This window comes from Hyperolius riggenbachi, chromosome 5 (assembly GCF_040937935.1).
Source record: "Hyperolius riggenbachi isolate aHypRig1 chromosome 5, aHypRig1.pri, whole genome shotgun sequence".
In the NCBI taxonomy this organism is placed as follows: domain Eukaryota; kingdom Metazoa; phylum Chordata; class Amphibia; order Anura; family Hyperoliidae; genus Hyperolius; species Hyperolius riggenbachi.
In genome coordinates this window covers 38,937,664-39,081,842 of record NC_090650.1, presented here as the reverse complement: position 1 = coordinate 39,081,842, position 144,179 = coordinate 38,937,664, and the positions used below count along the sequence as shown (strand labels likewise).

The 144,179-nt window shown below is 45.9% G+C and overlaps 2 protein-coding genes and 1 pseudogene across 2 annotated transcripts in view; 1 reads left to right on the top strand and 2 right to left on the bottom strand.

Moving 5' to 3' along the window:
* NMT2 (N-myristoyltransferase 2) overlaps window positions 1-10,896 on the bottom strand; it is a 73,243-nt gene extending 62,347 nt beyond the window's left edge. Inside the window, exon 1 of the mRNA XM_068235505.1 lies at window positions 10,744-10,896. Coding sequence (XP_068091606.1) covers window positions 10,744-10,853 — 110 coding nt within the window. The 5' untranslated portion in view covers window positions 10,854-10,896. The remainder of the gene's footprint in view (window positions 1-10,743) is intronic.
* A 47,207-nt stretch (window positions 10,897-58,103) lies between these two features.
* On the bottom strand, window positions 58,104-140,220 carry LOC137519301 (oocyte zinc finger protein XlCOF7.1-like). The gene is made up of 13 exons (XM_068238247.1): window positions 140,202-140,220; window positions 129,055-129,174; window positions 119,278-119,409; window positions 119,076-119,154; window positions 118,860-118,957; window positions 118,457-118,748; window positions 115,556-116,739; window positions 75,398-75,517; window positions 75,137-75,271; window positions 74,920-75,043; window positions 74,704-74,801; window positions 64,995-65,865; window positions 58,104-62,440 (listed from the first exon to the last, which is right to left on the bottom strand). The coding sequence occupies exons 2-13, from the start codon at window positions 129,130-129,132 to the stop codon at window positions 61,581-61,583; spliced, it is 4,071 nt and encodes a 1,356-aa protein (XP_068094348.1). The 5' UTR covers window positions 129,133-129,174; window positions 140,202-140,220; the 3' UTR covers window positions 58,104-61,580.
* On the top strand, window positions 80,002-96,908 carry LOC137518129 (oocyte zinc finger protein XlCOF7.1-like; annotated as a pseudogene).
* Window positions 140,221-144,179: the final 3,959 nt, after the last annotated feature.

Sequence of the window (144,179 nt, the reverse complement as noted above, 5' to 3'; positions counted from 1 at the left end):
GAAATGATTGCTGTACATACAAATGCAGTACTCCATAAGTGAGTAAAAAAAAAAAAAGATACTTAAAGTGGACCTGAACGCTTACACAAGACAGAAGGAAAACAGAGAAACGCACCCTGTATGTACTGTATTTAGAGAGTTTCTCTCTGTTTAATTCCCCCTCATTTATGTCTAATCATAAGTTTTAATTTGATCGCTCCTGTATCACCTAGCTGCCACGGCAGATAAACTCATTTGAGATCAAAGGATGTTAACAATATGTCTGCTTCCATGAAAGCAGGAAGTAGACACACTGTAGATTTATTGCAGGATTTGTATCAGCTGTAACAAAGAAATGTTTTTCTTGTTGTTGTTATTATGCGGTTGCTTATCTTTTAGAACAGAGAGGAAGTTCTGAGTTCAGGTCCGCTATAATAGGAAACAAATATGACAGCATCCTTTAAAGCGGGATTGTCACCATAAAAATCAAATTTCAACAGCAACTGGTCTTATTGTATTAAGTGAAAAAGATGCTAATCCTGCATTCAAAATGTTTTCTGCTGTTATGGTTTGGAGTTATCACATACCTTAGGAGCATTGGCCCTTTAATTGCCATTGCCAAACAGTTGCATGCTGGGAGGTCTTTTTATCTATAATACATTCCTCCTCTTCCCTTTATTTCCCCTTCCTAATGACATAAGACAGTGTACTTCCTAGTATAGACCTCAGTGGGAGTGCCTGAAGACTCTGGGAGGAGGGCGGCTAACGAATACACAATTAGCAAGCGGAGAAAAAAAAACAGTGAGAGAGGAAATTATGTCAGGATTCAAAGGTAACCGAGATGGAAACTGTCTAGAATAGGAGTCTCTGCTTTTCCTTTATAAAATTCACAGGAATCATAACGTGGATAGTGCAATACATCTGTTATGTAAGCAGAACTAGTATTTATCTACCTATATATGTGTTTTTTATTTCTAAGTTAGCATGGGTGTCACTTGTTTTTAAAAGACCAGTTCCAATAAAACATATTTTAGTCTTAGATAGCTTAGTAAGGGATAACTTTCTCCTTTCCAGTTTTACTGCTGTCTGTGAATAATAACATTCCTTCCTGTCAGAACATGAAATGTGGGGGTAAATCCCTCCCAACAGACCCCCCCCCCCCCCCGCCCCGCCCCAACCACACACACTGAGCTTGCTGCTATCAGTCTGTGGCTTTATGCACTCACTTTCTTCATCCTTGCGGGGGCGCCTCTCCGCAGTGACCCGATGCATGTTATTACATAATAACATGCCATCGGTCCAGGGCTGTGGAGTCGGTACAAAAATCATCTGGCTCCAACGTTTATGAAACCACCAACTACTCCAACTGACTTCTGGTACCCAAAATTGCTCCGACTCCTCGACTCTGACTCCATAGTCTAGTAGTGCAGTGGATTTGGTACAAAAATCATTCGACTCCTCAGTTTATGAAACCACCGGCTCCAAAGCCCTTGTGTGGGTCACAGATAAGGTGCAGCCAGCCTTCGATGTAGATGGGAGTGCTCGGAGCTATAGACTGGCAGAGGCGTGGGCCCGCCGGGACAAGTGAGACGCTACTCTGCCAAAGATTCTGCAGAGGCCATGGGGAGCAACAGTTACAGTGGCTTGCAAAAGCATTCGGCCCCCTTGAAGTTTTCCACATTTTGTTACATTACTGCCACAAACATGAATCAATTTTATTGGAATTCCACATGAAAGACCAATACAAAGTGGTGTACATGTGAGAAGTGGAACGAAAATCATACATGATTCCAAACATTTTTTACAAATAAATAACTGCAAAGTGGGGTGTGCGTAATTATTCAGCCCCCTTTGGTCTGAGTGCAGTCAGTTGCCCATAGACATTGCCTGATGAGTGTTAATGACTAAATAGAGTGCACCTGTGTGTAATCTAATGTCAGTAAAAATACAGCTGCTCTGTGACGGCCTCAGAGGTTGTCTAAGAGAATATTAGGAGCAACAACACCGTGAAGTCCAAAGAACACACCAGACAGGTGAGGGATAAAGTTATTGAGAAATTTAAAGCAGACTTAGGATACAAAAAGATTTCCAAAGCCTTGAACATCCCACGGAGCACTGTTCAAACGATTATTCAGAAATGGAAGGAGTATGGCACAACTATAAACTTACCAAGACAAGGCCGTTAACCTAAACTCACAGGCCGAACAAGGAGAGCGCTGATCAGAAATGCAGCCAAGAGGCCTATGGTGACTCTGGATGAACTGCAGAGATCTACTACTCAGGTGGGGGAATCTGTCCATAGGACAACTATTAGTCATGCACTGTACAAAGTTGGCCTTTATGGAAGAGTGGCAAGAAGAAAGCCATTGTTAACAGAAAAGCATAAGAAGTCCTGTTTGCAGTTTGCCACAAGCCATGTGGGGGACACAGCAACCATGTGGAAGAAGGTGCTCTGGTCAGATAAGACCAAAAGTGAACTTTTTGGCCAAAATGCAAAACGCTATGTGTGGCGGAAAACTAACACTGCACATCACTCTGTACACACCATCCCCACTGTCAAATATGGTGGTGGCAGCATCATGCTCTGGGGGTGCTTCTCTTCAGCAGGGACAGGAAAACTGGTCGGAGTTGATGGGAAGATGGATGGAGCCAAATACAGGGCAAACTTGGAAGAAAATTCTTGGAGTCTGCAAAAGACTTGAAACTGGGGCGGAGGTTCACCTTCCAGCAGGACAACGACCCTAAACATAAAGCCAGGGCAACAATGGAATGGTTTAAAACAAAACATATCCATGTGTTAGAATGGCCCAGTCACAGTCCAGATCTAAATCCAATCCAGAATCTGTGGCAAGATCTGAAAACTGCTGTTCACAAACGCTGTCCATCTAATCTGACTAAGCTGGAGCTGTTTTGCAAAGAAGAATGGGCAAGGATTTCAGTCTGTAGATGTGCAAAGCTGGTAGAGACATACCCTAAAAGACTGGCAGCTGTAATTGCAGCACAAGGTGGTTCTACAAAGTATTGACTCAGGGGGGCTAAATAATTATGCACACCTCACTTTACGGTTATTGATTTGTAAAAAATGTTTGGAATGATGTATGATTTTCGATCCACTTCTCATTTATTATTTATTCCAATAAAATTGATTCATGTTTGTGGCAGTAATGTGACAAAATGTGGAAAACTTCAAGGGGGCGAATACTTTTGCAAGCCACTGTAAGTTGGGGGGGGGGGGCGCAATCCTACAGACTCTGGGGCTGATGCCCCCTTTACCTTTATGGTAGCGCCGGCCCTGAGCAACTCCGAGTTACTGGGCAGGTAACTGGCATCCTGCGCAGTTTGGCCACATTTATTCATGGACGGGAGTGCGGCCGCAAAACTTTCAGGGGGTCCCGGTGTCCAGCGGGGGACGTGGAAAGCCCCTGGAGGATCCATAGGCCTCCCTCTAATGAGAAAAATATGGAATTAAAGGAAACTGTCTCTGAAGCCAGGAAGCCAGTTCCACCAAAAGACACAGAACTCAGAAAGTTGGGAGCTGTCATGTTTAACTGCATTGGCTATCACAGTAGTGGGATTTGTGAAGCTCAGTAATAAGGGGAGGGTGTACAATCTGCACAGGCACCTGCTGGACTGACCGATGAGAACATTAGTGGTCTGTGCCAGGATTCAGGGATGCCAGATGGAGACGCCAAGGTCTGCATGAGACCAGCTGACAGTAGTGTGCCAGGACCTAAATGTGCTGCACAGTCATAATTGCATGAACAGGTACCGTATAACGCTGCCTGTACCGGAATCAAGGAAAGCTTAAACATCTACCCAGACGGGTACCAGGATCTCACTGTGACGGCTGCCAGAGGCTTCTATTTGACCTTACTGTGCTGGGGCACTGAGGGAAAACTTCTGTAACTTGTGCCACGGCTGAGGGACCCAAAACACTAGTATTCTCTACAGAGACTATTTTTTTGCAGAGTAAAGTACTGTACTGTCCACATTTTGATTTCAGTGAATGTTATATAGTAAATGAAGAGAATTCTGTTCCTGGTGGGAACCATGTCTTTTTCCCACAGTTTGAGGCTAAATCCTGATGTCATTTCTTCCCTTAACTTTTGCTTTCTTTTCTCCTCCAATCGCTGAATCACCTCAGCCTAGCTTGTAAACAGGTAACGAACAAAAGGTGGAAACGCTGGCACCACTGGTACAAGACCCAGGGGAGCAGGAATCACAGGTCTCAGCATAAGCAACAAGAAAGGATACTCCGCTGCACCATGGGTAGGGTATAAAGAAGTCTTCAGTTTATTGACACATCAGTAGATACACATATGGCTCACGCGTATCTGAGCTCGCACTGGCTCCTTAATCATAGCCAACATACACAGAAACATCACAAGTTTAAATAGTCAAAAAAAGCCAGCCCACACAAGGTGTGGCTATGGCTCTTAACCTCCCTGGCGGTTAATTTATTTTGCCAAATGGGCAAAAATCCTTTTTTTTCGTTTTTTTTTGTTTCATGTAAAGCTACCAGAGTGGTAGCTACATGAAACACCACTAGAGGGCGCATGTGGCCCTCTAGTGCGATCGTCGCCGGCATCAATAGCAAACAGGGGAGCGCGTATATAACGCGTTCCCCTGTTTGGCTTCTCCTGTCGCTATGGCGACGATCGGCATGACGTCAGCCGACGTCCTGACGTCAGGCGCACTCGATCCAGCCCATAGCGCTGCCCGGAACTCATTGGTCCGGGCAGCGCAGGGCTCTGGCGAGGCCTCTTCCGCCGCTGCGTGCGGGCGATCGCCGCAGAGAGGCGGCGATCGAGCTGTGCGCGCGGCTAGCAAAGTGCTGGCTGCGTGCACAGCACTTTGAATGGGGCGAATCGCCCCAACAGACCCTGAGAAATCCTCCTGCGCGGCATAGCCCGAGCTCAGCTCGGGCTTACCGCCAGGGAGGTTAAAGTGACATATACACTATGTCACTTTAAGAGCCATAGCCACACCCTGCGTGGGCTGGCTTTTTTTGACTATTTAAACTTGTGATGTTTCTGTGTATGTTGGCTATGATTAACCACCCTGGCGTTCTGATTAAATCGCCAGGGTGGCTGCGGGAGGGTTTTTTTTAAATAAAAAAAAAACTATTTCATGCAGCCAACTGAAAGTTGGCTGCATGAAAGCCCACTAGAGGGCGCTCCGGAGGCGATCTTCCGATCGCCTCCGGCGCCCAGAATAAACAAGGAAGGCCGCAATGAGCGGCCTTCCTTGTTTCGCTTATATCGTCGCCATAGCGACGAGCGGAGTGACGTCATCGACGTCAGCCGACGTCCTGACGTCAGCCGCCTCCGATCCAGCCCTTAGCGCTGGCCGGAACTTTTTGTTCCGGCTACGCTGGGCTCAGGCGGCTAGGGGGGCCCTCTTTCGCCGCTGCTCGCGGCGAATCGCCGCAGAGCGGCGGCGATCAGGCAGCACACGCGGCTGGCAAAGTGCCGGCTGCGTGTGCTGCTTTTTATTTCGTTAAAATCGGCCCAGCAGGGCCTGAGCGGCAGCCGCTGGCGGTGTTGGACGAGCTGAGCTCGTCCAGACCGCTCAGCTGGTTAAGGAGCCAGTGCGAGCTCCGATACGCGTGAGCCATGTGTGTATCTACTGATGTGTCAATAAACTGAAGACTTCTTTATACCCTACCCATGGTGCAGCGGAATATCCTTTCTTGTTGCTTATGCTCGAAACAGGAGTGAGCAGAGGATACTGTTTCAGCTAGGCAGCTTCACACAGCAGTCTGCTCAGCCAATCAGTGAGAAGCAGGAAGGTGGGAGGTGAGATGACAAGCCTCCTTTCTCTCACTGTGGTTGGCGATGGCATAGAAAAGGGCCTGGGGGACTGAGAGGAAGATAACAGCAGAGAGATACCTGAATAGATTGGAGAGCTTGCACTGCAGTGTGAGATTTTTGACAGCATTTTAAAAACACTGCAGTGTTTAAACAGAATTTGGTTTTGGGGCTGACAATCTTTCTTTAAAGTGCACCCAAGTTGAAGCTTGGGTACAAAATCAGATACCTTAAAAGAGGGAAGTCTCAAGGCTTCCCTCACTACTCCATTGTCCCCTGTCACTGAGTATGGCCCCCCGGAAGTTTAACGACAGTGCATTGTAGCTAATCACATTGGGGCTGAGCATACTGCGCATGCACAGGCCGGCTCAGGTGGCTAATGCGCAGCCAGGCTTCAGAAAGAGGAGCTGCATGGCCCCGATATGTAGGGGTGCTGCGCTCAACAATGGGAGACAACAAAAAAGCGAGGGATGCCTCAATAGGATCCTGGGGCTTCCCTCTCAAGGTATGTATCTGGGGGTTTTTTTCACCGAAAGTGAAAATGATGGGTTCTGTTGAAACCAAACCACGGTCAGGTAGACATACCAAAATTTCAGTCACGACTGCCAGAAAAATTGTTTGGGATGCAAGGAAAAACCCACAAAACTTCAGGTGAAACACAGGACTGTAGTATCAAGATGGTAAAGAGGCACTTGAAGAAAGAAGGGCTGCATGGTTGAGTTGCCAGAAGAAAGCTGTTACTATGCAAATGCCACAAAATACACCATTCCTACTGTGAAACATGGTGGTGGATCGCTGATGTTTTGGGAATGTGTGAGCAACAAAGGCACAGGAAATCTAGTCAGAATTGATGGTAATGTGAATACAATAAATTATCAAAAAATACTGGAGGAAAAATCACACTCATTAGCCAGAAAGCTGAGCATTGGACATATCTGAACATTCCAACATGACAATTATTCAAGACACAAGGCCTGTCATTGGCTACAACAACATAATGTGAAGGTTCTCGAGTGGCCCTCTCAGTCTCCTGACTTCAATGTCATTGGGACACTCTGGGGAGACCTCAAATGTACAGTTTATGCAAGACAGCCCAAGAAATTACGGGAACTGGAGGCATTTTGCCAGGAAGAATGGGCAGCTTTACCGTCTGAGAAGATAAAGAGCCTCATCCACAACTAACACAAAATACTTCAAGCTGCCATTGATGTTAAAGTGAACCTTAAGGGCTCGTTTCCACTAGTGCGGCGTGCGTCTCGTAGACGCACGCCGGCACTGAGCGGGTGGGCGGGATCGCAGGCGAATCCCATGAGCCGTGCCATGCACGGCTATGGGAATCGCAGCCTCCGCCGCAAATTCTGTAGGGGGTTCCGGCCGAATCGCTACTGCAAGCGATTCGGCCGGCGGCGCCGTTATCCCCTATGGCAGAGTTTCCCTGCGCGATTTGCCTGCGGGGAAACTCTGCGGATTCGCGGCCGTTTCCGCGACAGTGGAAATGGACCCTTAGTCTAAAAAAAAAATGAGTTTTACTCACTTGGGGCTTCCCTCAGCCCCCTGCAGCTGATCGGTGCCCTCGCCGTGTCCCTCCAAAACCGTAAGTGGCCGCTGGCGGGGACAGGAGGATGGGAGGGACACGGCGAGGGCACCGATCAGCTGCAGGGGGCTGAGGGAAGCCCCAGGTGAGTAAAACTCATTTTTGACTTAAGTGTCACTTTAAAACAGAAGGGTCAGCCATACTATGCCAGAAAAAAACACACACATATATATAAGTAAGTAACTACTTATTCTAATTACATAACAGATGTATTATATTGTCCACATTTTGATTTCAGTGAATTTTATATAGTAAATAAAGAGAATACTGTTCCTGGCATTTGCCATTCTGATTCCCTCTGACTAAAGCCAATCCTGATGTCATTTCCTCCCTTACTTTTTTTTCCCATCTAGAATCTGCACTGTCATAGCTAGCTTGCTTTGTAAACACGTGAGAGTGCAGCATAGATCATATTTCAGAAGCATTGAACTGCCCTCAGCCACTCAATGAGGAGCAGGAAAGTAGGAGGGGAGATGACAAGCTTCCTTCTCGTCCGCAATGTACAAAATAGAGCCAGACTGACTGAGATAAGATTTATTACAACAGAAACATTTCTGATTAGTTTTGAGTGCTTGCAATGCAGGGTGAGGATCCAGGCTGCATAATGAACACAGAGCTGTGGATAAATGGAATTTGATTTTGTGGCTGACAATCCCTCTTTAAAGGGGCCAATACAGTACTGTATTAAGAATTGGGGTATGTAAACTTTTGATCTCCTCCTCCAGCTACTGGATATATACTGCTTAGGAACGCTACACTCTCCAACTTTTAGGTTTCGGATAGGTTGTAGGAAACTACTCCCACACTATTCAGCCAATTACAACCCTGTGATTGAAGACCTGTTCCCTATGAGTTTTCCCATTACAAGAAACTAGATACATTTTTAAGTGTGCGGTGCAGTTGCGTTATGACGCTCAGTAGCACTACCCTTGTAAATGTAGAGAGGAAGGTGAACTTAGAATCAGGCACAGGGTAGACAGACTATGAAAAGGAAAAGAGAGAACACCAAGAGCCCAATATAGTGTAGTATATACTGGTAAGGTATAATTGATAGAGTAATAATATTAATTTAATACTCACAAACCAGGGTTACCAAGTAGGCAACCACTGTCAAAGCAGGTGGGGAGATTGTCCTGACCCCACTCAGGATTAAAAAGTCGCTCTCTGTAGTTGAAGAAGGAAGGGTACAACCCTCCACCAAGGGTGGACTTGATGTAGATAATAGGATAACAGAGGCGCCAATAGGATAAAAAACACTAAAAGAACTTAAAAACCCATCTTGGTAATAGAGGAGGTAGTGGTGGACTCACCCCCTCCAAGCAGAACACACGACTGTGGATTTTCAGTCAAAACAATTTTATTGGATACTCCAAATAAAGTGCAACGCGTTTCACGGGATACAAACCCGCTTCATCAGGCAATAACAGATAGGAGTAAACAGCATCTGCCAGTATCATCAACACTGAGCGCCTCTGTGACAGAGGCGCTCAGTGTTGATGATACTGGCAGATGCTGTCTCCTCTATTACCAAGATGGGTTTTTAAGTTCTTTTAGTGTTTTTTATCCTATTGGCGCCTCTGTTATCCTATTATCTAGACTATGAAAAGAGTTGAAGTAAAGGCATGGAAAAGTGAAGGGATTAGAGTTAGTAACAGGATAGGAGGAGGTTAAGGTTAGACAATGGTGTTGGTATTGTGACTTTAGGTTTAGGTTAGGGGAGGTGGGTAGATTACAGTGAGACACAGGTCATGGAGCTGGGACATGCCATAGTAAAGAGGGTTTGATTAGGCTATGGCAGAGGTCAGGGGGCTAGGTTGGGCTATGACCCAGGTCAAGATGGCTAGATTGGGCTACAGCACAAGTCAGACAGCTAGGTTAGGCTACATCACAGGTCAGGGGCTAAGTTGGAGTACATTTGAAATCGGCGCCGGTAGACTTGGGCGCAGGATACAGCGGTATATGGCTGATCCTGCTTCTGCACAAGTCCGGGCCGTTTTAATTACTATTCCCCCTCCAGGCCGCCATGGATAGTGGGGGAATGAAATAATTTGGCTTCCAGCAACTGGTGGAAGCCGAATTATTGTGTTTTTTTTTCTGCAACTTCGGCTGCGTCTGCTGACGGAGCCGACGTTACTCACTGAGCGCCGCTATAGACTGATTCCCATTACAGTCTATGGCGGCGGAGCAGTGCTTTTCAGCGCTGCTAGCTTTGGGCGCAGCCAGCGCCGCCATAGACTGTAATGGGAATCAGTCTATAGCGGCGCTCAGTGAGGAAGGTCGGCTCCGTCAGAAGACGGAGCCGAAGTTGTTTAAAAAACACAATAATTCGGCCTCCAGCATTCGCTGGAAGCCGAATTATTTCATTCCCCCACTATCCATGTCGGCCTGGAGGGGGAATAGTAATTAAAACGCCCCGGACTTGTGCAGAAGCAGGACCAGCCATTTAACAGCTGGATCCTGCGCCCAAGTCTACCAGCGCCGTATTCAAATGCACGCTATGGCGGAGCTGGCTGCGCCCAAATCTAGCAGCGCTGAAAAGCACTGCTCCGCTAAGTTGGGCTACAGTACAGGTCAGGGGGCTAGGTTAGGCTATGGCACATGTTAGGCTAAGACACAGGTCAGGGGGCTAGGTTGGACTACGGCGCAGGTCAGGGGGCTAGGTTGGGCTACGGCACAGGTTGGGGGGCTAGGTTGGGCTACGGCACAGGTTGGGGGGCTAGGTTGGGTTATGGCACAGGTCAGGGGGCTAGGTGGGACTACAGCACAAGTGAGGGGGCTAGGTTGGGCTACGGCACAGGTCAGGAGGGGGCTAGGGCACAGATGAGGGGGCTGGGCTGGGTTAGGCTATGGCACAGGTGAGGGGGCTGGGTTAGGCTACGGCACAGGTTAGGGGGATATGTTGAGCTATAGTACAGGTGAGAGGGCTGGGTTAGGCTAGGGCACAGGTCAGGGGGTTAGGCACAGGACAGACCGGAGGGTTAGGTTACGGAATGGGTCTTGGTTAGGCACAGTAGAAATCTCAGGGTAACCCTAAACGTACATCTTTGGAGCTGCCTCCTGATTGGCCACATGCACAGGCGCCCCAGTAGTCAGCATCTGATGGACACCTCCAGAGATAGCAGCTAACTGTACCGGAGATCCCTGCAGATGCTCCATCTGGAGAGCAGCAGATGCTGGCCGGAGCTGGGGGCAGCCTGCAGAAAGGTGCCAGGGCAGTGTGAGCCTTGTAGTGCTTCTGCAGAGGGAGGGCCACAGGCAGCTGAGCATGCAGTGTATTGGGTGATGTGTGCCCATGCTGTAGCCATACACAGAGATCCACAGCTATCTGCACCCGGTGCTGCCCGCCCCTCCACCGCTCACCCCTTGGCATGCTCGGCCTCGTCCTCATTGTCGCCGTCTATGCCGCAGGTGTCCTGGTCGTCCAGCTCCAGGCTCTGCTGGCTGGCTGCAGACTCGCTGTCCTCCGCCATCACGCCTCGCACACAGGAGGGAGGCCCGCAGCCTCAGCCCTGCCTGCCGCACAGCGGCCCCTGGCGGCCAGCGCAGGGCGCCTCCGCTCCGGCACCACCTGCAGCGCACCGCTAGGGGGCGCGCACGGGCTCAAAACTACACTGATACACTGTACTCAATAATAACAAAATGACTATGCTAACCTTTCCAGCATTATACAGTATATAAAATATTGCTTCAATAAAATATTTCTTCTACTATTATTAATAATGATGATGATGTTACTGAAATAACTAAAAATAATAGCAAGAACATCAGCGCTGTAGATAGACTGTAAGGAGATTAAAGCACATCTGAAGTGAGAGGGATATGGAGGCTGACATATTGTCTGTCCAGTGTTGGACTGGGAGGTGGAAAAACTGAGAAAATCCACCTGCTTGCCAAGCAGCAGAAACCCTGTGTTATCATCACTCCCAACAGAAATCTGCAGCAAGTCTTCACTGTGAGCAGCAACACCTGATTACTGTTGCTTGGCCAGCAAGTGGATTTCCTCAGCTTTTCCAGCTCCCAGTCCGACACTGGGCTCTATTCATAAAAGGTTACCGCAAGTTTTTCCGCTCAAGACAGCGGATTTTCCTGTCCATTTAGCAAAGTAAGCATTCATAAAAGCTGTTCCCGAATGAAAATCTACAATCCCCCAGCAGAGCGAGAAATTTCCGCCTTCTCCAGTGTTTTTCTAGATTTATCTAGAAAAAAAGTAACAAAATGGCCATTTATAAAGTTTAGAGGAAGCGGTATGTGGATGGGAAATACCGCTTCCTCTGATTTTGCGGATTACATACAAGTGAATGGGACAGACCTCCCAGAGAGAGCAACGCACGGAGGGACTCTGCCGGCTGAAGTGTTTCCGCATGCCTTCCGACAGCTTACCGCCAGCCTTCAGCGGGAGATCTCCGCACTTGCATCGCAGCTGGCAAGATTTTTTTGAATGACCACCCAGAAGTGTAAAATACCGCTGCGGTATTTTACCTCTACGAGTATTTACGCCACAAGTTTTTTATGAATAGAGCCCACTGTGTCTGTCTATCCTGCTGATCCTTTGTCTCTAGCCATAGACCTTTTAGCCATAGACCCTGATCAAGCATGTAGATCATGTCTACCGAGCAGGATGGATGTGTAGAGTGTGGGCTGTTAGTTGATCAACATTCAATCACATTGTGGTCAATAACTTAATTGCTAGATAAATGGTTACTTTAATACCTTACGGAACAACTGTAGTAAAAACAATATGGAGACTGCCATATTTATTTCCAGTTGCCCGGCAGCCCTGCTGATCTATTTGGCTGCAGTAGTGTCTGAGTAACAGCAGCGTCACGTGACTACTACGCTTCCTCCTTCAACCTGGAAGGAGGAAGTGTTTGTAATTACGTGACGAGGCTTGGAACGCAGCATGGGGCGCCGTGGGACAGGTTAAAGAAGAAGCCTGCTGGGTATGTTTAACCCCCCCTTCACTCACCCGCTCAGCTGCAGTAATTACCGGGATGAAATCTGAATGAAACTCATTCGGATTTCATGCGGTGAGCATCCCTGTACGCAAACACCACTCTCCTGTCTTCCCCCAGGGGGGAGCTGGTAGCATCGCTGTGGGGCAAGCACCACTGCTTCCTTCCAACCCACGGGACATCCGGATGGTCCCCCTAGTACCTAAGGCTGACTGCGTCCCCTGCAGGAGTCCACCGCGCTGCCATCCTGATTCCTGAGAGCCTTGTCCCCCTGGCTTTTCAAAGGGATAGAAGTGTACACAGGCTGTATCTCACCGACAGCTATCTGTATCCAGGCGAGACCTGTCTTGGACACGGAAACGTGCTTTGTACCTATTGTACCTATTGTCTTTTCTACGCAGTGGATTTATTGAGCTGTCTAAAACCTCTTTGCCTGATCGCACCTCAAAGGGCTTGATTCACTAAAGCGTGCTAACACAGTTAGCACGCCTAAAGGCTTTGCACGTGCAAACTAGGGTGCTAATTAGTTTGCAAGGGCAAAGCTGTTACTGATCGAGCACTATTTGGTGCGCGTGACTTTTCGCACTGTCCACGTGCAAAGTACGTTTATCAGGCTATTTTGCACATGGACACAAACTTTTGTGCACATATTAGCGCGTGCAAAGGCACTTTGCACGTGCTAGGGGGCTTTTCACTGGCATGCGAACACTTAGCACGCTTTAGTGAATCAAGCCCAAAGGGGGTTATCCAGACTCCTATTTAGAGACAACCAATGCCGGCTCTATTGCCTTTCGCCATAACCAGAAATGGATTAAGATGGAATGTGGAGCTAGCCAAGATAGCAGTTTTTGCTCACCACGGATAGTCACCTGGCTTTTTTAGTATGATTTAGTGGGAGGCTAGCATCCACCAGGCTCCCAGACTCCCGCCAGGCCCTAGGTACCTGCCTAGGTTTGCCTTGTGGATGATCCAGCTCTAACTTTCTATTGCTGTGCTACTCCTTCACTGGCAGTTTCCAGCAATTGGCGGTTTGGTTTCACATTGTAATTGGATACTGTAGGCAGTATGGATTTCCTAATTGTATTAGGCTTGTTAAACTTTCAGCTGTGGTCAGGTAAGTTACAGTGTGTTGTACATTATTTTAGGGAAGGGAAGCTAAAGTAAACCTGCCAGAAGAAACAAATGTTAAAGAGGAACTCTAGTGACAGAGTAGAATGTAGCACATTATTTAGCATGCTTGCCCACTTTTTACATTAAAGGGAACCCAAGGTAAGAGTGATATGGAGACTGCCATATTTATTTCCTTTTAAACAACACCAGTTGTCTGACTGTCCTGCTGAGCCTGTGTTTCTAATACTTTTAGCCATGGACCATGAACAAGCATATGCAGATCAGGTACTCTGATTTAGCTTTTACTGGATTAGCCATATGCTTGTTCTAAGGTTTTGACTCAGACACTACTTATTCCAGAAGGTAAGCAGAGCTGTCAGGCAACTGGCATTGTTTACAAGGAAATAAATATGGCAGCCTCCATATACCTCTCACCTCGGGTTCCCTATAATTATCTTGGTTTCAGCATCAGAAATACTTCCAATATATTGCTGTATAATGGTATGTAATGCCCGGACCCAGTGATGTGCCAGCCTAGGCTGTTTATTATGCAGAATTCCTCTCTCAGTGCCCTCTGGGAGACCAGGTGCTCCTAATGCTGGATCGGTGAGGAGAAGAGGGACAAGGGAACCCCTGGACTATCCAGAAGCTTCCCTCTCCTGAGGTACAGGTCACTTTGTAGGTATCTAATTTTGGCATTTTCTTCCCTTAAAATGAACCTCCGGAGTAAAAATCGACTCAGCAGAACTGAAAAGGCTTGGTGTGTCTTTAACAGGTTCACAGCATCAGAACTTTGTTTTTCTTACCAAAGCATCATTTTTAGCTGTATTTTTAGCTAAGCTCCACCCATCAAAGAAAACTGCCCGGGCTTTTTTCCCCTGATGCTGTGCAAAGCATGATGGGATTTCCTATGTTGCGATCAGGACACAGGACAGTTGGAACTGTGTCTCAGTCTCCATGTCACCTCCTTTCAACCAAAAAGATGGCTGCCCTCATGAAATCAAACATCTGCCAGTTCTTTTAAAACAGGGTGGGTAAGAGATTTTATTACCTATCTATTTTAATTAACATAACTAATGTAACTTAATCACAGTATGTTTGTTTAGGCTGAAGTTCCTCTTTAAAGGACACCAGTAGTGAGAGGGATATGGAGGCTGCCATGTTTATTTCCTTTTAAGCAATATCAGTTGCCTGGCAGTCCTGCTGATCCTCTGCCTGACTGCCTCTGATACGTTTAGCCATAGACCCTGAACAAGCATGCAGCAAATCAGGTGTTTCTGACATTATTGTCAGATCTGACCAGATTAGCTGCATGCTTGTTTCTGGTGTTATTCAGACACTCCTGCAGCCAAATAACTTGAAAAACACAAAGCGAGACCGAGAGCCCAATATAGTGTAGTACCTTAGTAGCAGATGATAAAGTGTGTAATCAAGCAATGGTTATACTCACAAGTATAGGTTGCCACAAAAGGCAACCACTGGATAGGCAGGTGGGGAGAATTATAACCTGACCCCACTCAGGTATAAGAAGTCGCTCTCTGTAAATAGGAAAAGGGGGATTCACCCCTCCACCAGGGGCGGACTAGTTGATTTGTAAAATAGTATAACAGAGGCGCCGACAAGAGTAAAAGCGATTAAAAACCGTTTAAAAGGGTGAAGTTGGTGGACTCACCTCCCTCGTAGAAAAAAATGGACAATGGGACGTTGCTCACATACAAAGTAACTTTTATTAAAAGCTCCAAGATTTGCAACGCGTTTCACGGGTCACTATTCCGCTTCAGCAGGCAATAGTTTGGAGGGTACACAGTCGGGTCAATATCCTGGCTAAGCGCCTCTGTAAGAGGTGTACCCTCCAAACTATTGCCTGATGAAGCGGAATAGTGACCCGTGAAACAAGTTGCAAATCTTGGAGCTTTTAATAAACGTTACTTTGTATGTGAGTAACATCCCATTGTCCATTTTTTCCTACGAGGGAGGTGAGTCCACCAACTTCCCCCTTTTAAACGGTTTTTAATCGCTTTTACTCTTGTTGGCGCCTCTGTGTTACTGCTTTACAAACCTGCAGCCAAATAGATCAGCAAGACTGCCAGGTAACTGGTATTGTTTAACAGTTAATAAATATGGCAGCCTCCATATCACTCTCACTTCAGTTGTCCTTTAAAGTACACTTTAAAACACAGGCGTCAAACACAAGGCCCACAGGCCAAATGAGGCCTTCCTTGCCATTTTATGTGCACCCAGTACCCCCCCCCCCCCCCCCAGGAGCTTGAAATATGCATCACTGTAAGCAGTAAAAAACTACAGCACACTGCCTTCCCCTCCAGAGGAGCACTGTTTCTAGTCGAAACATGGTCAGTTCGTTCAGGGTGCAGCGTCAATCTACTCCTCCCGCCTCCAGCAAAATTAGCATTGGACCCCCAGTGGTAATACACACACATGCACATACACACCTTCCCCCCTACACAATCTCCCCACATAGCAGAGTAGCGGAGCAGAGCAGTGTAAAATATAAAAATGCAAAACTATTTTGCAGTTATAATAACAAGTTACTACATGTACAGTGTAATATCTACCTGCTCCAGCGATGCATCATGTCTCTTCAGTTCTTGGCAGTCACACACTCTGGGCTACCACGCCTCCTTCTCGTGATCACGTGACATGCATCAGGAGCCAGAGGTACGCAGCATAGAGCATGTGGCTGTAAGAAAGATCAGAGACCTGAAACAGCACTGGCACAGGTAAATATTAAACTGCTCCAGTGCACTACTCTCCAGAAAGAGTAGGTGCTGGCTCCCCATGGTCACTATACTTACGCCATAGCTCCCAATTCTCCCTCTTTTGGAGGGACAGTCCCTCTTTGGGAGCCCTGTCCCTCTGTCCCTCTTTACGCCTCATTTGTCCCTCTTTCAGGACTTTACATGTAAATATATGTATTTCTCTACTGAAAAAATGTGTTTAATTGGCTCTAAACTTTATTCCCATCTTTTAAATTGATATATTTCTTATTTTCAAATGTTAATATGAAGGAAAATGAACTAGGTTAGGTGTGGTTTGAATTATAAAACATATTTTTCTTATGAAATCTTTATGGTACGCGTGACTAGGGGTGTGCCGGGGGCGTGATCAGGGGTGTGGCAGAGGAGTGGCTTAAGTGTCCCTCTTTCTCAGCTCAATAAGTTGGGAGGTATGCTTACGCCACTTTGAGACTGTTCAATAAATGTTAAATCTTAATAACTAATTTGGCCCACAAGTTTAGACTTTTAGATTTTGGCCCCTTACATGATTGAGTTTGACATCCCATGTTGAAAGGATATCCGAGGCTAAATTAAACAGTTTGCTTTTACTCACTTGGGGCATCTTCCAGCCCTACGCTGTAGTCTTGTAGGTCCCTCGCCATCCTCCTCTTTATTGATCTGCTGTCAGGCCCAGTTACGTCCATGACTCACCTGAATCGCGCATTAGTGCGCATGTGCTGACCTGTGGTCCTGAAGGGCTGCCCTAGTTTCCTCTAGTGTGGGACTAAAGGCTTGTTCCAAGGTGCTTTTACTTAAATGAAATGTCCAGGATGAATACAAAGTAAAAATCTATTTACTTGGGGCTTCCTCCAGCCCCTGGCAGTCCTCCTGTGCCCTCTCCGCAGCTCCACTCCCCGCCGGTGGCCCAGAATCCCCTCCGGTATAAGAGGGCTACATGCATTCCAGCGTGTGGCTCACGTAGTTGCACTAACGTAATCCGGACTGTACTGCGCAGGCGCAATAGTTCTGCACCTGCGCAGTACAGTCCGGATGACATCAGTGCAACTGAGTGAGCCGCATGCTGAAGCACAAGCAGATGCAGACCTGGCGAGGTCGGCATCTGCACCGGAGGGGACCGGGAGCCACCGGAGCTGCGGCAAGGGCACAGGACGGCTGCCAGGGGCTGGCGGAAGCCAGAGATAAGTATATTTTTACTTTTTACTTATCCTGGACCTTTCCTTTAACAATTTCCATTGTAGCATTGCGTTCTCGCATTAGAAAAATTGCATGCAAATGTTCTAAATTGAAAAAAAAGGCATGGTATTTTATATGCATTTTTTTTGCAAATCTTGGCATGCAACTTTCGCAATGGCCCTAATTTACATGTTGTGCTTATAGACAACATGAAAAGTTTATTTTTCCAATAAGAAAAGGAATGCAAAATAATTGCATACGGAATGCAAAAAATTGCATAAATGAATATAGCCTCAATGTGACCGTACATCTACCGGTTTTGCAACCCAATCAACCATCTGAATTGATAATTTTAACAAAACGGATAAAAATCGGGGATGTAACATTCCCGGCTGATCCATTTTTCGAACAATTTTGGGGCAAAATCGGTCAACATCATCAATTGGACATACTGGAATATCTTGGTTGCATGTGCTTGATCGGGTGCAAGGGGCGTTTAACACTTGGGAGGTGGCCACTCAGGCAGCGGAGGGGGTGTCGCTAGGTTGATTCCTGACAAATTTCATCCAGAAATATGTTGGAAGTTGGTCTATGGTGTATGGGCAGGCAACAGATCTGTGATCAGATTCGAATGTTTATGGTGGATCTGTCCACTCATTGCTTGATGTTTTGGCACCTTTAGACTCTTGCTAAAACCAGGGATGGGCTTTCCAGTAGCGTACTACTCAAATTCGAAATTCAAATGAAGTCTAATGACTTCACGTGTGACCGCAGAATAGGGGGGTTAACATACCCAGAAGTCTTCGGGGACCCCTGCGTTCCATTATGTGCGATCGGCATTGCATGACTCACTACCGCGCTTCCTCTTTCAAGCCGGAAGGAGGAAACGTGGTAGTGAGTGGTGGAACGCGGCTTTCATTACGTCTATCATACGTAATGGAACGCAGATTTCCCCAAAGACTTCTGGGTAAGTTAACCCGACCTATCCTGCAGTCATACGTGAAGTCATTAGACTTCATTTGAATTTCGAATTTGAGTAGGTTACTACTCAAAAGCCCATGACTGGCTAAAACCTGTTTAGAGAAATGCTAGAGCAGAGATGTACAGCAAAGTCTGTTATCTGGAACTCTGGACAACTGGAAGTTTCAACTAACCGGCATGCCTGAGAGGGAGAATGGGGACAGGACATTTGGGGGTTTGCAGGGCATGAACTACTTACCAATCCTCCAGGCACCGTCTTCTATGCATCCTGCAAGCTATCAGCGGCTTCTGGCGTCTATGCATGGCTTCTGGTGTGTCACCTGACCCAATGTGGGTCAGGTGACACATTGGAAGCTGTACACAAAGGGCATCGGGAAAGCTGCAGGGAGCTACAGGAAGGGTAGAAGCCTGGAGCATCGGTAAGTAGTTTAATCTGTGCATGGGGGACTTCGTACTATCTTAGGCTGGCAAGCACACGTTTTCGGCATCAAGCAATCCCCGCCGGTGCCGGATATTAGGGACTTTGCAGTAGTTGGTGGAGTCATTAGCTACAGAGCAGTAAGAAAATTATACATCTTTCTCATCTTAAATCATACATGTCAAACTTCAGCTCACGGGCCAAATTTGACCCTCAGAGCCATTTAATTTGGCCCTCAACTGGTTTCCCACTGCATTATGTTTGGCCCACTCTAGACCACCAGGGAAGCTATATTGGAGGTCTGGAACAAGCATGTAGCTAATCCAGTCTGACTTCAGTCAGAGCACCTGATCTGCATGCTTGTTCATGGGTGCTGGCTAAAAGTATTAGAGACACAACAGGTTCAGCAGGAGAGTCAGGCAATTGGTATTTTAAAAGGAAAAATCCATGTCCTTCTCAGTTTAGGTTCCCTTTAGCTGCTTCCGGACCGACGCAGTATGAGTCTATGTCCAGAAGGTGGTGCTGCCACTCTGACTGGACGTAGATTCAACATCCTGTTTAATCGTGTGCCCCCCGCCTTTACCGCCAGTAGCGCCGCTCTAAACTTGCTGCAATGCGCTCCCTCTTCCGTCTAAGCTCTGTAAGCAGATCAGGAGCCATTTTCATTGGCTCCTGACCACGTGATCACAGAGACCCAATTACATTGGCTAGCATTGATAGACAGTGTCAGGACAGGAGCCAATGAAAGTGGCTCCTGGCTGGCTGTCAGCACTCTGCCGTCATAGAGATGACAGAGAGAGGAGCCTGCGGCGATGAGGCAGCGTCGTGACCGGTGAGAGCGGAGGATGTGTGCGGCAATTTGTCGGGAGGCCGCAGATTACCGTACCAGCAGTCTCTGGTCCTTAAGGGGGTTGATCAGCCACTCAAGACCGTGTCATCTACCCTCACTCATTTAAAGCCATTCTCACTTACTCTCAACCACCCTCACTATCGGCCAATTTCATTCTCAGCCACCTACAGTCACTCTCGGGTACCGTCTCTCTCAGCCACCCTCACTCAGTCTCAGCCACCCTCACTCAGTCCCAGCCATCCTCACTCAGTCTCAGCCACCCTCACTCAGTCTCAGCCACCCTCACTCAGTCTCAGTCACCCTCACTCAGTCTCAGCCACCTTCACTCAGTCTCAGCCACCCTCACTCAGTCTCAGCCACCCTCACTCAGTCTCAGCCACCCTCACTCAGTCCCAGCCATCCTCACTCAGTCTCAGCCACCCTCACTCAGTCCCAGCCACCCTCACTCAGTCTCAGCCATCCTCACTCAGTCTCAGCCATCCTCACTCAGTCTCAGCCATCCTCACTCAGTCCCAGCCATCCTCACTCAGTCTCAGCCATCCTCACTCAGTCTCAGCCACCCTCACTCAGTCTCAGCCACCCTCACTCAGTCCCAGCCATCCTCACTCAGTCTCAGCCACCCTCACTCAGTCTCAGCCACCCTCACTCAGTCTCAGCCACCCTCACTCAGTCTAAGCCACCCTCACTCAGTCTCAGCCACCCTCACTCAGTCCCAGCCATCTTCACTCAGTCTCAGCCACCCTCACTCAGTCTCAGCCACCCTCACTCAGTCCCAGCCACCCTCACTCAGTCTCAGCCACCCTCACTCAGTCTCAGCCATCCTCACTCAGTCTCAGCCATCCTCACTCAGTCCCAGCCATCCTCACTCAGTCTCAGCCACCCTCACTCAGTCCCAGCCATCCTCACTCAGTCTCAGCCACCCTCACTCAGTCCCAGCCACCCTCACTTAGTCTCAGCCATCCTCACTCAGTCTCAGCCATCCTCACTCAGTCCCAGCCACCCTCACTCAGTCCCAGCCCCCCTCACTCAGTCTCAGCCATCCTCACTCAGTCTCAGCCATCCTCACTCAGTTTCAGCCACCCTCACTCAGTTTCAGCCACCCTCACTCAGTCTCAGCCACCCTCACTCAGTCTCAGCCACCCTCACTCAGTCCCAGCCACCCTCACTCAGTCCCAGCCACCCTCACTCAGTCCCAGCCACCCTCACTCAGTCTCAGCCACCCTCACTCAGTCCCAGCCATCCTCACTCAGTTTTAGCCACCCTCACTCAGTTTCAGCCACCCTCACTCAGTCTCAGCCACTCTAACTCAGTCCTAGCCACCCTCAGGCAGTCTCATTCACCACAGCCTCAGTCACCCTCATGCAGTCTCAGCCACTCTCACTACAAATGAATCATTTCCTTACAGTATGAAATGCGATTATTTATAAGTAAAACAGTATGTATTTTGCACTTAGCAGTGAAGTAAGAAATGTATATATCCAGTTAATAATGTAATCTGTTTTTCCTGGCAGGTTGATAGTCCAATTCTACATCAGATGTCAGATATAGAAGGAGGAGTACAGTAGATGTTATTTTTTTTATTATTATTTAATTTTGGGGAAAAAGAGTTGGTATTTATCTGTGTGAAATTGTCGTTTGTTTTAGACAATGATACAAATAAGCGAGCTAGAGCATATAGAAAGAACATCAAAGGGTCTGAGTTATTGCAAAAGATACAACTTGGTATCGCTATAAATTAGGTTACTTTCTTTGCCTATTTTGTATTTTCTCTTGGCTCATGTACCAAGTGATAGAAGCATTGCAGTTCATTATAAAGTGAAAGACAAATATCTGTGTACCAGGAACAGGCAATCTAATCTCATGAAAAGAGTAAGAAGACAAGATGCTGAGGTAAGTATTTTTTTTTATATTACTTTCATATTCAATCACTCTCTCCCACTGTCATTCATTCTCTTATCCACTCTCGTTCCTTCTCAGCCACCCTGAGGCCTGGAACCCACTACAAAACGCTATCGCTAATCGCCAACTGCTAGCGTTTTGCAGGCGATTTCATGACAAGTAGTGAGGATTAGTAAGGCACTCCTCTGTAATAACTGGGTGATGTGCCTTGGCAAGACCCGGCAGCACTCCTGGTCAACCTTGTACTCGAAAGAAGATGCCGGCACCATCCAATGTCTTCTTATGCTCTTTTATTAATTCATATACACAGCAGCCGTCATGGCAACGTTTCAGAGATAACTTCTCCTTACTCAAGGTAAGCCGCAATGTAGTACACATCATACATTGTACACTCACGCTTTATATAGAGGACATAGGGGGCTATCCACCAATAGCATTGGAGATTGGTATCTAACCAATCACTCAGGTCCGCTGCTAGCCGGACCTGATAGGAAACTACGCTATTATAAGCCCATTGGGCGCTGGCACGAAGACCTGCCTCCCATACCTTTAAATCTATTGGTCGCAACCACGCACTACCGTTATCTCCGCTGTCCCTACTCCTGCATGCAAGCGATTTCATGAGCGTTTTCGGGAGCGATTTTAAAAAGTGTTATCAATTTGCCAGCAGTTGTGTAGCGATTAGCGTTTTTAATTCTGATTGGTCCTTTCAATTAATTTTCATTTTGTTACAGTGTGCAGTAATGTAAAAACGCTAGCAAAATGGCTCTGTGTAGGTTTTGACGAGCGATTAATCCAGCGTTTACATACTTTACATTGCAGAAATGCTAATCGCTAACGCTCAAAAATGCTGCATGTCCTGAGTTTTGCGATTTGGTAATCGCAATCGCTCCAGTGGAATTTGGTCCATCAATTAACGTTAGCTGAGCATTTAGGGAAATCGCTAACAGTTTGAATCGCTCCCTAAACACTCAGAAAATCGCTCTAGTGGGTTCCAGCCATCAATCTGTATCATTCAATCTCATTCTTTCCCAGCCACTCTAACTCTGTCACTCACTCTCCTTCTCAGGCACTCTCACTCAGTCTCATCCACCTTCATTCCTTCTCAGCCACCCTCATTCCATCCACTCACGCTCCTTCTCAGGCACTCTCACTCAGTCTCATCCACCTTCATTCCTTCTCAGCCACCCTCATTCCATCCACTCACATTCCTTCTCATCCACCTTCATTCCTTCTCAGCCACCCTCATTCCATCCACTCACATTCCTTCTCAGCCATCTTCATTCCTTCTCAGCCACCCTCATTCCATCCACTCACATTCCTTCTCAGCCACTTTCATTCCTTCTTAACCACCCTCATTCCTTCTCGGCCACCCTCACTCTGTCTCAGTCACCCCTATTCCATCTCAGCCACTCTCATTCTTCTTAGCCACTAGTGGTGCTCGGATACCCCCATCCACAGATTCGACAAACCCGGCCGTGGCTAAAAATAAATCAGGGAACGGCGTAATTACTTTCCGGATTTAAAACGGAATCACGAATTTGAACCGGATCTTTGACATGAATGAGTCAATCATGATCCGGATTCTTGTGTGATCTTACATATGATTGGGGAGAAATTTAAATTATAAAGATGAGATATCTGATTTGGTATCTTAATACCTAAATATGTGTTGGATGACTTGACTATATTATTGGGCAATTCTCCCATGTGAAATATAAACTCCGCCCCGTAGAGTCTTTAAGAAAAAGCAATTCACATTTTTAGTTGTTTACAGCAAATCCAGATACCAAACCAAACTCTTGTAAATGGGCCATGACATTGGGAAGAACTCTTTTAGGATTCCTCATATATAGACTTGCTCCCTCCTTCAACACATTTAAGCAAGCCCTCAAAACCAACCTCTTTAATATGGCCTACCCACCCCCTACCACACAGTAACTCTCTACTGAATATTTATTTCACAGCCCCACCTAGTGTTTCCACCCCACCCCCTTAGATAGTAAGCCTCTGGCAGGGTCCTCCCTTCCCTAGTGTAATCTACATGATCATGTGCTCCTTCCTATGACATCCTGTTCTTGTATTACTGGGCCTACCTAACCAGCCCATATCACATGATCATGTATTTTGTACCGTTTGCCTTGTATAACTTTGTTCTGTGGAGTATAACCTTGTTATGTCTGTCATTCTTGTATTACTGTATATATTTTATTGTCCAGCGCTACATAATATGTTGGCGCTTTATAAATACAATAAATAATAATAATAGCAAAATGTCATCCGCAAAAAAAAGGAACTCTTAAGAACGCGAAGGCCAATCCTCAGGCCCTCGAAAATATTTGAAAGGGCAAGGACAGGAGGAGACAGTGGCTCCAAAGCTAGAATAAACAACAAAGGAGATAATGGACAACCCTGTCTCGTGCCTCTGCCCAAGGAAAGAGGAGGGCCCACTCTTCCAGGTGTAGAAATACAAGCATATGGTACCAAATACATGGACTTAACATAATGAAAAAAATTCCCAGCAAAACCAAAAGTCTCCAGCACTCTAAACAGCCACATCCATTCCACACTACCAAAGGCCTTATGGGTGTCTAACGCGCGGACTGGGAGAGTCTTCCTGTATCACTTAGTGGCAGAGCCCATCTGATAAAAATGATTAGTTTTGCATGTTTATTGTTCCCTTAACAAAATTTACCGATTTTACTCAAGCATAAGGATATTAAAAGGAACCTTAACTGTAAAAAAAAAATGAGTTTAACTTACCTTGGGCATCTACCAGCCCCCTGCAGCCATCCTGTGCCCTCGTAGTCACTCATGGCTCCTCTGGTCCCCCGCTGCCAGCTAGTTTCGTTTTTGGCGACTGAGAGTCGGCCGGCCACATGAGTACGTTTTTACGCATTCCTGATGGCGCAGGAAGCTATTGCAGACATCAACAAGTACATTTTTACATGTTACGGGTGAAATGCGTAAAATTGTACGCATTACACCCGTAACGCATAAAAATGTACTTGTTGATGTCTGCAATAGCTTCCTGCACCAGCAGGGATGCGTAAAAACGTACGCATGGCGGCCACCCAACTCCCAGTTGGCAAAAACAAAACTAGCTGGCAGCGGGGGACTAGAGGAGCCATGAGTGACTGTGAGGGCACAGGATGGCTGCAGGGGGCTGGTAGATGCCCAAGGTAAGTTAAACTCATTTTTTTTTTTACAGTTAAGGTTCCCTTTAAAACACTAGAGTTTTGTTCAGTTTCTGTATAAGCCTAAAGAGCCTAGGATTGCCTTGGCTAAGCTTCAAGGATACCAGAACCCAACATAATCTGTTAAAAAAACACATTGTGCTGGTGGGAGGGTGTTAGAGGTCACTTACCGTTCCCTCTGTTTTCCCCTGCATGCCGCCGTTTTCTCTATTCCCGGCCCCCTTATGACACCCATCCAGTCCGACCAATATGGAAATACTGTGCTGCGCATGCGCAGTATTCCCTTTCTGCTCCCCTGCGACCATGCTTTTAAAACTTCCGGTAGACACGCGGCCTCGTTCCTGTCTTGCTGGTGTCCCGGCATGCGCAGTCCTTAGCCCTTCACACATCTTGTGGTGAACCCTCTGTATTAGGAGGAAATGTTAATCACCAATGATTGTGACGTTATTTTCTCGGACGTAGGACCCTCGGACTGGTTGGGTTCTTTCCTCTGTGACCTCTTGTACCTCCGGCCGCCCCTGCGCCTCCTGCGCCTCTGGCGTTTGGGGAGTTTTCTCTAGACGAAACACTTGATGCCTCAGCGGCTGACTCAACCACTGAAGAGGGATCCTGGGTAGGCGGCTTCCTCCCCCTAGGGGGTCTCTGGCCCCTGGATACCGCCTTCCGTTGATTTGGTTGTCTATGCCAGGCATACACATATCCCAACAAGTAGTCAGATGCATCGCGTAAATATTTGCTACGATCCCCAGGATCCCTCTTCAGAGGTTGAGTCAGCCGCTGAGGCATCAAGTGTTACGTTTAGAGAAAACTCCCCAAACGCTAGAGGTGCAGGAGGTGCAGGGGCGGCCAGAGGTACAAGAGGTCGCAGAGGAAAGAACCCAACCAGTCCGAGGGTCCTACGTCTGAGGAAATAACTTCACAATCATTAACATTTCCTCCTATGCTCTCTCTGAGGAAGAAATTAAGGTCCTTGGATATGGATTAACTTTTTGTCCCACTAACTATCCTGACTTTTTTTGATTGATCAAGAGATGCACCTTTTTTTTTGTTCGGTCAAATTGAATCAATTTTTTGCTTCCACCCCCCCTTTTCCAACCACTAGGTTTGAAGAGGATGGTTGTTTTAGACTCTCTGCATTGAGTCTGAGAAATCCCAGTTCATTTACTCCAATGGGACATCCTGTGGTGGATTTATTTGTCTCGCGTGTTCAACGTGATTTAAATAAATTAGAGCAGAAATTTATTAAAGGGGACTTTTTGGTGGAATGCAATTTGTCACCACTTGAGAGACAAGCTTTGAGGTCTTTACAGGGTAACTGTGAGAAAACGCGGAAAAGCCGCCGCAAGTACTCAGAGTAAGGCGGCTGATTCCGCGTTCAACAGGGCAGCTCGCGCACAGGGACCTGCATTCACTGGCCTGACGGAACGCGGAGAAACCACCGCATGCCCAGAGAACAGGGCGGCGGATTCCGCGTCCGACGCGGCGGTTTGCACGCATAGGCCCACTTCTGTCTGTACTGCTGAACGCGGAGAGAACGCCGCACGCTCAGACAGCGGTGCGGCAGATTCCGCATCCAAAACAGCAGAGGCATTACAACACATGTCTGGTGTGGCTGGGACTGATAGTCCACACAGGTTCAGAAAGACGTGTGCGCGCGCGGAGAGGCAGAGCATTTATGACAGCCAGAGGGGTGTCAGCTGATCATGCCGGTCAGCTGACAATTCTTTCAGGTTTCATTGGTCCAGCACTTAGGGGAGGCGCAGGAGAGCGCTGGTGTATATATACTGGGTGCTGGTCATTCCTCTGGTGTCTGGCGTTGCGATCACTACGTGGTAGCACTCAGACCCTGTCAGTATCTGTGTTACATTAGACCAGTTTCCTAGGGGTTGATGATTAAGGAGCTCACACCTTAGTCTAGGAATTCTGTTATCATTTGTGTTATTGTTATGACCTTCTGCTTTCCTGACAATTCTTCTGATCTCTGATTTTGTACCTTGTCATTCTGATACTCTGATCACTCAGGTGTCCAGAGGTTAGAGATATATCTGATTATCGGTGATACTGCAGATCATCAATAATCAGGTATATATCTGCATTCTCTGTAATACTGCAGATCACCGGTAATCAGATCCTCTCTGTGTTACACCGATCGTTACAGAACGCCAGACCTGAAAATGCAAATGGACGCACACACTGACCGTCTGGGCGCACTTACCACTTCGGTGGAGACCATCAACCAAGTGCTGGGTAACCACAAGGCGATGATTGACGCTTTGTCCGGTTCTTTACAAACCCTTCAGACGGCTATGGATGAGGTGCGATCCCCTCCTAGCACAGACATACGTATGCCTGTACCTGAAAAATTTTCTGGTCACAGATCTGACTTTCGAAATTTTAGGAGTAGAGTGTTGTCATACTTTGAGGTGAGACCTAGATCTTCAGGAACCATGACCCAAAGGGTCACATTTATTAAGACTTTGTTATCAGGCGATTCTCAGACCTGGGCATACAGTCTGCCCACCGGAGATTTAGCTTTAACCTCCGTAGATGAATTTTTTAAGGCTATGGCAGTAATTTACGACGATCCAGACATTGCCTCGACTTCTGAGCGGAAGCTCAAGTTGTTGCGTCAAGGCAAGAGTCCGGTCGAGGAGTATGCTGCCGAATTTAGGAGGTGGTCAGTTTCAGCCAGGTGGGACACCTATGCCCTTTTAGACTGTTTCTTATCAGGATTATCAGATGAGGTCTCAGACCTTATGTTAAGTCTGCCTGAACCTAAAACCGTCGATGAGGCCATTTCATCGGCCATCAGGATTGATCGCAGATTACGCTATCAAAGGCAGACCCGGGGTAGGAACAATGTTAAAATGGTGTCCTATGCTGCGCCTCCTGTGACTCCATCTCCTCCCGTTTCACCTCCACCCGAGCCAATGCAGATTGGTCGGTCAAGACTGTCTCAAGTGGAGCGGAGACGCAGGATTTCCGAGCAATTGTGTCTTTATTGTGCAGAGGTGGGTCATAGAGTGCGAAATTGCCCTAAGAAGTCGGGAAACGCTACTGCCTAGGAGTAGTTGGGGGTAATACCCTAGGCGTACAGCTCTTACCCCTAGAGGATAAGCGGTTACTTCTTCCTTGTATGATTACATGGGATGATAAATCTGAAGTCTCTGAGGCCTTCATTGATTCAGGCTCAGCGGCTAATTTTATGGATTACGAATTTGCAAAGAAATTGGGTATTCCGCTCACCCCGGTAAAACCACCCCTCCAGGTTACGGCAGTGGATGATTCACCCCTGCAGCGTAACCATCCTCTGTCCCAGACACCAGAGGTGGAAGTCACGATAGGGGTGCTGCATAGAGAGAAATTGCAGTTTTTTGTGTTGCGCATGACAACCTCCATAGTCATCCTTGGCATGCCGTGGTTACACCTTCACTCCCCTCAGATAAATTGGGCCACTGGTCAGCTAACGAGCTGGTCATCCCATTGTTTTCATCATTGTTTAGTGAAGGTGACCTTAGGCCAGACCAGGATTCATGTGGAGGGAGTTCCGAAACAATATGCTGAGTTTTCGGACGTGTTTTGTCCCAAAGCTGCCGATAAACTACCTCCACATCGCCCTTTCGATTGCCCCATTGATCTCCGATCGAGTTGTATGCCCCCTAGAGGTCATCTCTACAATTTGTCTGGGCCAGAAAAGGTGGCCATGCAAGAATACATATGTGAAAACTTAGCCAAGGGATTCATTCGCCCTTCCCGGTCGCCTGCCGGAGCAGGTTTCTTTTTTGTAAAAAAGAAAGACGGAGGCCTTCGGCCATGCATTGATTACCGAGGACTGAATAAGAACACAGTTAAAAATCGTTATCCGTTACCTTTGATAGATGATTTATTCACCCAAGTCACCGATGCTAAGATTTTTTCGAAATTGGATTTGATGGGGGCATACAACCTGGTGCGAATCAGAGAGGGCGATGAATGGAAGACGGCCTTTAACACACCCGACGGGCATTACGAGTACCTGGTGATGCCCTTCGGGTTGTGTAACGCCCCGGCCGTCTTTCAGGAACTCATCAATGAAGTTTTCAGGGAGGTGTTGGGTAAATTTGTCTTAAAGGGAAGGTTCAGGGACTAGCTAAAAAAAAATAAAAATCCATTTCCACTTACCTGGGGCTTCCTCCAGCCCGTGGCAGGCAGGAGGTGCCCTCGGCGCCGCTCCGCAGGCTCCCGGTGGTCTCCAGTGGCCGACCCGACCTGGCCAGGCCAGGCCTCTTCTGCGCTCCATAGTGCGTTCCACGCCGGCGCGCTGACGTCATCGGACGTCCTCCGGGTTGTACTGCGCAGGCTCAGAACTACTGAGCCTGCGCAGTACAGCCCGGAGGACGTCCGATGACGTCAGCGCGCCGGCGTGGAACGCACCATGGAGCGCAGAAGAGGCCCGACCTGGCCGCCGGCCTGGCCAGGTCGGGTCGGCCACCGGAGACCACCGGGAGCCTGCGGAGCTGCGCCGAGGGCACCTCCTGCCTGCCACGGGCTGGAGGAAGCCCCAGGTAAGTGGAAATGGATTTTTATTTTTTTTAGCTAGTCCCTGAACCTTCCCTTTAATATACCTCGATGATATACTAATCTTTTCAGACAACCTCTCTGAGCACAGGTCTCATGTCAAATTCGTGCTGCACAGGCTTAGACAAAACAGACTTTATGCCAAATTGGAGAAATGTATTTTTGAGGTGACATCTGTCGCTTTTCTGGGATATATAATTTCCACCTCGGGCCTTTCTATGGATCCCGCCAAAGTCTCTGCTGTCCGGGAATGGCCTCAGCCAGTAGGACTCAAGTCCCTCCAGAGATTTTTAGGGTTTGCTAATTACTATAGAAGGTTCATAAAGGGGTACTCCACAGTTGTAGCACCCCTCACCAGTCTCACAAAGAAAGGGGCAGATACCAACCACTGGTCCCCCGAAGCCCTGGCTGCTTTCTCCACTTTGAAAGAACTGTTTTGCTCTGCACCCATTTTGAGACATGTAGACACCTCTTATCCATTTATTGTAGAGGTTGACGCCTCTGAAGTTGGGGTAGGGGCTGTGCTGTCTCAACGCTCTGGGCTGCAGGGAAGGTTACACCCGTGTGCCTATTTTTCTCGGAGGTTTTCACCAGCAGAGAAAAACTACGATATAGGCAACAGGGAGCTCCTGGCCATTAAATTGGCCTTTCAGGAATGGCGTCATTGCCTAGAAGGAGCAGAACATACGATTACAGTTTACACTGATCACAAAAATTTGGAATACATTGAGGGGGCTAAGAGATTGAGTCCCCGTCAGGCTCGGTGGTCACTGTTTTTCTCGAGATTTAGATTTGTAATTACGTACACTCCGGGTAGTAAAAACATTAAGGCGGATGCCTTGTCCAGATGTTTTGAGCCGGAGACAGCACAGCCCTCAGACCCAGAGACCATTGTCCCACAGAGAGTAGTGCTGGGAGTCACAGAAACCTGGAAAGACTGGACGGAGACTTTAAGTCCATTCCAGCAGGATGTCCCTGAGGGTGAGCCCGAAGGGGTTATGTTTATACCACTGCCATTTCGCCTCCAGATCTTGCAATTGTTCCACTCGCACAAGAATGCTGGGCATCCGGGGGCTTCCAGAACAAAAGACTTGGTTGCTAGGTGTGCTTGGTGGCCTTCCCTGGCAACAGACTGCAAGGAGTATGTTAGAGAGTGTGCAGTGTGTGCTAAAAGCAAACCCTCCCGTCTGGCACCTGTGGGAACGTTGCAGCCTTTGCCCACCCCGAGTGAACCGTGGACCCATTTGTCCATGGATTTTGTGGGTGAGCTTCCGAGGTCTGAAGGCATGTCGGTCATTTGGGTGGTAGTCGATCGTTTCAGTAAAATGGCCCATTTTGTGCCCTTGAAAGGACTCCCCTCGGCCCAGGAGTTGGCCGATCTTTTCATCATCCACGTTTTCCGACTGCATGGCATTCCGGAAAACATAGTGTCAGATCGGGGAGTCCAATTTGTTTCCAGATTTTGGAGGGCATTTTGTCATCAAATGGGCATGGAACTGTCATTTTCGTCGGGCTACCACCCACAGACAAATGGTCAGACGGAGAGGGTTAATCAGTCTTTGGAACAGTTTTTAAGGTGTTATGTTGCGGATGCGCAAAATGATTGGGTCAAGTTCTTGCCATATGCAGAATTTGCGCACAATAATTTGAAAAGCTCTTCCTCTGGATTTTCTCCGTTTCAGGTGGTAAACGGAAAGTTGCCCAAGTTCTCCCCATTACCAGTAGCTTCCACTCCGTTTCCAGCTCTGGAGGCTTGGCAAAAATCATTTAAAGCCATTTGGGGAAATCGTAAAGAGTAATTTGGGGAAGGCTTTTCAAAGTCAGAAAGGTCAAGCTGACAAGAAACGATCCTTGTAGTGGAAGTCCCGACCAGGAGACCTGGTCTGGGTCTCCACACGTCATTTGACCCTGAAACAACCCTCACCCAAGTTAGGTCCCAGGTTTGTGGGCCCTTTTTCTGTAACCAGGAAGATCAACAATGTTACTTATGCCATTGATCTTCCTGCCAGCATGCGTGGTGTAAGATCTTTTCATGTGTCCCTGCTTAAGCCAGCAGTCCATGTGGGCGCCACTCCTCCTCCTCCTGTGATGGTAGACGACCAACCTGAGTACGAAGTAGAAAAGATGTTAGACTCACGGGTAGTGCAGAACTCAGTACAGTATCTGGTGCACTGGAGGGGGTATGGTATTGAGGAGAGAACATGGGTACCTGATTGCCGCATGCATGCGGATGAATTAAAGAAGGAATTCCACGCTCTATATCCTGAGAAACCGGGTAGGAGCTGTCCGAAGTCCACTCCTCAGGGGGGGTACTGTGAGAAAACGCGGAAAAGCCGCCGCAAGTACTCAGAGTAAGGCGGCTGATTCCGCGTTCAACAGGGCAGCTCGCGCGCAGGGACCTACATTCACTGGCCTGACGGAACGCGGAGAAACCGCCGTATGCTCAGAGAACAGGGCGGTGGATTCCGCGTCCGACACGGCGGTTTGCACGCATAGGCCCACTTCTGTCTGTACTGCTGAACGCGGAGAGAACACCGCACGCTCAGACAGCGGTGCGGCGGATTCCGCATCCAAAACAGCAGACGCATTACAACACATGTCTGGTGTGGCTGGGACTGATAGTCCACACACGTTCAGAAGGACGCGTGCGCGCGCGGAGAGGCAGAGCATTTATGACAGCCAGAGGCGTGTCAGCTGACCAGGCCGGTCAGCTGACAATTCTTTCAGGTTTCATTGGTCCAGCACTTAGGGGAGGCGCAGGAGAGCGCTGGTGTATATATACTGGGTGCTGGTCATTCCTCTGGTGTCTGGCGTTGCGATCACTACGTGGTAGCACTCAGACCCTGTCAGTATCTGTGTTACATTAGACCAGTTTCCTAGGTGTTGATGATTAAGGAGCTCACACCTTAGTCTAGGAATTCTGTTATCATTTGTGTTATTATTCTAGATTAGTTTCCAAGGTGTTGATGACCAAGGAACTCACACCTTAGTCTAGGAAATTCTGTTATCATCTGTGTTATTATCTAGACCAGTTTCCTAGGTGTTGATGATCATGGAACTCACACCTTAGTCTAGGAATTGTTGATTATTTGTTATGACCTTCTGCTTTCCTGACCATTCTTCTGATCTCTGATTTTGTACCTTGTCATTCTGATACTCTGTTGCTGAACTTGGCTAGTCTCTAGATTCTGCATCTGTCTCCTGTCTCTGTACTTTATCTGTCCGTGTGTTAACGACCTGGCTTGCCCGACCTCGAGAACTATCTCTCCTGTTGAGAGATAGTTCGCAGATCTGTCAGTGACACTCCCTCATTGGTGTCACTCACGTTCTGTCCTTCCCACTCTCGACCTGACTCCTCCCTGCGGAGAGTTCAGACCAACGGAAGGAACTTGCTGCAGAGCAATACTCCTTATTGCTCTAGTACCTGATATTCAGGTGCGGTCCTCAAAGTATTACTGTTGCACCAAAAACACTCTCATCACTCAGGTGTCCAGAGGTTAGAGATATATCTGATTATCGGTGATACTGCAGATCATCAATAATCAGGTATATATCTGCATTCTCTGTGATACTGCAGATCACCGGTAATCAGATCCTCTCTGTGTTACACCGATCGTTACAGTAACAGAGCCATTACTATACGTCCAGCGGACAAGGGGGGAGCGGTGGTTGTCCTTGATACTACAATGTATAATGCTGAAATCATGCGCCAGCTCTCTGATCAATTGGTTTACGTACCCATGGATCGTGATCCCTTGCCTAATGTGAGGTCCAAGATTGTGAGGGTGTTGGATGGAGCCTTGGAGGATCGGGTTATCGATCAGGGTCTTTATAAATTCCTATTGGAGGATTTTCCTTCTACTCCAACCCTGTATATTCTTCCCAAAGTCCACAAGACCCTAGACAATCCCCTGGGTACACCTATTGTGGCAGGGGTGGGGTCGATATTTGTACCGATTGCCAAGTTTATCTATGCCATTTTGCAACCAATTGTTAGTTCTATCCCATCTTTTTTGCGGGATACTGGAATATTCTTGGAAAAACTGAGCACCTTGGAGGTGCCTTATGATGACTTCTTGCTCGTTACCCTGGATGTAGAGAGTCTCTACACCTCCATCCCACATGATGGGGGTGTAGAGACCATAGATTGGTATCTGTTGCTATATGCTGATTTGACCATTAAACAACGAAAATTTGTTTTCACTCTCTTGGCGATTGTATTACGGTGTAACTATTTTGAATATGTGGGTGTTTTCTATGTGCAGCAGTGCGGCACGGCCATGGGATCTAATGTGGCCCCCTCCTACGCAAACCTCTATATGGGCCTCTACAAGGAGGCGTTCGTCTATACTAATGATCTATTTTGCCAACACTCAGTTTGTTGGTGGCGTTTTATAGACGATATATTTTGCGTATGGAGAAGGTCACGGGATTCTTTGGAATTATTTGTAGCGCAGCTCCATGCTAGATGCCCTCATATTAGGCTGACCATCCACAGCCATAATTCCCAGGTGGCGTTTCTTGACACCATGGTCATGATTGATAGGGATAGATTTGTGACAGATTTATTCACTAAAGAAACTGATAGAAATTCTGTTCTTCATTATGGGAGTTTCCACCCTAAATCCACACGTGATAGTATTCCACGTAGTCAATTAATGAAAGTGGATACAATTGTTAGTAATGAGGACATTAAACGAGTTAGAAGGTGCCAGATGATTAGCAAGTTTAGATCTAGGGGATACCCGGATGCTTGTTTCCAACCCCGAGATAGGGCTAACAGGAGAAGATGGGGACAACGCATTCCCATGGTCACCACTTACAATGTGTGCAGTGACTCGATAGCGCATATTGTGAGAAAACACTGGACAATTCTGAGTGATAGGTTGCCATCAGTCCCTGAGTTCCATTACCCCCCCCCCCCCATAATGTCATTCTAAAGGGCCCCCACTCTTGGTGACAAGCTCTTTCATGAAAGGATGCCTAGAGATACAGGTGGCAGATCAGGCACTTTCCCTTGTTTGGGCTGTCATATGTGTAATTGCGTCATTAGAGGCCACACTTTTTCCCACCCGTCATCTGGCATCTCTTATGAGGTGCAAGGGTTTTATACCTGCGACTCTTCATTTGTGGTGTATTTACTTAAATGCCCTTGTGGCTTAGCCTATGTGGGCATGACCACTCAACGTTTAAAAGATAACATTTGCTCGCACAAATCAGCCATTAGGAAAAAGGTTAGTGGTCAATCGGTGGCAGAACACTTCACTGCAGCAGGACATATTGTGTCACAATTGAGAGCCATGGTGATCGATGGGGTACCCCATAGTTGGAGGGGGGACAGGGAGAAGGCTCTCCGCAAAAAGGAGGCCTTTTGGATATGTAAGCTAGGGAGTATGGGTAATGGTGGTCTGAATCGGGACTATGACCTAGGATTTTGTTTATAGTAGTATCTTGTGTCTATGCTATGATCGTTGTCTTTGCATGTTTATATACTAATTACAGTGGCTTGCAAAAGTATTCGGCCCCTTTGAAGTTTTCCACATTTTGTCACAATACTGCCACAAACATTAATCAATTTTACTGGAATTTCATGTAAAAAAAACCAATACAAAGTGGTGTACACGTAAGAAGTAGAACGAAAATCATACAGGATTCAAATTTTTTTTTTACAAATCAATAACTGCAAAGTGGGGTGTGTGTAATTATTCAGCCCCCTTTGGTCTAAGTGCAGTCAGTTGCCCATAGACATTGCCTGATGAGTGCTTATGTCTAAATAGAGTGCACCTGTGTGTAATCTAATGTCAGTACAAATACAACTGCTCTGTGACAACCTCAGAGGTTGTCTAAGATAATATTGGGGGCAACAACACCATGAAGTCCAAAGAACACACCAGACAGGTCAGGGATAAAGTTATTGAGAAATTTAAAGCAGGCTTAGGATTCAAAAAGATATCCAAAGCCTTGAACGTCCCACGGAGCACTGTTCAAACGATCATTCAGAAATGGAAGGAGTATGGCACAACTGTAAACCTACCAAGACAAGGCCATCCACCTAAACTCACAGGCCGAACAAGGAGAGCTCTGATCAGAAATGCAGTCAAGAGGCCCATGGTGACTCTGGACGAACTGCAGAGATCTACAGCTCAGGTGGGGGAATCTGTCCATAGGACAACTATTAGTTGTGCACTGCACAAAATTGGCCTTTATGGAAGAGTACACACACCTGATTTAAATTTTATTACACACAATTGATCCTACCAGAAGTTATTAAAATATAACTTTTATTAATTAATTATTAAAACTTTCATATTTGTTTTCATTTTATAATATATAAAACCAACCCCAGATTAGGTCTCTAGTACCGTGTTGAGCATCTACACCAATTCACAATTTTTAGTGATCCTGCTCTGGGACCTAAAGCTGAGTAAGTTGCTTTTTACTTGCTACATATAAATTAATAAACCCCCCACCAATCCGACATGTTTCGACCCCTTAATTGGGGTCGTCGTCAGGGAAAAAAAGTGCTTAGTGCAAAGAGTTGCCAGTGCATATAGAAAGAAAAAGCATTATATATACATTTCAGTAAAGAAAACAAAAAGAGAGAGCATGTGCTCTCCAGCTCTGTCAGCATTATGGAAGAGTGGCAAGAACAAGAAGAAAGCCATTGTTAACAGAAAAGCATAAGAAGTCCCGTTTCCAGTTTGCCACAAGCCATGTGGGGGACACAGCAAACATGTGGAAGATGGTGCTCTGGTCAAATGAGACCAAAACTGAACTTTTTGGCCAAAATGCAAAACGCTATGTGTGGCGGAAAACTAACACTGCACATCACTCTGAACACACCATCCCCACTGTCAAATATGGTGGTGGCAGCATCATGCTCGGGGGGTGCATCTCTTCAGCAGGGACAGGGAAGCTAGTCAGAGTTGATGGGAAGATGGAAGGAGCCAAATACAGGGCAATCTTGGAAGAAAACCTCTTGGAGTCTGCAAAAGACTGGGGTGGAGGTTCACCTTCCAGCAGGACAACGATTCTAAACATAAAAACAGGGCAACAATGAATGTCATGCTCCAAACCTGGACATCTTCAAACGCACTCTTAAAACACACCTTTTCAGACAAGCTTATAACATTCTATAGTCCTTATTTACTTATTTGACACAATGTAATCAGAGGCAAAGGGTCCCTGCCTCATCCATCCTCCACCCCCTTACCTAATGTGTCCCCCACTACCCACTAGATTGTAAGCTCGCAAGGGCAGGGTCCTCCTAATGTTTACTGTTTTTGTCACAATATTTGTGCTGCTTGGAACTCTGTTTTATAATTTGTTAGTATATCTATGTTCCCATTGTCGTCTTATTGTGCTTTGTAAAGCGCTGCGGAATATGTTGGCGCTATATAAATAAAAAATAATAATAATAATAATAATGGCCCAGTCAAAGTCCGGACCTAAATCCAATCGAGAATCTGTGGCAAGATCTGAAAACTGCTGTTCACAAACGCTGTCCATCTAATCTGACTGAGCTGGAGCTGTTTTGCAAAGAAGAATGGGCAAGGATTTCAGTCTGTAGATGTGCAAAGCTGGTAGAGACTAAAAGACTGGCAGCTGTAATTGCAGCAAAAGGTGGTTCTACAAAGTATTGCCTCAGGGGGCTGAATAATTACGCACACCCCACTTTGCAGTTATTTATTTATAAAAAATGTTTGGAATCATGTATGATTTTCGATCCACTTCTCTCATGTACACCACTTTGTGTTGGTCTTTCACGCGGAATTCCAATAAAATTGATGCATGTTTGTGGCAGTAATGTGACAAAATGTGGAAAACTTCAAGGGAGCCGAATACTTTTGCAAGCCACTGTATCTCTTTTCATGCTATTTTTGTTTTTAGATGATCTGGGGAATTAATAGTGGTCCACTGATGGAGGTATATTTCTTTTGTCTGTATAAGCAGTGCAGGTACGTTTTACACCTTATTATTTATGTGGCAGCGCCTCCTTGGCATTTATATTATGCTTAGATCGGCCGAGGAGAAGGTGATGCGCCGATTTGGGGGCATTGATGTTATGCTGTGTTCGGCTAATGCGACGATTACTCTGCAGAAAAAAAAACAAAAACCAGTGACAGACACTTGAGATAATAAGCTTCAGAAGACAGAGCTCTCTGCCACTTTGAAGGTGGTGGAGCTCAGATAAGCTCTTTTGCATAGATAACAACTGGATTTTTTTTAACTCTTCCCGTACTGGAAACAATATTAGACTCGTATCTCTGCTGCTAATGTTTCATTTATTAGATGTACTACACATACAAATCATTACATCATAAGTTTTTTTTTCACTTCAGAACATTACTTGCATGACTTGCAGCGATTGCCACTCATGTGATGTGCAAGAGTTCTGGGGCCATGTTTACAGCACGTGATCTAGATTTCTCATAAACTAAATGAAACTATGGCCCATATGCACGGGGCGTAGCAATAGGGGTTACAGAGGTTGCGACTGCATCGGAGCCCTTGGGCCAGAGGGGCCCCCGAAGGGCCCTTCCTTAACTACAGTATTAGCTCTCTATTGGTCCTGTGCTCCTAATAATCACTTCTATAGATGCTTTGAATAGTGGTAATCATTAACAAACTGTTCCCCATCCCCTTCTTGCACCTCTGACACTGTAGTTGCAATTGGCAGGTTTTGGTGCGCCGTATCAAGTGTTACGTATAGAGTGCTTGAGGGGGCCCCATTGAAAAAATTGCATCGGGGACCACAGCTCCTTAGCTACACCACTGTATATTCAATTAACTTTTTCTCCTGAGTTTCCTTTTAAGTGATATTTTCTAACTTGTCAATAAAATGCCCTTTAAATCACCAGCAAACAAGACAGAACCTTTCCACTATAAGGAATCCACTATAAGGAATCCGTTGCTTCCGGTTCACGGCGCTTGTTCCCGAGATAACGCTGCTGCTCAGTCACAGGCCGCACATTCTAATAGGCGGAGGGTGCATTCCCAGTACGCCCTTCGCAGATGTAAACAATAGTCAGCTGACTCCAACGTTACAGCTGACACCTAGGTAGGTATACCGCTGTGTGATTGGATGTGCAGAGTGTGGCCAGCCACTGATTGGATAAAAGTTATATTTAAACCTGAAGAGTGCTCCCAGTTATCGCCGGTGATAAGCATAGCTTTGGCTAGTTGCTGGGTGCGCACTCACATTGTTAGATTACTGGATCTTGACCCTCGGCTTGCATTTGACTATTCTTGTCTTCTGTTATTAACCTTTGCTTTGATTCCTGGATACTCTTGCCTGCCGCCTGGACCAACCTTTGCCTGTTACTGGATACTCTTGCCTGCCGCTAGTGTTGGGCGAACATCTAGATGTTCGGGTTCGGGCCGAACAGGCCGAACATGGCCGCGATGTTCGGGTGTTCGACCCGAACTCCGAACATAATGGAAGTCAATGGGGACCCGAACTTTTGTGGTTTGTAAAGCCTCCTTACATGCCACATACCCCAAATTTACAGGGTATGTGCACCTTGGGAGTGGGTACAAGAGGAAAAAAAAATTAGCAAAAAGAGCTTATAGTTTTTGAGAAAATCGATTTTAAAGTTTCAAAGGGAAAACTGTCTTTTAAATGCGGGAAATGTCTGTTTTCTTTGCACAGGTAACATGTTTTTTGTCGGCATGCAGTCATAAATGTAATACATATAAGAGGTTCCAGGAAAAGGGACCGGTAACGCTAACCCAGCAGCAGCACACGTGATGGAACAGGAGGAGGGTGGCGCAGGAGGAGAAGAAGGCCACGCTTTGTGAGACACAACAACCCCGGCCTTGCATGAGGGCAAGAAGCGTGCGGATAGCAGGCTTTGTACCGCCATGCAGTCATAAATGTAATAAAGATAAGTGGTTCAATAAACAGGGACCACGCGGCAACGCTAACCCAGCAGCAGCAGACGTGATGGAACAGGAGGAGGCGCAGGAGGAGAAGGCCACGCTTTGTGAGACACAACAACCCAGGCCTTGCATGAGGGCAAGAAGCGTGCGGATAGCATGCTTTGTACCGCCATGCAGTCATAAATGTAATAAAGATAAGTGGTTCAATAAACAGGGACCACGCGGCAACGCTAACCCAGCAGCAGCACACGTGATGGAACAGGAGGAGGGTGGCGCAGGAGGAGAAGAAGGCCACGCTTTGTGAGACACAACAACCCCGGCCTTGCATGAGGGCAAGAAGCGTGCGGATAGCAGGCTTTGTACCGCCATGCAGTCATAAATGTAATAAAGATAAGTGGTTCAATAAACAGGGACCACGCGGCAACGCTAACCCAGCAGCAGCAGACGTGATGGAACAGGAGGAGGCGCAGGAGGAGAAGGCCACGCTTTGTGAGACACAACAACCCAGGCCTTGCATGAGGGCAAGAAGCGTGCGGATAGCATGCTTTGTACCGCCATGCAGTCATAAATGTAATAAAGATAAGTGGTTCAATAAACAGGGACCACGCGGCAACGCTAACCCAGCAGCAGCAGACGTGATGGAACAGGAGCAGGCGCAGGAGGAGAAGGCCACGCTTTGTGAGACACAACAACCCAGGCCTTGCATGAGGGCAAGAAGCGTGCGGATAGCATGCTTTGTACCGCCATGCAGTCATAAATGTAATAAAGATAAGTGGTTCAATAAACAGGGACCACGCGGCAACGCTAACCCAGCAGCAGCAGACGTGATGGAACAGGAGCAGGCGCAGGAGGAGAAGGCCACGCTTTGTGAGACACAACAACCCAGGCCTTGCATGTGGACAAAAAGCGTGCGGATATAGCAGCAATGCTTTTTGCCGCCATGCAGTCATAAATGTAATACAGATGAGAGGTTCAATAAACAGGGCCCGGAAACGCAACACCATCCCAGATGTTCATTGGTCATGTTACTTGGTTGGGGTCCTGGAGTGTTGCGTAGTCATTTCCAATCCAGGATTGATTCATTTTAATTTGAGTCAGACGGTCTGCATTTTCTGTAGAGAGGCGGATACGCCGATCTGTGACGATGCCTCCGGCAGCACTGAAACAGCGTTCCGACATAACGCTGGCTGCCGGGCAAGCCAGCACCTCTATTGCGTACATTGCCAGTTCGTGCCAGGTGTCTAGCTTCGATACCCAATAGTTGAAGGGTGCAGATGGATGGTTCGACACAGCTACGCCATCTGACATGTAGTCCTTGACCATCTTCTCCAGGCGATCGGTGTTGGAGGTGGATCTGCACACTTGCTGTTCAGTGGGCTGCGGCTGCATGGGTGTCAGAAAATTTTCCCACTCCAAGGACACTGCCGATACCATTCCCTTTTGGGTACTAGCTGCGGCTTGCGTTGTTTGCTGCCCTCCTGGTCGTCCTGGGTTTGCGGAAGTCAGTCTGTCTGCGTACAACTGGCTAGAGGAGGGGGAGGATGTCAATCTCCTCTCTAAAGTCTCCACAAGGGCCTGCTGGTATTCTTCCATTTTGACCTGTCTGACTCTTTCTTCAAGCAGTTTTGGAACATTGTGTTTGTACCGTGGATCCAGAAGGGTATAAACCCAGTAATTGGTGTTGTCCAGAATGCGCACAATGCGTGGGTCACGTTCAATGCAGTCTAGCATGAATTGAGCCATGTGTGCCAGAGTCCTACCAGAATCCTCATCATCCTCTTGTGAGCGTTGTGATAGTTGTTGTGATGCATCATAGTCGTCACCTTCCTCCTGGTCTGCTTCTGCTGACCATTCGCGTTGAATTGTGGAAGTCCAACGTGCACCGCTCTGGCCCTCGTCAGTGGTGGCATGAAATTCCTGCTCCAACTCCAGCTGTTCCTCCTCCTCTTCTTCGTCATAGCTGCTGGGGCCAGCGTTCCCTGAGGCGGATGGCCTGATGTTGGTACCATCACGCTGATCGTTTTCTCCTTCAGATTCCCCCAGTTGCATCATGACAGCTGTTTCCTTGATTTTTAACATCGACCTCTTCAGTAAACACAGCAGTGGTATGGTAATGCTGACTGAAGAGTTGTCACTGCTCACAAGCAACGTGGATTGCTCAAAATTTTGGAGGACTTGGCAGAGGTCCAACATGTTGGCCCAATCGGATCCACAGAAGCTTGGCAGCTGGCCGGATGCGCCTCGGTACTGCGCCGTCATGTACTGGACCACTGCACTCTTCTGCTCGCAAAAGCGGGCTAGCATGTGCAGCGTAGAATTCCAGCGCGTAGGGACATCACACAGCAAGCGATGGTGGGGGAGATTGAAGCGCTCCTGCATCTTGGCGAGTGCCCCCGAAGCAGTACTGGAATTTCTACAATGTTTGGACACTCGACGCACCTTCAACAGCAGATCGGGCACGCCTGGGTATGTCCTCAGGAACCGCTGAACTACTAGGTTCATCACGTGCGCCAGGCAAGGGATGTGTGTCAGCTTAGCCAACCTTAAAGCGCGAATGAGATTACTCCCATTATCACACACAACCATGCCCGGTTTCAGGTCCAGCGGTGCCAGCCACAAATCCGTCTGTTCCTTTATTCCCCTCCAAATTTCCTCCCCTGTGTGCTGCTTATCCCCAAGGCAGATTAGCTTCAGCAACGCTTGCTGACGCATGCCAACAGCTGTGCTGCACTGCTTCCACGATCCTACTGCTGCTGGGTTAGCGTTTCCGGATGAGGTACAGCTTTGAGATGCGTTGGAGGAGAAGGAGTCAGAGAGGTAGGTGCTGCTGTTGTTATCCAGTGGGAGGGACGGCGGTGCAGCTGTTTGTGGCGTGGGCAACACCCGTGCCGTAGCAGGTGAGGAATCGCTGCCAGGCTCCACAAGGTTCACCCAGTGCGCGGTAAGGGAGATGTATCGACCCTGGCCGAACGCACTCGTCCAGGTGTCAGTGGTGAGGTGAACCTTGCAGGCAACGGCATTCTTCAAGCTTCGGGTTATTTTGCTGACCACGTGCTCATGCAACTCAGGCACTGCAGAGCGTGCAAAGTGGTAGCGGCTGGGAACCACGTAACGTGGGATGGCCACTGACATCATGCCCTTGAAGCTGTTTGTCTCCACCAATCGATATGGCAGCATTTCGCAGGCCAGAAGCTTGGCTATGCTGGCTGTTACTGCCACGGCCCGGGGGTCATTTGCTGGCAATTTCCTCTTGCGCTCAAACATCTCCGACACAGACAACTGAACCGTAGCGCTGCACACGGAAGGGCTGTTGGTTGTTGTGTTTGATGAACACTGGGAGACCTCAAGAGCACTACTCCGGAAAGTGACAGTGTCAGCGTCGTCTGATGTTTGTGAATGTTGTGAACCACGCAATGGCTGGGCTACTGCTGCTGCTGAGGCGGGTCTGGTGAACCCAAGGGAGGCAGTGTTGTTTCTGGTACCCTGTCCTGACGCGTTTGCCCAAAGAGTGGGATGTTTGGATAGCATGTGACGGCTCATGCTGGTGGTGGAGAGGTTGTTAATATTTTTCCCCCTGCTCAGGCGGGTCTTGCACACCTTGCAAATCGCCATGGTAACATCCTCAGTGCAGTCTTCAAAGAAAGCCCAGACTTTGGAGCACCTGCCTCCTTGCTGGCGATTTCTGTTTGCTCCTCTTTTGCCTCTCACTTGAACTTCCACGCTTGTGGTGCCTGAAATTGCGCGCCGCCTACCTTGTGGCACAAGGCGAACTCGTGCAGCAGTGTGTTCTTCAACAGACTCATCTGTGCTGCTGCTACGACGGCGATGTTCTCGTTCACAAACAAAATCTGGGTCTCTGTCCACATTGTCCATACCCTCCTCTTCCATCTCCTCAAACTCGTCATATGTCATTGTGGGCCACCGCCGTGGAGTAGAGCTCCCCACAACAACCTCTGCGCAGCACACTCCAACGTCGTCTTCCAGATCTTGTCGGCCGACCTCCTGCAATTGCAACCCCTCCTGCCCAAATTGCTCTGGGATTTGGGTTTCCGAGTCCTCTTCGGACTCGCCTTGTATTTCAGTGCGCGGTGCATTTCCCACAGTTAACGGTTGTGAATCCAGGCACAACATTTCTGGCTGTTCCTCCATTGACCTTTGAAAGGTGGAAGTTTGTTGGGCTGGGAATAGCTCCTGCGAATACCCCATTGTGTCCTGAGGTAATTCATCGGACTGGTTATCTGGCAGTTGTGTGCGTGGTGTCGCTGCCGGTTGTGTCAGCTTTGTGCCCACTGGCTCCTTGTAACTGGCTGAGGACTCGGACCTCGTGCGTGATGTGCTGGTGCTGCTTAACCCACTGCTGGACGCTTGAGAGGTCATCCAAGTAATTATCTGGTCCTGTTCTTTTGGATTTGTGAGGGTTGTTGTCCTGGACAACATGGGCGGTATTGAGTGGGTTTTCTTGGGTGCTCCCCTGTGGCCTGTACGTGAACCATCAGGGGAAACACCTCTTCCCTTGCCCCTCCCTCTTTCACCGGATTTCTTCCTCATTTCACTTATCCTTACAGTACACGCTGACTGGCAGCAGTACAGTGGCAGTACAGAAATGCTATACAGTACCACTATTCCCAGCAGCGACACAGAGCACAATGCTATACAGTGACGGGTGAGCGGTGTACCACTATTCCCAGCAGACACAGAACAGTACACAGAATGCTATATAGTGTGGCTGAACGAGCGGTGTACCACTATTCCCAGCAGACACAGAACAGTACACAGAATGCTATATAGTGTGGCTGAACGAGCGGTGTACTACTGTTCCCAGCAGACACAGAACAGTACACAGAATGCTATATAGTGTGGCTGAACGAGCGGTGTACTACTGTTCCCAGCAGACACAGAACAGTACACAGAATGCTATATAGTGTGGCTGAACGAGCGGTGTACCACTATTCCCAGCAGACACAGAACAGTACACAGAATGCTATATAGTGTGGCTGAACGAGCGGTGTACTACTGTTCCCAGCAGACACAGAACAGTACACAGAATGCTATATAGTGTGGCTGAACGAGCGGTGTACTACTGTTCCCAGCAGACACAGAACAGTACACAGAATGCTATATAGTGTGGCTGAACGAGCGGTGTACTACTGTTCCCAGCAGACACAGAACAGTACACAGAATGCTATATAGTGTGGCTGAACGAGCGGTGTACTACTGTTCCCAGCAGACACAGAACAGTACACAGAATGCTATATAGTGTGGCTGAACGAGCGGTGTACCACTATTCCCAGCAGACACAGAACAGTACACAGAATGCTATATAGTGTGGCTGAACGAGCGGTGTACTACTGTTCCCAGCAGACACAGAACAGTACACAGAATGCTATATAGTGTGGCTGAACGAGCGGTGTACCACTATTCCCAGCAGACACAGAACAGTACACAGAATGCTATATAGTGTGGCTGAACGAGCGGTGTACTACTGTTCCCAGCAGACACAGAACAGTACACAGAATGCTATATAGTGTGGCTGAACGAGCGGTGTACCACTATTCCCAGCAGACACAGAACAGTACACAGAATGCTATATAGTGTGGCTGAACGAGCGGTGTACTACTGTTCCCAGCAGACACAGAACAGTACACAGAATGCTATATAGTGTGGCTGAACGAGCGGTGTACCACTGTTCCCAGCAGACACAGAACAGTACACAGAATGCTATATAGTGTGGCTGAACGAGCGGTGTATTACTGTTCCCAGCAGACACAGAACAGTACACAGAATGCTATATAGTGTGGCTGAACGAGCGGTGTACTACTGTTCCCAGCAGACACAGAACAGTACACAGAATGCTATATAGTGTGGCTGAACGAGCGGTGTACTACTGTTCCCAGCAGACACAGAACAGTACACAGAATGCTATATAGTGTGGCTGAACGAGCGGTGTACTACTGTTCCCAGCAGACACAGAACAGTACACAGAATGCTATATAGTGTGGCTGAACGAGCGGTGTACTACTGTTCCCAGCAGACACAGAACAGTACACAGAATGCTATATAGTGTGGCTGAACGAGCGGTGTACTACTGTTCCCAGCAGACACAGAACAGTACACAGAATGCTATATAGTGTGGCTGAACGAGCGGTGTACTACTGTTCCCAGCAGACACAGAACAGTACACAGAATGCTATATAGTGTGGCTGAACGAGCGGTGTACTACTGTTCCCAGCAGACACAGAACAGTACACAGAATGCTATATAGTGTGGCTGAACGAGCGGTGTACTACTGTTCCCAGCAGACACAGAACAGTACACAGAATGCTATATAGTGTGGCTGAACGAGCGGTGTACTACTGTTCCCAGCAGACACAGAACAGTACACAGAATGCTATATAGTGTGGCTGAACGAGCGGTGTACTACTGTTCCCAGCAGACACAGAACAGTACACAGAATGCTATATAGTGTGGCTGAACGAGCGGTGTACTACTGTTCCCAGCAGACACAGAACAGTACACAGAATGCTATATAGTGTGGCTGAACGAGCGGTGTACTACTGTTCCCAGCAGACACAGAACAGTACACAGAATGCTATATAGTGTGGCTGAACGAGCGGTGTACTACTGTTCCCAGCAGCGACACACAATGACTGGGGGGGACCCTGGCTAGCGTGGCTGGAGCGCGAACTACCCTGCCTGCCTACCCAAAGCTAAACCCACAGACAAATGGCGGAGATATGACGTGGTTCGGGTATTTATTTACCCGAACCACGTGACAGTTCGGCCAATCAGAGCGCGTTCGGGTCCGAACCACGTGACCCGTTCGGCCAATCACAGCGCTAGCCGAACGTTCGGGGAACGTTCGGCCATGCGCTCTTAGTTCGGCCATATGGCCGAACGGTTTGGCCGAGCACCGTCAGGTGTTCGGCCGAACTCGAACATCACCCGAACAGGGTGATGTTCTGCAGAACCCGAACAGTGGCGAACACTGTTCGCCCAACACTACCTGCCGCCTGGACCGAACTTGTCTGTTTACTGGATACCCTTGCCTGCCACCTGTACTGACTTTTGCCTGTTACTGGACACTTTTGTTTGCCGCCTGGACCTACCACTGCCTGTTTACTGGATACTCTTGCATGCTACTTGGACTGGATACGCTAAGTATACTTGAACTAATCCTTGTCTGTTGTTTAATAACCCTGCATGCGGACTTGCATGAACTTTCTCATATATTACCTTGATCATCCATTACCTGTTGAATAACCTTGCATGAACTCTCTCTTTACCTGAATCATTCAATGCCTGTTGAATAACCTTGCATGTGAACTTTGCATGAACTCTCTCCTATACACCTGGATCCTTCACTGCCTGTTCCTGATACATCTGTCATTACTGACAATCGATGCTGAGGGCCTCATCCTCCTGAATCAAGGTAATAGCCCTGTGTGATACTATTGAACTGAGTTATACTAGCCTCATTGGGGTTCTGGCGGGTTATTGTCCTCTCTACTACAGTCTGTATGCCTTTCACGGTAAGACCGGGGGGTAACCGTAGTCAGGAGACAAATAACGTGTCCTGTTCACGCGGGGGCTTTTCTATAGGTGAAGACGTGGGCCGGGCTCGGAGCCATGGTGATAGATTGGGGCATAAAGACTGATTGGGGACATAACCGGTCAAGCCTTACATCTACATAATTTTTGGTGATTTTCCAATTGCAATGTGCTAAAAACTTAAGGTAGCCATACATCATCATCATCATCACCGATCGACCATCCGATATGATTATTACAATCAAAATCAGATGAAAATCTGTGCCACCAGCTGCATGCCCGATCAATGAGGCAACCAATTTCAGGGTGAAATCGGTTGCAGTAACCATTCGGACATGCTGCAAGATGTAGGGCTGACTTGCGATATCGGGTGCACTGCGGTAACGGCGAGCGATAGTGGGTGAGTGATGAACGCGTCGAAATCCCCGATGCTGCCCCCTTAATGTGTGTAATGTGCCCCCCCTTCCAGTGCCCAGTGCACTACACATTACTTGTCCATGGCCACCACTTGTCTTGCTCTGCCTCCGGGCTGGCTCCATCCTCCGCCCATACACACTCCCACGTTGCTCCGGCAACCATGAGGAGCGCATGTATGGATGAAGGACAGCGCCTGGAGCCAGCAGAAGACAAGCGGCAGCCACAGGCAGGTAATGTATACTGCACTGGGCACCAAGGGGCACATTACACATTGGGTGGGAACAGCGCCAGCGAGGCAGTGAATGCGGCGTCACAAAGCCTATTCCGGAATCAATTTCAGCATGAAATCAGTCAGGAATCAGCCTTCGGAGTATGGGAAGCCGACCAATCTCTCTCTAATTAGATTCAATTAGAGAGATATTTGTCTCTTGGTTGAATCTGCCCATCATGGCCTGATGCATGGCTACCTTTATTGTAAACAGAAGATGGAAATGTGTCTCCAAGGAGAAAACTCAGGAGAAAAAGGTAATTGCATATCAGCCAGCATTAATTCACTAAGCTTATCTCCTGTCGTTTCTAGAGTTATCACCATGGTGATAAGGCATGCAGTAAACTTAACTCTTCAGTCTTTAAGTTAAGGATAGATCTCTAAAGTTAACATTTCAATCCTTAAATAACTACAGAATTCTAAAGTTAAAGACGGGCTGTTAATTAACTGCATGTGAAAATAACTACAGGGGAGGTAACTTGAGGACTGAAGTGATAAGATAAGTCTCTCAGGCCCATTTGCAATTAACTTTTTTCCTGACTTTTCTCCTAGCCAGCTACAGAGAGAGCTTTGCCCCCGTAGGGTGACAGTGAGGCCTCCAAACTGGGTACACATAGCATGCTGTAATTGTAGGTATCTACATTTTTGGGAAGCAGGGATCCCCTATCCCTATCTATCTATAAACTCTTCAAAGGTGATAAACTTCCCTTGTTGTATAATGTGGTCCAGGAACATAACCCCCCATTATACCAGAAGTGAGCATCCGGAAGCACTGACAGCTCCGCTAAAGAGGGGTTTCTCCACAGTGGGGTATGGTATTCAAAGCTATTGAGGTTAAGGCAGGCTGTCAACCATTTCCAAAGCAGCAGCGACACCGGCTGTAATATAGTATTCTGTTGCCGACATCCAGTCACAGGCAGCACCCAGCAAGACATCAGTACTAAATTATCAATTCCATGTTCAGGCAGATATCTGTATGTTTCAGGGTTACATCCACCCTGACATCCAGTATGCCAGCTGCTGAGTGGCAATATAGTACTTGTGGAATGAGGGAAGGGCCAGCCCAATCCTGTCCTCAGGGTCCTGAAGCAGCAAATTCTTTAGCTTTATCCTTCAACTATTCCAAATGACACTAATGACCAGAGACTTACGTTTTTTGAAGAAGCTACATGGGATATAGACCGGAGAATGATGAATAGCGTATTAAAACTTTGGGTAAGAGCACCATCTTGACCAGGTTTACCCTACCAGCCACTGACAAGGGGAGCCTAGCCAACCCTTAAATCGCTCAGTTGCATCGTCAATGAGAGAACATTTCTTTCACAAGGTACAGTTGTGGGTCTTTATGTATCTGCACCCCAAGATATGTGAATGAGGAAACCACCTGTAATGAGCTGCTTGCAGGCACCTGCTGTGTATCTGGTTTATCAATATGAAGCACCTCTGACTTGGATTTGTTTAGGCGTAACCATGAGTAATAGCCAGAGGTGTCAATGACATCCAAGGCTGTTAGGGATGTATCAGCGTCCGCTAAATATAGAATGGTATGGTCCACATACATACTAAGCTTCTCTTTTGCATGCTGAGTTTTGAAGCCTGCAATAGAAGGATGTGCTCTGATCCTGCAAACCAAAGGCTCAGCAGCCAAGGCTAACAAGAGCGGAGTCATTGGGCACCCGTCTTGTGCCTCTAGCTGGTGAAAAGGCCTACTGATCCCCAAGCCCCAGTACTAACTCTAGCCATTGGTGAGTTCTATAGTATTCAGAACCCTTTTTGAAAATTGTCACCAAATCCAAACCGGGAAAGGGTAGTCGGCAAGTATGCCCATTCGATTCAATCCCCAATGACACCAATATTCTATTTCCTTTATTTTTATGAGCATTTGCATTTTAGCCAGGAGCTATCTAATATTAAAGGCTGTGTTGTTCCCAGGCATAAAGCCAGTCTGATCATGGTGGTCTAATGACAGAATCACTGTGTTCAAGCGTATAGCTAAGATTTTGGCAAGTATCTTGACATCTACACTTAGAAGAGAAATGTGGCGATAGGTGTCACACACCAATGGGTCCTTTCCCGGTTTGAGCAAAACGTCAATTAAAGCTTCCCTCATGGAGCCGGGAGAATGCCCCTCTGAAATGCCTCTTCATATATTTGGAGTAGGTTTGGTACAAGTGTATCAGAATATTTCTTGAAAACCTCTACCGGTATCCCATCCAATACAGGTGACTTACGATTGGGAAATGATGCTATAGCAATTTGAACTTCCTCCAATGTCAGACGTGCCTCAAGCTCCTTTCTCTGCTCCTTGGTTAAGAGAGGCATATCAATCGCCGAGAGGTAGATTTCTTATTTATCCTGGTCCCCTACGGATCTTCAAGTATATAGGGCCTGATAATGTTTTAAAGACTTAATTGCCCTCCTCAGGACCCTGCACCAGCTGCCTATCTCGCTCCATAATAGTGGGGATAGTGGAAAGGAAAATCCCTGGCTCTAGCAAGTTTGGCAAGTAGTGTCCGTCACCTCTCCCTATTCATAGAATGTTTGATTGGGAAAAAAAATCATTTGCTTTTTACGACCTTTTTACTACTATTTTGGATGAATTATGACTTAAGCATTGGAGGCCTAACATTCTTGAAAAAAACGGACTGCTTTTAGACCCCTAAATCCAGAAAGAAATGAACCACCAGTGAGGTTAACATGGTCATCCACGTGTTATTTCCAAACGATACCTGTATCTCTGTAAAAAGTACCAGTGTATTTCATGTATGTTACATGTCCTGCACTGCTGTGTTGTTAACTTCTTTTAAGATGTTCAATAAAATAGATTTAACCAGATTGAGTCCGTAACTAGTGCGAGTATTTCGCGGGACATGAAAAAGTGGTCTAGCCTAGATAATGTCTGAAAAGAGGCAGAGGAACAGAGTAGCTGATCAGATGGGTGTAAGTACCCCCAATCTTCCTGCAATTCCATGCTACTCGTCAGGCGAGCAAACATAGTGGTAGTGTTTGTCTGTCAAGAACAGGTTTGCACACATTGTGCACATACAACTGCTTATAGTTTCAGATTCTATGTCCTAATTAGTGCTGCTGCAGGGTTTAGGATGTAGAATCTACATCAGGCATTAAAATCTGCTGCCTTATCAGTAACTTAATATCTTTATACTGTTGATTAAAATCAACGATAGAAGCAGACCTAAAAGAGGAATCTTCTTCAGAGTTTGTACTGTCCATGCATTTATGTATCACCACCATCCTCTGCTTCTAGTTCCTATCTCGTTTCGAATATCTACCATCTGTGTATAATCATATTATTATTATTATTATTTAGTATTTATATAGCGCCGACATATTACGCAGCTCTGTACAGTGTATATATATATATATCTTGTCACTAACTGTCCCTCAAAGGTGCTCACAATCTAATCCCTACCATTGCCATATGTCTATATTATGTAGTGTAAGTACTGTAGTCTAGGGCCAATTTTAGGGGGAGCCAATTAACTTATCCGTATGTTTTTGGAATGTGGGAGGAAACCGGAAAGCCCAGAGGAAACCCACACAGACACGGAGAGAACATACAAACTCTTTGCAGATAGTGCCCTGGCTGGGATTCGAACCAGGGACCCAGCGCTGCAAGGCGAGAGAGCTAACCACTACGCCACCGTGCTGCCCATCATATGCTTTTTCACAAATCGGTTGATGAGTAGTTCTGATTGGGACATAAGTCATCTGCATTGGTACAATTTCTAAAACATGTAGGAGTTGACTAGAGGGGATAGATTTAAGCCAGCTGGGGTGGTGACAGCTTTCCAAGGGTATAAAGCCATTACGGTCAGTGGTTTTACAATAGGTAGACGTACTGCACTTACTTTCCCTGTTATAAATTGTCAAATCTACAAAGTTCACAATTTCTGTGCTGCACTCACAATTAAAAACTAGATTATAGTTATTTTTATTGATAAAAGTAATAAAATCCTTCAATGTACTCTTATCAACCTTCCAAATAAAAAAAAAAAACACATCATCTATGTATCTTTTTCCATAAAAGTAAAGAAACATGATGCTAGTTATGTATAAAAAGCTCCTCCCATCTTGCCATAAATAAATTAGCGAGGCCCGGGGCATATCTGCTTTTATCACGGATTTTAATCAACAGTATAAAGATAGTAAGAAACTAATAAGTAAACAATGGCCCACCTTACTTTTGGATCTGGATTTAAAAGAAACTATTTCTGAAACTCCACAGGTGATATTCAGGAAAGCACCAAATCTACAACATTTAATTACCAGTAGCACCCTATATGGACACCGGAAGGGTAGGAGAACCTTCTTTGAGCGAAATGACTTTTTTCGTTTCAAGGGTGTTTATTATAAGAAAATGCAAATTACAAAAACTTTCAACAATATGCAAATACAAGTCTTCCCCCTTAGGGGAATATCATAGTAACAGTATCATAAAAGATAACACATATAATGCAGATAATAATGATACGTTCCTGGGTGTATCGTGTCACATGGCGTATTAGCTACATTTTCTTATAAACAATTTTCGTAGAAAAAGGGGAAAGAGAGAAAAGGAAAGGAATAGAAAAAGGTAAAGGAAGAGAGAGAAAAAAAAGAGAGAGAGAAGTAAAGCAGTAAGAGAAAAGAGGGTGAGGAAAGAAAAAGACTGGGGCCATGGGTGGGGATACCACATCATGCCAATGGCGCCCAATCCGGAGAAAGGGAGAATAAAGAAAAGAAAAAGAGTAGAAAATAGAAAGAAGTAAGAAACATAAATATATAGTCACAGCAATAAATTCCTGTCCACATAACATCTACCCTGTCTCTGGCCTCAAGGCCTAACTCAAAGAAATTCACACAAAAGGGGTCTAAAAAGAGTGTAGTGTATACGATAGGCCTTGGTTAGCCTGCCAAGTGATCCAAGGGTCCCAAATTTTGAAGAAACTATCCATATGATCATAGATTTTAGCCAGGATATGCTCCGATTGCATCGTATCGTTTAGGTGCTGGAATACTGTATCAACTGATAGGATGGGGGATTGCCAGTTAGAAGCTAAGTGCCGTTTGGCTTGGGCCATAACAAATTGGCAGAATTTATGGGAAGCATATGGCATAAAAGGGGGTTTATTACCCAGTAATGCAGTGGTAGGGTCAAAAGGTATTGATTTGCCTATGATTAGCTCTAGCTTGCGCCAGATTCCTTTCCAAAATGAATGAGCCAACGTGCAATCCCACCAAATATGCCAGATTGTTCCTCTGGAAGAACATCCTCTAAAACATGTATCTGGGCATGTTGTAGAAAATAGGTGCAGTTTAGAGGGGGTATAATAAACCCTGTGAAATAGTTTTAGTGAAGTTTCTATGGTGGAATAAAACAAACTGTTTTTAAGAATCTGGGTGCAGCAGTGAGACCATTTGGGGTCCGAGAGAATAAGACCACAGTCCTCCCAGTCTTCCTGACACTTCAATTTTTGCACCATATCCTGTTCTAACAGAGTGGCGTATAGCTCAGCTCAGAGATAAAACCACTGTCGAGTGAACGACCCCTACATCTTACCTCAAATGGGGTATATATAAGGACATCATTGCTTTTATCTAAGTATCTCAAGAAACCCAACAGTTGATTAGCTCTAAAGTGTTCCTGTGGTGGAACAGTGTGCTGCTCAAAAAAACTTCTAGAGTTCAGAAGTTTAAAACCTCTTCAAAACTTGCCTAAAAAGACTAAACCATTATCAAACCACCATCGATATGAGCTTGTTATATGTCCCGGGGGGAAGTCCGAATTTCTGAGAATGTGGGTCATGCATGAGGTTGGCGCCTGTAGGCCATACTTGAATCTAATTCTATTCCAGATTTTAAAAGAGTGCGCAGAAGTGGGAGAGAGTTTATTTATACGCTGGTATGGGATATTTATAGCCCACATAACTGCTGGCATAGAGAGTGGTGCTAAAAGTTGAGATTCCAAGTCCACCCACAAAGGGGCAGCGATGCCTGCGTTAACTACTGCCAGTTGTGTTATTTGGGCTGCAATGTAATAATTCCATAAATTTGGAGGCTCCCATTCCTCCCCTATCTTTGGGCCTAGCTAAGGTGCTATACTTGCTTCTCGGCCTCCTCTGTCTCCAAATAAAGTTTTGTATTTGTCTTTGCAGGTTATAAATTGCAAATTTTTTAATAGGGACCGGAAGGACCCTAAAAAGATATAGAAGGCGTGGTAGGAGGGTAATTTTTACGGAAATAATTCTTCCCATAGGTGAGATTGGAAAGTCATTCCAGATAGTTAGGTCTGATTGGAGCTTCCTGTAAAGGGCTGGATAGTTATAGTCATACAATTGGGCTGGATCTCGGGCTAGATTTATCCCTAAATATTTTATCATTTTGGGTTGTGATTGTATTCCTAATGAGTTAGCCAGATTCCGTGTGACCTGATAGGGAGACTTGGTAAGCATCAATTCGGACTTATCTAAATTTAGTTTCAAGCCAGAGAATGTGGTGAAATTCTGTATAATATTGAATAGGTTGGGTATAGACGTATGGGGAGATGTAAGGGTTAGAAAAATGTCGTCAGCGAACAGACTAATCCTCTGTTCTCTATTGCCAATTCGCACCCCTAAAACTTCCTGTGATCCTCTAATAGCGTTAGCCAGAGGTTCCATCATTAGTGTGAAAATTCCTGGAGACAACGGGCAGCCTTGTCTAGTTCCACGTTGTATGGAGAAGGAAGTTCTAACGGGGGAGGGCATTTTTAGGGAGGCCGAAGGTATAGAGTATAGCGATTGAATCGCTTTTAGAAAGTTGCCTTTGAAGCCAAATTTTTCTAAAACTGCCATCATATAGGGCCACCTAATAAGATCGAAGGCCTTCTCCATATCTAATGAGAGCAAGGCCAGGTCAGTATTCATGCGTTTACAGAAATTTTGAATGTCAACAATCTTTCTGATGTTGTCGGACGCTTGCCGAAAAGGCATGAATCCGACCTGGTCCTTGCTAATCAGCAATGGTAAGGCCATGTTCAATCTTGAGGCTAGAATCGAGGTGAAAAGCTTGTAGTCAATACCTAAGAGTGAAATAGGCCTATAATTCTTTACTAGCAGTGGATCTCTATTAGGCTTAGGTATGACAACTATGGACGAGGCCAGGAACTCTGGTGGTGGTACAACTCCTCTCATGATGGTATTGTAAAATTTAATTAAGTGCGGGGTTAATTTATGCTCAAATTTTTTGTAATAAGAGGCCATGAGGCCATCAGGGCCTGGCGCTTTAGGCCTTTTTCGTTTCTTTATAGCCTCATGTAGTTCCTCTTGAGTGATGTCATGATTTAGGCTTTCTACCAACATTGTGGGAATTGATGATTGTACGTTTTGGGCCAGGAAATATGTCTGATTTTTGGATTGGGAGTCCCTAGGCTGGTCAGAGTAAAGAGTTTTGTAAAAGTCTAAAAATGTGGCATAGATATTATCAGGGTTTGAGGTCACTGAACCCCCTTGATCTCTGATTCTAAGAACCCTATTCATGGTCTGCTGGTTTCTTAGTTTTTTTTGCTAACCATCGATTAGGCTTATTTATTTGCTCATATGAAATTGCCTTGGACCACCGAACAGCTTTTTCTACATCAGCATTTAATATAACATTGAGTTGTAATTGGAGGTCCTGAATTTGTTTTAAGAGAAATCTAGAGGGGGCGGTTTGGTTCAGAAGGGAAAGGGATTGAATTTTATGTTCGATATTGGATCTAATGATATTTTTAGCTCTTTTATGGGCCGAGGACAGTTTAATTATCTCCCCCCGTATGACAGCCTTATGAGCTAGCCAGCAAATTCCTGGGGATATGTCTGGAGTATCATTTTCATCAAAGTAATTAGTGATTGAGGTGTCAATTTTTTCAAAAACATCCGAATTAAGAAGAATAGAGTCGTTGAGCCTCCAGGGGGATAATTGGGATCTGGGGATTGGAGATGATAGGACAGTGAATACAGGGTCGTGGTCTGACCATGGAGTTAGTAGATGCCTTGAATAAAGCATGAGAGGAGCACAAGAGGCTGAAATGAGTATGAGGTCAATCCTCGAATAGGAGTTATGAGGGGCAGAGAGGTACGAGTAACCTCGTCTAGAGCCATTGTACTCTCGCCATGTATCAACCAGGGCATGTTGTCGGAAGAGGTCATTAAAAAAGGCTTTATTTATCTTAGCAGTGGAAGGACGTTCCGGGGTGGTACGGTTCAGGGAATCATTGGGGACAGTATTGAAGTCTCCTGTCCATATCAGTGACTAATATTTCAGAGTCAATAGTATGTCGGAGACTTTTGAAAGTGTGGGCAAAGTTTTATCAGGAGGGGCATATAAGCTTACTATACATAAAATTTTGCCTTGAAAGTCCCCTGTTATGATAACATACGTTCCTTCCGAATCTATAATTTGTGAGGTTACTTCCATTGGAAAGCTATCTGAAAGGAAAACAGCTACACCTCTACGTTTAGTTTTAAAATTAGATAGATAAAATCTCTGGTACCTCCTATGAAAAAACTTAGGTTGAGAGTTGTGGGTAAAATGTGTTTCCTGAATGCACAGGATATCAGGGGCATGTTTAACGTAGTCCATAAAGGCCTTATTACGCTTTCGGGGAGAATTTAGACCTCTCGGGTTGTGTGAGAGAATATGAATTGGTTTATTAGCCATGATCCAAAAAAGTGATGGCTATATGGAATGTGAAAAACCATGTTAATGCTAGCGGCCGAGGCCAGGATGGGTAACTGGACAGGTGAGTATAATATAAGTGGACAGGGGTATAAAGAGAGACATGGCCAACGGCCAACATAAAGCCCAATAGGGCTAAAACAGCAACCACAGCATGACCCTTAATATTAGTCATGCTGAATAGGGCGCAAAGGGGGGCAACAATAAACTCTAGGGCTAGCCACCAGTTATGAACGTTCAAAACAGGTATAGCCTTACCTAGGCCAGTGTAGGCCATGTATTGCTAATTAAACCATTCAACACTTATAAAATAACCAAGTAACAATAGTAAGGCAAAATGACATATCAGCACGTGGTACACTTATTTCTATAAGAAAGTCATATTAAAGCTTAAACAAAATATTGCAATGAAAGGATAATACTTTCTTCTATGAAGTTCCATAGGTTCTTGGGAGAATAGAATCCGATGAACCAATAAAATGCGGATATTCCAAGATTGTTCCAAGAAAAGGAATCCAAGGGGCCCAGGTTCCGCAACCCCCCGAAATGACTTTTTTAAGTGTAAACAAGGTTTTGGGCGTAGAATGTGTACCAACCAAGAAAGATAGAAGAATTTAGGAGTAACCATACAAGACAAGTTTTTAATATCAAACATTTCTATAATTGCAACAACATGTATGTAATTTATTAATTGGAGTGCCCGTGTGGCCTACAATATGTAGGCAAAACAGAGAGGGAATGTAAAAGGAGGTTATATGAGCATGTCCACAACATCAACAATGTCCACAACATTGGGCAGCACGGTGGCGTAGTGGCTAGCTCTCTCGCCTTGCAGCACTGGATCCCCGGTTCGAATCCCAGCCAGGGCACTATCTGCAAAGAGTTTGTATGTTCTCTCCGTGTCTGTGTGGGTTTCCTCCGGGCACTCTGGTTTCCTCCCACATTCCAAAAACATACAGATAAGTTAATTGGCTCCCCCTAAAAATTGGCCCTAGACTACAGTACTTACACTACATAATATAGACACATGGCAATGGTAGGGATTAGATTGTGAGCTCTTTTGAGGGACAGTTAGTGACAAGACAATATATATATATATACACTGTACAGCGCTGCGTAATATGTTGGTGCTATATAAATACTAAATAATAAATAATCACAAAAGCTGAAGTTGATCACTCAGTGCCACAATGAGGACCCCTCATTACTCACATTTTGCCAAATAGACCAGTTAAAAACAAGTCGTAGAGGTGCAAATAAAGACAGGGACCTCTACAAGCTGGAGACAAAGTGCATCTTCACTCTTAAAACTATGAAACCCAGGGGCCTGAATATAGATTTTTTAAACAATTCATGATATAATATGGAGTCTTGTGCAATATTCTTTTTGGACACTAGATGGCATCTCCATTGATATAATACAGATTTTAATACAATGTTATGCTCTTTAGAATATGAATATGTTTTACACTGGGGATGTGTGCAATATTCAGAATATGTTTTATGTATACTTGTTTTAGCAATTTATTTTTTATTATCTACTATTTATATAATTTATGTGATCAATAATATTATTTAAGTGCAGCTTTTGCTTTCAGTCCTAGAAGGATGCTGAAAGCGGAATATAACCCAGCATTTCTTCTTTGCTCTAAAAAATTATTTACAGCATATTATATACAACCAGCATTTATTTTTTTACTAGAACAGCATTCAAAGGGTTACACACAGGACTTCAAAGTTCAGTGCAGAGAAATCTGGACGCATCCAAAGTGTAGATAATGTTATCGTGTGTTCACTTAATTGTATCAAGTAAGGAATGTGACACCTTCTCTGACAGTGCAGAAGCTCCTGGACACAGAAACTCAAATCATTTCTGCCTTCAATACAAAATGAATAAAACCAGTTATGAATAAAATGCAAAGTCAGTTCTCAAAGCAAAAAACTGTACTTTTGGGAACTTGTAATTTCTAAATGAATAATAATACTTATGCACAAATGCAAATAAGATAACCGTATGGCATATAAAAAGTAGGAAAACATGTTTTTATTGAATATTATGTCAGGGTTTTATACCGCTTTAAGTCTAGAAAGAAAATGAGTTTTACTCACCTGGGGCCCCCAGGCCCCTGAAGCCATCTTGTGCCCTCGCAGTCTCCATTGGATCCTCCTGTCCCCTGCCGGCAGCTACTTTCCTTTTTGACGACAGGCCCGGCCACGGGTCTCCTTCTTCGCGTTCATGTCCACAATAGCAGGATAGAGGGCGCTATTGCGGACAGGAACGCGTAGAAGCAGACGTGTGGCCAGGCCTGTTGGGCCTGTCACCGAAAACAGAAGTAGCTGCCGGCGGTGACAGGAGGATCCCATCGAGGCTGTGAGGGCACAAGATGGCTGCAGGGGGTGGTAGAAGCCCCAGGTGAATAAAACTCATTTTTTATCTAGACTTAAAGAGGAACTCCAGTGAAAATAATTTAATATAAAAAGGTGCTTAATTTTTACAATAATTATGTATACATGATTTAGTCAGAGTTTGCTCATTGTAAAATCTTTCCTCTCCCAGATTCACATTCTGACATGTATTACATGGTGACATTGTTACTGTGGGCAGATTATGTAGCTGTTCTGGCTTTAACAGACAGCTATAAACAGCCATTTCCTGTGTGTGTCATTGTTACATTGTGGCAGTTTGCCCAGAGTACCTTACGGTACCAGAGCCTCTTGTGGGAGGGGTTTCAGCACAAAATCAGTCATACAGCGCCCCCTGATGGTCTGTTTGTGAAAATCATTATATTTTTCATGTAAAAGTGGGTATCAGCTACTGATTGGGATAAAGTTCAATTCTTGGTCGGAGTTTCTCTTTAAGTGTCACTTTAAGCCATTGATGCCTTTTCCCTCCCTACAAATCATCATTCCTATCACCCCCCGCCCCCCAACCTACCATTTGTTTGCATTGTCATTTACAATTTTTAGGCATTTTTTTAATGTATCTTTGCATATATAACTGCGCATGAAATTAGCTGCCAGCCTCGTATGCTATTTAGAATATTAGTAATGGGCTGTATATTCATCATAGGTATACGCAACCTATATGCCTTCTTAGTCGCATAGATTTACATTTAATCTGCTGTTTCATTGCTCGACTTGGAGTTTAAAAACTCCACCTCCCGCCTGTCTCGCTGCCCGCTCTGCTGTGCTTTCCAGAATCTTTTGCTGCGAGTTGAGCCTAAAATACCCAGGCTCCTTTGCGCGCACCCATGTGACCAGCATCAGCTAATCAGTGCTTCTGATGCCCTCTAGCGGTTCTCACCAGCCATTAGGCTGTCAGATGGCAGTCTCTCCCACGTAAGTGACATTGCCTTATAAATTGTGTGTTAGCTCAATCTCTAGGATTCCTCTGATGAAGGCGGAGAGCTGAAACTGGTCAGGAACTGGAGACTGGGCATTTGGTGACTACATTCTGTTTTGGCTTTATATGTATTGAATACATGATACACCAGTTTACATCTAAAGGGTCCCTGTTGCAAGGGCCTGCGATGTCTGTATCTGTTTTATGCAAATGATTGTGAATAAATTGGCTATCTTGGTTTAACGTACCAGTGACCATTGGATTTCTGTTCTTTACTCCAGGGGTGGCGGTCACATATTTATATGTTTTGGTGACTGCAGGTCCACTGAGTGACACTAAGCGCTGAGGATTTAAGTTTTATCTGTGATGACACCGCTTGTGGATGTGGCAGCCTGAGCAGCTGGTGGATTTCTTCTGATGGTCTCATTCTTATTGATATATACTTTGGAGTAGCGCTTGTATCATATGTTTACAACTATAAACAGGTATAGTTATTGCAGGGGTTAACAACGGGTTAATAGGCTAGGCTGGGTTTAAGGGTCGCATCACACTGGCAATTAAGTGGCAAACGGATCTGATTACTGGTCGGTCTGATCCATTTTCACTTCTTTGCCACTCAGCTGCTTCCATTCCGAGAAAAAGTGAATTGCATGCGAGCTAGAAAGGGAGAAATCGCCTTCCCTCAGTTCAGTCTGGATGAATGGGAGCTTCTAATATCCCTACATCTGCAGCTCACAGTAAGTAAATAACAGGGCTGTGGAGTCAAGGAATCAGAGATATTTTTAGGTGATTGGAGTAGGAGGTTTAACAAACTGAGGAGTCAGATGATTTTTGTACCAACTCCACAGCCCTGGTAAGTATTAAGGTGTTACATACATTAGAAGATTATGGGCAGATTCGACCAACAGACAAATGTATCTCTAATCGAATCTGATTAGAGATAAATTTGTCTCTTGTCGAATCTGCCCATACACTACAGGACGATTCCCGTCCGATTTCAGCATGAAATCATCAGGGAATCGGCTGAGCCCGCCGCGTCCACCCGTCCGCTGCCCCCAAACTGTATAAAGGTATGTAGTGTGTGTGCATTTATACATTACCTGCCCTGTAGCAGCTTCCGCACGGTGTCCGTCCATCTCGCCGGAAACTGCATGGGGGCTGACACCAGACAGGTAATGTATAAATGCACACACTACATACATTTAAAAATTGCGGCTGCAGCGGCAGGGGGTTTCGTCGTCTCGTTGCTCGTTTGCAAATTGGCCACCGTACCGCCGCACACCCGACCAACCAACTTCGGCCCGACATCTTCCAGCATGCGCGATCGACCGTGCGGCCAATTTCCGTCCCAAAATCAGTCGCTTTGTCGGTCGGGCATGCATTTGGCAGCACCAATTTTCATCCAATTAGATTATAATAATCTAATTGGATGGTCGATTGGTTGGTTGGTCGGCTAATGTATGGCCACCTTTAGACTAAGGATTGGGAGTCGAGGTTGGAGCAATTTTGGGTACTTGGAGTGGGATGATTTTTTTTTATCAACTTCACTGCCCTGGTAAATAACAACAATGGTATACAAAACTTTCCTGGAGTCTCACATTCTTATTTTCACATTAATGGGGTTAAGAAAACAATTACTCTTGAATTGTGCATGGCATCCATATCCGTGTGAGTAAACTCTGGGTCAATCAGCTCCCAACATCAAATAATTAGTACCCTCTTGTTATCTGAAATGTTTCTTCATCTAGATAAACGTGGTAAGACTTTTAATTACTGTTCAGGAGAGCTGTGGCTGTAGAGCCTGTCTCATTTACATAGATAACGGACCTACTTTATTACCCCTTGCAATGGAAAACATAAAAAGTAAACACAGGCACATTCAAACTAGGTTCAGTACTATAAGTGCCCATGTTTATCTCATCATGTCACCTCAGTCCAGGGACTTAACTGTTTTACAAACCAATGTACTGAGTAGCATGAAAGAGTCAGGTATTTTGTGTAAAAATGTTTGTTTTCTTTGCAAGAAACACAGGAAACATTTGAAACGAGCACTTATGGCCAAGACATTTCCCAAACTCAACATAAATGTCAAATTAGCATTGATTTACTTCTAAAACATTTCCCACACTCAGCAAATAAATAGGGCTTCTCACCAGTGTGAGATCTCATGTGTGTCAAGCTGTGATTTCTGTGCAAAACATTTCCCACACTCAGCACATGAATGGGGCTTCTCACCACTGTGTGATCTTTCATGTGTGACAAGCAGTAATTTATGTACAAAACATTTCCCACACTCAGCACACGAATAAAGCTTCTCACCAGTTTGAGATTTCTGGTGTGTGGCAAGGTTTGATTTCCGCCTATAACATTTCCCGCATTCAGCACATGAATAGGGTTTCTTATCAGTGTGAGTTCTCTCATGTCTGGCAAGATCTGATTTCTGAATAAAACATTTCCCACACTCAGCACAAGAATAGGGTTTCTCACCAGTGTGCGATCTCTTATGTATGAAAAGATGTGATTGTCGCCCAAAACATTTCCCACACTCGGCACATGAATAAAGCTGCTCACCGGTGTGATATTTCTGGTGTGTGGCAAGGTTTGATTTTCGCCCAAAACATTTCCCGCACTCAGCACATGAAAAGGGTTTCTCACCAGTGTGAGATTTCTCATGCCTGACAAGATCTGATTTCTGAATAAAACATTTCCCACACTCAGCACAGGAATAGGGCTTCTCACCACTGTGATATCTCTCATGTCTTACAAGGTTTGATTTCCACACAAAACATTTCCCACATGTGGAACAGGAATAAGACCCTCCAGCAGGAGGAGAGCTGTGCTGGGTATGAGGCCCCTCAGGGTTAGACAGGTGGGGGGAGTCTGGGGGAATATTTGGGGTAACCAGGATATCTGAAAGAGACTCTTGTCCAACGACATCGTCATCCATTGTACAGTCTGTGGATACAGAGAGACGAGTCTCTGAAAGGTTCCTGATGCCGGGACTCCGCGCTGCAAATAGAGAAACATCGTCAATTCCTGTTAGAGAATTCTGAGGGGAGGAGCAATTTTTATTAGGGATGGTCAGTGAGCTGCTGATAATTGCAAGTTGATGAAAAGATTGGAAAAGGAACAGAGGAGAAACCTCCACAGCTTTGCATATAATCAGCATACAGTTTGCACCATCTCAGAGTTATTGGCATGTCACTGACCCTCATTAGTTATCAGCCTGATAGAGAACTGCAGAAGGTTGTGCTCATTACAAGCGGCCAATCGCATGACAATATCTTTAGCTTAATAAAAGACATATAGGTAATCAGCACCCTCCAGTGCTTGTCTCAATCACCATTGTAACCACAATAATAAGACTATTATTATTATTATTATTATTATTATTTATTGTATTTATAAAGTGCCAACATATTACGCAGCGCTGACTAAACAATACTTAGTCCTTCTATTGCAACACAGTCCCGGCAGCCAAATCCCAGTAAAATCTACAATCATGATGATCCTCAGGGGCTGATGAGCTGATTTGACCAGCGATACGCGTTGGTGGGGCCTGGGAGACAGACTCATAATGACAGTTCTGAGACACTTGGCTGCATGTGGTCCCTGAACACGGACTGTTTAGTGTACAAAGTGCTGTTACAAGTTACTGCATGTGAGCGCCATTCTTTTTATCTCTGCAATAAAGGTGGTGTTACACTACGAGGGCTTGTTTTGAGTTTTGGATATGTAATCCTGCAATGCTAAGGACTCTGAGGAGCAGATCTGGAGTACATTTATTTCTGTCATTGTTCTGGTGAGCAGATTGCGTTACCCCCATGTAGTCAGCAGTGATACTTCATTGGTATTGGCACAACAGTTGGCTGCAGTTGGTGCACGGTGGTCACTACTATTGTGGGCGGAGCTATCACGTAGTCACTCCTGGGTGGCGTTGGCGCTCCTCCTATTCTGCAACATTCTGCACCATCATTTGTTAACATTTCCAGTTTCCCACCTGAGGAGTAACAACATTCTGCAGCTACATTCTGTACAGCAGATGATTACAAGGAATCAGCCACACCGAGGATAGTAATAATTGTTAATTTTACTGGGATTTACCTGCAAGGAAGTTACATTATCATTATATACACACCAGGACTCATTTGCAATAAAAGATCAAGCTGCTCTATGCATGGCTATGCAAAAAAAGGCACAAGAAAAAATGGGCACAAAATAGAGGTAGTGAATATCTAATGTTTACCACTCACCAATGCTCATCCCTGCAATAATGTCTTTCTCCTTAGATTTGTAGAAAGAGTAGGAGGCGCCCGGTAGAACGAAAATAATATATTCACTCTATATGGTAGATACAGCATTTAGTAAGAAAATGGTGTGATCCTACCTTCTAGGTGTCCCCTTTCGGGAAATATACAAACTGGAGTTTTTGGCTTTTGTATATCGATTTTATTTTGCACAAGACAACGCGTTTCACGGTAAAAACCGCTTCCTCAGGTCAGTAGCAGTGCCTCCATAAGATAGCTTCCAGGTATCTGGGCGCCGTACCTGGAAGCTATCTTATGGAGGCACTGCTACTGACCTGAGGAAGCGGTTTTTACCGTGAAACGCGTTGTCTTGTGCAAAATAAAATCGATATACAAAAGCCAAAAACTCCAGTTTGTATATTTCCCGAAAGGGGACACCTAGAAGGTAGGATCACACCATTTTCTTCCTGAATGCTGTATCTACCATATAGAGTGAATATATTATTTCCGTTCTACCGGGCGCCTCCTACTCTTTCTACAAATCAACCTTAACCTCCTTAGCGTTCTGGACGAGCTGAGCTCGTCCAGAGACGCTAAGGAGGGTGCCGCGCTCAGGCCCTGGTGGGCCGATTTTAATACATTTTTTTTTTAAACACGCAGCAAGCACTTTGCTTGCTGCGTGTTATAGACGATCGCCGCCGCTCGCCGCTGATGCGCCGCTATCCGCTGCGTAACAAGCGCCCCCCCAGACCCCGTGCGCTGCCTGGACAATCAGTGCCAGGCAGCTATGAGGGGTGGATCGGGACTCCCTATGACGTCACGACGTCGTTGACGTCGATGACGTCATTCTGGTCATTGCTATGGCGACGGGGGAAACCCTGATGGAGATCCCGTTCAGAACGGGATCTCCTGATGGCCATCATCGCCGGCGGCGATCGGAAGGGTGGGTGGGATTCCGCTGGGAGGGGGGTATCGTTTAGCTAGCGCTAGGCTAGCTACACGATTAAAAAAAAATTAAGTTTAAAAAACCATGCGCAGCCGTGCGGCTGCGCATTATCAGAACGCCAGGGAGGTTAACCCCTTACCCTAGGGGAAGATCCATATCGGAATCTCTCCGATAGATCTAATTTTTTTGGAGTGCCGACCAAGAACAGAGACTGAGTGGGGATGGTACTTCCCCACAGGCGCAAACGAGTGGTTGCCTCATCCAGCAACCTACTCTTGTGAGTATAAAATCTGTTGCATTTATTTAATCTTCCCATACCCACTAATGTATTGCACCAGATTGGGCTCCAGGACCCCCTGTGTTTTCTTACCCAATTTCTCCTTAGATGCCCTCATCATGTCACCCTCCTCCATAGACTGCTGATCACTCCTCACATACGTCTCTTCTTCCTCTTTATATGTCCTCACATATGTCTCTTCTTCCTCTTTATATGTCCTCAACATGTCTCTCTCCTCCAGAGACTGCTGATCACTCCTCACATACGTCTCTTCTTCCTCTTTATATGTCCTCATCATGTCTCTCTCTTCCACAGACTGCTGATCACACCTCACATACATCTCTTCTTCCTCTTTATATGTCCTCAACATGTCTCTCTCCTCCAGAGACTGCTGATCACCCTTCACATACATCTCTACTTCGTCTTTATATGTCCTCATCATGTCACCCTCCTCCAGAGACTGCTGATCACTCCTCACATACGTCTCTTCTTCCTCTTTATATGTCTTCATCATGTCTCTCTCCTCCACAGACTGCTGATCACTCCTCACATACGTCTCTTCTTCCTCTTTATATGTCTTCATCAGGTCTCTCTCCTCCACAGACTGCTGATCACTCCTCACATACGTCTCTTCTTCCTCTTTATATGTCTTCATCAGGTCTCTCTCCTCCACAGACTGCTGATCACTCCTCACATACGTCTCTTCTTCCTCTTTATATGTCCTCATCAGGTCTCTCTCCTCCACAGACTGCTGATCACACCTCACATACGTCTCTTCTTCATCTTTATATGTCCTCATCAGGTCTCTCTCCTCCACAGACTGCTGATCACACCTCACATACATCTCTTCTTCCTCTTTATATGTCCTCATCAGGTCTCTCTCCTCCACAGACTGCTGATCACTCCTCACATACATCTCTTCTTCATCTTTAAACACGGCATTTACCTGTATCAGTTCTCCACCCTAAGTGTACAAAGTGAGAGATTATTAAAATTGTGAACACTGACGTAAAGCAATATTTCACAAACCACTCTAATATTCCACAGCCCCCCCCCCCGACACCATTCTTCATGTTTTGTTGCCTCGCAATCTGGATGTGACAGGACATGCCTACAACTTTGAATACAGTTTCATAGGTGAGGATCCAAATGTTACACAACTGTTACTCTGTGTCACAAATAGGATGTAGAGGAAAATCAATGTGTATAGGCTGGTCCCAGTCACACACACTTGCCCTATATAGCTGACAGCTCCTCAGAGTGGTTGTCAGGCTTGTCTGGATACTTGCTATAGGTCAGACTGTATGCTCATATGACTGACCTATAACCCAGCCCTACACCTGCGTACACTCCTGCCTAACAACAAACTACACAACCCTGCAGGTAGATGTAGCATACAACCTGGCATATAGCATTCACCAAACACAGCAAGGAAATGCAGACACAGTAAACTTGAATAGTCACCTGAGGCCTATGAGGTGAGGCAATCCAGATGAAAGTGTAATCACAATACAGATGCCCAGTCAAACAGGCCGGGATCAGGGCAGGCAGCGTTCATGCAAGGTCCTTAACCTCTTGACGACCAGCTAACGCCGATCGGCGTAAACTGGTCGTCTGCGGGTTACCATTTCCATGTCAGTTCACGGAGGGTGTCTCCGTGAACAGCCGGAGAGCCGCCGATTGCGGCTCGCCGGCAAAATGTAAACACACGGGGAAGAAATCCCCGCTGTTTACATCATACGGAGCTGCTGCGCAGAAGCGCCGTAGGGCAGATTGGTGATCCCCGGCCTCTGATTGGCCGGGGATCGCCGGCATCTGATAGGCGGAAGCCTATCCTTCAATGCGCAGGACGGAACTCCGTCCTGCGCATTACGGAGAGAGGGAGGGAGGGAAGGAGGCAGAGGGCGCAAATGGCTGCGGAGGGGGGCTTTGAGGAGCCCCCCCCCCCGCAAAACGCAGATGGCCGGCGGCGATCAGACCCCCCCGGCAGGACATCCCCCTAGTGGGGAAAAAAGGGGGGGGGGGAAGTCTGATCGCCCTGGCATAATACTGATCTGTGCTGCGGGCTGGAGAGCCCACGCAGCACAGATCAGGCAAATCACCCCTGGTCGGCAAGTGGTTAAACAATCCGAGGTCGGCAACAGGAGATCCAGTAAGATGCATGGTCAGGTACAAGCCGGGTCAATAACAGATGATCAGAAGAAACGTAGTCAGGTACAATCCGGGTTGGCAACAAGGTATCAAATCTGCAAAAAGCTTGGTCAAGAGACAGACAGAAATCTGCAGCAAGACAAGCACTTGGTGTGAGTGCAATCTCAGCTACAAGCCCAGCATAGGCTATCACGGGCGAAGACCGAGGGAACTCACCTTTCTCTTATACTAGAACTAACCAATCAAAAACAATGGAATCCAAAACAACTAATCACTCTGCGGCGTGTCAGCAACTCAGCTGACACGCCAGTACGCTTCCTGCTATTGTTTATAGCGGCGGAGCGCGTACTTAGGACGCATCTGCCGCTTGGCCATTAAGGAAGGAGAGCCATGCCCCTCTAATGGATCTGGGCAATGTGACCCTGTAACTTACCCGGTTAATTTTTTCTATGACTAGATATGGACCAATGAACCTGGGTCCCAACTTGGCAGAAGGCTGACGTAACGGAATGTGATGGGTAGAAACCCAAACTAAATCTCCAGGGCTAAATTCCTGTTCAACAGTTCGATGCATATCAGAGAACAATTTCTGGGCATTTACAGCATTCCTGATATTCTCCTGTACTTGTTTCCAAATTTGATCACACCACGTGGACCACTCTTCCAACTCAGGAAGATTGGAAATACCAGAAAGTGCATTGAATTTAGGATTATACCCACAAATAACCTGAAAAGGAGACATCTTGCTGGAACTGTTAACCTGATTGTTCATGATCCCGGTAAGTTCACCTATCGCTGCTACAGAGTGGGAGAGCGGCTTACTCCACTGTGAGGAAACCGGCTTGAAAAGTGTCCCCTGCGCGGTCACCATTTTCTCGAGGATCGCCGCTCAGGATGAGAAAATACTATTAAAAATGGCGCCATCCTGGTTCCAAAACATGCCGCCCCCTAATTGGTCCTGGGGAGAACACTGTATTCTCTACAAAAATCTGAGCCAATTCTTTATCTGAGGGTAGCTTAGGAAGAGGCACAAAATGTGACAATTTGCTAAATCTGTCTACCACTACCCAAATAACTACCCAAATGTTTTACCCTGAGAAACAGGAAGATCGACCACAAAATCCATGGATATACGAGACCAGGGCTTTTCAGGAACAGGCAAGGGCAGTCGTGTACCCTGGGGTGCTGTACATGCCACTTTACTTCGGGCACAGACAGAACATGATTTCACAAAAGTTTCCACATCTTTACTAAGAGAAGGCCACCAAAACTCTCTCCTGAGGAGCTCAATAGTTTTTTTTTTAACCCCAGGATGACCCACAGACTGATGTGCATGAAATTGTTTGAATAACTGTTCACGCAGTTTATCAAGAACAAATTGTTTCTCAGGAGGTTTATTCTTGGGTGCCTGATCTTGGACACTGAGCAACTGGTTGGAAAGGTCAGGAGACAATTTACAAGCGGAAATAATATACAATTATGGATTCAGGATCCATATTGTTACTTTCTTTCAAAAAACATCTGGACAAGGCATCAGCCTTAAAGTTTTTTGACCGAGGTTTATAGGTAATGTGGAAATTAATTCAAGAGAAAAATAATGCCCAACGAGCTTGCCATGGATTAAACCGCTTGGCGTTTTTGATATACTCGAGATTCTTATGATCTGTGTAAATTGTTACAGGAATTTCTGCACCGTCCAACCAATGTCTCAATTGTTCTAGAGCCAGTTTTATAGCTAATAATTCTCGGCTCCCAATGTCATTATTTCTCTCCGCAGGAGAGAACTTTTGAGGGAAAAAAAAGCACATGGATGTAGTCTCTCTGGACTACCAGAAAACTGAGATAATACTGCTCCGACTCCTACTTCAGATGCATCAACTTCAACAATAAAAAGATTTCTCTATATCTGGATGAATCAAAATGGGAGGCCTGTTTTAGTTCTTTAAAAGCCGCAACAGTCTTAGGATTCCAATTTGCTGGGTCAGCCCCTTTTTTAGTGAGATCAGTAAGTGGAGCCACTTTACTGGAGAAATTATTGATAAATGTCCTATAGAAATTGGCAAAACCCAGGAATCGTTGCAAAGCTCTAAGGCTGTTCGGCTGAGGCCAATCTAATACAGCTTTGACCTTTTCTTGGCCCTTCTTCGGTCTTTCTCTGCTAGTGAAAGTTCAGAAAAACCTAATTGCATTGGTTCTTCAGTGGTAGTGGTAACATTACTGGAAGGAGCAGCTGCAGCAAAAGATATAGGAGAACGCTCCTGGCGATGTTGTTTGACACGTCTATCAACACGGATTGTCAAAGTAATAGCATTGTCAAGAGAAACAGGTACTGGATGACTGACAAGGATATCATTAACTGTATCTGAGAGTCCAAACAGAAAGTGATCCATGAGAGCAGAGTCATTCCAATTAGTAGATACAGCCCATCGTCTAAATTCTGTGGCATACTCCTCTACTGTCTGGCGACCTTGTCGCAAGTTCCTTAACTTTTGAACTGCAGTAGATGTAACATCAGGATCAGAGTACAAGACAGACATTGCTTTAAACACATTTTCCACTGAGGATAAGGCTTCATGCACAGCAGGTAGGCAGCAGGCCCAAGATTGCGGATCTCCTTGCAGTAGAGATATGACAAATGACACTTTTTGAGATTCTGAACCAGAGGATTGGAAACGGACTTTGAAATATGTTAAACAGTTGTTCATGAAATTGTTGAATTGAGATCTGGCGCCAGAGAATTTTTCCGGTATAGGCATTGTTGGATCCATAGAAGTTCTCAGTACTGGAGCAGATGGAGGTATTTCATCAGATGACTCAATATGTGGTATGGCATTGGCCAAATGAGTCAGTTGAGCTTGTTGAGAAGTTACTTGTTCAGTAGGGGCATTAACAGCCCATGTTAGAAGCAGTATTTTTTGTTGCAAGTCCTCCATGATGGAGACCCCCCGTAAGTCTCCTTGATAGGGGCTATCTGGCCCGTGATACTGTCAGGCTTGTCTGGATACTTGCTATAGGTCAGACTATGCTCATTTGACTCACCTATAACCCAGCCCTAACACCTGCGTACACTCCTAGCTAACAACAAACTACACAACCCTGCAGGTAGATGTAGCATACAACCTGGCATATAGCATTCACCAAACACAGCAAGCAAATGCAGACACAGTAAACTTGAATAATCACCTGAGGCCTATGGGCTGAGGCAATCCAGATGAAAGTGTAATCACAATACAGATGCAAAGTTAAACAAGCCAGGATCAGGGCAGGCAGCGTTCATGCAAGGTCCTTTAACAATCCGAGGTTGGCAACAGGAGATCCAGTAGGATGCAAGGTCAGGTACAAGCCGGGTCAATAACAGATGATCAGAAGAATCGTAGTCAGTTACAATCCGGGTCGGCAACAAGGTATCAAATCTGCAAGGAGCTTGTTCAAGAGACAGACAGAAATCTGCAGCAAGACAAGGCACTTGGTGTGAGCGCAATCTCAGCTACAAGCCCAGCATAGGCTATCACGGGCGAAGACTGAGGGTGCTCACCTATCTCCTATACTAGAACTAACCAATCAAAAACAACAGAATCCAAAACAACCAATCACTCTGCGGCGTGTCAGCAAGTCAGCTGACACGCCGGTACGCATGCTGCTATTGTTTGCAGCGGCGGAGCGCGTACTGAGGATGCGTCTGCCGCTTGGTCAATAAGGAAGGAGCGATATGCGCTCCACTGACATCAGAACGTCGCCGAGACCCAGAGGCTTGCGCCTCAATGTGGGTCTCGGCGTTCCGCTGACATATGCGGCGAGGTTTTACAGTGGTATAGGCCTAAAGGGCTCAATCAGATGAGGTGGTATGGACACAAGGCCACTCCCATTCACACAAACAGGCTTGATATTAGATGGACATAACCTTCACTTAGTCACTGCAGATGGATAGGCATCAATAGTGAATAGGCAGAGACTGGGGCACCTCAGCCATGAGAACAAAGGGAGTCCTGTCCTTGCTGGACAAGTGTGACAAGTTCCATATAGTCACCAAATTCCACGTCTGGCTCCTCATATGGATGAAGTCCACAGCTGCTGACACAGATCCGATGGTGGTATTGTTTGGCATATATTGCAGCCATTACAAAAGCCACAGAGGCTGCTTTTTGGCAAAAAAAGGTAAATTTCAGCACCTGAAGGTACATGATAGCGGCCACCACCGTGAGCTGGGAAATTTGGGCGCAGGGTGAAGTATGAAAATGGCTCACTCTGCTCTTACAAAAGTCCCGGTGGCGTTAATTACTATTCCCCCTCCAGCTATTGCTATTCACATTACAGCTTATGGCGGCTCGCAAATGTCCGGTGCCCTTTTTGCCTGCCTCGGTGGTGGGTTCTGGTGGCACGCTTTCATTCTCTATACCTTGACAAGACAAATAACATTTATATCGCACTTTTCTCCAGGCGGACTCAAAGCGCCAGAGCTGCAGCCACTAGGACACGCTCTATAGGCAGTAGCAGTGTTAGGAAGACTTGCCTAAGGTCTCCTGCTGAATAGGTGCTGGCTTACTGAACAGGCAGAGCCGAGATTCGAACCCTGGTCTCCTGTGTCAGAGGCAGAGCCCTTAAAGAGAACCTGTACTGAGTAAAAATATTTAAAATAAACACATGAGGTAACTTCAAATGAACATTACATAGTTACCTTGCAATCAGTTCCTCTCAGAAGCTCACCATTTTCTTCTGACAATGATCCCTTCCAGTTCTGACAATATTTTGTCAGATCTGAAATATATCAGTTGCTGTCAGTAAAATATCAGTTGCTGTCAGTTATAGCTGAGAGGAAAACTGATGTACCAGGTAATGTCCATGTTTCCCTATGGCTCAAGTGGGCGATGTTACAGTTTAACTGTGTGCTGACCAGAAAGCTGTTATGGGTAATGGCAATTTTCAAAATGGAGGACGGAAAATTCCCTTGATCACAGTGAATAAACAGGATGCGGGACAGGAGAAAGACACTGAGGAGTAGACTACATGGAAGGTAAGTATGACTTGTGTATGCTTATTTTGACTTTTAATTTTCAGTTCAGGTTTTCTTTAACCATTACACCATCCAGACACCTTGCACCTAAACATACTTGTCTGCCCCCAAACGGGGGCTCATCGTTTAGGTGAAGAGCAGGGTAATAGATTGAGGTATGGAGGCTGAAGGAAGGCGAGAGATCTGCCAGGCCTTACACAGCACATGATAATATTACATATTACAGAGACTGAGGGCAACATGCCACAGAAACAGAGCTATACATTACAGTTTCTGCAGTAAGAACCAGCACAGAGCTGCAGAGCTCACAGACATGAATACGAGTCATAACAGTGTAACAACGTCAGGAGAAACACTATATAGCCCAACCAACAGCTAACAAGGACTGTCATATACCACCAAACACAACGCAACATAAAATTACATCCACGTGGAGAAAAAACATACTGGCATAACTGCAGAACATGAAATGCAGGAGGATAACCTTGGTGACAACACAGTCTGGGAATGTTACAAGGTAATGATATATGTCAGGGAAAGTGCCTTTTTATCTTTGTATCCATTATTTCCCAGGTCAAGTTAAAGTGGATCCAAATTAAAAATACAAGATTTCAGAAATAAAATCTATTTTCTAATTTATAATAATAAATAGCAGCCTTTTTTCAGCTGCATGATGGCAAATATAAAATATTTTACATTTATTGGGGGAACCCCTCCCTTCCTTTCATATTGCCGGGACAGAATCCAGCAGACTGGTGGAGGAGATAAAAAACAAAACACAGGCTGCTACTGATGATGTCACAGGGGAGGTGATCTCAGCTTGTGTGAATTTCACATAGACGACGCCCCTGTGAGGGAGGGTAGCTGATGACAAACACACCCATGATCTAAAACCTCCTACTAAGCTCAGAAGTCATGGCTGCCACCTGTATAACCCTAGTTATGAAAAGAGAACGGTGAAAAGCATGCACTGAAATGCTCATAGGCTTGAAGGAGTGTTTATTTATCCTTGTATGTGTCAGAGTGGTGCAACTAAATATTTTAAATTAAAAAAATGTTTGGTTTGGGTCCGCTTTAAATTGGGCCTCAGAATGTTTGTGAAAGTAAATTTACTTAAAGGACCACTATGGCGAAAAACTGTAAAATTTAAAACACATAGAGATAAATGTTCATTGCTCCTAGAGCAAAATGCATTATAAATAACTTTTTTTTCCTATGTAGCTGTCATTTACAGTAGGTTTCTAAAATCGGATAGTTCTGGGCGGGTCCAACTACTAATGGGGGGGGGGGGGGGGGGGGGGGGAGTCCTCAGGGTTTTCTGGGTTTACAAAAGTAATATTAAAAGCCATGAAATGCAGCAAAAGTAGGTACATTTTGGTGGGGCGCCCAATTACCAGCATTCATTTTAAAGGATCCCCGAGGCGAAAATAAACGAATGAAATAAACAATTGTATATTTACAATTCCTTCACCTAAAAATGACTTTTTAAGCTACTTCACGGTTTTATTTTATGTTTAAATCTACTTTTTAAGTTTTAACTTTTTTATTGTTCTTGCTCAATGACACATTCATTGAAGTATGCCAGAGCTAAAATTTATGAACTATTGACCCTTTTAATCTCTTCCCTGCTTTCAGAAGACATTTTCTGCTAGGAAAGTGTTTTAATGTTGGAATTTCTTATCAGTGAGGGTCACACTGTAGTCACTTCCTGTCTGAGTCAGGACTGAGTTAGCCACTTACATACCTGATATTGAACTCTTTCAGGCAGAGACAGAAAAAAAGGGACATAGCATAGTTATTTGGGTGCTAGGCACTGTACATACCCACGTCTATCTCATGTCACATGTCACCTCGGCTATCCTTTAAGTATTGGCACCCGATAGAATCCTGGGTGCCAGGGCTTGCAGAAGAGCAAATAGAGGCATTGCATAGTGTGCTATTCTTCAGCAGGCACTGCAGGTCTGGTCTTGGGCCTCACGGAATATGCAAGGTGAGGGCAGAGAGTTTTATACTTCCCTTTGGAAGAACCCAATGCTTCCTGGGATAGTTTCAATTCCTGACCCCTCGTTCTGGGCCAGCCAAGGTCTAGTTTTCCTGGGACAGGTGATAGAAGATGAAAAGCTCCTTCCTTTTACCACTTAATAATTAAGGTCCCTCTAAGGTACCATCATTTTAGGAATCACCCCTTCAAGCTTAATTCTTGAATAGCCCCATATTTATTTACTCTTATGCTGTTTTGGAATTAATTTGGGATGGTCTGCCAAACCGAAGCAGGAAAAAAAGCGTCAGGAGTCCTTTCGGAAAAAATGGTGCCGCCATAGGTGCCTATTACAAAAGTCACAATTAGCAGCAAAGAAAGAAAATTTGGGCGGATGGAGGCGGTTGCTACAGTGCGAATCCAGGTGCCGAAATGTACCTTTTTTGCCACAAATCGTAGCGTTTATTATGGCCGCAATATATGGCAAACAAGGTAAATTTGGTGCCTAGTGGCGCCCAATTAGCAGTAATGATTAAAAGCAGGTACATTTTGGCGCCAGAGTAATCATTTTAACCGGCATTGCATAGCGGGCAATAACAGCATACGCAGAGGAAACAATGTCACACAGTCTGGGGTCTCTAATGGCCCTCAGCCCCACCTACCTGATAATGGTGGGTGATGGTGGGATCTTCCTGTGGATAATCCTGAGTATAAATAGGACCTGTACATCTCTCTGGTGGGCTACTGTTACTGGATCCATCTGCAGAAAACACACACTGTGAGAATACATGATCTTTATGTGTTTATCAGATGATGGGTGGATCTAGGAGGACCCTCCGTACTGCTCTCTACTGTACAAGAAATAAGTCTCCTCTTACCCTGTGATATGACGGGCAGCTGATTCTCCATCATGGTGTCCTTGTAGAGGTCCTTGTGTCCCTCCATATACTGAAACTCCTCCATAGAAAAATAGATGGTGACATCCTCACACCTCATAGGAACCTGACACACACACACACACAGAGATAAAGTCACCACCCAGACACAATCTTTGCTCTTACTGGATAATGTCCCATAATTCTGAGCATCACTCACCTCTCTTGTCAGCAGCTCCATCATCTTCCTGATAACTTCTAGAATCTTCTGCTTGTTGTGTTTCTCAGATATCAGGGAATGAGGTGGGGGCCCTGTGATGGTCACATGATCACCAGATTTCAATGGAGGATAACTCTGTATAGAGAGACCAACAAAAATATCCCATTACCTCCCATAATCCTCCTTGCCTCTCCAGTCAGCTGTGTGTTTTATTATTATAGATAGGAGTGGCGTCATGTGACCTCCCAGAATCCTCCTCACCTCTCCAGTCAGCAGATAGATGATCTCCAGGGTGAGGTTGAATATCCTGTCAGTCATGTGACTCTGGTCCTCATCCATCTCCAGTGATATGGTCATGTGATCTGTACAGGATGCTGCTGCCTTTTGATAGATAATAAGGGGGGGATAATACCAGCATAAAATCTATTGAAAATTGAACTGCAGCATTGGACTGGTCATTGCACTGTTCAATGTAGAGCGACATTAAGGCTCTGACTATTACTGACACTCCTGCCCTGTCCCAATCATTTCCTGTCATGTCTGATCAATACTTTCAGCTTTTGGTAAAAAATCATTTGCATATCTCCCAACTATTGGACCCCACAAAAAAAGGGAAACTAAGCTCCGCCCCATCACACTTTTAGCCATGCCCCAATGTTGCATATGGTGTGCGTCACCCCCATACAGTTCTGTGGTGTCTTTCCTTGTTATATTTAGTGACCCCCCAATATAGATTCTCTGGTGATCTAGGGCTAAATGTCAACCCCTTCCCATTACAGCTTCGTAGGTGGTCTAGGGCTAAATTCCTCCCTCCCATTACAGCTTCCCTGGTGGTCTAGGGCTAAATTCCCCTCCCCATTACATTTTCACTGGTGGTCTAGGGCAAACCCCTCTCCCAATTACAACTTCCCTGGTGGTCTAGGGCTAACCCCCCTCCCCTCATTACAGCTTCTCTGGCATTCTAGGGCTAACCCCCCTCCCCCCATTACAGCTTCTCTGGCGTTCTAGGGCTAACCCCCCCTCCCCATTACTGCTTCCCTGGTCGTCTAGGTCTAAACCCCCCCTCCCCAATACACCTTCCTTGGACACAGCGCTGGACTCCAGCAGAGAGGTGAGAGCAGCAAGGCTTCCAAGCTGCACTGTACTCTGCATTTATACTGGGTAGGGGGAGCACACCAGGACATGGGGGGGGGGGGGGGGGGTAGTGCGGGACTCGAGATCACACCTCCCAACCTAGGACAGTCCTGGCAAAATCTGGGCGGTTGGGAGCTATGAGTGTACAAGCAGGGCCATGCAGAGGATCCTCAAGGGGGCAGTACTCAAGTTTTGAAAAGGGGCACCAATCAATTATGAGAAAGCTGCCAACATTATTGTATTTTCGTGTGTACATACCCGGGACTTCCTCCAGCCCCCCCCCCCCCCCAGGCTGACCGCACCCTGGAAAGTCCCTCAGTTGGGGCCACTCGGCACAGTTGCAGCGGGACCCGCATGCCCAATACTTCCCGGAGGACTTTCCAGGGTGAATTGTTGGGGATGCAAGAGGCTGGTGAGGGAGCAATCAGCCTGGAGGAAGCTCCAGGTATGTATAATCCCCCCCCCCCAGGTTTCCTTAAAAGAGGTTCTGTAATTAAAAAAAACACTGGTGTATGCTTACCTCAGGATGAAGAAGCCTCTGGATCTAATGAGCCTCCCCGTCCTCCTCTGTCCCTCAGTTCCAGCGCTGGCTCCCCCAAAACCGCAGCCAACAAGAAAGTCGGCAGTGGCGCAGGGGAAGTACCGCCTGCAATATTTTCCTGCCGCAATCCAGCGCTGGCGCAGTAGTGCCTTTCAGAGTCAGACGGGCCTGCACTGGATCATGGTAGGTAAATATTTACCTCTCCGGTGTTCGGGGCCCAGCGCTGGAGCCCACGGACAGAGGAGGACAGGGAGGCTCAATAGGATCCGGAGTCTTTCCCATCCCGAGGTAAGTACTCTCCTTGGGCCGATTTTCTTTCTACAGATCCTCTTTAAAGAGAACCCGAAGTGGGTTCTAAGAATCCAATTAGCATACAGAGGCTGGGTCTGCATATACTGCCCAGCCTCTGTTGCTATACTGTTTCCTCCAGTCTAGCCCCTGCGCTCTGCTGTACCCCCATAAATCAATCGCCGTGCTGGCGACATGCAGCGTGTCGCTAGCCGGCTGTTTACATCTGAAGTGTCAGTCTCTGCCGCTCCCCACCTGCGTCCCTCCCCTCCAATCAGCGGGGATGGAAGGGACGCAGGCGGGGAGCGGTGCTATGGAGGAGGCGGGGGAGCAGCAGAGACTGACACTTCAGATGTAAACAGCCGGCTGCGACACGCTGCATGTCGCCAGCACAGCGACTGATTTATGGGGGTACAGCAGAGCGCAGGGGGGGAAACTGGAGTAAACAGTATAGCAACAGAGGCTGGGCAGTATATGCAGACCCAGCCTCTGTAGGCTAATTGGATTCTTAGAACCAACCTCGGGTTCTCTCTACATAAGGTACTGACCACAGAGGGGGACACAGGAAGCTGTTCCTATATCCCCATGAGGTGGTGACTGTAATGATTGGCTGGTCCTGTGTTCCCCTATGTAGTCAGTGTAAATAAGGCAGCTTGGGTCTCACCCTCTCTTCTAAGCACAGACCTCCAGCGTCTTTGTCACGTCACAGCGCTTCCCCCTCTACTGGTTAGGATTCATCCTCTTCATCACAACAAAACTCTCTGTCATTGGAATCTAGCTAGAGGGAGGCAGGGAAGCTCAGTGTGTGTGCACACTTCCTGTCAGATTGCATGGTTGCTTTGGAAATGCAGTGGCGGCCATTTTGGTTATGGGCAACATGCCCAGACATCGTCCCTCCGTTCTGTGCGTCCCCCTGGGCTGTCAGACTGTATATAGACGGCTGCCTGGCTCCTCTGCTCTGGACGTGCCTTCTCTGGGAAATGACTCTTCACCAGAAAATGGGATGTTGTGCAGGGACAAGGACTAATAATAATAATAATAATAACAATAATAATATCTGGATGCAGAGGAGCCATAAACAAAGGCTGCAGTTAGCCTATTCACCAAAAGATGGCGTGCTCACACCTCCCAGGTGGAACGCACAGAAAGGAAGTAGCATAGCCAAACACAGGATGTGATGGAACACAGCAAGAGGTGACGTCGCAGGAGGTGGAGAGGTGCTGGTAGAGGTAATTGTGTGATTCTTGTTATATATTGAGCAGAGCAGTGGTCAGGGTGGGCATACTTTGTTACAGAGGAGGTTATAGTACTCCTGTCACTATTCTGATCATCCCCCTTAAAGTAATTGCCATACAGCAGACTTTTATATAACTGCTGTGACTTGTTTGCCAGTTGTCTGGTGGCCCCCCTATATGTGCCATAGATTATGGCCACATCTCACCTTCCTAGTAACAATTCACATCACAGAGTAAATGCAATATGTCCATCCAGTATAGCCAGTATGCCCCCTTGTGTCTCCCAGTGTCTTGGAATCTGCTATAGCAGCCATTAAGGTCTCATAACTCACATAGAGAAAGAGACGCCTCCTCAGCTCCCTGGTCCACTGCCTGAAGCACAAGACGCTCTGAATCACTGTCGGATTCTCTGGTGCTGGGCGCCCCGTGGTCTGCTGGCACGTCGCCATTTTGTGCCTTAGACCACTGAAACGTTGCCAGCTTCTGAGCCACAGACCATCCTTATGTCTGCGATGCCATTATCCTCCAGTATGTAATGCCATATCTGTCCCAGTATAGCCATGCCCTCCCTGTGTCCCCCAGTATGACCATTATCATCCTGTATGCAATGTCCCCCACCCCAGTAATGCCATATATGTCCCAGTATAGCCATGCCTTCCCTGTGTCCCCCAGTATTACCATTATCTTCCAGTATGTAATGTCCCCCGATCCCAGTAATACCATATCTGTCCCAGTATAGCCATGCCTTCCCTGTGTCCCCCAGTATTACCATTATCTTCCAGTATGTAATGTCCCCCGATCCCAGTAATACCATATCTGTCCCAGTATAGCCATGCCTTCCCTGTGTCCCCCAGCATTACCATTATCCTCCAGTATGTAATATCCCTCACCCCAGTAATGCCATATCTATCCCAGTATAGCCATGCCTTCCCTGTGTCCCCCAGCATTACCATTATCACCCAGTATGCAATGTCCCCCACCCCAGTAATGCCATATCTGTCCCAGTATAGCCATGCCTTCCCTATGTCCCCCAGCATTACCATTATCCTCTAGTATGTAATGTTCCCCACCCCAGTAATGCCATATCTGTCCCAGTATAGCCATGCCCTCCCTGTGTCCCCCAGCATTGCTATTATATCCTCCAGTATGCAATGTCCCCTGACCCCAGCAATGCCATATCTGTCCCAGTATAGCCATGCCTTCCTTGTGTCCCCCTGCATTGCTATTATCCTCCAGTATGTAATGTCCCACACCCCAGTAATGCCATATCTGTCCCAGTATAGCCATACCCCCCCCTGTATCCTCCAGCATTGCTACTGTCCTCCAGTATGTAATGTCTCCCAGCGCAGTAATGCCATTTCTTTCCCAGTATAGGCGTGTCCTGCCTGTGTCCCCCAGCATTGCTACTATCCTCCAGTATGTAATGTCCCCCACCGCAGTAATGCCATTTCTTTCCCAGTATAGCCGTGTCCACCCCCAGTGTTGGCCCCTTCCCCAGCTCCATACAGAGTAGTAGAAGGAAGGATTTACATTGGTTTATAGCTAGCTGTCACAGTGTGCTCCAGTCCTCTGCTTCCATTAGCCTCTCTGCCTCTTCTCTCCTCATATCTTCATCCATCTACCACTACCAGCAATGCTGTAACATCACAGGAATGGTAACAGTGGGAGGGGGGTGTGAGGAAAGGAGGCCAGCTGGAGAGGAGGCAGAGGGAGGACAGGACTGCAGCACGCTGTGAGTATAGTGCACAGGTAGCTATAGAGCAAGTTTTCATGTTTTCCTGTGATACTCTGCATAGCCCTACCACCCATAAGTGACTGCAATGGGGAGTGCTGGGGGGAGGGGGGATGCTGTATCGGTAGTTTCACCACTAACAACTGTACAGCCTAGATTAACCTCCCCTTATTCTCTATCAAAAGGCAGCAGCATCCTGTACAGATCACCTGACCACATCACTGAGGATGGAGGAGGACCAGAATCACATGACCGGGAGGATATTCAACCTCACCCTAGAGATCATATATCTGCTGACTGGAGAGGTGAGGAGGATTCTGGGAGGTCACATGACATTATCCTTATCTCAAATTTTAAATTTCAAAACGTTTTTATTGATAAGATCAGCAATGTATGAAAACATGAAATAGGAGTGCATTACATCCTCTCCATTTTGTGTAGCACCACACACCAGTAACAGAGCTGTAGAGATACATGGAAGAAGTAATGCTTTACAACCAGTAAGTTCTACAACAGAATAGTGAGCAGTTCTTCAGGACATGGCTAACACTGCCCTACCAGCACAATAACTCCATCATAGGGGCAGCATGCTCACATAACATGGATATCACTGCCCCACCAGCGCATTAGCTCCATCATAGGGGCAGCATGCTCACATAACAGGGATATCACTGCCCCACCAGCACATTAGCTCCTTCATAGGGGCAGCATGCTCACATAACATGGATATCACTGCCCTACCAGCACATTAGCTCCTTCATAGGAGCAGCATGCTCACATAACATGGAAATCACCGCCCCACCAGCACATTAGCTCCATCATAGGGGCAGCATGCTCACATAACATGGATATCACTGCCCCACCAGCACATTAGCTCCTTCATAGGGGCAGCATGCCTACATAATATGGATATCACCGCCCCACCAGCACTCCATGCTGCTCCATCATAGGAGCAGCATGCTCACATAACATGGATATCACTGCCCTACCAGCACATTAGCTCCATCATAGGGGCAGCATGCTCACATAACATGGATATTACTGCCACATTAGCTCCATCATAGGGGCAGCGCTCTCACATAACATGGATATCACCGCCCTACCGGCACATTTGCTCCATCATAGGGGCAGCATGCTCATATAACATGGATATCACTGCCTTACTGCCACATTAGCTCCATCATAGGGGCAGCGCTCTCACATAACATGGATATCACTGCTCTACCAGCACATTAGCTCCATCATAGGGGCAGCACGCTCACATAACATGATATCACTGCCCTACCAGCACATTAGCTCCATCATAGGGGCAGCATGCTCACATAACAATCATTTACATAAAAGCAATACCATTTAGGAAGGAAAATCAAACAGTGGATAGTACACACCAATAATGCACACAAGTCTATTTTACTTAAAAAACTGTATACATTTTATTTATCAAAAAGACATATTTAAAGAGAATCTGTATTGTTAAAATTGCACAAAAGTAAACATACCATTGTGTTAGGGGACATCTCCTATTCCCCTCTGTCACAATTTTGCCGCTCCCCGCCGCATTAAAAGTGGTCAAAAACAGTTTTAAAAAGTTTGTTTATAAACAAACAAAATGGCCACCAAAGCCGGAAGTAGGTTGATGTACAGTATGTCCACACAAAGAAAATACATCCATACACAAGCAGGCTGTATACAGCCTTCCTTTTGAATCTCAATAGATCATTTGTGTGTTTACCCCCTGCAGCTCTCACCCACTGAAGAGTGACAGGCTGATTGTTTCTTCCTGCAGACAGCTCTGCCCGGTGTCTGTAATTCCTCAGCATGTGACAGCCCAGGCAGCCAGCTCCTTTCACAGCCTAAAGCTGGATACACACGGTGCGTTTGTGCACTCGATTTCCCGCTCGATTCCCGTCGATTCGTTTATTTCCAACATGTCCGATTTGGATTTCGATGGATCGTTAGGTCGATTTGGCATACTTTGCATACGAATCGACCTAATGATCCATCGAAATCCAAATCGGCCATGTTGGAAATAAACAAATCGACGGGAATCGAGCGGGAAATCGAGTGCGCGAACGCACCGTGTGTATCCAGCATAACAGAGGACTATTTATCCAGCTTGTAAAAGATAAGAGAGCAGAGAGGCTGCCTAATGTAAATAACACACACACGGGAGTGTGCATAGAGGGGGCCTGGAGGGGGATGTGCATAACAGATCAACAACACTGAAGGGTTGGCAACCTTCCAGACACAGGGCGACAAATCCGACAGGGGAAAGATAAGTTAATTTATTATAGAGATGGTGATAGTAGAAAGTGCTGCAGTAAGCCAGAGCACATTAGAATAGGTTTAGGAACTTATAGGATGGTAGAAAACAGGAAGACATTTTTGTTACAGAGTCTCTTTAAAATTGCCCTAAGCACTCTACCCCAATACCGCCCCTGAACCCACCAATCGCATCCACCTCCATACAAAACCAGACATAGCAAACCAAGCATACAATGCAGATGGAACCGGTTCACTTTAAAGCAGGACAAAAAAGGTTAAAGTCTGTGTTTCAAAAAACCCGCACAGAAGGGGGAGCTGTTATTTATGCAAAACATTTTTGCAGTATATAATAGCAATTGCAGTCAGCATAGAATTAGCAAGCCAGAAATGCTCAGCAGAGCTCCACATCAATACGATGAAAAAAGACTGGAACAATCCTCTTCTTAGTTCTGCCCCAAACAGGTGAAGCAGTATCAGTCCCTTAGCATAGCGGGAAGCATAGGAATATGTAGTATAGCAGAAGAGGTGTGCATAGCATTGATCAGCAATGTCCAAAGCAAGCAGTCAGCTTAATCCTCCTGGTACAATGTTGGCAGACTTGCAACACATATGGAGACTAGAGCTGAGTACCACAGGTACAGGCATACATGCCTTCAGCAAGCCTCTCTGTATGGATGTAATATGGTAGCTCACCAGTTCAAGCAGCAAGTCACAGTTCCAGCGTCCAGTCAGTTAGGTAGCAGCCGCTGCAGCACAGATGATTGTGTATCTTGGTGCAGATGATGTCCGGGCAGGAGGGGAGCTCTAGCAGGGCAGAGGCATTGGGAAGGCCGGGCAAACACGTGATGACGCCAGTGATAGCCCCGACATGCTTCACACGCTCCTAGCTCGTTTCCTCAGGAGACGAGGCTCACCACAGCATACTGCTAACCACAAGAAAATGTATGCGTGCTCAACACCAAGCTTAACCCTTACAAGTCTGGCTGTGCAAATCTGGCTAAATTGGCTTATCATGAGGCATTGCTCATGCAAAATTGCATTTGCTTTCGCATGCCAAACTTTGCTGGGTCAAAAACTAATACCGCAAAGCGGTTGCCCTGCGGGAATTAGTTCGTGCTACATAGCACTATCCAGGAGCGCCACGGGGAGGCTTCCCAATGCCCCCATACAACCGGGGGGGCTGCGGGGCATTTTTGCTTTAGTTTTTGACCCTGCAAAGTTTGGCATGCGAAAGCAAATGCAATTTTTCATGAGCAATGCCTCATGATAAGCCAATTTAGCCAGATTTGCACAGCCAGACTTGTAAGGGTTAAGCTTGGTGTTGAGGACGCATACATTTTCTTGTGGTTAGCATTTTGCAATTTCTGTCCTTTGGAGGCAAGTGGTGAATGGCTTGTTTTAGGAGGTGAGAGCCCTGGAGCAGGCTGTTTGCGCCTGTCCTCCCCTTATGTGTCGCGCCCAGGTCATGCGCATATAGCAGAACGCAATGGACGTTAAGGTAAGTGCCTGTTTTTAATCTTGGGAGGTGTGTGCGGGCGGCTCTTCCCGGCGCTGGCCACGCTGGGGAGATCGCCTGCACCCCCCGGCCTCCCCCTCCGGGATGCCGCTGTGTGGGTTCCAGGCGGTGAGAGAGCCTGGGACCCCCGCGGCCCCCCGGTTGTATGGGGGCAATGGGAAGCCTCCTCGTGGCGCCCCTGAATAGTGCTATAGTGCTATGTAGCATGAACTAATTCCGCAGGGCGATTGTTTTGCAGTTTTGGTTTTTGACCCTGCATATTTAGGCATGCGAAAGCAAATGCATATTTGCATGAGCAATGTCTCGTGATTAGCCAATAGGCCAAATTTGCAAAGCCAGATTTGTCAGGTTCACTTGGTTGATGCACACATTTCCTCTCTGGTGTAATTATCACCACAGCATACTCCCACTGGGATTAAATCAATTACAGCAGCCAACCGCGGCACATGGCGGCGGAGGAGCCCGGCCACGTCATCCGACCAATCACGGAGACGCGCGTCACCCCGCACCAACTCCGCCCCCGCCTGAATCCGGCAGACGGGAGTAGAAGGGGGAAACGCTCGCCACCGCGCAGGTGCCCAACTATTAAAACATTTAATTAATTTAATCATTAAATTATTAAAACATCATTTTAGCTATCACACTATGGCTTTGGTTAGTTATTCACCATGATCCCATCACCAGAATTTGGCGTGAAAGTCTCATATTGAGCCAGGCCTAGCCCAGTCCGGGAAGTCATATACAACTTGCCCTAAAACAAGTTGTATATGATTCCCGGGCTGGGAATCATATATGACGTCTATATCTGGTAACTGATGTCTAGCAGTGCCTTAAAGCCTCCACAGGCATTCTGTGATGGCGCTGCCTCTGGGCTCTGCCTGTGTCTGCAGGGGAAATAGTATAATGCACCGTAAGTGTCTGCCTTATTATAGTACCAGAGAGGGTAAGAAAGAGACAAGAAAAGAGACACCAAGGAAAGGTAGATTAGGTAATGAATAGTGATGCTCATGTCTAGGAGAACTCATGGAGAAGCATGTGATATGTTTGATCAGCTGATAGATTTGCAAAGTGCACACAGGAAAGCCCCCAGAAAGCCTCGACCGCATTGCTCAAACGGTCCCGGTGCAACCAATGGCTGCAAAAAGTTGCTTGTATTCTAGAACAGACACTACATGTTACGGACCTGCTGGTCCTTCATCAGGTGTGTATAATTTTTCTGAAAGTTGAATGGTGTGTTGCAGATTGTTAGTTTCTTAATGTACAGACCAAGCATTATTTTCAGAGTTTTCAATCTTTTCTTTTATAATTGGGGAAAAATTAAACGCATGTGTGTGGTACATTGGTCAAATGTTACAATCAATGAGGAACATTTATTTTAATTCTTGAATTGAAAATATATTGTATATTTTGTGGCCACCTTTAAGGTGCCCATACACAGTACAATCAGATAGTTCAGTTCTCCTGTTTATTTGACCAAAATGCTCAAATAGAGAAGAAATTGAAAAAAAATAATTTTTTCAACCGATTAAAAAGCAATCAATTATTCATTTTTTTCAATAAAAATGTGATTGGGTTTTTTGAAAAAAGGTTGATTGCTTGGAAAATTGAATGGTGTATGGTGGGTTGATAAAATAATCTTATACAAAAAATTAAAAAAATGTAATTGTGTAGGGCCTATTTACATTACAGTAAAATCTCGTTATAGTAAACTCTAAGGGACCAGGAAAAGTGGTTTACTATAACAGAAGTTTACTATATCAGAAATTGTTCTAAAAATAACCCAGCCTGCCCTGGTACATTCTCACTCTCAAAGGAGTGACTCTGTCTACCCGTTGCAGGTACAGTACAAGCACTTGCACATTTGGTGGACTACAAGGTTAAAGGGAAGATCTGCGCAGACTATAAAAAACAAACTGCACTTACCTGGGGCTTCTTCCATCTCCTGGCAGTCGATCGGTGCCCTCGCCGCAGCTCCTCTCCCTTTCGGCATCCAGCGGTGAAGAAGCCGACCTTGCCAGGTTGGCTTCCGGGTCGGCTTCATGTGCGCTCCACGGCAGGGGGTCATGTGGTGCAAGGACATCATCGGGTCTCTACTGTGCAAGCGCAGTAGGTCTGCGCCTGCACAGTAGAGACCTGATGACGTCCCTACACCATGTGACCCCCCCGCCATGGAGCGCACAGAAACCGACCTGGTGAGGTCGGCTTCTTTACCGCTGGACACCAGGAGGGAGTGGAGCTGCGGCGAGGGCACCGATCGACTGCCAGGAGCTGGAAGAAGCCCCAGGTAAGTGCAGTTTGTTTTTTGTAGTCTGCGCGGATCTTCCCTATAAGTATACTTAGGGCTGCATAGGCAGACTGGACAAATCGCTAGTACAGTATCCAGGGCTCCTTAAAAATTGCAGCCGTCACTGAATAGAGGCAGCTGCTTGCTTCCTGTGAGTGGCTCCGATACCTCCGTGGGCGGGACTTGGAGCATGTGTCCTGCAAAACTGTCTGCTCACACTTGAGCCAATCATGAAGCCTCTCTTCAAAATGCAGCCAATCATAATAAGCCACTCGCATTGTATTGTAATACGTATGGCTCAGATAACCCCGCGGACAGGACTTAGCACTCTACTCTCCACTCTCCTTAGTTTTGCAGCGAGCAGGCCCACTCTGATCTGCACTACAAGTTAAAGTAGCCTGTATTGTGCTACCAGGAGCGTCATTGTTAATAAGGGAAGAGATGCCCAGGAGTGCATACAATCCCGTGGGAGGACAATGATTGCAAAGTGGAAGTGGTAACACTGCATCCTCTTGTTTACAATCTCATTATTCCTCATTTTCCCCAGGCTGCGTAGTTGTACAGTACTGTATATCCAGCGCCGGTGCCATTCTTTTTGTCTTACAAATGTTATCAGGCATCAACTCCCCTTCAACCAGCCTGAAGAGAGCAGCTGTCCATGGGTGTCACACCGACAAATGATACATGCACCGTCCACTGCTTACTATATCCAGAGTCAGCATCACGCAGGGGCCAAAAAGCATGTTTTCTATAACAGAAGTTTTATTTTATCAGCGTTTACTATGTCAGGCGTTGCTCCCATAGACTTATAATGGACATTGGCCTGGACCTGGAGAGGTTTACTATGCCCAAATGTTTACTATATCAGAGTTTATTATAACAAGATTATACTGTATATCCTATGGCAAATTGAAAGGGGGTGTTTTATAATTGAATCAGTCATTGATTTCCTCTCTCTTGGGTGGAGCCACAGATGGTTCCCCAGCACAATTGTTGCCCTTAGTGCTTGTTCTATACCTCTCCATAATGCAGCACTAGCTGCCCGCTGCCAGCAGGTTACCATATATATTCGTGTATAAGTCAAATTTTTGAGCACAAAAATGAGCTCAAAGATCCCCCTTCGGCTTATACGCGAGTCAGTGTCCCCAGAGTGCCCTCCCGACTAGTCATTGTGGAGTGTAAGGGATCGTGCAATTATCCCTCAGTCATGTCCTGCATCCCCCGCTGTCTCTTGTTTCCCTTCACCCCCGAGGCAACATAGGGCTTGATTCACTATGTGGTGCTAACCTACTTAGCACGTCTAAAGTCTTTAGGTGCGCTAACCAGGGTGCTAAATAGGTTAGCACCGGTTTTCTTAATCAGATTGCGCGCTAAGTACCGTACGCAAAACATTGTCCTATGCGCGCGCTAAGTCCCATAGGCTTTAATGGGCACTTCGCACGGAGCGCGCTGCACTCTGTGCAGTGCGCGCGCAAAACTTTGCGCGTGATCACTACTTCTCACATTTACACTCAGTTTAGACGTGATAAGGGCCAGTGCTAACAGTTAGCACTGCTTTGTGAATCTACCCCATAGTGTGCAACCCAACACTGGGACTGACCTGTGCATCCTGGGTAAGTTGTAGAGGAGAGAGAGAAATCATTACTGCCCCACGCTAGATGCACAGTTCAAAACGGAGGTGCAGTTTCCTACAGTGCTCCCCACTGTCTATTTCCATGGTGGCTCAGAAGCAGTGCGGTGTAGCAGATCGTAGAGAGGAGCAGCGTCACATTCAGCTCTGGGTATTTCCTTGCCTCCCTGTCCAGCTTTCTGTGTCTCAAGGTGCCACTAGATGGCGGCATAAGAGACACAGCGAGTGGGACAGAGAGGCACTACACCGCACTGCTTCTGAGCCACCATGGAAAAAGACAGTGGGGAACCCTGGAGGAAATGGCACCTCTGTTCTGAACTGTGCATCCAGCATGGGGAAGTAACGATTTTTCTCTCTGCTCTACAACATACCCAGGGTGCACAGGTCAGTGAAGGGACATGAGACAGTGGGGGATGCAACACGAGTGTGGGATCATTGCACAATCCCTTACACAGGTCAGTCCCCTTGTGCTGGTTACACACTATGTCATGCCAGTCCAGTCGACATGTGTTCCCTATCCTGCTAGCCAGACACTTCAGTCTGAACTTGATTTCCCTGTCTCTGCCATACCAGTCTGCCCGTCCACATGTGTTGTCCTTCTCCCTATTCTGCACTTGTTGTCTTGGACCTTGCCATGCCAGCCTGCCAGTCGAGATGTGTTGTCCTTATCCCTATCCTGCTAGCCAGACACTCATATGAATCATATGAAGGGTTGAAGTGGTACTGAACTCAAAGCTTCCTATTTATACTGTAAGGGGGTCTATACTATGGAGGGGGCTTATATGCAAGTCAATCACTTTTCCTGGTTTTTAAAGGAAACGTGGGTTCCTCAGCGTATACACGGCGGCTTATTCATGATTATATACGGTAGTTGTGCTAACGAGTAGTAACATTGAAGCTTGGGAACACCCAACCCTCCATCACTCTTACTCCTGTCTAGTGTTTGTCTGGTAACTCTAGGCTATATCTTCCCCCAGATAAAGGTGAAGTATTATTTTTGCTCCAAGGATGGCTCCTGAAGTGTGAGCACTATGGGAAGAGTGCGTAAAGTAATTTCTGTTAAATTGTAAATTTTTCTGACATATGTCCAAGCCAAATCTCTAATTCCATAACGCACACTGGACTAAAGAGGTGAGGAGGATTCTGGGAGGTTACATGATGTCACTCTTCTCTCTTTTAATAAAACACACAGCTGATGGGAGAGGGCATCAGTATTCTGGAGGTCACATGATTTCACGTTTATTTCTATTAGAAAAACACACAGATGACGGGAGAGGTGAGGAGGATTCTGGGAGTGTCTTGTGACATTATTGTTGGTCTATCTATACAGAGCTATTCTCCAGTGAAGTTTGGTGATCATGTGATCATCACGGTGCCCCCACCTCACTCCCTGGCATCTGAAGGACACAAGGAGAAGATTCTGGAAATCACCAGGAAGATGATGGAGCTGCTGGCAGGAGAGGTGAGCAGTGCTGGGAATTATAGGACATTATCCAGTAACACAAGGGGCCTCTCTGGGTGGTGACTGTATCATTGTGTGTGTCAGGTTCCTATAAAGTGTGAGGATGTCACCATCTATTGCTCCATGGATGAGTGGCAGTTTAAAGAAGGACACAAGGATCTCTACAAGGACACCACGGTGGAGAATCGGCAGTCCCTCACATCACCAGGTAAGAGGAGACTTTCATTTCTTGTACAGAAGGGAGCAGTAGGGAGGGTCCACCTGGATTTTCCCATCATCTGTTAAACACAGAGACTATGAATTTACTGTGCGTGTTTCCTACAGGTGAATCCAGTAACAAAAACCCACCAGAGAGATGTACAGCTCCTCTTTATTCCCAGGATTGTCCACAAGAAGATCATACAATACCCCAGCATTATCAGGTAGGTGGAACTGAGGTTCATTAGAGACTTCAAACTGTGACACATTCTTTCATTTTGTGTATGCCGTTATCTGTGTTCACATTTTATATTATTGCTCACTTTGTGCACTTAGGGTGGAGAATTTATCTATGGAAGTGCTGTGGTTAAAGAGGAGGAAGAAGAGACTTATGTGAGGAGTGATCAGCAGTCTGTGGAGGAGAGTGACAGGATGAGGACATGTAAAGAGGAAGAAGAAGAGACGTATGTGAGGAGTGATCATCAGTCTATGGAGGAGGGTGACAGGATGAGGACATGTAAAGAGGAAGAAGAAGTGACGTATGTGAGGAGTGATCAGCGGTCTATGGAGGAGGGTGACAGGATGAGGACATGTAAAGAGGAAGAAGAAGAGACGTATGTGAGGAGTGATCAGCAGTCTATGGAGGAGGGTGACAGGATGAGGACATGTAAAGAGGAAGAAGAAGTGACGTATGTGAGGAGTGATCAGCAGTCTATGGAGGAGGGTGACAGGATGAGGACATGTAAAGAGGAGGAAGAAGAGACGTATGTGAGGAGTGATCAGCAGTCTATGGAGGAGAGTGACAGGATGAGGGCATGTAAAGAGGAAGAAGAAGAGACGTATGTGAGGAGTGATCAGCAGTCTATGGAGGAGGGTGACAGGATGAGGACATGTAAAGAGGAAGAAGAAGTGACGTATGTGAGGAGTGATCAGCGGTCTATGGAGGAGGGTGACAGGATGAGGACATGTAAAGAGGAAGAAGAAGTGACGTATGTGAGGAGTGATCAGCGGTCTATGGAGGAGGGTGACAGGATGAGGACATGTAAAGAGGAAGAAGAAGTGACGTATGTGAGGAGTGATCAGCAGTCTATGGAGGAGGGTGGCATGATGAGGACAAGTAAAGAGGAGGACGCTGTTACAGAGGGCAGAACAGGTGAGTAATAAGCAGTAAATATAGAATAACGTGTATCTGTATTACTGTTATGATATGATATGTCAATACTCACAGGCTGGCCATATTAGGGCTTATGCTATGTGCTCATGTTAGATTTTTGCCATCTAAAAAAACTATCATTCATGATTGTAGAGTGGCAAAGGAAAAAAAACAGAGAGATCCGGGAGCCCGATCTGGTGCAATATTGTTAGTAGTTCAGGATGTAGAGATAAGCAGTAGAGAGTATACTCACAAAATTGGCTTGCACTGGGAGGCAACCACTCGTATCCGCAGGTGGGGAATAAACCGTCTCCACTCGGCCTTTATGTCCTGAACGCTCGCTGCTCCAAAAGGTGATTGGTAGGTTGAGGAACTCGACCAAATCTCCCCTAGTACTAAAGGGGTAACAACTATCTTACAATCAAGTAGGAGGCGCCCGGGAAGAGACGTACAAGTATAAATAACACTCTTAATGGTAGTAGCCAACTATTATTGAGGTATTAAATAGTCCTACCTTCTAGATGTCCCAATGGGGATAGAGACAAATGGAGGTCATGTAAAAAAGGGTCCATTTTATTGGTGCACTTAGACAGTAAATGGGCGTCCAGATACTTGGACTCTTTACTTAACAGGCACTATTACTGACCTGAGGAAGAGGCCGTGAAACCCGTTGTCTAAGTGCACCAATAAAATTGACCCTTTTTTACATGACCCGGGCGCCTCCTACTTGCTTGTAAGATCATTCATGATTGTATTTGGTGACAGCGTACTGACAATACCAGTACAGACTCCCTGATGGATTTGGAGTTGACCCCGTGTTCTGTGGAGAGGGGGGGGGGGGGGGGATGTTCTGTGGAGAGGTGAGGTGGTAGATGTTCTGTTCTGTGGAGAGGGGAGGTGGTGGATGTTCTGTGGAGAGGTGAGGTGGTGGATGTTCTGTGGAGAGGTGAGGTGGTGGAAGTTCTGTGGAGAGGTGAGGTGGTGGAAGTTCTGTTCTGTGGAGAGGGGAGGTGGTGGATGTTCTGTTCTGTGGAGAGGGGAGGTGGTGGATGTTCTGTTCTGTGGAGAGGGAAGGTGGTGGATGTTCTGTTCTGTGGAGAGGGGAGGTGGTGGATGTTCTGTTCTGTGGAGAGGGAAGGTGGTGGATGTTCTGTTCTGTGGAGAGGGAAGGTGGTGGATGTTCTGTTCTGTGGAGAGGGGAGGTGGTGGTTGTTCTGTTCTGTGGAGAGGGGAGGTGGTGGATGTTCTGTTCTGTGGAGAGGGGAGGGGGTGGATGTTCTGTGGAGAGGGGAGGTGGTGGATGTTCTGTTCTGTGGAGAGGGAAGGTGGTGGATGTTATGTTCTGTGGAGAGGGGAGGTGGTGGATGTTCTGTTCTGTGGAGAGGGAAGGTGGTGGATGTTCTGTTCTGTGGAGAGGGGAGGTGGTGGATGTTCTGTTCTGTGGAGAGGGAAGGTGGTGGATGTTCTGTTCTGTGGAGAGGGGAGGTGGTGGATGTTCTGTTCTGTGGAGAGGGGAGGTGGTGGAAGTTCTGTCCTGTGGAGAGGGGAGGTGGTGGATGTTCTGTTCTGTGGAGAGGGAAGGTGGTGGATGTTCTGTTCTGTGGAGAGGGGAGGTGGTGGAAGTTCTGTTCTGTGGAGAGGGAAGGTGGTGGATGTTCTGTTCTGTGGAGAGGGGAGGTGGTGGATGTTCTGTTCTGTGGAGAGGGAAGGTGGTGGATGTTCTGTTCTGTGGAGAGGGAAGGTGGTGGATGTTCTGTTCTGTGGAGAGGGGAGGTGGTGGATGTTCTGTTCTGTGGAGAGGGGAGGGGGTGGATGTTCTGTTCTGTTCTGTGGAGAGGGGAGATGGTGGATGTTCTGTTCTGTGGAGAGGGGAGGTGGTGGAGGAGTGAGGAGCATCCCGCTACATCTCACAGTATAGAAATACAATGCTGATCAGGCCAGGAATCTCCAACTCTGAGAGTGACTATATTGCCACATGTAGCTATAATCACTGATTATTTCAACCAATACAATCTGCCATATGTGATTTCATTTAGCTCCACCAGTCTATAATAAGCAGATAATGGCAATTTATTTGTTTTCTTTATCTGCACAACTGGGAACAAGAGAGAGATAAAGGTACATTACAGGGGGCATATGAGTGACAGGATACAATGGTAATAAGAATGTGTAAGTGACACCACATTGCTCTACAAACATAACACAGATCTCTTGCTATAAGTACATATAACTCTGTTGTCACAAGAGTAAGAAGCCCTATTTGTCTCATCCAGCTTTACAATGTACTGTTTTTCAGTGTGTGGCCAGCGCTTTATGTGTTGGGAGGTCAATGACATGCAAATAACTCCGAGTTGTATGCAAGTGTAATGCACATTGTATGCAGCTAATCTCATTTATCAGGAAATACATTTAATTGTCTGAATTCCAAGATACATTAGACTTGCATGTAAAGCATGTTATTTTAATGTGATTGGCCGCATTTAATGAGCACAACCTTCTGCAGTTCCCTGTCAGGCTGATAACTAGTGATGGTCAGGGACTTGCTAATAACTCTTAGATGGTGCAAATTGTATGCTAATTATTTTCAAAGCTATGTAGCTTCAGCATTTGGTCCATTTCTAATCTGCATAAAGTTTGCATCAACTTGGAATTATCAGGTGCTCACTGACCATTTCTAACAATGTTCCTCCACTCAGAATCCTCTTAGCAGGAATTGACGATGTTTCTCTATTTGCAGCGCAGAGTCCCAGCATCAGGAACCTCTCAGAGACTCGTCTCTCTGTATCCACAGACTGTACAATGGATGATGATGTCATTGGACAAGAGTCTCCTGCAGATATCCCGGTTACCCCAAATATTCAACCAGACTCCCCTCACCTGTGTAACCCTGAGGGACCCCATACTCAGCACAGCTCTCCCCCTGCTGGAGGGTCTTATTCCTGTTCCACATGTGGGAAATATTTTGTATGGAAATCAGACCTTGTCTCACATGAGAGATCTCACACCAGTGAGAAGCCTTATTCATGTGCTGAGTGTGGGAATTGTTTTAGGCAGAAACTACAACTTGTCATGCATGAGAGATGTCATACTGGTGAGAAGCCCTATTCGTGTGCTGAGTGTAGGAAGTGTTTTGCACAGAAATCAAATCTCATCATTCATGAGAGATCTCACACGGTAGAGAAGTCCTATTCATGTGCTGACTGTGGGAAATGTTTTAGACTTAAATCACATCTTGTAACACATGAGAGACAACACACTGGTGAGAAGCCCCATTCATGTCCTGAGTGTGGGAAACGTTTTATTTACAAATCATATCTTGTCAGACATGAGAGATATCACACTGGTGAGAAGCCCTATTCATGTGCAGAGTGTGGGAATTGTTTTGTACAGAAATCAGACCTCGCCAAACATGAGAGATGTCATACTGGTGAAAAGCCCTATTCATGTACTGAGTGTGGGCAATGTTTTGGAGAAAAAGGAAACCTTATCTCCCATAAGAGGTCTCACACTGGCGAGAAGCCATTTTTATGTGCTGAGTGTGGGAAATGTTTTGGACAGAAAGGAGACCTTACTAGACATAAAAGATCCCACAACGGTGAAAAGCCCTATTCATGTGCTGAGTGTGGGAAATGTTTTGCACAGAAATCACACCTTGTCACACATGAGCAACTTCACACTGGTGAGAAGCCCTATTCATGCCCTGAGTGTGGGAAATGTTTTATTTACAAATCCTATCTTGTCACACATGAGAGATCTCACACTGATGAGAAACCCTTTTCATGTGCTGGGTGTGGGAAATGTTTTAGGCAGAAATCACAACTTTGCATGCATGAGAGATCTCACACTGGTGAGAAGCCCTATTCATGTGCAGAGTGTGGGAAATGTTTTGTTCAGAAATCAGATCTTGCCAAACATGAGAGATGTCATACTGGTGAAAAGCCCTATTCATGTTCTGAGTGTGGGGAATGTTTTGGAGCAAAATCAAGCCTTGTCGGACATAAGAGATCCCACACAGGTAAGAAGCCATAATTATGTGCTGAGTGTGGGAAATGTTTTGGGTTTAAAGCAAGGCTTGTGACACATAAAAAGATCTTATACTGGTGAGAAACCTAAGAAAACTAAGTGTGGGAAACATTTTAGGTATTAGGCCTCTTTAGGTATTAGGCCTCAGCTGCCGGTCACAAGTGCCATTCGGCTTTAGTTACACACAGCTTAATGGCAGCGTTTGGGAACACCCCACATGACGTTTGATACACGGCGGCTGAGATCAGAAAGCTGAATGAGCGCCTTGCAACACTGAGATGCATAGACAGTATGGAATGGAGCTGGGATCTCACAATCCAGACACTGATTGGAACCAGTGAGGATGCGGAGGGAAGAGCACAGCTGGAGCAAGAAGCAGAGGTTGCTGCTAGTTGGGCCACAGTTAGAAGGTTAGGAGTTAGCGGCACTTGTCTAGTTAGGTTTCCCGCTGGGTCCCCTAGTGCCTCCCTCTGCCACCTGCAGCACAATGGGGAACTATGACTTCCCTACAGCCGGCTTTCCTAAAGTCTTAGTAGAGAAGGAGAGTCACATTTGGGCACACACTGGGCCACATTTATCAAAGCATTACCGACAGTTTTTTCTTCTTAAACTGTCCTTACCAGCAGAGGGAACTGTTCTGCACATTGTTAAGAAGCTTCCCAATTCTTTCTTAACTGAAGGGAGAATGAGGCAGTTCTGAGAATTTTCCTTAGATTAAGAACAGCGCAGAACTGTCCTTGAATAAGAAGTGGCTAATACCACTTCTTAACGTAGCAGAGCAGGTATACACTGACACCTCATAGCTTCCTTTTTAATTTACTGCCATCTACCCACACTCATTTGTTACTGAGGTGAATTCCCCTTCACCCTGGTGATATTTATTTGTTTAAGAGAAGGAGGAGAATTGTGGACAAGTGTGTGGAGAATTGACTGGTTAGAACATTTTAAAAATGTGTGTAAAAGACAGAGCAGACATGGGGATTATTTAAGAATGGAAGTTTAGGGGAGTAATTACAGCCTGGGCTGCTCGTGTCCCAGATGAATAAACAAACAAGTAATACACTGTTGTGTTCGTTCGTCTGAGACACTGTACTAGCTCCTCCTCATTTAGAACAGTTCAGGAAGGAAACTGCACCATCTAGTGGCTTCGTAAGGTGCCTGAGACAGTTCTGCATGGCGTTCTACAAGCCTACCAGCTTTTTGTCTCAGACACTCTTGATAAATCTGGCCCACTATTCTTGGGTGTTTGTGCAGAGTTTGCAGCCTGTATGACAGCAGAAGTAACAGGCAGATGTGTGTGATTTGTGCCATACTGTCTGCTCTGAGGGGAATGCTGTGCAGGAGAGCAGTGACTGCTGGAGCAGCTAACTGAGGAAAGAGACAGCAGTACAGATCCATCAGCCACAGGGAGACAAGAGGTGCTGCTAGCTGACATTTCTCTATAGCATACTAGTCATACAAAGTATATAGAAGAAGCTATCAGACATCTTCCTGTGGGGGACGCAAAACATTAGAAATTCCACTATTGTGGTCCTATATAGGACTCCTGAAGTGAGAGGGATATGGAGGCTGCTATAGTTATTAACAATACTAGTTGCCTGTAAAACAGAATGAGGGGAGACAACTGAGAGTCCAATATAGTGTAGTAATTTATTGCACCAGGAGATAAAGAGTATGTTGATGGGAATAATACTCACCAAGCAATGTTACCCCAGAGGCATCCACTGACAGGTGGGGAGATTACATCCCACTTGGGGTAAGGAAGGGAGGGTAACACCACTGAGGGTGGACAAATAGCGGACAAAGGTGAACTCCATGAGTGACCAGGATCATTAGGGAGCCTTGCCCACAGACTCCTTACTGTTTTACGTACTGGCTTGAGCTGGGATTTGAACCCTGGTCAAAGGCTCAAATCCGACATCAATGGCAACAGCCTTACCAGTACGCTATCCAGGTGGCCAGCTGACGTTTGTAATGCTTCCTGTTTTATTGTTGTTGTCAGTGGTCTCTATAGTGATAACTGTCATTCTGACTGGTCACTGTTGTGGAAGGGTGTGAAGTCTGAGGACACACTGTGTAGGGGAGACCCATTCCTAGCTTTTCTCTTGTATTGTCCAATGTCACTTCTGAATAACTGTGTGCTACATCCCTCACATGGACAGGTTATCAGATATATTAGAAAACTGGTGCTACAAGTGATATAGCTACGTATAATAAAAATAATACTTATTGGATACGTGATGTTAGTTGTATGGGAGGGAACACTTGGAGTTTTATAAGTGTCCAATAAAAGTTTCTCTTTTGAATCTTACTGTTTGGGTCATCATCCTTGTTGGAGCCTCTGGTATATTATTTTGCTGTCACTACAGCCAGCTTTGTGTGCAGCTGATTGGAGCAATGCTGGAACGGAGAGATAAGTTACTAACCAAGTCTCTCTCCCTGCACCCATCCTTGCAAAGGTGGGAGGGGGAACCACTAGACACCGGGGAACTGTGTAGGGGAGGGAGAAAGGCCACTAGACACCAGGGAACTGTATATGGGAGGGAGGGAGCCACTACACACCAGGGATCTCTATAGGGGAGGGTGGAACTAGATACCGGGGAACTGTGTATGTGAATGGCCACTAGACACCAGGGAACTGTATAAGGGAGCATGGGAGGGGGGGGGGGACTAGATACCAGGGAATTGTGTAGGGGAGGGAGAAGGGTGGTTAGACACCAGGGAACAGTATATGGGAGGGAGGAGGGGCCAATACACACCTGGGAATTGTATGTGGGAGGGGGGAACTAGATACCAGGGAACTGTATGGGGGAGGGAGGGGGAAATAGACACCATGGGACTGTATAGGGGAGGGAGGAAGGGGCAGTAGACAACAGGAAACTTGCCAAACAGTGCTCGCTCATCACTCCCACAGATTATGGATTGTCCTGGCAAGAGCTGTGGACTTGATGAGGCTGTGTGTAGATGTAGTCGGTGGTGCGTTGGTTTGGCATGAACCCGGCTTGGCTTTTGCTGTGTGAGGAAGGAGAGAATCCTTTTATTGAAGATGATGTTAAGCACTTGAGGACCAGAGAGGTTTATACCCCCACTTCACAGCTTTAACGGTTTATTGCTTGGTCATACAACTTAGGACCCAAATTAATTTTACCTCCTTTTCTTCTCACAAATAGAGCTTTCTTTTGGTGATATATGATTGCTGCTATTTTTTTGTCTTAATTTAAACAGACCTACATTTTGTAAAAAAAATAAATGTACAGATAAGTTAATTGGCTTTCCCCTTAATTGGCCCTAGACTGGGCTATATACACTACACTATGCATACTTAGACATATGCCTATGGTAGGGATTAGATTAGGAGCTCCTCTGAGGGACAGTTAAGTGGCAAGACAATATTCTGTACAGCGCTGCGTAAGATGTCAGCGCTATGTCAACACTTACATGCTGATTTAAAGAAAAGAAAAAAACAGCCTGCCAGCTCGGATCTCTGGCTGGCAGGCTGATTGCTGGAGTCCCCTGTGCTGAATGGCAGGAAAGCACGCTCGTGTGAGCGCAAGCTCCTGTCAAATCTCGCTCCTCGCAAGACTATACTATATGGTGTCACTGAGATCTGAGCGAGACGCTGTCCCGCCGCCATCCTGCGTTAGGCGGACGGGAAGCGGTTACACAGTTTCCCCAGTACGTTGCTGACACAGATTTCTCTGTAGTTAGCTGGATCTCACCAATTGACAGGTCCCATTGTATCCAGATAATAAAAGTTAATCACATCACCTGTCAGTGGTATTAAGAGTTTAGCTTTTTTGCATTTGCACCGTGCATAATCACAGTGCAATAATGCAATGAGTCACTTCACTCACAATGTATGTGCTAGTTTAAAGGGAACCAGAGACGAATCACCCTCATGTATTTTACCATATATATCAATGGGAACATGACATTAAACACCTACCCTGCTCTCTCTTTCATTTTTCTCTGCTAAATCTGCCTGCTGTCAGACCTGATAAGAATCCCCGACTGAACATTCAGTCTGGCTTTGCCATGGAATGATTATAGCTGAGTCAGTCTTCTGTGATGTCTTTTCAAGCTCAAGCCTGCCCCCTTGTGTCTCTGATTTGCTGCTTCGAGGATAAATAGCAGGAAATCAGCGCCACAAGGGGGTAGACTTGGGCTTGAAAAGACATCACAGAAGACTGACTCAGCTATAATCATTCCGGTGAAAGGTAGACTGAATGCTCAGTCGGGGATTCTTATCAGGGCTGATAACAGGCAGATTTAGCACAGAAGAATGAAACAGAGAGCAGGGTAGGTGTTTACTGTCATGTTCCCATTGATATATTGTAAAATACATGAGGGTGCTTCGTCTCTGGTTCCCTTTAAGTGTACCTTAAGTGACATGATGAAATAGACGTGTATGTACAGTGCCAAACATAAATATAACTAGGCAGTGTTCCTTTTTTTTTTTTCTTTTACAGCCTGAAAGAGTTAACCATTCAGGTATGAAAGTGACAGTTTCTTTCCAGTTGGGACTCAGTCGGACTTTAGCTTTATCCTAACTGATAAGAAATGATAGCCATAAAACATTTCCCTGTCAGAGAATAGCTTCTTAGTGCAGGGAATAAGTTAAAAAAAGGTCAATAATGAATTTATTTTAGCTCTCTGTGACTGGGACAGACTGTGCAATTGAGCAGAGACAAAACAAATAAATCTATTTTTTTTAAGTTTTTAAACAACATAAAACTGTGGGATAGCTTAAAAAGTAATTCCATGAATAGGAGGATATATACATATGTTTATCTCATCCGTTTTTCACTTGAGGTTCACTTTAAACAGCTTCTGCTCACATTGCATCTGTGATTCAAGTTTCATGGAAACCGAGACAATTTGCATTTTGCACAAAAATTAAGGTGTGACTTTGAAGTTATTCAGATGAATTTTCATGTTATCATAATTGGTATACAGGGAAGAATAGCAAATGTGAAATTTTGCATACAAACACATAATAAAATCGCAGAAATGCACATGGAAATTTGTACAAAAAAATACAAAATTAGTAAACAGAGAATAGTGCATGTGGAACATCACACCCATAACACACGAGGACAAGTGTGAACAGCCCCTAAGCCCAGGCTGCATTATGTTTCCGGCCTGGCATTTCTGCACTGCCTTGCTCTACTTTACTTTTCCTGCAGGGGTAACTAGTTGCACAATGTTGGGGTCAGTTGTGGCTTGTTTTCCACATCTGCACAAACTGACTGACTGTCAGGATCTTCTGATGCTCCCAGGCTTAATCAAGCCCAACAGATCAATTTAGAATCGAATATTTGAATTCATTTAAACAAGCTAATCAATATGCAGGGCCAGCAGTTGCTTAGGGCCTTTAAGGCAGTTTCTGGGCTCCCCTCTCATGAGAATTGTGATCCCCGGGGTTCCTTCACAGGGTGAACTTACCTGTCTGGCCAACGCCTCTCCATCAGTCTGTGATCTCCTGTCTTCTTCCCCCTCTGGTGAGTACGGTCACTGAGAAGAGGCACTAGTAGGGATGAATTCAGGAGCTCACAGACTGATGGAAGAAGGCTCGGGCAGACAGGTGAGTTGGTTCAGCTGCCTAATACCCCGCAGGGGCCCTGGGAACCACTACTTGCTAGGGGGCTGCCAGAGGGCTCTGGTGGGGGTGGGGTGTCAGAAACAAAGGGGCCAACTAATGTCCATTGGGGGGGGGGGGGGGGGGGTTCAGGAACAAAGGAGTTACCTAATACTTCTGGGGCAAATGTGATTTTTACTTAGGGCACCATTATAGCTAGAACTGACCCCGTCTATATGACATTATGGCCCATAATCAATTTATTCACTTTTTCTCCTGCGTTTTCTCCTACGTAATATTTTCACAAATTGTCATAAAATGCCTTTTAAACCACCAGCAAGCAAGAAAATATTCGAAATAATTTTTTTACCAACTTTTAGGTACTTTATCAATTGTGAAATGCTTAAAAAATGTTTTTAAAGCGAATATGAAAATTATCTCCTAGGAGAACAAGTTCATTTTATATGGGCCAGTGTGCCATGAATTCTAACAATATGTAGGGCTGAACATAGGGATCACCTATATCCAATAAAGAGTGACATTTTACTTTAAGGAACACTTCAGGCACAGAAGGATAACTGTAAGTCTGTCATTCCAGTTACCCTTTAAGTCTGGGGTGTCAAAATCAGTCACAGAAGGGGCCAACATCTAAAATATACCAGTCTAAGTCGTGGGCCAAATTGTTTATTAATGTTTATCATTTATTGGACACTCTCAAATAAAGTGGCATAACTATGGCGACAGTGAGGCGGGGAGTCCTGGAATACCCGCCCCTCCCCCGTCTGAAGAGTAGTGCAGAGGAGCAGTTTAAAGAGAATCTGTACTCTAAAATTCTTACAATAAAAAGCATACCATTCTATTCATTCTGTTCTCCTGGGCCCCTCTGTGCTGTTTCTGCCACTCTCTGCTGCAATCCTGGCTTGTAATTGCCAGTTTTATCCAGTGTTTACAAACAAAAGACATAGCAAGTGATAGGCTGAGAGTAGCTCAGTGTGTGAGTCATACAGAGTGTGCAGGGGGCCTGGAGAGGGTGTGTATAGCTTCTATCCAATCACAAGCAGCACAGCACATTACAGCCTGATTGCCTGAGCCCGACAGAGGAGAGAAGATTAGATCATATAACAGGGGTAACACAGCCACTGTGCAAGTAGGAAAGGCTGCAGTAAGTCAGACCACATTAGAACATGTATAGGAACTTATAGGATAGAAGAAATAAGGATGAAAATTTTGTTACAGAGTCTCTTTAATACTTACCTGCCCCAGTTCTGCTTTAGGTCTCCTCTGACCTTCCTGACAGACACGTTCCATGCTGCACACCTCTGGCTCTGAATGCATGTCATGTTATCGGGAGCTGGAGGTGTGCAAGCACAGAGCATGCAGCTGCCAGGAAGAATGGAAAAGACCTGACACAGCGCTGGAGCAGGTAAATAGTTGGGTCCCAGGAGAGGGCCACATGCTAATTTGCAAGGGGTGGGGCGGGGGGGATGGTATGTTGCCAAAACCGGGCTCAAAGTGACAATGTTTTAACCAGAAACACTGTCATCCTCTGGATGGGACAGCAATGTACTGTTGCTCTTTTACTGCTCATAGTAATGCATATTTGAAGCTCTTGAGGGCCACATATAATGCTAAGAAGGGCCGCATTCGGCCCGCGGGCCTTGTGTTTGACACCTGTGCTTTAAAGGGAACCTAAACTGAGTGGAATTATTATTATTTTATTATTATTATCAAATATAATCAAAACTCTTTGGCACTGTAACATTAAAAAACAGAACAAATACATGGCTTGTCAGTATCCATGGTTGAGTGTACAGCTCGCAGATGATCAGAATAACAATTAGCAGTATGTCTAATATCTTATGAAAATTCAAGCAGAAATGCATACAGCAGTCCTGAAATGAGTGCAGCCCCTCGCATGATCCTTCTGGGAGGTGAGTACAACTGTAATTATTAGTCCTCAAATTTAAGTTTGTAGTGAGTGGTCCAATTTGACCATGTTTTCCTAAATTTTTTAGAGCATTTTTTTAGAGGCCAACATATATAAAAAAAAAAAAAAAGTTAAAAAAGTTAAGTACCTGTGTCTCTTTAAAAGACACAGAGGACGCCATCCGCGCCCTCCGTGTCGTTCCGCCGGGTCCCCGCCACTCAATAGCTGTAGTCAATAGCGGACTGCGCAGCCACGGCCAGCTCCGGCGGCCATGTTGGCAGAGGCAGGAGAGCCCGACCCGGGCCCTGCGGTCGTGACCGGTCGGGGAGGCTATTGAGTGGCGGGGACCTGGCGGAACGACACGGAGGGCATGGATGGCGTCCTCCGTGTCTTTTAAAGAGACGCAGGTACTTAACTTTTTTTTTTTATATGTTGGCCTCGTAAGTCCTTTAAAGTAGTAGGATCAGCCATACTATGCCAGGGAAAAAAACATATATAAGTAGATAAATACTTGATCTACTTACATAACACATGTATTATACTGTCCACTTTCTGATTTCAGTGAATGTTATATAGTAAATGACGAGAATTCTGTTCCTGGTGGGGGCCATGTCTTTTGCCCACAGTTAAAGCTAACTTGTGATGTCATTTCTGCCCTTTACTTTTTTTCTTGTCTCCTCCAATCGCTGAGTCGCCTCAGCCTTGCTTGTAAACACAAGTGAGTAGGGGGATCAGGTTTCAGATAAGCAGCAGACAGGGAAATAAAGGGAAGAGGAGGAATAGATTATAGATAAAAAGAACCCCCAGCATGCAATTCTTTGGCATGACTACTAAAGTGCCAGTGCTTCTTAAGTATGTGATAACTCCAAATTTATAACAGCAGAAAAAGTTTTGAAAGTTTTGAATGCAGGATTAGCAGCTTTATCACTTAATACACTCAGACCAGTTGCTGTTGAAATTAGATTTTTATGGTGACGATACCGCTTTAAGATAAACCTGTCGTATGAAGACCAGTTCCTTATGGACATAGGAGGTCCAGTCTATTTTTGTGGGGCTTAAAGGCTGTTTCCACCACAGAATTATCATTTTCCGAGCATATGCTATAAGGGACCTACAGTGGGTTGCAAAAGTATTCGGCCCCCTTGAAGTTTTCCACAGTTTGTCACATTACTGCCACAAACATGCATCAATTTTATTGGAATTCCACGTGTAAGACCAATACAAAGTGGTGTACATGTGAGAAGTGGAATGAAAATCATACATGATTCCAAACATTTTTTACAAATAAATAACTGCAAAGTGGGGTGTGCATAATTATTCGGCCCCCTTTGATCTGAGTGCAGTCAGTTGCCTATAGACATAGAGATTTAACTCAAGTGCTATTCCAAATACCTACCCGTTGAAGCTCTAGGTGTACTTGGGACCAGTAAGAAGAAATGTGTGGGCAAAGCCAGACCATATGAAAAAAACCCGCCCCCGATTGCGGACATACACCTCCCTGTTGCAGCTAGGTCAATTTTAAGCAGTCTATCTTGTGAGAGGTAACTCCTGTGCAGAAACTTTAGGGCGTTCAACCTATCCCGTGCGGTTACGTTTACTGTAATAAAGTATCCCAAGATATTTTTCCAGGCATCGAGAGTTAGGTCAGGAATATCCACTTGCCATGCGAGATATAGCTTGTCTATTTTGGTTTGGCCTTTAGGCGGAAACGTTTTATATAGGACCGAAATAACATGTCCGAGGACCTTTTTATTTCCCCCTCCGTGGTATGGGACTGCACCAGCAGTGTTCTCCCTCCCAGTGTGAATTGTGCTTTAAAAGCATGTTGTAGCTGCATATATCTAAAATACATACTGTTAGGCATGCTATTGTCCCTTTTTAAAGAAGCAAATGATTTCAGTGAATTATTTTCAACTATATCTTGAAGTTTATACACCCCTAAATCTGCCCAGGCTTTAGGATCTGGTACAGTCAAAAATTCTGGCAAAGAAGGGTTCATCCATAACGGTGTGTGCGGGGAAATTTGCCCTGGATGACTGGAGTATTTATTAACTTTTTCCCAGACTCTGACTGTTGCTAACATATTAGGTGTTGCACGGGGGATCTGCTTACTTCCTCGAAAGGGAAGGCTGGAAAGCTCCAAAAAGGACCCCATTATCTCTGCCTCTAATGCGGTCTCCGGATTGTTTGGGGACTGGTCAAACCACCATCTTACAGTAACTGCAGCAGATGCCCAGTAATGATGTTCGAAATCAGGTAATCCAATACCTCCACTATTTTGATCCAGCTGCAAGATTGATAATGCAATGCACGGGTTTTTAGGATGCCATAGAAGAGATGTGACAGCTCTATTTATACTGTGAAAGTATTTAGATGGAATAATTACTGGGCTGTTTCTGAAATAATATAAGAATTTGGGTAGCATATTCATTTTAATAGCATTTGCCCGACCTAGCAGAGATAATGGGAGAGTTTGCCATGCCTTACATTTCTGTTTCAGCTTGGATAGTATTGGTTCTAAGTTTAAATCGTAATATTCACTCTTATGTTAGCAGTATATACAGTTATACAATCTTAATATCTTTATGTCACACTGGTTGGTAATCTAGTGGGTGCAAAATATTAACAGAATCCTGTATCATCTTCATGAGGAGTGCTTGGATGAGTTCAGGGTTTAAGTGCAGTGTTTGAAAGCCCTGTAAAAGCCTTGTGGTATTGAGTTCGGTAGAAGACAAAGTCCTATGCACTCAATGTGGGGAGATGAACATGGTGTCACAGCGACACCCAGTGGCCGACTTTATAAAATGTTAACCAGAAGAAAAATTAATATAGAAAAACAGGTGCATTCAAGTTCCTTTGGTAGTAAATAGGCATTTCTTGCTAAAGGGAAGTGTAAACCCATAGTTCGGGGGTGTTATCAGCTTCCAGTGTAACTTCCCTGTAAATGCAAATAAGAGGAGTTCAGTACTTAGCGTTGTCATAGTAGGTTGAGTGTAGGCAAATCAAGGGTTTGGAAGTGCATCCAGCCATTTTGATACCTCTTCAGGTTATTCCGTGCCCGGAGCTTAGCTTTCACTTGCACAAAGGATTGTCTTTGCTTTTGGGTTTCAATCGTGTAGTCAGGAAATAGCATTATCTTAGTGTTTTCAAAGTGCAGCTCCTCAGCGCGTCGGGCAGCATCTAGAATTGCATCTCTGTCTCTAAAGTTAAGTAGCTTAAATATCACTGGCCGGGGAAGGGGGGGGGGGGTGCCCGGGGGGGCCTTGCTTGGCCGAGATTCTATGTGCCCGTTCTATAACAAAAAATGGTGAAAATGTGACCTCGGAGAAGCTTTTTGAGCAAAGTCTCAATGTATATAGGAACGTTCTTACCTTCTGACCCCTCCGGGAGCCCCAGCAGCCTAAGATTGTTTCGCCTGTTGCGATTTTCCGCATTAATAAATAAAAACCACTCAGCGAGCTTCACCTCTTATCCTAAAACCTCCAATCTACTGTGGGTATGCTGCAATAGTTAAAATGTGTACCAACATATATCAATTCAAGTTCATAACATACTATGCGCTGCCTCACAGTCCACTAAAATGAAGAAAAACAGTCCCAAATCTCACAGTTCACAAGTTTTCTTCAATCTCCAGAGACAGTGACCTCATGCAAGAAAGGGAATAGAAAAAACAGAAGATCTTCATCGCATAGGCTGCCACTAAATTGAGCAATCCTCCACCACTATGGCCCGTGCACAATTCTACAGGACACCACCATTCGTTGTGCACACCGCCACCTGTGATGACCGCTCTCACCTTGTACTATGGCTGCCCAGGCCCACAGACAGCTCATACAGCATGTAAATTCCAAACCCGATCAGATCTTCTTCTTCCACTCCCACTCACAGGCAGATTTCCCAAGAATATAAATAAAAATTCATTGCGCAGGCTGTACTGGTATTTGGGAAAGGATTACCCACTATCCAGGATGTCACCGTGCTGAAATTATGGGGGCCATCAACTCCACACTGTGTCACCCCCACCTTACGGAATCGTGCTCACCTGATAGATGGGCTGCCCAAATCACAGACAGCTCAATGGCCTATTTGCACAATCCTGCAACTCCCAGCTCTTCTACCAATTCTTGGTTCAACCTTCCCACCTCCAGACAAAATCAGCCCACTGCAACTAAATATCTTCACATAGCATAAAACCATTTAATTAAGATAATAAAAGATCAGTAGCGCTACTCACAAACATCAATAAAAAACAGCGTGTATCAATAAAGCTCCAGGACGTCTCCTAGTTGCACTGCCGCTTCCTGCCCGTTAAGCCACGCCCTACGCGTTTCGTCAATCGACTCATCATAGCCCCTGATGAGTCGATTGACGAAACGCATAGGACGTGGCTTAGCGGGCAGGAAGCGGCAGTGCAACTAGGAGACGTCCTGGAGCTTTGATACACGCTGTTTTTTATTGATGTTTGTGAGTAGCGCTACTGATCTTTTATTATCTTAATTAAATGGTTTTATGCTATGTGAAGATATTTAGTTGCAGTGGGCTGATTTTGTCTGGAGGTGGGAAGGTTGAACCAAGAATTGGTAGAAGAGCTGGGAGTTGCAGGATTGTGCAAATAGGCCATTGAGCTGTCTGTGATTTGGGCAGCCCATCTATCAGGTGAGCACGATTCCGTAAGGTGGGGGTGACACAGTGTGGAGTTGATGGCCCCCATAATTTCAGCACGGTGACATCCTGGATAGTGGGTAATCCTTTCCCAAATACCAGTACAGCCTGCGCAATGAATTTTTATTTATATTCTTGGGAAATCTGCCTGTGAGTGGGAGTGGAAGAAGAAGAAGATCTGATCGGGTTTGGAATTTACATGCTGTATGAGCTGTCTGTGGGCCTGGGCAGCCATAGTACAAGGTGAGAGCGGTCATCACAGGTGGCGGTCCATCCTCCTGTTACCAGTGAGCTAGTCGTGTGCAGATCCCTAGTCCATCCTCCTGTTACCAGTGAGCTAGTCGTGTGCAGATCCCTAGTCCGGTCTCCTGTTACCAGTGAGCTAGTCGTGTGCAGATCCCTAGTCCCGCCTCCTGTTACCAGTGAGCTAGTCGTGTGCAGATCCCTAGTCCCGCCTCCTGTTACCAGTGAGCTAGTCGTGTGCAGATCCCTAGTCCCGCCTCCTGTTACCAGTGAGCTAGTCGTGTGCAGATCCCTAGTCCTGCCTCCTGTTACCAGTGAGCTAGTCGTGCGCAGATCCCTAGTCCTGCATTCTGTTACCAGTGAGCTAGTCGTGTGCAGATCCCTAGTCCCGCCTCTCGTTACCAGCGAGCTAGTCGTGTGCAGATCCCTAGTCCCACCACCTGTTACCAGTGAGCTAGTCGTGTGCAGATCCCTAGCACCGCCTCCTGTTACCAGTGAGCTAGTCATGTGCAGATCCCTAGTCCCGCCTCCCGTTACCAGGAGAGAAGGCTGGTCTGTAAGTGCACATGAACCAGAGAAAAGTAATCACACAGCCACTCAAAGGGACTTATTCAAAAGTACACAATTTATTGAGATCTTATTTGGTACAAAATGGTTAACACCCCTCAAACAGCAAACCCCTTTACAACCAGAATGCTGGCCATACCATCAGGAGCGCTCCCGACACCACCACTCACTATACCACCTCACAATCATGCACATATTAGGATTGCATGTGTGTGTATCTTTAAGTGGGAGATACAGCTTAGCAATGAACTGCTACTGCATCAAAACAGCACTTTTAACCATCAAAGTTCTTAAATCCTTAATCCAAAACAAGCCTTTGTTATGCACAGGATACCATCATTTAAATAGCTATATTGCACTTAAACGTCCGCATAATGTCAGAGCGGCTCCCACTTACAGTTTTGGTTAGTGTAAGCAGTTCAACCGGCTAGTGTCATCAGGGCCTGTTCTAGACTTTTTGCTGCCTGTGGCAAGCTTGTGAGGATGCACCCCCAGTTTTGGAATGATCGCATAGCACCTGAAAGTTTACTCTGCTTCATTTAATGTTCTCACATGACATGCTGCAGCTCAACACAATAGCGCACTGGCTGGCTGTGAGTCTGTGACTAACAAACTGCTCACCCTCAGCCACTCCATTCCTTCTCAGTCAGGACTACAGTGCCACCTCCTTCCTTCTGCTGTGCAAGTCAAATGAAACACTTCTGCTCTCCTGCCTCCCCCCTCCTCACACTGCTGCTCTCCTGCAAGCTGCTTTTTACCAATGATGACCTCTTCACCTCGCTCTCCTCTCGCTTCTTCTCCTACTCTGACTGCATGCTGTAAGTGTAAACACAGTACAAATATGCTGCCCCTGTAATTTCTGCCTTTTAAACAATACCAGATTCCTGGCAGCCCTGCTGATCTGTTTAGCTGCAGTAGTGTCTGAATAACACCAGAAGCAAGCATGCAGCTAACCTTGTCAGATCTGACAATAATGTCAGAAACACATGATCTGCTGCATGCGTGTTCAGGGTCTATGGCTAAAAGTATTATAGGTAGAGGATCAGCAGGACTGCCAGGCAACTGGCATTGCTTAAAAGGAATTAAATATGGCAGCCTCCATATAACTTTCACTTCAATTGTCCTTTAAAGCTAAACTGAAGTGAGGAAACTCCAGGTTAGATAGTTACCATGCATAGGAAAGGCTCTGGTCCTCTCTCTGTCCCGTTGTTCCTGCACCATGTCAGGTTACAGTTATTCATCCTGCTATATCTTCTTTACTCCTCAGGCAGCCTTCAGCACATCAGATTGTACAAAAGGAAAGTGAGTGTGGCACTCCTATAAAGGACAAGATGGATCCGTGGATAGGGAGAGAGTGAGACCAAGATCCCCGCTGTATCACCTATTACACTGTTTCAACAGTCAGCCACTGACGTGTGCCTCGCTTAAGTGACAGGAAGAAAGCAAATCGTAACTGGTAACAGATAAGAAGCAGATTCAGGCACCATCCGTCATTCAGCTTGTTTATTTTCAAGACAACTTGTGCAGTTTATACATCAAACAGTTATCACCTGGTGTCCCATGGCGGGGCTGTGCGGGATGCGGTGGAGGTGGGTGCTCAGGGCTGTAGAAAGGTCGGCGACGGCCGTTTCGCGTCCATCCCCGAATAGTACATAAGACAAGCACATCCATATTGCCCATATGTGAGCTCCGACTTGCCCATACACAGTACAGATGTGCTTGTCTGCAGCACTACCCCATCCCCGAATAGTACATAAGACAAGCACATCCATATTGCCCATATGTGAGCTCCGACTTGCCCATACACAGTACAGATGTGCTTGTCTGCAGCACTACCCCATCCCCGAATAGTACATAAGACAAGCACATCCATATTGCCCATATGTGAGCTCCGACTTGCCCATACACAGTACAGATGTGCTTGTCTGCAGCACTACCCCATCCCCGAATAGTACATAAGACAAGCACATCCATATTGCCCATGTGTGAGCTCCGACTTGCCCATACACAGTACAGATGTGCTTGTCTGCAGCACTACCCCATCCCCGAATAGTACATAAGACAAGCACATCCATATTGCCCATATGTGAGCTCCGACTTGCCCATACACAGTACGGATGTGCTTGTCTGCAGCACTACCCCATCCCCGATTAGTATGTAAGACAAGCACATCCATATTGCCCATGTGTGAGCTCTGACTTGCCCATACACAGTACAGATGTGCTTGTCTGCAGCACTACCCCATCCCAGAATAGTACATAAGACAAGCACATCCATATTGCCCATGTGTGAGCTCTGACTTGCCCATACACAGTACAGATGTGCTTGTCTGCAGCACTACCCCATCCCAGAATAGTACAGTGGGTTGCAAAAGTATTCGGCCCCCTTGAAGTTTTCCACATTTTGTCACATTACTGCCACAAACATGCATCAATTTTATTGGAATTCCATGTGAAAGACCAATACAAAGTGGTGTACATGTGAGAAGTGGAACGAAAATCATACATCATTCCAAACATTTTTTACAAATAAATAACTGCAAGTGGGGTGTGCGTAATTATTCAGCCCCCTGAGTCAATACTTTGTAGAAGCACCTTTTGCTGCAATTACAGCTGCCAGTCTTTTAGGGTATGTCTCTACCAGCTTTGCACATCTAGAGACTGAAATCCTTGCCCATTCTTCTTTGCAAAACAGCTCGAGTTCAGTCAGATTAGATGGACAGCATTTGTGAACAGCAGTTTTCAGATCTTGCCACAGATTCTCGATTGGATTTAGATCTGGCCTTTGACTGGGCCATTCTAACACATAGATATGTTTTGTTTTAAACCATTCCATTGTTGCCCTGGCTTTATGTTTAGGGTCACTGTCCTGCTGGAAGGTGAACCTCCACCCCAGTCTCAAGTCTTTTGCCCATGTATGAGCTCTGACTTGCCCATACACAGTACAGATGTGCTTGTCTGCAGCACTACCCCATCCCAGAATAGTACATAAGACAAGCACATCCATATTGCCCATGTGTGAGCTCTGACTTGCCCATACACAGTACGGATGTGCTTGTCTGCAGCACTACCTCCACCCCCGAATAGTACGTAAGACAAGCACATCCATATTGCTCATGTGGGATCTCCGACTTGCCCATACACAGTATTTTGAAGGCTGTCTGAGGTGTACTGAAGAGCTAGCAGGGCAAATAACTTCCAAAGGGGAAATCTGGGAGAGACTGAGGACTGGGTAGGCTCTATGGTATCCAGAGCCTTCCCTTTGCTTAGGTGTGTATTAAATCTGAAGTGAATTTTCTCACTTCAGTTTCCCTTTAAAGGAACCCTGAACATAACTAAAAAAGTGATGCTAAAACTTGCCCAGGGCTTCCTCCCGCCCCCTGTAACCCATGACATCCCTCAGTGTCCTCTGGGCTCCCTCCTGCCCCCTGTGGTCAGTGACGTCCCTCAGTGTCGTCTGGGCTCACTCCTGCCCCCTGTAGTCCATGACGTCCCTCAGTGTCCTCTGGGCTCACTCCTGCCCCCTGTAGTCCGTGACGTCCCTCAGTGTCCTCTGGGCTCACTCCTGCCCCCTGTAGTCCGTGACGTCCCTCAGTGTCCTCTGGGCTCACTCCTGCCCCCTGTAGTCCGTGACGTCCCTCAGTGTCCTCTGGGCTCACTCCTGCCCCCTGTAGTCCGTGACGTCCCTCAGTGTCCTCTGGGCTCCCTCCTGCCCCTGTGGTCAGTGATGTTCCTCACTGTCCTCTGGGCTCCCTCCTGCCCCCTGTGGTCAGTGACGTCCCTCAGTGTCCTCTGGGCTCCCTCCTGCCCCCAGTGGTCAGTGACGTCCCTCAGTGTCCTCTGGGCTCCCTCCTGCCCCCTGTGGTCCGTGATGTCCCTCAGTGTCCTCTGGGCTCACTCCTGCCCCCTGTGGTCAGTGACATCTCTCAGTGTCCTCTGGGCTCCCTCCTGCCCCCTGTGGTCAGTGACGTCCCTCAGTGTCCTCTGGGCTCACTCCTGCCCCCTGTGGTCAGTGACGTCCCCTCAGTGTCCTCTGGGCTCCCTGCTGCCCCCTGTAGTCCGTGAGGTCCCTCAGTGTCCTCTGGGCTCACTTCTGCCCCCTGTAGTCCGTGACGTCCCTCAGTGTCCTCTGGGCTCACTCCTGCCCCCTGTAGTCCGTGACGTCCCTCAGTGTCCTCTGGGCTCACTCCTGCCCCCTGTAGTCCGTGACGTCCCTCAGTGTCCTCTGGGCTCCCTCCTGCCCCTGTGGTTAGCGATGTTCATCACTGTCCTCTGGGCTCCCTCCTGCCCCCTGTGGTCAGTGATGTCCCTCAGTGTCCTCTGGGCTCCCTCCTGCCCCCAGTGGTCAGTGACGCCCCTCAGTGTCCTCTGGGCTCCCTCCTGCCCCCTGTGGTCAGTGACGTCCCTCAGTGTCCTCTGGGCTCCCTCCTGCCCCCTGTGGTCAGTGATGTCTCTCAGTGTCCTCTGGGCTCCCTCCTGGCCCCTGTGGTCCGTGACGTCCCTCAGTGTCCTCTGGGCTCACTCCTGCCCCCTGTGGTCAGTGACATCTCTGTGTCCTCTGAGCTCCCTCCTGTGGTCAGTGACGTCCCTCAGTGTCCTCTGGGCTCCCTCCTGCCCCCTGTGGTCCATGACGTCCCTCAGTGTCCTCTGGGCTCACTCCTGCCCCCTGTAGTCCGTGACATCCCTCAGTGTCCTCTGGGCTCACACCTGCCCCCTGTAGTCCGTGACGTCCCTCAGTGTCCTCTGGGCTCCCTCCTGCCCCCTGTAGTCCGTGACGTCCCTCAGTGTCCTCTGGGCTCCCTCCTGCCCCCTGTAGTCCGTGACGTCCCTCAGTGTCCTCTGGGCTCCCTCCTGCCCCCTGTAGTCAGTGACGTCCCTCAGTGTCCTCTGGGCTCCCTCCTGCCCCCTGTGGTCAGTGACGTCCCTCAGTGTCCTCTGGGCTCCCTCCTGCCCCCTGTGGTCAGTGATGTCCCTCAGTGTCCTCTGGGCTCACTCCTGCCCCCTGTAGCCTGTGATGCCCCTCAGTGTCCTCTGGGCTCCCTCCTGCCCCCTGTAGTCCGTGATGTCCCTCAGTGTCCTCTGGGCTCACTCCTGCCCCGTGTAGCCTGTGACGTTCCTCAGTGTCCTCTGGGCTCCCTCCCGCCCCCTGTAGCTCGTGACATCCCTCAGTGTTCTCTGGGCTCCCTCCTGCCCCCTGTAGTCCGTGATGTCTCTTAGTGTCCTCTGGGCTCCCTCCTGCCCCTGTGGTTAGCGATGTTCATCACTGTCCTCTGGGCTCCCTCCTGCCCCCTGTGGTCAGTGATGTCCCTCAGTGTCCTCTGGGCTCCCTCCTGCCCCCAGTGGTCAGTGACGCCCCTCAGTGTCCTCTGGGCTCCCTCCTGCCCCCTGTGGTCAGTGACGTCCCTCAGTGTCCTCTGGGCTCCCTCCTGCCCCCTGTGGTCAGTGATGTCCCTCAGTGTCCTCTGGGCTCCCTCCTGGCCCCTGTGGTCCGTGACGTCCCTCAGTGTCCTCTGGGCTCACTCCTGCCCCCTGTGGTCAGTGACGTCTCTGTGTCCTCTGAGCTCCCTCCTGTGGTCAGTGACGTCCCTCAGTGTCCTCTGGGCTCCCTCCTGCCCCCTGTGGTCCATGACGTCCCTCAGTGTCCTCTGGGCTCACTCCTGCCCCCTGTAGTCCGTGACATCCCTCAGTGTCCTCTGGGCTCACACCTGCCCCCTGTAGTCCGTGACGTCCCTCAGTGTCCTCTGGGCTCCCTCCTGCCCCCTGTAGTCCGTGACGTCCCTCAGTGTCCTCTGGGCTCCCTCCTGCCCCCTGTAGTCCGTGACGTCCCTCAGTGTCCTCTGGGCTCCCTCCTGCCCCCTGTAGTCAGTGACGTCCCTAAGTGTCCTCTGGGCTCCCTCCTGCCCCCTGTGGTCAGTGATGTCCCTCAGTGTCCTCTGGGCTCACTCCTGCCCCCTGTAGCCTGTGATGCCCCTCAGTGTCCTCTGGGCTCCCTCCTGCCCCCTGTAGTCCGTGATGTCCCTCAGTGTCCTCTGGGCTCACTCCTGCCCCCTGTAGCCTGTGACGTTCCTCAGTGTCCTCTGGGCTCCCTCCCGCCCCCTGTAGCTCGTGACATCCCTCAGTGTTCTCTGGGCTCCCTCCTGCCCCCTGTAGTCCGTGATGTTTCTTAGTGTCCTCTAGGGCTCCCTCCTGCCCCCTGTGGTCAGTAATGTCCCTCAGTGTCCTCTGGGCTCCCTCCTGCCCCATGTAGCCTGTGACATTCCTCAGTGTCCTCTGGGCTCCCTCCCGCTCCCTGTAGCCCCTAGTTGCTGATAAGTGGCTATACTGAAAAGAAGATTCATCTCTACTGTTAAACTGTTGTGTTGCTGATCGGCCAATTAGTTGGTGCCTAAACCCCTCCCATCACCAGCAGGCCCTTGACTTGGTGCTTTTGTGGCTGCCATAGCTGTGGATATAACTGACTGCCTTTCGGCTGTATTTATTTCAGGTTAACCTCAGCCAGATCTATACGTTTCTTTGCCACTAAGAGTTTGAGTCACGGATGCTATATGCTGTATGCACTACTGTCTTGATGTGCTACTGAGTTCCTGTAGTACAAAAGTCGATTGTTTTACAACACATTAACATCAAGCTCGGGGCTGGCTGTCTGTGAATCCGGTACTATGTGGCTGTCTAACCAGTTGTTTGTTAGTTTGTTTGTATTTATATATTTTGTAGTACTAACTACTGTCAGGTCATAACAACATTTTGACATTTTTTTCCCCAAGGGGCGCCTTGTAAAAAGTCATCAGGGGTTCCCTCACCCAGAAAAGTTTGAGAACCGCTGGTATACACAGCCATGTAAGCCTGTTGTCTAGGTGATGGTTGCTGTGGGAGAGACAGTGAGCTGTGGCAGTAGGGAAGGAAAATGAACACTGAGCTGGGTTAAAAAAAAAAAAAGAAAGAAGAAAAAAGCAGAAGTGACATCACTTTTCGCATCACAGGGAAACAGTAAAGATGAGAACCTGCAGAAATATTATTTTCTTTTTTCATATCATATTTCCCCTAAATCTGACACTGAACACTTAAAACAACAGGATAGGTAAGATAAATAAGTAATATTCACTGAGTGGTTTTGTTTTATTGTTTCAGCTAATATGGACCCACTTAAATGTGTCTTATGTTTGAAGACATTTAAACTTGTGTTTTCATTGTCCACAATCAATCATTTGTATGTTCTCCGGTGTAAGTCATGCAGAGTCAAAGTAATAAGGCATTGTGAGTGTCCACTTCCTGTAAAACCTCACTTCCTGCAATATGTGTCACTTCCATGTTCCTTTGGCTTTCTGCCAAAATGCCTATAAACCGCCAAGTAAACTCTCAACAAGCACACAATATACGGTAGCAGAGCATTCAATCAGCCAATGCCACATCCTGGAAAATGCCTGACGTATGCTAGCGACCAACGCCTGCAAACGCATGCAACTGCTGGAAAAGTTGAAGGAGTCTGATATAGGCCCAGTGCACACCAAAAACCTCTAGCAGATCCACAAAATGCTAGAGGTTTTTGAAGCAGATTTCAGAGCGATTCTAGGCATGTTTAGAGAAGTTTTCTAGACATGCCTAGCGTTTTTTGGAGCATTTTTGTGTAGCAGATTTCATATATTGTTATAGTAAAGCTGTTACTGAACAGCTTCTGTAACAAAAACCGCCTGGAAAACCGCTCTGATCTAGGGTTTTTCAGAGCGGTTTTCCACTTTCCTATTCTTTAACATTGAGGCAGAAACGCCTCCGAAATAAAAAAAAATGCTGCAGCCTGGGAGTTTGCGTTTCCGCTCCGGTGTGCACCAGCCCGAAGACAGTCAAAGAGCAGCAACAATCCAATGCACTGAGGAGCATGAAAGAGTCCTTGGGATTCAGTGTAAAAATGCTGCCATTTGTGCTTTGCAAGAAGTAAAGGAAACACTGGAAAAGAACACTCATAGCCAAAACATTTCCCACACTCAACACACATGTCTCACAAGCAGTGATTTACGTCCAAAACATTTCCCACACTCAGCACATGAATAGGGCTTCTCACCAGAGTGAGATCTCTCATGAATAATAAGGTATCCTTTTTGTCCAAAACATTTCCCACACTTAGCACATGAATAGGGCTTCTCACCAGTGTGAGATCTCTCATGTCTGACAACGTCTGATTTCTGAACAAAACATTTCCCACACTCGGCACATGAATAGGGCTTCTCACCACTGTGAGATCTCTCGTGTTTGACAAGGCTTCCTTTCTGTCCAAAACATTTCCCACACTCAGCACATGAATAGGGCTTCTCACCAGTGTGACATCTCTCATGTTTGACAAGGTCTGATTTCTGGACAAAGCATTTCCCACATGCAGCACATGAATAGGACTTCTCACCACTGTGAGATCTATCATGTATTAAAAGGTGTGCTTTCTGCCTAAAACATTTCCCACACTCACCACATGAATAGGGCTTTTCACCAGTGTGAGATCTCTTATGTTTGACCAGGTCTGATTTCTGAACAAAGCATTTCCCACATGCAGCGCATGAATAGGACTTCTCACAAGTGTGCGATATCTCATGTTTGACAAGGTTTTCTTTCAGTCCAAAATCTTTCCCACACTCAGTACATGAATAGTTCTTCTCGCCAGTGTGAGATCTCTCATGTCCTACAAGGTGTGCTATATGCCCAAAACATTTCCCACACTCAGCACATGAATAGGTCTTCTCACCAGTGTGAGATCTCTCATGTCTTACAAGGTCTGATTTCTGAATAAAGCATTTCCCACACTGAGCACATGAATAGGGCTTCTCACCAGTGTGAGATCTCTCATGTGTTAAAAGGTGTCCTTTCCGCCCAAAACATTTCCCACACTCAGCACATGCATAGGACTTCCCACTAGTGTGAGATATCTCATGTGTTACAAAATTTGATTTCCATACAAAACCTTTCTTACATGTGGAAAAGGAATAAGACCCTCCAGCAGGGGGAGAGCTGTTCTGGATATGAGGCCCCTCAGGGTTAGACAGGTGAGGGGAGTTTGAGGGAATGTTTGGGGTAACTAGGATATCTGCAGGAGACTCTCGTCCAATGACATCATCATCTGTTGTACAGTCTGTGGATACAGAGAGACGAGTCTCTGAGAGGTTCCTGATGCCGGGACTTTGCGCTGCAAATAGAGAAACATCATCACTTTCTGTTAGAGAATTCTGAGGGGAGGAACAATTATCATTAGGGATGGTCAGTGAGCTGCTGATAATTCCAAATCATGCAAAATTGATGAGGATTGGAAATGGGCCAGATGCAGCATCTGCATAACTTTACATATAATTAGCATATCATTTGCACCATCTCAGAGTTATTGGCATGTCACTGACCATCGCTAGTTATCAGCCTGACTGAGAACTGCAGAATGTTGTGCTCATTACAGGCTGCCAATCACGACAATAACTTTGCCTTCCATGTCATGTAATATACCACCTTGACATAAATTTTAAAAAAGTTCAGTCCCTAAGGTAAATAATGTTGGGTACTATGGGAGGGAAATTACTGAATCTGAGAGAGCCTAAGCGCTTTGAGTCCTATGGGAGAAAAGCACTATAGAAATGTTATTGTATATTGTATTGTATATTGTACAAAAATTCAGTGTGGGGATTATTATTAAATAAAAATTAATTTTGGTGTAATTTACTATTAGGCCACAAGATGTCCTCGGTCATTATTTCCAATTCACCTAGGTAAGCACGTGAATCGGAAGAAATGCATGGCAGTGTAACAACAGGAAGATACAATGAATGCTGGCGTTTCGTAGACGCAGGTATTCATTGAATCGGGGACTTAGATTTATGAATGGGAATTGCGGTCCCATTCATTAACTTCCCCTCTAAGCGGCGGTAACGGCGGTGTGGGCGAACGGGAGCGAGCGTCGGCTGCACGGCGCTGCAGACTTGCATTCACTGCCCTGGTGCATCCTGTGAACTTTGCAGGGCCGTGAATGTACTGCACGGCGTGCATCAATTAGTTAAGCTGTTGGACATGACAGCTCAGCCCACTGCAGACAAATTACAGGCAAGCAGAGGGGAAGTGGACAGCATGCTGTGCCTGCCAGGCTGTGTGTGAGCTTATGCTGGGCAGACTGGCTGCATTACTGTGTAGCCTGGGGTGTGTAACATCTGCCCAGTGATCCCTCTGCCATATGTAGGGCGATACACAGCGTTCACTCACCGGTTCACACCGCCAGCAGACTTAACTTGCCTGTAACTGTCCCATCTCTATGACGTAATAGAGGGTGTAATAGAAATGAGACTGCGACAGGCAAGCTAAAGCTGGTGGCGGCACGGACTGGTGAGCGAACAATTTGCATCGCCCTGCATATGCTGGTGGGAGGAGCCCAAATACTTGCACCCAGCACTCGCTCTGGCGGGAAGGGGGGCCTCCACTGATCTGCACAATATGGTAGAGGCACTCCAAGGCTTACTCTTTGTTGTGACTCGAGTATAAGCCGAGACACCCACTTTAGGGCCACATTTTTGGTCTCAAAATTTCAGCTTATACTCGAGTATATACAGTAGTCACAGTTGGAGAGACCTTGCTTGATCTGCATCATATCTTTACTGTGAGATGTAGCGGGATGCTTCTCACTTATCCACCACCTCCCCTCTCCACAGAACAGAACAGGGCACTCCAAAGCCATCAGGATGTCTGTACTGTTATTGTTAGTAAGCTGTCACCCAATACAATCAGGAATATACAGTAGTTTGTTTAGATAGCAAAAATACAACACAAATACATGGCATAACCTCCAATATGGCCAGTCTGTGAGTAGTGACACAGTCATAACAGCACTACAGATACACATTATTCTATATTTACTGCTGATTACTCACCTGTTCTGCCCTCTGTAACAGTGTCCTTCTCTTTACTTGTCCTCATCATGTCACCCTCCTCCATAGACTGCTGATCACTCCTCACATACATCTCTTCTTCTTCCTTTTTAATTGTCCTCATCATGTCACCCTCCTCCATAGGCTGTTGATCACACATCACATACATCTCTTCTTCTTCCTCTTTACTTGTCCTCATCATGCCACCCTCCTCCATAGATTGCTGATCACTCCTCACATACTGCTCTTCTTCATCCTCTTTAACAACAGCACTTCCATGTATAATTTCTCCACCCTAAGGCACAAAGTGAGCAATAATGTAAAATGTGAACACAGATAACTGCATACACAGAAGGAAAGAATGTGTCACAGTTTGGTGTCTCTGGGGACCCTCAGCCCCACCTACCTGATAATGGTGGGGGACGTAGGGATCTTCTTGTGGACAATCCTGGTAATAAAGAGGACCTGTACATCTCTCTGGTGGATTTCTGTTACCGGATCCATCTGTAGGAAACACACACACTGACTGAATACATTGTGTCTATGTGTTTAGCAGATAATGTGGGGGGAGGTGTACCCTCAATACTGCTCTCCATTACAAGAAATGAAAGTCTCCTCTTACCTAGTGATGTGAGGTGCGGCTGATTCTCCTTCATGGGGTCTTTGTAGAGGTCCTTGTGTCCTTCTAGATCCTGCCACTCCTGCATGGAGAAATAGAAATCCTGACAACTTATAGGAACCTGACACACACAATGATACAGTCACCACACAGACACGCCCCTTATGTTCCTGGATAATGTCCTATAATTCCCAGCACTGCTCACCTCTCCTGTCAGCAGCTCCATCATCTTCTTGGTGGTTTCCAGAATCTTCTCCTTGTGTCCTTCAGATGTCAGGAAGTGAGGTGGGGGCACCGTGATGGTTACATGATCACCAAACTTTACTGGAGAATAACTCTGTATCGAGATACCAACAATAATGTCACAAGACACTCCCAGAATCCTCCTCACCTCCCCCATCATCTGTTTGTTTTGCTAATAGAGATAAATGTGACATCATGTGAATTCTCTTCATAATAGAGATAAATGTGACATCATGTGACCTCTCAGAATCCTCCTCACCTCTTGTTAGGCAATCAGTTGAATGGCATTTCAGCACAGAGGCACAGAACACCAGCCTCAGGCAGGACTAATATATACAATGGAGCTCTGCACATCTTTGCAGATAGCTAATTCGGGTACAGCCTCTGTCTGAAAGTGCTGCCAATTTCTCTTGCTGTACAAACTTAGCGTAAGTATACTTTTTGGCTAGCTGCATTCATGTGCTTCAATCTGCATTTAAACTTTTAAATTAGGAATTAGTACTTAATTTGCATCTGATTTGCATTCAAGGCATGTATTTAGCCCCAAGGGGGGTCTGCATGCCTCTGTTGGCTTTCATTTCAGTTTGCAGCCTGGAGCGCTGTCACTTGTTTGATGTCTAATATATACAATTGCCTAACATCATCATCCAATATCTCCAAACCAACTTATGTCTCCAAATGGGACCTTGACCCCTCTGGCGGTATTCCCGAGCTGAGCTCAGGCTGAGTGGCAGGAGCTCAAAAACCGCCACTTCTGTCTATTTCCTGGGCCTCGCACGTGATCAGCGCTAGCCAGTGGGAACAAGGCTTCTCCCCCGCGGCTGCCAGGATCCCCATTATCTCTGCTGTTCTTCCGGGGACCCAGTGGCCAATCAGGATGATGAAGCGGCGGTACATTGGGGGACAGCGTGGGGTCATGGGGGGGAGGTGAGGGGGGAAAAAAGCTGATTGGCCGAATTTGCATTATATTAAATACAGGGGGATTTATATCCAATACAATGTTGCCATTTGGTTCCTGACTGCGTCTGAGCTCAGTTGCTTGTGTGATCTGCTGACTTTTCTGCCTACCTGATACCGATTTTTGCCTGGATTTTGACTATTCTCTCTGCCTTCTGCCTGCACTGATTTTTGCCTGGACTCTGATTGATTTACTGTTGCCGAATCTTGCCGCCTGGATTTTTACTACTCTCTGCCTGCTGCCTGTACCGACCTCTGCCTGGATTTGACAACTCTCTGCCTACCGCCTGCATCGTCCTCTGTCTGCCTGTCGTCTGCTATGGCATCAGCCTCCAGAAGGCGTCTCACACCAGAAGCGCTGGTGGAGTTTGAAGCCAGCGATCTGCAGTCACTGGCGGACTCGAGTGACAGCGACTCACCTGGAGATCTGTCATCTGACCCAGGTAGCGAAAGCGACAGTGACTCCATCACCGAGATTTGTGATGTCCGTATTTGGTGCCCCACACACCTTACTCAGGCTCTGCCACTGTCCCCACCTTTACCTTCTACTGAGGAGCCTGGCCTGAAGTTAGACTGTGAACACAATCCCCTGATCTACCTGCAGCTCTTCTTCACCGATGTGGTCATTGAAAAAATAGTGGAGGAGACTAACCGCTATGCCACCCAACAACTGGCTGCTCCACAAGGGCCCTTTTCCAGGAGCAGGACATGGGAGCCGGTTACCAAACAGGACATTAGGCTCTTTTTGGGCCTAATTATTCTGCAGGGAGTGGTGGGGAAGCCCATGTAGAAATGGTATTGGACCACCAATAAACTTATTGCGACCTCTTTTTTTGAAACAATGATGTCCAAATATCACTTCAGTTTGATCATGAAGTTTTTGCACTTCTCCAACAATGACACTTTTGAGGAGTCCACCCACCCTGCGCCAAAACTTAATAAAATCTGGGAAGTGTATCAGATGGTGGTCATCAACTTCTGGAGCACTATGTACCACAGAGGGACATAAACATAGACGAGAGTCTGATGGCCTATATGGTGAGGCTGAGTTGGGTCCAGCACATAGCATCCAAGCGGGCCCGCTTTGGCGTAAAGTCATACATGCTATGTGAGTCGGCAAACGGTTACATTTGGAACACTGTATTGTACACTGACAAAGGCACCAAGTTCAACCCCAGGTTCAGCAACTACAGAGTGGCAACATCCTCTGTACTGTCTCTCATTGAGCCTTTACAGGACAAAGGCTACTGTCTGACCACTGATAATATCTACAGGTCCCCCAAACTTTTTGAGTTCCTCATAAAGCATAAGACTGATGCCTACGGCACTGTTAGGTCGTATGCTGGGAATACTCAGCTTGATTCTGAGCCATTAAGATGGCTTGGTAGTTAATTTCGGACTTGTCCGATCTCCCGCCCGATCAAATCGCCACTCAATTTCGCATTGAAGTGAATGGAAAGAGATAAGAAAAACAAGCTGAAGATAAGGGAATCGAGCGGGGAATCGTTCGAGTGGGAGAATCGAGAGGCAAAATTGAGCCGTGTAAGCCCGGCAAAACAGGCGGGAAAGGCCGTCAGCATTTAACAAGCAGAAGCTAAAAACTTGGGACATAGTTGCTTGGCAAGAGGGGAAATGCTGGCTCTCCGCTGGCGTGACAAAAAGGATGTCTGTCTCCTAAGCATAGTGCATGAAACTACAACTGTCCCCACCAGGACAAGAGGAGATAAAACAAAATCCAAAAGCCTCAGGTCGTGTTTGACTACAACAGCACCATGGGTGTTGTGGACAGAGCCGACCAGGTGGTGACTTTTTATCCTGCAGTAAGGAAGCAGCAAAAAAAAAAAAGTATTACAAAAAAGCAATTTCAGGCCAGCTTCAGTTGGTATAGTGGTTAGTGTGCTTGTCCACCGTACAGTGAGACCCAGGTTCAAATCCCAGCCAATGTGAGTTGGCTTTTATGCTACAAATCCTTAAAGGGAACCTAAACGGAGAAGGATATGGATTTTTCCTTTTAAAATAATACCAGTTGCCTGAATCGCCTGCTGATCCTGTGTCTGTAATACTTTTAGCCACAGCCCCTGAACAAGCATGCAGATCAGGTGCTCTGACTGAAGTCAGACTGGATTAGCTGCATGCTTGTTTCAGGGTGTCATTCAGCCACTATTGCAGTCACAAAGATCAGCTGGACTGCCAGGCAACTGGTATTGTTTACAGGAAACATCCATATCACTCTCAGTTAAGGTTCCCTTTAAAGGAGAACTGTAGTGAAAGGTATATGGAGGCTACCATATTGATTTCCTTTTAAGCAATACCAGTTACCTGGCTATCCTGCAGATCCTCTGCCTCCAATACGTTTAGCCCTAGACCCTGAACAAGCATGCAGCAGATCTGGTGTTTGACATTTTTGTAAGATCTGACAAGATTAGCTGCATGCTTGTTTCTGGTGTGATTCACACTACTGCAGCCAAATAGATCAGCAGGGCTGCCAGGCAACTGGTATAGCTTAAAAGGAAATCAATATGGCAGCCTCCATATACCTCTCACTACAGTTATCCTTTAAGCAACCTAATGGTTCTATTGCATTGAGCATAAATGTTAAATTTTAGGCTAGCTTCACTTACTTCTGTAGTGGTACAGTGCTTAGGGTGACGTGCCCACCACACAGTGAGATCTGGGTTCGATTCCCAGCTATGGTATGATGTATACTGGTTTTTAAAATAGTATAATTCCCTGGCAGAAGAGACCCTCCTCCCTCCAGTAGAGGGGAGGAGGGAGGAGGGACACTAATTAGTGTAGGTAGGCAAATGGTATAAAGGACCTTGCTTGGAGGAGGGAGGGTGGGCGGGTCCTCCAGCAGTGATGTGTATTTCACTCAATTAGGTGTGGCTCCAGGTATTAGAGCTTTTGAAACATGTTTTCTATCATTTTTCCAGTTGATAGAATTTTTTTAAACTTTGCCTCCCCATTGAAGTCTATTGCGGTTCGCGAACTTTTTCGCGAACCGAACCTTTCGCGGAAGTTCGCGAACAGGGTTCGCGAACCTAAAATCGGAGGTTCGGCCCATCTCTATATATTAGGTGTATATATGTACATACTGCATAATCTGCTGCCTTATTTGTACAATTTTGCTATTTTTTTTTTCAGTTTATTGATAAATGTAATTATTTCAACAATTTTGTGTTCCAGTCGTTTATTTATACACAGAATGCCTACCAGGCCTTTATTCTGATATATTTGGCGAGTTAAGACGTAAGAATTGGAGGCCTAAAATTCATGAAAAAAAAATGTACTGCTTTAGACCCATAAATCCAGACAGAAAGCCACTGCCAGGGTGGTACATGAGATATGGAAACATGTTGCTACTAGTTCCATAAGAGCATCTAAACTAGAAACAAATGATAAAGCACTAATGCGCTGGTACATGCCCCCTGACAGAAGGGCGAGATGGTGCCCTGGCAGCCCAACAAGGGCTTCTGTGGATGTGGCATGGAGAGCTACACTAGTGTAGTGCCCAGGTCCCCAACGCCCTGACGTGGCACTTCTGGGGATAAAACCACAACAGTTGTCAAAAAATCAGTTTGTCTTGTTTACACATATTCTACCAGCTTGCAGCAAGTCATTGTAGCTCCTGGAATAAAGTTCTCTCAGTATTCAACAACTTAAACCTAGGGTAAGTCATGCTGTATTTTTTACAGATCAGAGCTATCCAGGATGATAAACTTAAAGTGGATCCGAGATAAACTTTTACTCATTGCATAATGGTGTTCCTTTCATATAGTTTATAGGGCATTCCTCAAGCCAAATACTTTTTTTGTTTTGTTTTAATACTCTAATTCCCTATAAACTAAACAAGCCTCGCCCACAGCTTTTTCAGAGAGCCATGGCACTGGAAGCAAGGGCTTATGGGAGATCAGTCTCCCATAAGCAGGAGGAGGAGGTTACTAGCCATTGATTTCAGAGGCAGAGGGGAGGAGGAGAGCAGAGTGAATTTGTCACAGGCAAAGAGCTGGAGATGCTATCAGCTTTGCCTGTGTGTAGTTTACAAACAACATGGCTGCTGTCATTGTATCACAGGAAGAAATAATCATATTCTGTTGAAGCTGTTTGCAGCTAGATTTGCTGTGTAAACTATCCAAACTGTAGATAAGATATATAGACAAGTTACTTGTTATAGTTAGTTTTTCATCTCGGATCCAATCTAAACATTGTGAGCAGTTTGGTCGCCTTACTATAATAACTACTTAAGGGAGGCCCCATCCTATCACCTCACTACGGTATAGCAATATTAGCAATATATAGAGTGAGAATTCCTGATCCAATATCAGAGCCATAATCCAGCCAGGCCCACAGTTCCTTTTCTTTTGTATCTTTCCTTTCATTACTAGTGAGGGTCATGTGTAGGAGAACTCATGGGGAAGCATGTGATCAGTGTGGTCAGGTGATAGATATGTAAGTCTCTGATTTGTTAGTCATGATCATGTGCTAAAGCAGGATGTGATCATCACAGCAAATCTATCAGCTGATCAAACAAACCACATGTTTCTCCATGAGTTCTCCTAGACATGAGCATTACTTTTAATTTCCTCTGTCCTTAGTCTTTCTTTTCTTGTCTCTTTCTTACCCTCTCTGGTACTATAATAAGGCAGACATTTTGGGGCATTATACTATCTCCCCTTCAGACACAGGCAGAGCCCAGAGACAGCCCCATCACAGAATGCCTGTGGAGGTTTTAGCAGACTGCTATTGAACAACACTATCAATATTAGAGCTATAGTCCCATGCATACTGTTATGTCTGGGACTTTACACATGATATTGTGTCTCCAATGGGCTGGAAAACAATCAGTATACTAAAGGAAAGACGCCCAATCTAAAGACCTCTATAATACTGAGTCACAACTCATACCAACTCAATATGATGCCAAAAAAGTAAAATTTATTAAGGACAAAAATTCGTTAAAAAAAAAACCAATAATAAAACCACCTTCTTAATCCAAATGTAATTGGAAATCTCCATAGCAGCAACAAAATAAAGTGTCACAGTGTCTGTAAAGTGAATAATGTGCAGATAGATTGCACAGCCCTCCCATTAATGTGCAAAAAATCACACTAATAGAAAAGAATACAAAAATATCAAAAATACACAAATTACAAAAAATGTATGAAAAATCACACTTCATATATTACCAGCTGAAAGTGGCTGGGTGCAACGAGTGTAAAACCCTGAGGTGCGGATAAGTGTGCCCTATACAATGTAACAAGGATGCTGCTGCAAAACACTTTGTATATAATCTTGTTTTGCAGCAGCATCCTTGTTACATTGTATAGGGCACACTTATCCGCACCTCAGGGTTTTACACTCGTTGCACCCAGCCACTTTCAGCTGGTAATATATGAAGTGTGATTTTTCATAAATTTTTTGTAATTTGTGGATTTTTGTATTTTTGATATTTTTGTATTCTTTTCTATTAGTGTGATTTTTTTTGCACATTTATGGGAGGGCTGTGCAATCTATCTGCACATTATTCACTTTACAGACACTGTGATACTTTATTTTGTTGCTGCTATAGAGATTTCCAATTACATTTGGATTAAGAAGGTGGTTTTATTATTGTTTTTAATACATTTTTGTGTTTTAAGTCCTTAATAAACTTACTTGTTTAGCATCATATTGAGTTGGTATGAGTTGTGTCTCAGTATTATAGAGGTCTTTAGATTGGGCGTCTTTCCTTTAGTATACTGGCACTTTAAAGCGGATCCAAACCAAACATTAATTTTTAAAAAATAACATTTTTAACTCAAAATATTTAGTTGCACCACTCTAACACATACAAAGATAAATAAACACTCCTTCAAGCCTATGAGCATTTCAGTGCATGCTTTTCACCCTTCTCTTTCCATAAATAGGGTTATACAGTTGACAGCCATTAGCAATTCCTCCTTTGCTGGACACCATCTACTCCACCAGTCTGCTGGATCCTGTCCCGGCAATATGAAAGGAAGGGAGGGGTTTCTCCAATAAATGTAAAATATTTTATATTTGTCATCATGCAGCTGAAAAAATGCTGCTATTTATTATTATAATTTAGAAAATATATTTTATTTCTGAAATCTTCTATTTTTAATTTGGGTCCACTTTAAGAGACTGCTAGACGTCAGTTACCAGATATAGATGTTGCTTAAAGTGTACCAGAGATGGTAACCTAGGCTTAAGTTATACTTACCCAGGGCTTCCTCCAGCCCCATGAGCAGCGCTGAGCCCCTAGCCGTCAACTTCAACCCCTCTGTTCTAGCAATCCGACTCCCGGTAATCCGGTCAGTCGCGGGCTTCTGCATATGTGTGGCTGGGTCACGTGCGCGCCCCCAGTGCACTCCTATACCCTAATACTCCAAGGGATGGGAGCGCGACGAGGAGTGATCGCACTGCCCATCCCCGCATGCGCAGGAGGCTGCGACTCTGCGGATTACCAGGAGTCGTGGCGTCTGAATGGAGGGGGTCTAAGAAGACAGTGATAGAGCTAATGTGCTAGTAGGGCAATGATATCCAGGTTATGTGAGCGTGCTGCCCCTATGATGGAGCTAATGTGCTGGTAGAGCAGTGATATCCATGTTATGTGAGCGTGCTGCCCCTATGATGGAGTTAATGTGCTGGTAGAGCAGTGATATCCATGTTATGTGAGCATGCTGCCCCTATGATGGAGCTAATGTGTTGGTAGGGCAGTGATATCCATGTTATGTGAGCATGCTGCCCCTATGATGGAGCTAATGTGCTGGTAGGGCAGTGATATCCATGTTATGTGGGCGTGCTGCCCCTATGATGGAGCTAATGTGCTGGTAGGGCAATGATATCCATGTTATGTGAGTGTGCTGCCCCTATGATGGAGCTAATGTGCTGGTAGGGCAGTGATATCCATGTTATGTGAGCATGCTGCCCATATGATGGCGTTAATGTGCTGGTAGGGCAGTGATATCATGTTATGTGAGCGTGCTGCCCCTATGATGGAGCTAATGTGCTGGTAGAGCAGTGATATCCATGTTATGTGAGTGTGCTGCCCCTATGATGGAGCTAATGTGCTGGTAGGGCAGTGATATCCATGTTATGTGAGCATGCTGCCCCTATGATGGAGTTAATGTGTTGGTAGGGCAGTGATATCCATGTTATGTGAGCATGCTGCCCCTATGATGGAGCTAATGTGCTGGTAGGGCAGTGATATCCATATTATGTGAGTGTGCTGCCCCTATGATGGAGCTAATGTGCTGGTAGGGAAGTGATATCCATGTTATGTGAGCATGCTGCCCATATGATGGCGTTAATGTGCTGGTAGGGCAGTGATATCCATGTTATGTGAGCGTGCTGCCCCTATGATGGAGCTAATGTGCTGGTAGGGCAGTGATATCCATGTTATGTGAGCGTGCTGCCCCTATGATGGAGCTAATGTGCTGGTAGGGCAGTGATATCCATGTTATGTGAGCATGCTGCCCCTATGATGGAGCTAATGTGCTGGTAGGGCTGTGATATCCACGTTATGTGAGCATGCTGCCCCTATGATGGAGCTAATGTGCTGGTAGGGCAGTGATATCCATGTTATGTGAGTGTGCTGCCCCTATGATGGAGCTAATGCGCTGGTAGGGCAGTGATATCCATGTTATGTGAGCATGCTGCCCCTATGATGGAGCTAATGTGCTGGTAGGGCTGTGATATCCACGTTATGTGAGTGTGCTGCCCCTATGATGGAGCTAATGCGCTGGAAGGGCAGTGATATCCATGTTATGTGAGCATGCTGCCCCTATGATGGAGCTAATGTGCTGGTAGAGCAGTGATATCCATGTTATGTGAGAGTGCTGCCCCTATGATGGAGTTAATGTGCTGGTAGGGCAGTGATATCCATGTTATGTGAGCATGCTGCCCCTATGATGGAGCTAATGTGCTGGTAGGGCAGTGATATCCATGTTATGTGAGCATGCTGCCCCTATGATGGAGCTAATGTGCTGGTAGGGCAGTGATATCCATGTTATGTGAGCATGCTGCCCCTATGATGGAGCTAATGTGCTGGTAGGGCAGTGATATCCATGTTATGTGAGAGTGCTGCCCCTATGATGGGGCTAATGCGCTGGTAGGGCAGTGATATCCATGTTATGTGAGCATGCTGCCCCTATGATGGAGCTAATGTGCTGGTAGGGCAATGATATCCATGTTATGTGAGCATGCTGCCCCTATGATGGAGCTAATGCGCTGGTAGGGCAGTGATATCCATGTTATGTGAGCATGCTGCCCCTATGATGGAGCTAATGCGCTGGTAGGGCAGTGATATCCATGTTATGTGAGCGTGCTGCCCCTATGATGGAGCTAATGTGCTGGTAGGGCAGGGATATCTATGTTATGTGAGCATGCTGTCCCTATGATGGGGCTAATGTGCTGGTAGGGCAGTGATATCCGTGTTATGTGAGCGTGCTGCCCCTATGATGGAGCTAATGTGCTCGTAGGGCAGTGATATCCTTGTTATGTGAGCATGCTGCCCCTATGATGGAGCTAATGTGCTCGTAGAGCAGTGATATCCATGTCCTGATGAACTGCTCACTATTCTGTTGCAAAACTTACTGGTTGTAAAGCATGACTTCTTCCATGTATCTCTACAGCTCTGTTACTGGTGTGTGGTGCTACACAGAAGGGAGAGGATGTACCGCACTGCCTTCTATTTCATGTTTTCTCAATAAAAACTTTTTTGAAAGGTAAAAATTAGAGATAAGATTGATGTCATGTGACCTCCCAGAATCCTCCTCACCTCTCCAGTCAGCAGATAGATGATCTCCAGGGTGAGGCTGAATATCCTCTCAGTCATGTGACTCTGGTCCTCCTCCATTCTCAGTGATGTGGTCAGGTGATCTGTACAGGATGCTGCTGCCTTTTGATAGATAATAAGGGGAGGATAATTTAGGTTGTACAGTTGTCAGTGGTGAAACTACCGATACAGCATCGCCCCTGCCCCCAGCACTCCCCATTGCTGTCACTTGTGAGTGGTAGGGCCATGCAGAGCATCACAGGAAAGCATAAAAAGTTGGTTTAAAGCTACCTGTGCACTATACTCACAGTTTTGGGCTGAAACTGGTCAAATCATCGATCGGGCATGGTTTTGGCGGCACAAATTTTTTTTTCGATACAATAATAATTATCTAATTGGATGGTTGATCGGCCGGAAAATCTATAGATGTATGGTCTCCTTAAATTTAGCCCTGATGCCCCAATATTGCATGCATCACGCCCCTCTATACTGCTCCCTGGGGCCTAGTGTTTACTTACCCCCTCCCCCATATATCTTCCCTAGTGCCTCCCCAACTATCCCCTATATAGCTTCAGTGGTAGTGTTAGTGACTTCCTCCCTCATATAGCTTCCCTGGTGGTTTTAGTGGCCCCTCTCCCTTCCCATATACCCTCCCTGGTGTTGTTAGTGGCCCCATTCCTCCCCCATATAGCTTCCCTGACAGTGTTATTAGACCTCCTCTCCCATATACCTTCCCTAGTGGTGTTAGTACCACCCCCTCTACCATATACCTTCCCTAGTGGTGCTAGTGCCACCCCCTCTCCCATATACCTTCCCTAGTGGTGCTAGTGCCACCCCCTCTACCATATACCTTCCCTAGTGGTGCTAGTGCCACCCTCTCCCTTACCCATATACCTTCCCTGGTGGTTACATCACTTGGTTGAAAAATGACATCTGTCCATCAATTTCAAACATAATTAAAAAAATATCCACCATGATCCTGCAGAGTGCGTCTATCTGCTACAGCTCACCTCTCGCTCTAGTGTGTGCTTCCAGATGCCAGGCACTAGAGCGAGAGGGGAGTTGTAGTGGAAAGACACACAATGTTGGAGCTCAGCGGAGAAGCTGCTATTGCTGTGCATTCACTCTATTAGACTTACTAGGGCAGCACAGGACAGAATGGACAGAGGCACGCCAGAACACAGGGGGGCTGTTACAGGACTTGCGACCACATGCTATTTACTCTATCCCAAAAACCAGCCAGACACCAAACGTAATTTTCCAACACACAAGAAAAATAAAACAAATAAATGTAGTCATACTTTCAATGAGATCTGATCAATGCTGCCGGTGAGTCCTGGGTGGAGGAGAGTTTTTGTAGGTCTGATTATCTAATACTGGGGGGAGGGGGGGGGCATGAATATCGGTTACTGAGAGGGACCTCTGATTGCTGATATTGGGGGGACTTTGGGCCACCTAATACTGGCAGGACCTCTGGCTACTAATACTGGCAGGACCTCTGATTACCTAATACTGGGAGGACCTCTGGCTACTAATACTGGCAGGACCTCTGGCTACTAATACTGGGGGGACCTCTAATTACCTAATACTGGGGTGACCTCTGATTACCTAATACTGGGGGGGGGGGGACTTCTGATTACCTAATACTGGGGTCACTTTTGATTACCTAATACTGGGAGGACTTCTGATTACCTAATTTTTTTTTTTGGGGGGGGGGGGGGCACTCTGTGTAATACTGGGGGGGGGGGGGGGACTTCTGGTTCCCTAATACTGAGGAACATCTGTACCTAATACTGGGGGCACATGTGGCCACCAAATAGTCTATAATTATTATAATAAATCCTGCGTATATTTCATTTATTAGCCACATCCTTAACATCGCACCTACATACCTCCCAACTTTTTAAGATAAGAAAGTGGGTCACTTAAGCCACACCCCTAGCCACGCCGCCAGCACACCCCTAGTCATGCACTCATGCACACCCCTAGTCATTTTGTCACATTACTGCCACAAACATGAATTAATTTTATTGGAATTCCACGTGATAGACCAATACAAAGTGGTGTACACCTGAGAAGTGGAACAAAAATCATACAGGATTCCAAACATTTTTTACAAATAAATAACTGCAAAGTGGGGTGTGCGTAATTATTTAGCCCCCTTTGGTCTGAGCGCAGTCAGTTGCCCATAGACATTGCCTGATGAGTGCTAATGACTAAATAGAGTGCACCTGTGTGTAATCTAATGTCAGTACAAATACAGCTGCTCTGTGATGGCCTGTTTAACAATGATGCCTGATACTATTGCATGGCAACTGTATTGCTTAATTGCCTAATTGCCTCTATTGACGCCTGACTCCATCTCTGTATACAACTGATGCTTGATGCCATCTCTGCTTATCAACAGTTGTTTGATGTTGTCTCTGTTTATCAGCTGGTGCCTGATACTATTTGCATAGCAACTGTATTAAGCTGGCACCCCTACTTTATTGCAGCGGTTGATCTCCTTGCTTTCGCCACTATATTGCTGTCATTGGTAAATTGCTACACTAATGTGAGTGAATGTAGCAGGCTCTGGCAGTTTAAATTTTCTAATTTTCTAATTTTTCTCTCTGACTCTTTCCCGCGATAAACAGAGCCACTCCACTACCACCAACTACTTTTTAAACGTAATTAGAAGGCCCACACTCTTCTACTTATTGTGGGGGTCAGTGGCAGATGGCAGCTGGGACTAGACAGAGACAGAAAGTAAGGCAAACAGACAAAGAGAAAGGTCTCAGCAACTTTGGTTTTCATATTATCTCTGACACATCAAAAGTTGGCAAGATGAACAACGATAAACCATCGGCCGCACTAACTCCTCTAAAGCAAAATACAGGAATTTTGGGCCCACAGGGGTCTGTAACACCAAAAGACATAAATAAACATATAAAAAAAATTCTGAACTTTGTGACGCTTCTCAACAATCAGCAAAATCCACAAAAACACACGCTACAACTGCAGCTGCTAACCCGCAAGCTCAGCCAACCGCCCCTAGCCAGACAACCGTGGCTTACGAAAATCCCAGTGAAACGTTCTATGACGAAAAAATAAAAAGGATGTTGGAGGACTTCACGGTAAAGATTAAGGAAACGGTGGTGGAAACAGTTCAATCCTCAATAAGAGACGCTATGAGCAGCGAGCTCAAATCGATTAAGGAGGAAATGTTACAGTTGTCTGATAGGGTAGGCATCTTGGAAAAAAACTCAGAAGAGAATACTAAACATGTTGGATCTTATAATGCAGAGATAGCAACACATAAAAAGGTATTGAAAGATCTTACGCATAAAATAGACGACCTGGAGAATAGGAGTCGTAGGAACAACATTAAAATTCGTGGGCTCCCCTCATCGATTCCCTCCAAGGATTTACATGAAACTACCGCAAGGCTTTTTAAAGAGATAACCGGCAACGACTCACCATCAGGCATCATAATCGATAGAATCCACAGAATTGGTAAAGAAAAAGAAATCTCAAGCTTCAAAAGCACAGACGTCCTATGCAGAGTGCACTTTTTTCATGAAAAGGAACAGATTCTAACTAAAGCGCGCGCCCTAGGTTCTCTTAAGTTCAACGAATGGAAAATCGAGCTATTCCCAGACCTGTCCAAAAGAACAATTGATCGTAGGAGACTACTGAAACCATTGCTAGAAAAAATCAAGCAAAAGGGGGGAATCTATAAGTGGGGTTTCCCTCTTTCCCTGAGAGCCACGATTGATGGGAAGACATGCATTCTTAATGATGGAGAACCACCGCAAAAGTTCCTAAACAACCTCGGCCTACCATTGGTGACGATCCCAGGATGGGAGGACATTTAAAACGCATAGTAATTTTGTTATGTTATTTTTTTTTTTTTATGTTTGTTCTCCCTTCTCTCCTTTTTGCACTTTCTCTCACCGCTCTAAACATATTACCAAATAGGAGGAATTGTAGGCATCTTCCCTGATAAGCGGGGCTCTGTTCCAGTTGATGTCAATCAATATTGGAACAGGAAAGTCCGGTACTCTACAGCAACTCTTAGTTGTCAACCCGGACAAGACTGGCTTGTTTGTCGAAAGGTTGAATGGATGTGAGTCTTTGAATGGTATGTACGAGTGTGTTGTTGCTTATTCTGACCTGATCTGTCGACGCGGTCCCGCCCTTCTGCTCCATCTTGCGCAACCTGTACAGAGTGTACTCCCTTCTCTTCTGGCCTTAATAAATAAACCTTTAATATGACTGATAAATTAAGAATTCTTACACTTAATGTTAAAGGTGCCAACTCCGGATGTAAACGCAGAAGAATTATTGATGAATTAATAAAGAATAAAATTGACATAGCCTTTATTCAAGAAACACATTTTCAAAAGGGAAAAACCCCGAGATTCTTTGACAAAAGATATAAAGAATGGATCATTAACGTCAATGAGCAAAAAAAAACATGCGGAGTTGCGATTGCAATAAGATCTGGGATGGACTTCTGTATAAATCGCGTATACAAAGATAAAGAAGCCAGGGAACTGATAGTGTTGGGGACGGTTAATGGCAGACAAATAACATTAGCTAATGTGTATACCCCCAACAAAGGTCAAAGTGGCCTTTTTGACTAACTTCCTCAATAAAGTCAAAGATAAAGCAGTTGGTTTAACCGTTATTGGTGGGGATTTTAACCTCACGATTGATCCCAAATACGATACCTCCAAAGGGCTATCATGTATTCCCAAACGTGACATTGTTAATCTCAAAAATGAACTCAAGACCTTAAAACTTGTCGATATATGGAGAATTAAAAATCTAGACGAAAAAGACTACACTTTTTTCTCTAGCGTACATCAAAACCATTCCAGGCTAGACTACTTCCTAGTCCCTAAAGATCTTATCACTTCAGTTTCTGACGTCTCAATTGGCCATATTACTTTTTCAGACCATGCCCCCGTAATTATGACAATCTATTTAGGCCTTAAATCACCTCAGAAAAAAGTCTGGAGACTAGATAAAACGTTACTAGAGGAAGAAGACACCAGACGTCAGATAGCTGAGTCATTAAATGAATTTATTAAATTCAATTTGACGTCTGTAACGTCACCATTGATCCTCTGGGACACTTTAAAATGTGTATCTAGAGGAGTTCTGATTCTGGTAAGTAATAGGAAAAAAAAGGCAAAACAGAAAAGGATTGTTGAGCTTCTGGCCCACCTACAATCAGAAGAAGCAGAACATAAAATCTGGCCCTCATCTAAAACTTTGCTTAAGCTCACAAAGATTAAGACAGAACTAAATCAGTTGCTTGACAACAAATGTTCACAGGAGTACAAAAATTTAAAAAAACAGTTCATACACGGGAAGAACAAACCAGGTAAAATACTATCAGACCTACTCAACAAAAAACAAAGAAATAACTTCATTCACCAAATAAAAAATCAAGATGGAAGCATTGTTCAGGACACCGAAACCATAGGTAAGATATTCTCTAGTTTCTTTGAAAGTATATACAACACTGACATACCAAAACCCACAAACTCAAGAGAATATTTAGAAAATATTAACCTACCTGTCTTAGATAACAGTGACCGCGAAATGCTCGAAACACCAGTGACTGAAAGTGAATTTCTGGAAACAGTGTCTAAGCTTCAGAAGGGGAAAAGCCTGGGCCCTGACGGTTACTGCATAGAATTCTATCAGCACTTTGCTCATATTTTGGCCCCTCTTTTCTGCAACTTGGTCAATAACAAAGAAGGAACTGCTACCTTCTCAAAAGAATCTAACCAAGCTATACTAACACTTATCCCTAAAGAAGGTAAATCAAATTTAGACTGTGCAAACTTCAGGCCAATTTCACTATTAAATTGCGATGTGAAAATCTATGCAAAAATATTGGCAAATAGACTGACCAGGGTTGCCGATAGAATTCTGGGCAAACAACAATCGGGCTTTGTCAAAAATAGCCAAATTCAAGACAATATCTACGCTGCAACAAATCTGATCCATACTTGTAAAAAGAGAAAAATAGAAGCAGTTATGGTTGCAGTAGATGCAGAAAAGGCATTTGACCGTCTATCAAGGGAATTTGTCTTTGCTATATTGGAAAGATTGGGTCTGGGCCAGAACTTTATAAACAGAATAAAGAAATTATATATCAATCAAAGTGCAGGCGTCAATATAAACGGATCCGTATCCAATACTTTCAATATTAAGAATGGGGTTAGGCAAGGTTGCCCATTGTCTTCATGGCTCTTCAATTTTAGTTTAGAAGCATTTATACAACTAATTCAGAATGACAACATGGTTAAAGGAGTTAAAACAAAGACGGAGGAGATTAAAATACTTGCCTACGCCGATGATTTATTACTAACTTTGATCAAACCAATCCAATCCATCGCCAGGTGTGAGAAACTTCTCGAGGTATTCTCGTTGCACTCTAATTTTAAGATTAACCAGGTTAAAACTATAATCCTGAATTTGGGTTGTTCACATGACACCGTGAATGCTATTAAAACACACAGTAAATTTAGATGGAGTGATCAAGCAATTAAATATCTTGGTATTACCCTCACTAGAGACCCTAACGACCTGTTCACGGCTAACTTTTCTAAGACTGTTAAAGAGTACAAGGGTAAACTCCAATCATGGGATCGACCCTGTTTTAATGTCATCGGTAGGATCAGCATATTAAAAATGCTGGTTTTACCAAAACTTATTTTTCTCTTGCGGAGCCTGCCAGTGGCTATCCCCAACTCATGGTTCCAAAACTGGCATAAAATTTTTCAAAATTTTATCTGGAGTAAATCCAGACGTAGAATTAGTTATAAACTTATTTCTAGGCAGAAAGAGGAGGGAGGCCTAGCCGCACCAAACATTATAAATTACTATAGAAGTGCACACTTGGCAAGGGTCTTGGACTGGAAGATAGAATCTTCCCCCATTGGATCTGGTAAAGCTTGGTCTATCTTAGAAAAGGACGAATGTAACTTAGATTTAATTTTCTCGTGGATTCCAGTAAACATCTATAAAGTTTACTCCACTACGGATCACCCTTTGATTAAACCAACAGTAAAAACTCTTTTTTGGTTCGTCTCAAAATGGCACAAAGACACAGGCCCATCCCCACTTACCACTTTAAGGGAGAATCCAGATTTCATGCCTGGCTTGGTGAGGTCCTGGTTTTCCAGAAACACGATAAGCCCCGATACGCGCATTATCAATCTCTGGGGAAACCCTGCATTGGGGATACCTGGCATATTAAACAATCGTAGGCAAAAGGAGACTTGGGGTACAATGCAAGCGAGAAGTTTTATACATAAATTAAAATTCAAGTTTGTCAGATTAAGGAACGACCCAAATATTTTTGAAAAACATATTCTCCTTAATAAAAAAATGGACAAAGCTTTATCCAAACTTAATAGACTTATTTGCCAAGGAGAAAGGCAAAATTTTACTCCACACTATTGTACAAAATGGGAAAGAGACCTCGGCCCTTCGCTTAAAAGTAAATGGCTCACGATTTGGCATAAAAACTGGATGATCCCGGATATTGATCTCCAGCTTACCCAGTACAAGACCATTGCTAGATGGTACATTACCCCGGAACGTATACAAAAATTTTCCAAACAAAGAGAATTGTGCTGGAGGTGTGGGCAGGAGGACGGGTCCGAATTGCACATGTGGTGGGCATGTCCCATATCAAAGACCTTTTGGGATAGTATAATAAGCTTTTGTAAAAACCTGCTAGAAGGGGGCTTTAAACTTTCTCCAAGTGAAGCTATTTTTGGCATATCTGAAGCAGGCGATAGTAAAGAAAGTGCTCTAATTAAAGAGCTAGGAACAAAAGTCGCAAAAAGAATGATAGTAGAAAAATGGAAAGACTCGACTCCCCCCCCATCTCGATGACTGGTTGAGCAGAATGGATCGGTTGTGTGGCAGTGAAATCAACGGTGACACAGCAGATCACACACCTGACTTAGATTGTACTCAGTGGGTCAGATCCTATAGGGATACCTGGCTGTCAATTACAAAAAATTATATGGATAAGCAATAAGTATACATATAATAAGATGGGTTAGGGGCTACGCTGTATAACACGAGTGGGGGTAAGAGTGGAAAAGTGGGGTGGTCAGGTGGGTTGGGCCAGGTTAATATGGATGGGTTATGGGTTAAGGAAGGGTATGATTGGTTGAATGTAAGAGTTTCTGAATGTGTATACATACTCGGTTGCAAGAACAACAGGTTATTACACCTCCCTTTCATTTAAGATATAGGGGATACAGGATATGGTAAGACATGGTTAATTCTGGAATGGGGAGGGTTGCGTAAGGGAAGGGGGGAGTTTATGGTTTTTGAAGCACGCATAGACATAAATATAGTGAAATAAAGTTTCAACTATGTATGGCTCAAACAATGATGAAAGCATTTTTCAACGCTGGTTTGGGCGACCAAGCGACTAGACCATAAGCTGATAAACTTCCCATATCAAAAATGCATCTGAGTTTGAAAAAAAAAAAAAAAAAGAAAAAAAAGAAAGTGGGTCACTTAAGCCACACCCCTAGCCACGCCGCCAGCACACCCCTAGTCATGCAGTCATGCACACCCCTAGTCATTTTGTCACATTACTGCCACAAACATGAATTAATTTTATTGGAATTCCACGTGATAGACCAATACAAAGTGGTGTACACCTGAGAAGTGGAACAAAAATCATACAGGATTCCAAACATTTTTTACAAATAAATAACTGCAAAGTGGGGTGTGCGTAATTATTTAGCCCCCTTTGGTCTGAGCGCAGTCAGTTGCCCATAGACATTGCCTGATGAGTGCTAATGACTAAATAGAGTGCACCTGTGTGTAATCTAATGTCAGTACAAATACAGCTGCTCTGTGATGGCCTCAGAGGTTGTCTAAGAGAATATTGGGAGCAACAACACCATGAGGTCCAAAGAACACACCAGGCAGGTCAGGGATAAAGTTAATGAGAAATTTAAAGCAGACTTAGGCTACAAAAAGATTTCCAAAGCCTTGAACATCCCACGGAGCTCTGTTCAAGCGAACATTCAGAAATGGAAGGAGTATGGCACAACTGTAAACCTACCAAGACAAGACCGTCCACCTAAACTCACAGGCCGAACAAGGAGAGCGCTGATCAGAAATGCAGTCAAGAGGCCCATGGTGACTCTGAACGAGCTGCAGAGATCTACAGCTCAGGTGGGGGAATATGTCCATAGGACAACTATTAGTTGTGCACTGCACAAAGTTGGCCTTTATGGAAGAGTGGTAGAGAAGAAAGCCATTGTTAACAGAAAAGCATAAGAAGTCCCGTTTGCAGTTTGCCACAAGCCATGTGGGGGACACAGCAAACATGTGGAAGAAGGTGCTCTGGTCAGATGAGACCAAAATTGAACTTTTTGGCCAAAATGCAAAATGCTATGTGTGGCAGAAAACTAACACTGTACATCACTCTGAACACACCATCCCCACTGTCAAATATGGTGGTGGCAGCATCATGCTCTGGGGGTGCTTCTCTTCAGCAGGGACAAGAAAGCTGGTCAGAGTTGATGGGAAGATGGATGGAGCCAAATACAAGGCAATCTTGGAGGAAAACCTCTTGGAAAAAGAATTGAGAATGGGGCGGAGGTTCACCTTCCAGCAGGACAACGACCCTAAACATAAAGCCAGGGCAACAATGAAATGGTTTAAAACAAAACATATCCATGGCCCAGTCAAAGTCCAGATCTAAATCCAATCAAGAATCTGTGGCAAGATCTGAAAACTGCTGTTCACAAACGCTGTCAATCTAATCTGACTGAGCTGGAGCTGTTTTGCAAAGAAGAATGGGCAAGGATTTCAGTCTCTAGATGTGCAAAGCTGGTAGAGACATACCCTAAAAGACTAGCAGCTGTAATTGCAGCAAAAGGTGGTTCTACAAAGTATTGACTCAGGGGGCTGAATAATTATGCACACCCCACTTTGCAGTTATTTATTTGTAAAAAAAATGTTTGGAATGATGTATGATTTTTGTCCCACTTCTCACGTGTACACCACTTTGTGTTGGTCTTTCACGTGGAATTCCAATACAATTGATTCATGTTTGTGGCAGTAATGTGACAAAATGTGGAAAACTTCAAGGGGGCCGAATACTTTTGCAAACCACTGTATATCAATTTAAAGGATGGGAATAACGCTTAGAGTCAAACACATTTTTAGTGGAAAAATACATATATTTATATAGATCTGTATATCAGTCCTGAAAGAGGGACAAATGAGGAAGAAAGAGGGACAGGGTCCCCAAAGAGGGACTGTCCCTCCAAAAGAGGGACAGTTGTGAGCTATGCACCTATTTAGGTACATCCATCTTTTATCACAACCTGTTAAGAACATGACTCACTCAATCCCTCCCAATCTGTCCCCCTCCCCCCAGTCTGTGCTGCACTAACAGCAGTGGCTGGACAGTACACTGGATAACAGCCCTGGATTTACATCATAGGAACCTATAGGCACAGATGTCCTGGCACCCTAGACTTTGCCCTCCATGTACCTGACTGGCCCAGCTGTCACTTCTCTCTTACTTACCTCGCCCGTCATAGCTACAGATGTCCCTTAGCATTAGGTAGCCAGACATACCCTCAGTATTAAGTAGCTAGTGCTGCCCCTGGCTGAAGGGAGATGTTGTCAGTAGAATGCAGAGGGCATTGAGGAAGGAGGGAGGCACTAGGGAAGTGGAGTGAGCTGCCTTTACATCATCAAGTGCCTGTAGGCACGTGCCTACAGTGCCTTGTGGTAAATCTGGCTCTGCTGGATAAAGACACCTCCTCTGGCACAGGGGACAGGAGGTCCTATCCTGGCTGCAGCAGCAGCTGATCAGTAAAGAGGCCGGGGGTAAGACTGCCTGATGCTCCAGGGTGGCTGCTGTTTATTATCCCCATAGTGGCTGCAGCTCCCAAGCACTATGACTCCTATAGGAGAAGAGTGCTATACAAGTGTTACTGTTTATACTGAACACCAGCTTTATTTATAACAAACGCTAACACACATACAGAGACATCTGAACATGCTGCTCAATCTCACACCCATCCTTCATCCCGCACAATGCTCAACGGGGATAAATCTGCTATTTGCTAGTATAACAAAAATCATACAGTCACCTATTCCAAGAAGACGTCCTCTCCACTTCCTGTCTATGGATTCATTACTTCTTGCCTGTGCGTTCCACCTGGGAGATGTGTGGTTGCCATCTTGTGGTAAATAGGCTAACTGCAGCCTCTGTGCTGGAATCACCAGCACTGTCAATCTTTATTATTGTTCTCTGTCTCTGTACTGTCTGTAGACATCCTCATCTGAACACGAATGGGATTATAATTATTATTATTCCATAGATCACAACTGTCCCTCTTTTGGGGGGACTGTCCCTCTTTGGGAGCCCTGTCCCTCTTTCCTCCTCATTTGTCCCTCTTTCAGGACTTTGTCTCTCTTTCTATGTAATATATATATATATATATATATATATATATATATATATATATATATATATATATATATATATATATTTCTCTACTAAAAATGTGTTTGACTCTAAACTTTATTCACATCCTTTAAATTGATAAATTACTAATTTTAAAATGTTAATATGATGGAAAATGAACCAGGATATGAAAGACCAGTGTGGTTTGAACTGTAAAACAATATATTTTTCTTATTAAATCTTCATGGTATGTGTGACTAGGGGTGTGGCAGGGGCGTGGCTTAAATGTCCCTCTTTCTAATTTTAAAAAGGTGGGAGGTATGTTATTCCCCAGAGATGGAAAGCTGCCATATGGAAAGAAGTGTCAATTTCTTGCAACATACTCGTAGCTCCCTACTGTCCCTCTTTTGAAAGGAACAGTTCCCCTTTTGGAACCCAATCTCTCTGAATTATCAAACAACATATTGTTCTTATAAAATCTTTGTGGTATGTGTGACTTGGGGCGTGCCAGGGGTGTGTCAGGGCCAGGGCGTGGCTTAAGTGTCTGTATCTCAAAAGTTGGGAGGCATGGCAGACTGAGAGGAAGAGGTAGAATTACTGTAGAAATTGAAACAGCAACAGATGAGTACAATAATAACAAGACTACAATCCATGTTCGTGGACTGATTGAACACTAGAAAAAATCTACAGACATCCACGACATACCAAAAAAACAGAGAATATCCAGCTCCATGACAAATAATCTTTTATTAAGGAATGTGCTTGTAAAATTACAAAAATCACAGAGATGAGAACCACAAAGTGCGGACAATATAGCTAATATAAACACACAATAAATACCACAGGGTCTGGAGGACAATCCCTCCTAATGTGCAATACAAGCAAATAAATGAACTTAAGATGCAGCAGGTAGGAATATTAAGGTGCAATCAATGTGCAGCCACCCTAGCTAATATTACTCATATCTGCATGGCTGCAGCTGTCCAATGCGTGCTTACCCTGGAGGCAATGGTGTCCACACAGCGAGGCCCAGCTCGGTGTCTATCTAACGCGTGTCGGACGTCAGTCCTTCATCAGAGTCATTCATTGTCCTCCAGACCCTGTGGTATTTGTGTATTTATATTAGCTATATTGTCCGCACTTTGTGGTTCCCATCTCTGTGATTTTTTAAAATTGTTTTTATAAGCACATTCCTTAATAAAAGATTATTGTTATTTGTCATGGAGCTGGATATTTTCTGTTTTTTTGGTATGTCGTGGATGTCTATACATTTTTTTTACTGTAGAAATTGTCTGGACTGGGATGTCCACTTAATCCCTCATATCTCTCCTGGGACTCCCATTCTCTTCTGGCCGTGCTCCTCCCAGCAGCTATCAGACTGGTAGCCGGGAAATGGAAGTCCTCTCCTCCCTCCACCATTACTGAGCTTATGGAAAGTATCCAGGAGATCAGGTGACTGGACATGGTCACAGCTGGGATGTAGAATACAAAGGACACTGTGGACAGATTTGGTATCCTTGGTGAAGACAAGACTATTCAGGTGCCAAGTTTCATGCCGGCATCAGAAATTAGTGATGGGAAAAAAGTAAAGGAGGAAACAAATTGTGGTAATCATGTCTGCTGCTCCATGATGTAGATAATGTCACATTTATTTGAAGTTGCCTTAAAGAGACTCTGACAAAATTTGGAGCCTTATTTCTTCTATCCTACAAGTTTCGATAGCTGTTCTAATGTGCTCTGTCTTACTGCAGCCTTTCCTAGTTGCACAGTGGCTGTGTGTTATCTGTTATATGATCTAATCTTCTCTCCTCTGTCGGGTCTGTCGGGCTCAGGCAGTCAGGCTGGAATGTGCTGTGCTGCTTGTGATTGGCTAGAAGCTATACACACCCTCTCCAGGCACTCTGCACACTCTGTATGACTCACACACTGAGCTACTCTCAGCCTATCACTTGCTATGTCTTTTGTTTGTAAACACTGCATAAAAATGGCAATTACAAGCCAGGATTGCAGCAGGGAGTGGCAAAAACAGCACAGAGGGGCCCAGGAGAACATAATGAATAGAATGGCATGCTTTTTATTGTAAGAATTTTACAGTACAGATTCTCTTTAAAGCATATCTGTAGTTACACATGTAGGTACAATTATCTGTCCCCCCAAAGAGCATTATAAACTGAAGTGGACTTCCTCCCTAGGATGTCTTGATACAGAGGAGGCCAGTGCAGCACAATGCTCCTTCAAGCCACACTGGCAGCTATAACCAATAGAAATATCATCTGATATCTACATATAGAAGCTCAGGGGAGACAGAGGGTGGAGATTCTGATTGCAGGGGGAGTAGTGATATCAGGAAATGATTGTAATATTGGAAGCAGGGCTGCTTTAAGAGGTGGGTAAGGTAGATCATCATTCAGGGTGAAGCGGCAGAGAGAGAGAGAGAGAGAGAGAGAGAGAGACAGATGGGCCCACGCAGAGTGTGGAGCAGAGGGGTGGAGTAACTTATCTGTCCAGGGTCCACAGAGCACACATGCGACCCATCCTCATCTTTCTAGGTTCTGTCTCTATGTTGCCAGTGCTGTATACTAGAAACTGAAGAGTAGGGATGTTGTAAGAAGAGAGACTGTACCTACTTGTGTCCAGCAGGGGGCCTCTGCAGAGAGGGTTAAACAACCTGGATGTCCATGACCTTCTGCTGTGAGACAGGAAGTTTCAGGAGCATGAAGACAGGAGGTGATGGGAGGATGAAGCACAAAATCCAGGCTCTTCACCTTGAGCTAGGACATTTAAACACTTGTAGATTTAATGGGGAGGTGCTGGAAGGGGTGTGGCAAGCAAAACATCAAAATAAACTTCCACACACTCATGCAGATCCTCATGCGAATCCATTTACAAAATCATGCAGCAATCAATGCTGTCCCTACAGCTAAGTTGGGAGGATGGAGCACAGCAGGAGACAGGAAGTTTCGGGTGGATGGAGCACAGCATGGGATGGGAAGTGTCGGGAGGATGCAGCACAGCATGAAGCAGGAAGTGTCGGGGGGGATGGAGCACAGCGTAGGACAGGAAGTGTCGGCAGGATGGAGCACAGCATGGGACATGAGGTGTCGGGAGGATGGAGCACAGCATGGTACAGTAAGTGTCGGGGGAATGGAGCACAGCATGGGACAGGAAGTGTCGGGAGGATGCAGCACAGTATTAGACAGGAAATGTCGGGAGGATGGAGCACAGCATAGGACAGGAACTGTCGGGAGGATGGAGCACAGCATGGGACAGGAAGTGTCAGGAAGATGGAGCACAGCGTAGGACAGGAAGTGTCGGCAGGATGGAGCACAGCATGGGACATGAAGTGTCGGGAGGATGGAGCACAGCATGGGACAGGAAATGTCGGGAGGATGGAGCACAGCATAGGACAGGAAGTGTTGGGCGGATGGAGTACAGCATGGGACAGGAAGTGTCAGGGGGGATGGAGCCCAGCATGGAACAGAAAGTGTCGGGGGGATGGAGCACAGCATGGGACAGGAAGTGTCGGAGGAGATGGAGCACAGCATGGGACTGGAAGTGTCGGGGAGATGGAGCACAGCATGGGACAGGAAGTGTCGGAAGGATGGAGCACAGTATGGAGACGCACTGGTGATACAAGCTCCTGAGGAGTAGAGTTGGGCCG

Bases quoted from the DNA above. Each gene is read 5' to 3' on its own strand.
- LOC137519301 (XM_068238247.1), bottom strand. From the start codon at position 129,132: ATGGAGGAGGACCAGAGTCACATGACTGAGAGGATATTCAGCCTCACC. The intron at 75,044-75,136 runs GTGAGTGATGCT...TGTGTGTGTCAG, and splicing joins TGGAGCTGCTGACAAGAGAG to GTTCCTATGAGGTGTGAGGA. The intron at 65,866-74,703 runs GTAGGTGGGGCT...TTGTACACTTAG, and splicing joins CCATCACCCACCATTATCAG to GGTGGAGAACTGATACAGGT.